This window comes from Conger conger, chromosome 17 (assembly GCF_963514075.1).
Source record: "Conger conger chromosome 17, fConCon1.1, whole genome shotgun sequence".
NCBI classification, from domain to species: domain Eukaryota; kingdom Metazoa; phylum Chordata; class Actinopteri; order Anguilliformes; family Congridae; genus Conger; species Conger conger.
Window position 1 is genome coordinate 21,859,212 of NC_083776.1, and position 117,541 is coordinate 21,976,752.

The window sequence follows — 117,541 nt, forward strand, 5'->3', positions numbered from 1 at the left end:
TTCTACACCAACTGTTACTGTGATGCAGTATCATGAGAGTTGAGATATTTCCAAATATTGGTTTCGAATATAAATTAGTGAGGTTGATTAACCGGCTATATATGAAAAAATCTGTAACAATTGAATTGTGATGGGTGCGTTTTTGTTGTTGTTGTTGTTGTTTCAATTTCAAGAGCCCACAACTAAAAGTTTGTGTGGTGTACGGTAAAGCTGTTCATTATGCACATCATGGGACATTTCCAGTGATAACTTCTTGTGTGCACTGCCACTGATGGGAACAAGAACATCTATTAATTTGAAAAGAAAAAAATAAGTAGTCAAATCATGATGAAAATATAATTAATCTTTCCATGAATTTAAAAAAGCTGAACCACTATATTAGGCAGATCATTGTAAATGCATTCAACGCCGTGGATGCGCACTTACTCATCAACACGTTAAATGGCGACTGATTAAACATCGGAGACAGATGCATATATGGGATTGGTTTCACGAATTCATCTGTTTCTGCAACCGTACAAACAAGGTTCCTACAGTAGCCTAAATCCTAATTTCTTGTAATCAGCTTAGTCAATGGCAACTGTTTGGTGCGACTTTGGTAGACAAGAAAACAAGATTAAGCATGACTAGCTTTATTTCCTGAATGCTCCGGTCAAGTGGAAGGAATCTGTTTTCTGTTGAAGAAAATAACTTGACTTCCTGTTAGGGTATTGTTTTCACGTTCCTCTTATAAAGGAAATACTCTGTTCAACTTTCTTAGGAGATGTTGGCTGAGCAAAAAATAAAAAATAAATAAATAAAGTCCAAGATTTGAATTTACTTGAATAGGTATTGTATGGTTGCCTCCTAAAACAACATCATAAGCAAGCCTTGGCAGATATGTTACCCTGTTAGTGTTAGAGAACACAACAAGTAAATTCAACACAAATCACCACAAAAAGGCAGCAACAGATATTTAGTACACAAACAGCCGAAACCATAGGAAGCTGCTACGGTCAGAACCATCGACACCATTAACAGCTATGAAATCGCGCTACCAAGTCCGAGCATCGGAAAGAAGAGCAACGCTCGCCCCAAAAACCGCACATCAGGACGCTTGGGCGAAGCAGCTGTGCGTTCAGTATCGAACAAAGACGTGGGAAATGGGGGGGTAGAGCGATTAGCACCTCCATCAGAAGTATTGTGCTAAAACATCAAGCCTATTTACGCCTCACTCTCCGCAGGATGAAAATAGAGCAGGGTTTGGTAAAGACATGTGGGTACACAGCTACACACAATTAATCAAAGTGATGATCACCACCACTTGTTAGCGCCGGCTGGACTGCTTTTCATATTAAGCTCAAGTTTGAACACAGACACGCTCCTGTCCAGGGGGGAGCGTAGGCATTGTATTTATAAAGACAGTCACCCTCCCCCCTGCTGAGAACATTAGTCAAGGAATAGTATGATCTCCAATCTTGCTACAGAAAAGTATATGAACTATTTCATACAAATAAATATGTTAAGATGGGGAAACATGCTATTACTGTCAAGTTTCCAATATGAGAAGGAGATTACATTAATTTCCAAGCTTGAACTTTGATATCAGCTCAGTAGAAGCCCTTTGTTGGCTGTTGAATTTTAACAGACTGCAAGTTTGTCAATAAGAGAAATAACAGCCCATTACAATGTGGCTAATTATTGCATATTAACTCATATCAAAAAGCAGAGCAGTGATTATTAGGGCCTATAAGAGGAACTGATATAAATGTTGCCTGGAACATGGTGCAGCAGAGATCATTGGCAAAGAAAAACATCTCAGTGGGAAATCTTTGTTCAAACTCAGGGCGACAACAAATTGACAAGATATCACCTTTTCACAGCTCTGGCGCGAGTGTGTGTGCATGCGTGGGTATTCTAAGATATCAGAGGCTTATTACAAACATCAGTATGTACATTCTGGTTGGCCTTAGATATTGTGAATAAAACAACCTTTGACATCAACCATTACCATAACAGCAGTGCGGTGCAACCTAGCAAACGGTGTCAGCCAAAACGCACTTTAGTTCAAGGCGTCATTCTGAAATGTTATGGTCATAAACCATGTTAAGGAGCACTAGGCTGCTAGCAGAGGGTGTGCCCTGCCTTTTCTCCCTCCTTATACAAGTCACTATTGTGAAGCACAGCCTTCATTTAGTCCAAGAGTTCAATAGGTTTTATCTTTCAAACAGGGCACAAGGATCACACAGATCCTCTGGCTGTTCCCACAGTGCGGCTCTTAGATTTCCTCCTTCATGGACACATCTCAGAGAAAAGAAACAGAAAATATAATACAAAAGATACAAATAAAATGTAAATGTAAAAGCAGTTCCCACAAGCCCATCATATGCCATTTAAGAACGAAAGAGGTGTCCAACATGTATTTGTATAAATACATTAATCATAAATACACATATTCTCACTCTCTCTCACACACACACACACACACACACAAGGCTGCTAAAGATACCAGACCCGTCTTCATAATTTCACCACACGACTAAAAAAAAGAAAGAAAAAAAGGATATGCTCATAGGTTAGAGAGAGAGAGAGAGAGAGAGAGAGAGAGAGAGAGAGAGAGAGAGAGAGAGAGAGAGAGAGAGATTCTCAGCTATCTTGAATATACTGAGATGGACTGGTACAGAAGCACTTACTCAGAGATTAAGCGTTTTAAAAAGCAAACCATGATGGAAAAAAACAAGCAAGCACTCCCAATTTTTCACATTAGCATCCATTAAAACAGCAAAATATGAGTAAGGCTTTTGCCTCCACAGATTCAAAAATTACATAATCAGCAGCATTAATATTTACAACAAGCTTTGATTCATATTTACAACTAGCCTACCCACAAATATACGAACTCTCTTCACACTGAAAATAGACAAAAGTTTTTAAAAAATCTGTTGTGTACCCAATGTGTACACAGAGCTGTTCAATTCTTCAACCGCAAAAAGTTATGGTAAGGAATTAACCTAAAATACCACTACAGTGTAGTAAGTCCGCTTATTTTTCTACATACTTTTTATTTTTTTATTTTTTTTATGTCAAAATGTTACTAAATTCCATTTAAAAACAGCGCATCATGAATTATCTAGTATTGTTACAGTACGTAATAGCACATGCTTTTGGGGTGCTGCTCCCCCACCTGTCACCCAATAATATCGTCATGTTTATAGGGCAATGAGAACGTAATTTCTCTAAATGTTGTTTTTCATAATAAATGTACCTGTATCTTTCAGCTAAACGGCAACGGACACTATAGCATGAAAAATCCATAAAACGTATTACAAATGCTTCCACGAATAAATTTTACTTAAACTTCATATGACGTCATCGTCTCCCCTTGAAACATTTCATAACTTTCAGTCTTGGGAGCATGGCTTCGTTTCTTGGACAAAGTGAAAAGATCAAGGAATTAAAATTACCCAAGATGGCGAGAGGCTTGTTGTTTAGAGGGCAGAAAAATGGAGGATATTGTAATATACACAAAGGGATAAATTTCAACAACTCAGCCGGGCTGCAGCTGCTTCTCTTTATAGGGAAGCAACACAAAAGATAAGAGAAACAGAAAGCCTGCAACTCAAACAGCGGACCCTCTCTTTAAACCGAAGGGATTTCCTTCACAGTACGAAAAATGGTCTTAAATAAAAGCATATCTACAACTCTGACCAACAGATCTAATATATTATATGTAATTTGTGGTTTAGTAATATTTGTTCATGAGGAGCTGTTAGATCCCTTCCACCCCCATCATTTCTAAGACAGACATATTAAACAGACCAAAGGTACTCCGCTCCCTTACCTTCCACTGACTCCTGTGTCGTTGTTTTAACACATTCTACACTAAAACAAAACATAAATGTATGTAAATAAACCGACAAACAACACTGAATCACAAACCATCGCGAAATTGTTCTCATTCTCAACACATTAACAGTTTTTACAAGAACAGCTTAACCGCACGAGTGAGAACACAAAGACTAGATTCGTCCTGACTCTCTAACCCCCAAGTCTTAAACAGCCTGATCAAAAGCTACACAACAAGACCAATTTCCTAAAATGTGGAAGTTAATCGTTATATTATGTTACAATAACATGAACGGTGCAACTATCAATATACTACGTTAACGACCGTCCTATCGTTTTTACAAGTTTGTATCAACATGCAGTAGCCTACACGCTAAGGAGTGCAAGAAAATAAACTGCCTGGCTAGCTTGCTATCTAGCCAAAGAAATACAGCGATGAATCTCAAAAAATAACTGAACGGCTTATGATACATAGCTGGCTAGCAAACAAATCCAAATCCAAACTTACCCCAGTTTAGATACTTCTATGCTATGTATTTCCCTTTTCGACTTAGTTTCAAGTATTATTTCAAGTTATGTTTCTTTTCCTTCTCGATTTCGCGTTGTTGTGGGAGGCCGGTAGCAGGAGATGATAAAGAAGGGAATTGGGCAGTAATTGAGTCTCGGTGTGAGTGAGTGTGTGTTAGTTACTAACAGCAGATTGAAGGAGACTCTTTCTCAAGGTTTATTCCGCTTCACTTCAAGGAACAAAAGTGACGTCAGCTTACAAGCTATCTAGCAATAAAAAGTTATATTTATTATTTAAGAAAACGACACTAAATAGGGTACTGTAGTATAAATAACAGAAAGTGATCGGTTAATACATTTTGAACGTGTGTAATTAATTATTTTTTGTTGCTGTAAACACAGGTGTCAAGCTCAACAATCGCAGGCTTTATATGATGTTTTCGCTGTGTTGTAAGATATTAGCTAAATGCATAGTAAACTGTAAGATGTAGCCTTGTACATAAACAATTGGACATTTGATAGCAACAGAAAACCATGCATACGAAGTGGTAAGATTGTTTCGTATCGCAATATGATCTAAATACAAGCAATTGAAATTTTCATATGAATTATTTTCAAATCATTGTGACACTTCTAAATGCTAGCACTCCGACGTGATTACTTGATGGTTATTTTGCAAACTTAGTCTATAAGATGATTATACCATTAATAACAAGAAGCCATAAAATAAAAAATCTAATCCTATATTCAGAATAGCTATTCATAATCATCGTCGAAATATAATTGAGAAACGTGGTGGACGTGCCCATGATTGATATCCAACTGGCTAGCAGTGATTTTATTGGCAATACAAACACAATGAGGCAGCGATATTGGCACCAATGACATGCAGTTACGACAGCATTTAGGTGGTGAAAAGCAATATACCACAGGTAGTTAGACTACACTGTACATTTACAGAGCTATCTTAATTGGCTAATAAATTAAGAATGTTTTTATCTATTATGCTATTTTGATTTGATTTTGTCATTTTTACTGGCTCGTTTTCATTTGAGCATTTAACCTGTTTCATTATTATTATTATTATTATTATTATTATTATTATTATTATTATTATTATTATTATTATCCATCCATCCATTATCTTAACCCGCTTATCCTGAGCAGGGTCGCAGAGGGGCTGGACCCTATCCCAGCATACATTGGGCGAAAGGCAAGAATACACCCTCTCCAATCAGCCTAACCTGCATGTCTTTGGACTGTGGGAGGAAACCGGAGTACCCGGAGGAAACCCACGCAGACACGGGGAGAACATTATTATTATTATTATTATTATTATTATTATTATTATTATTATTATTATTATAAACATTGGGCTGATGGAGAAACGAGATTATATTGTAATAGTGTATTTCTTTCAATATGAAATTCAGAGATTAAATATTGACAAAGGATAAGATAATAGGAATTAGTTTCCTCTTGATCTATGCATTTTGCAAACTGGGTGATAATGCTGAAGACTAGCAAGGCCTTTGTCTTTCCACTGATTCAAAAATTACATCATCAGCAGCATGACTATTCACAGCAATTATTTATATTTATATAACTACCTCCAAAACTACTACTATAGTGTAGTATGTTAGTTTATCGGGCTACGTAGCCTAAATTATTCTTAAAATGTATGTAAAAAAAATAAAATATATATAAATGAAATTCCATTTAAAAGCTACAGTAGCTAGTTGGCGACACGCTTTTGATCTGCTGCTCTGCCACCTGTCATCCAATAAAATCATAATGTTTAGTCTCATGGACACAAAATTTCTCAAATTTGAGCTTTTTTAAATAAATGTACCTGTATCGTTAAACTACAATGACTATGGATACTATAGGATGACACAATCTCTAAAATGTAGCCTAACACAAATGCTTCCATGAATAAACCTCACATGACGTCATCATCTCCTCTTGAAACATTTCACAACTTTTAGTGTTTATTATTTACACTATCCATGAAACTGTGGGACTCAAGATTGATCAACCCTCAACTTTTTCTCTCTCTCTTCTTTCCATAATTCTCTTTCCATAAATCTGCAGCTTCAACAAATAGAATAAAGAATAAAAGCCAAAAGGTTTACTTTGAGTTGGTGACTCACTGATGTTTAAATTGAATTACACTTGTACAATCTGAGAGAATTAAAGTCTTGAATTCTCCTTTATCTCCCGGCAAACCTATTGCAGAAAGGCCGGGCCATCTGTGCCTAATTGTGTGTTTTTTTCCCTCTCTAGGCGAACAATCGGCAACAGGCTGAGTGGAGACCTTGTGACCCTGTCTGGGTTGAGATGGGGGTGCAGATTATTATTTTCAGCAACAAACAACAGGAGAAACATAGTGAACAGTCACCAGCAGGAAGCATGTTGCTGCCAAACCAGCAGTGGACAGTAGTTTTAACACACAGGGAAATTAAAAATATTCACATGAATACTGAAAGAAAGCAGAAGATGTTGGGAGAGCATTGGTTGATTTGAATTTGCATGTCACCCAGAGCCGATTTAGAAACTGGACAACCAAGCACAAACCGGAGGGAAGAGGATTATTATTTTTTTGGTGGTGTTGTCATAATTCTAAGCCAGCCAAATGAAAGGAAATGTAGTTCATATCTTATCTTGACTATTGACTGACATTGTTTAATTAGTGTTTTCCATACATTTCTATGGTCTCAAGACATTACCTTAATGTCTTACAAACAAAAATCACAGTTTCTAGTCCTATTTGAACCACCATGTTAAAGAAAGTGATTACACTTTAATTGCAATAAACTGTTGTTTTCTCAATGTGTTGTGTGTGTAACCCAAATAGCATGCACATAGCAACTGGTAGTTTATAAATAAAGTCAGTCTTGAATTAAAGAGAGGAGGGGAGATTCTTGTCCAGCATTTGTTATTTAAATCCAGTTTATACTGTATGCATGTTCACTCTTGTATTGATTGATTCCCCCCCCCCTATCATTTTGTAGGCGAAGAGAGTGTTTGTTTGTTTGAGGGGCTGGATGGAACAAGCTTCCCCAGACAAACAGAAATGGCAGGAGAAGAGGAAATTATTTGACGTGTTTGCCATACTGACAGCTAGATGTTGTTGGTTCTAATTATATCAGAGAATCTTCATTAGCGATAACACATTGGCAGAGCTGCTTTAAACACGGCTTCGTAAGGAGAAGCTTAGCAGACCAGGCACTGTTTCTCTGCAATGAGAATGTCAACCTTACCTCGGTCATTTGTAACATAATAAGTGCTAGTACAATGACTGCAATGCAAGCACATTGGGGGAAGGGCAAACTGCCTGTCTCCTTTAAAGGGGTTTTTTAAAGAATCTTGATTAGGAAGTATAATGAGCTACCAAAAGAACTAGTAAAGATGATCTCTCCTGAGACTGATGGAAAACAAATTAATGTGGTGATTTGGTTTTAATTATTATTTTTCTATTAGTTCATGGCGATCCTAGGATACCCATCAGCCAGAGGAGCTGTGCTTGCAGTTATTGATTTTTGCCTGACACATTTGGGGAATACAGATTTTAATCATCTCAGTACAGCACACTCGTTGCACACTCTCTGTAATTCCATTAGAAACAAGAACCTTCCAGCACCACAAAAGCATTTAATTTCAATCACACAAATTTCCATAGAGCTACACATAGTGTCTTCGCAGGAAAAGTGGCCTAAGGTGTGTGTATATATATAGTATATAATATAATCAAGTTCTGTATCCTATGCCTTTTTGAAAAGCTATCTCATAACTGTAATAAAGAAATGGTATCCTATGTTATGTTATTAACCTGTATTGAATTAAAAACAAATTACAGCAAGTGGTTGTTTCAGTACTTAAATAGTCTTTAAAATGATGAGTCCTAATCCTATTATTTGACAACTATAGGCTGTGAATACACTGCTGTTGTTTTATACAATATTATTCAAATCATTTGAATGGCTTTGCAACTGCAGGCTGGAAAATGGATGCATGGCCACCACAGTGAGAAATATATGTGCTAAGCATTCAGATAGCTTGTTTCTCTGTTACTAATTGTAATTATAAATAAAAAATGCCCTCTAAATGATTGCATAATTTATACATGCATGTTAATTATTAATATATTTTAAAGGAAATTAAAGATTTGTGATCTTGATTAGGGATCAAAGTTGCCTAATGTTAGCTGCTGAAAGTGGTTGTCATGTTGGCGGTTTTCTTGTGTTTTCAAAACCTCAACCAGTGCAAACCACATTCAAATGACTGAGAAATCTCTGGCTTTTTACAACATGTTGCTGGCAGAGTGTGAAATTTTTTTTGATAATGTTATATTGAGTATATACATTTTCTGTATGAAAATGTGATCGTTCATCCTAAATAGTACCAAATGTGCGCTTATTTCACATCACAGTGTAACAGTTATATATATTGTTTTACAGTTGTTGTTATTATGACCAAATTTATGCAAATTATACCACGATAACAATAACCTGGGAGTTGGTATCTTTACAAATCATATTACCATCCATGTGATTGGAGTCATAACATGTTCCGCTGCTACTATGCAGCACTATGAGAAGAGGTATCCTTTCAAATAACAAAAGCATTGCAATAACAGTAATGGCATCTCTGGCCTAGCTATCTATAATATTACTTCAGGATTTGACGCCTAGGAGCGATTTGATCACAGGAGACCCATGGGAATTAATTGACAATGAAGAATGTATTAACCTTTGACTGCAGCACAAGGCAATTCAATGAAGGTAGGTCAAGGGGGGTTGGAGCAGAGAAGCTTGCCTGTCCTGTGCACTTTTTGTAACACCGGGTCTTTAGTCGTCTGTCACAGTGCCTGCCACGGGATTGCAGGCAGGGAACGTGAAGGTTGAATATGATATAGCTGCTTAGATTCATGATGCGATGCGTACAAATACTACAAATACTGGTGCGATGTGATGACAAACTCTGGTGACATCAGTGCAGTGACTCACTGGTGACACACGAGCAGACTCACGTACTGTAGGGGGAACCTGTTCTGGGAAGCAGCACCGTTTGTGCCTGGAAAATTAGGACACATGTCATGACCAGAGAGCATCTTTAGAATAGCCAATACCAGTCATAATTTAGTCAAATAATACTGTCTCTTATTCTTGGCAAATGGCTCGGGATAAAATCTAAAATGCATCTTTATTAAGAAACATATTTATACACGGAATGTCAGTGAATGTTCTTGCTAGTGAGTGTAGTCATAAATTACTACTTTCACCTTGGGAAATAAAAATATTCAGACATCGTTTAATTAAATGCATACACAATGTGTCTTATCAGTTGCTCGTCTGCACCATTTGGAACAATGGCTGACAACACTCTGCCTGCAATGGAAATTATACACTAATCCTGGTGCCGAGTGTCCTCCCTCTCTAAATGACCAGCTCCCATTAAAATCATTTCTCAGAGATGAGTCCATGCACGGAGAAGAAACATTCTTACATTTGTGCAAAGGCCGGATTCGGTCATTTATAAATACAATTGCCTTTCCCCCAGTTTCAGAGATCTTTGAATATAATAAATCAAAGAATGCATTACCCACAGTGGTTGAAAAAAAACATTAGCAGGATTAATACAGGAAGAGTACATTGGTGGAATATAGATCTAATTCTGAGAAGATCAGTACAGCAGGATCTGTCAGTTAGGCTGTGCACAATTTCAGTAGAAAGAAAAATATATTCACGTGGATAAAATACTCCCAAAAAAACGGTTCCGCTTCCTGAGGAATGCTTTCTATTTGAGTCTCTGCATCCATTTACTAACCTATATATATATATGTATATATATCATTGCATTGTTTAAATTATTGGACTGCTTAATGCAAGTTCAAATGAAATCAATAAATTTAGTTCCTTACTAAAGAGATCAAGGTAAACCTAATACAATTAATTTGCATGGAAAGTCTCTCATAGATATTTATTTGAAATATACTGGGGACATCCCTATAAAACAATATTGTGAACAGTAATAGCTTTAGTATATTTTTGATTATAATACACCTGAAATAGATATACAATTACTACGGCAGATATTTGCTACACGTGAGGGATTAAATTAAGAACGGTTACATTGCAACTGCATTGAAGTAGTTTTAAAAAAGTGGTTTAAATCGTTAAATTATTGGACTTGGGGAAATGAAGGCAAGCTCTTTAAAGAAGTATCTGACGGATGCTGTGATACGTGATAAGTGACAGTTCAGTTCACTTTGTCACTGGTAGGATTAGACCGAAAAGTACAAGATTGATGACAGCCTACACAAGCAGCAAGCCATAGCTTTTTCTTGACTAAATGTGAACATTATCTAATGTTCCAAAGGACAACACTCCAACACTGTCCTGGCCTCTCCCCCCTCTGTCTAAAATAGAAGAAGTCACATGTCATTTCAGATGGCAGGCAATATTTCTACTACTTTTTTCAATGTAAATAACCTGTGTGCCCCTATTAATAAGACACATAAGTGTGATGATAGTGTTTTGTCATTTAGTGAAAAGTCACCTTGCCTTTCTATTAATCCACACTCCCTTTAAGACTCCACCTCCACCTATGAAATGAACTGTCAGGGGCAGATCTCACAAGACTGGATGCGGGAATAGCTACCATAATTCTTGGACCAAACAAAAGTTTCTACTGAAACCATCCAGAGGAGTTGCCTAGGCGAGGAAGACTGTTTGAGCATAGAAATCATTTGATTAATACTAGAAAGTCGAAAGTACTGTCATTTGACCCAGAACAGAGCCTCAGACAATGATCACACAATGTAAGTTTCTTAAGTGGAATGCACTATTGAATAAGCACAAAGCCTCTAGCCCAAATGGATATATAGCATTTGTTTCAAACAGCGAATTAGCCCTACAGTATATTGAAAGACGTATGTTACACAGCTCCCCATTCTACTCAATATAGCTTTGCTTTCATGACCTCTTTTAATGGGCGGCTATGCTAATGGCCGTCAGTGTTTTTGTTCTGTTAATTTGAGCATTTTCCAAGGCAGGGAAGAAGAAGGAAACATGAGAAGTGGAGAACACGGGAAACAGATGCTCCACACTCTTGTTTAACTGCACCTACATTTGAAAAGGTGGGAGAGAGAGAACAAAGAAGGAAGAGGATTAATGTCTAATGAAACAATGAGGTTGAAAAGAAACCTGAATTTAATGTAGAGGAAAATACTGGTTTAGCTGACAGTATTGTTTTCCCTTAGGTAACAGTCACGTGTCACACAAATTATTTGCTCACAAAACAGTCTCACCACCACATTTTTAATCATTAGTGTCATCCTGAGTGTTGATTTGCTACCAATTAATTTACGTTTTAAAGAGAGGCAAATGTATTCCATGCTCATGTTAAACATGCATTTGATGCCTGCAGAATTTGAGACGTTCATGAAAGTGCTCTGTATAAACCTTACTGACAGTTAGACGCATATTAATTAATCACGTCAAATCACCACAGACAAAAATTAGATCTGTTAGACAGTGCATTTTGGCAGATGAGAATTGTTCTGCTGTTTCCCTCACAGAAGTGAAGCCCACCACATATTCTTTTAACCACAAGAACAAAAGCTCATATTTTTGTCTTTTACAGACGCAATGCTTAGAAATAGATTCATGAATCAAATTATCAAATAAAATATACTGTATATATGGTATATACCAGCACTGTTTGCCATCAGTGTGGCGAGGCTTGAAAACTCTGTTCTACTGTTATGCATACGTATTGCAAAAGGCCACGATTCTGCACATGTTTATGTTTAACTGTCACTTCATGTCCTATCTTACTTATGCAAAACACTGTCCGGTTTAATTAGTAATATCAGCCAACTCTATTCTCCTGCAGGCAACGAGGAGCATAAGTGTGAAACGCCTTCAGCATTATTTGATCAAAAATAGGCCACATTGCAATACTCATACTGATGACAACATTTCTTTACGCGCGCTCTTCAGAAACAATCCATCTCGGATTAAAACAGCCAGACAGAACTGAGAAAGCAGCCGAAATGTGTAATGAAACGAAAGCAGAGAAAAACGAAGCACTTTGACAGACAATATAATTATAAATGCATGCAATCATTTTGAAGAATAACAAGTGAGGCTTTTTGTTTCCACGTTAACAGTCAATTAATTATGATAATCACCTCCATCCATGAAACAAACATCAGTTCAAAAATATCTTCCTCAGCACTATTTTACAGATGAATATCATTATTATTTTAATTCACTCTGCATTGCTGCTGCTTGTGGAAGTCAATAGGCTAATGATAACAATGCAAAAAAGGTGGGAATGTTTCACAAATTTTGTTTCAATGATGTTTTGTAAAATTAAGTGAAATCAAAATTGCTGCAAAGAAACACTTCATACATGGCAATTAACCTGTGCAAACTACGGACTGGACACTGATCAAATTGCTGATTAAATAATCTCCAAAAAAGGCTCTCATGCAAATGTGTATATAACTGTGTAGGTTCGTTAAAAATAGCAGCACTTCACAAGAAGAAAAAAAGTCTCCTCATGAAAAAATGGTTTAAAATCAGGCCAGTCCTGGAGATGTGTTGATATTAATTTAGCACAATACCTTATACAGCAGATTCACAGCAAACACTCTTTGTGTGGACAATGGTGCACTCTCAGTGAGATCCTATTGTGTCCCTATATAATAAATTATTCTTTGTTGCATATTCATGCTTCCTAAGTCACGGGAGACAAGGGCCAGACAGAGTCTTGGAGCCTGGGAAAGCTTGGGAAATGTTGTAGCGGCGAACACACAGAATTGTCACAAAGCATTCCTCAGCGATTACACATCTGGAGGAGTCCAGGCAGGAGGCCATTCCAGAGCTCTATTTGAAGGTTGTTTATTTCTAGTCGACAGCATTCTTTAATGTGACATGGTGATACATGGACATACAAGCCGCATGCTTAATTTGCATCTAATTTGTGACTAGTGATTTTTTTAAAATGCACACAACACTTACTGATTACTTCGTAACTTATAAACAAGGATTCAGTTAGATTCAAGGTTGATTTACACACAACATAACCTCACAACTGCCCGTTCTACTTATTACAACGGAAATGTATTGCCTGTGTTTGCTTGCTAAGAGTAATGAGTGAGTGCTGTATTTTATACTTCAAAACAGTACAGTTATATACTGCATAACTAAAAAGGTGTAGTGAATATAAATGAGGGCTGGTTCTCCCTTGGTTTGCCCTCAGCGCACAACAGGAAGTGCAGTCGGAGTCCTGCAGGATCACATGACCAGAGAAACAGGCAAGGACTTGAGGAGTCAGTCTCAGGGTTCATTAGGCCTAGTATTTCACCTGACCTCATCTTTTGTTTTTCTTTGATGTCATTTGATCTGAGCGGTTAGTCTAGCCGTAGTCCACTCTGCCTTTTCCACCTGTTCTTTTACAACCTGGTTAACTTTATAGCTAGGCAGCTTTACTCCCCCCCAGCGTCACAAACTTTTACACTTGTAAGATAATCTCAAGACTGAGATACAACAGACTGGGACAGAGGTTTCTACTGAAAATTGCTCTCTGTCAGTTGCAGTGTAAACATGATTCCTGGTTCAAAGGCCTGCCTGTTATGGTCTATAAACTGTAGGTGTAAATCTAATAGAAATAGAAGAAGAAAACATGATTCACTCTGTGTTTTCATGAGGATACAATAAAACCATGAGCAATCTCTCTCAAACACACACACACACACACACACACACAAATTATGTTTGCCACTCTGAATTCTCAACTGAAACAACCAGAATTCTGTAAAATACAGACACCAAGGTGACTAAATGAACTGCAGTTTTAAGGAAAGGTGTAGACTATTCTAAAAATGAAGGAATACTTTGTAAATCCTTGTATAAACTGGCAAATAACATAGAAAAATATCAGTAATTTATAGCTTTTAAACTGATATTTGCTATAATTTATAATACATCATGACATGACGGCAATTACAGCAAAAACATAATACCTGTGGGAGCGTTTATTTGGAATACCCTTTCATCAGAATTCTGTGTATAAAATGATCTGCACAGCCTTTGATATTTACTGTTCAAATTAGTATCTAATTAGCATTGTTTACAATGATTCTAATTAGCCCGCTGTATGAAAAATAAATAAATAAATAAATAAATAAACACTGCAACCTGTTTATGTTGAAACTGAAAGTAGCGCACTACAAGTACAAAATTACGAGTCACTTTCCCCCCCTAGTGGCCACGACATAACCTGACAGTTATCAGGTTCCCTGCAAAGGCTCTTCAGTTTCTAGATCTAGACCAGTGCAACTCAACTCCACGACCTGTGGGCCACAGTGTCTGCAGGTATTTTCTCCTGCGCTACTCCAGCTGATTTCACAAATTATTTTACCTGCTTGGCTCAGATAATAAACTAATTAGTGAAATCAGGTGGTGTAGCGCACAGTTGGAGCGAAAACCTGCAGACACTGCGGCCCGCAGGACGTGGAGCTCAGTAGTGCTGATCTAGACAATTATAAGTCAAGTGTATGAAGTTTTGGAGTAGTATTTAATGAGGATAATTTTGGTCATCAGCCTTGATGTCCACTAGAGGATACATTACAGGAATAGTACATTGAACATAGACTTTGACAAAAATTCGTAAAGAGCTTATGATCACCTCTCTCTGAATTTCCATTTCCTGTTAAACATTTGTGTATCTGGCAGTAGAATAACAACCTCCAAACAAAAGGTGAAAACCTGAGAGATTCCGGAAGGCCACAGAATGTCCGCTTGCAGGGCAGCCCATCAGAGATGGCAGAGAGCAGTATGAGTGCACCTCAGGGAACTGCACTGTGTCCATTCCCATTTACCCCCTACACAGGACTAACTCCGGGACATGTCACCTGCATCGGTTCTCTGATGACTCCTCTGTTGTTGGATGCATCGGCAAGGACAATGAGGAGGAGTATAGAGGTCTGGTGGAGAGCATTGTCAGATGGTGTGACAAAAATCAACAAACAGCTCAACGTCAGCAAGACCAAGGAACTGGTGGAGGACTTACAATGGAGCAAGAAACCACTGACACCTGACACCGGGGGGGGGGTTGTGGGGGGTGGCAAGGGGGCAATCCCATGCATACATACATATATATACTGTAAGTTCCTGAGAGGGCATCCAAACAAGACTGGACTGGGCTGACAACACTAATGCGCTCTACAGGAAATGGCAGAGCAGGCTGTTCAGTGTGTGTGCACGAGGCTATTCTGGATGTTCTACCTAGCAAAAGGCAGCACCACAACTGCTAAAGCTGCTAACATAACATAACATGACATGGCATGACATGACATGACATGACATGACATGACATAACATAACACAACACAACACAACATAATGCTGAGAACAAGCCATTCAGCCCATGCCATTCACTGAGCCTGAACAGGCAGAGGAAAGGAGGAAGGCCAAAATTTACTTCATCCTGAAAGTTATGTGGTATGCATACAATATAGTATATTATAGTATATATGTAAGTAGACTTATTAAGTCTTCTGGGGCTGTAGCCTATGTTTGTGAGTTCAGAGATTATCTTATGGATACCACCATTGTAATGCATGGTTATTTGCGTTATTATTTGCGTTACTCTCACTTTCTTGTCAGCTTCGACCAGTCTGGCCCTTCTCCTCTGACCTCTGTCATTAACAACACGTTTCTGCTCGCAGAACTGCTGCTCACTCGATGTTTTTCGTTTTTTGCACCATTCTCTGCAAACTCTGGAGACTATTGTGCGTGAAAATCCCAGGAGATCAGCAGTTTCTATTCTAACCACCCTGTCTGGCACCAATAATCATTCCATGGTCAAAGTTACTTAGATCACATTTCTTCCCTTTTCTGACAGCTGAAAATCTTATCCATGTCTGCATGCTTTTATGCCTTTAGTTTCTGCCACTTTATTGTGATTAAAAATTGCTGATTCAAAATTTGCATTAACAAGCTGGTGTGCAGGTCTGCCTAATAAAGTGCTTAGTGAGTAGATGAACATATTTTCTGGACAAATCTGTGATGTCCATCTTTGTTTGTTTATCATATTGGTTCACATTTAGTTCAAGAAAACAGAAAAGAGGATTGAGATGTTTTCTTTCATTCACTTTCTTATGTTTACTAAGTAAACATAAATAAGTAAACGCTTTACTGTGCTCTTTCAAAAGCGAATCGTTTTCATCATGTGATGATCTAAATAATTCAGTTTGGTTCTGTACATGCAGATTTGAATGTAAAAGCAAATATTGTACTGGCAAGCTATTTCAAAAGGCATATGGACAAAACATTCTTGTAAATCCTATTCAGAAATATAAAGGGTTATACACAGAACACAAGGAGAAAGATTTGTTTTTGTTTTTTTCAAGCAAACTGCTGTTGCGGTCTACGGCACTAAAAAGTGAAAACAGTGATAACGGTTTCTACTGGATAAACAAGATCTTTAAGCAATTTAAGCAATTATATCCAACCACATTTCTCAGCCTATAGTATCCATGATTCATCCAGATTTCCTCTGAAGTCTCTTCTCACTCAGAGTGCAACCCAGTGACTACTCAATGTCTTCCATATTCAGAATGTCTGTCCGTAAAATTGCTTTGTCTACAACACATATTTACTGATTCATGTTCATACTGTTTTTTTCATTGATAATAATAATAATAATAATAATAATAATAATAATAATAATAATAATAAAGATCGTGACAGTAATTATACTGGAAATAACCTTCTCATGCGTCAAATGCTTGATCAATTAAGTATGCTGAAAATGTGTTCTACCATAATTATGGTATAAACAGATTTGGCTTGTTGCCATTTGCTGTCAGTACACTCCACTCGTTTTACGCAGACGGTTTTAGGTTTACACACTCTCAGCAAAGAAGACCCAACTCATTTCACCCGTTAGTTTGGAAGTGAATCAAATGAAAACGGAACCTCTTCGAACTTTTTCATTTCACCTCAATGATTGTAATTCCTGGATTGTGAATATGGGCAAGTTGTTTTTAGGGTATACATAGCTATTTCTAGCATAATATGGCATCCTTCAATGGACTGTCAAAGTGTCACACATCAAGAACAATTAACGGTTGATTACAATAAAAAGCTTGTTAGTATTGTTTAAACAAAAATCTGGATACACAGCGGATCCTCAGGGTTACCAGTTATCTAATAATTCATTCTATCCGTTTCCCTGGGACAAGTGAAGGGACACGGCAATAGTGACAGACAGGGGGCCACACCGTCCCAATTGCTTACGTGTATAGGCCATGGTGACTGTCAATCACGAGAGTAGCGAAAAACGCCCTTTCATTGGGTAACGGGTACAGTATAAATCACGTGACCACACTCTATCAACATAGCATCGCCATTGCAATGGTGAGAGAGGTAAAGAGCAAATCAAAGGTGAGATATCGCAGCAACTCTATGAGGGAGTACGTTAGCAGACTGGTTGACCGTATCAAGTTGTTAGCTAGCGATCGTAAATTGATTTAGCTACATAAAAGATCAGCAGTACATGAATTTAAGCATATATTACACAATAATTTTAGGTAAAACTGCTTGCAAGCGAATGTTGAGAAAACAAGGCCCTGCTAGCAAGGCTGCAGTTAGCTAGCTTGTAAACTAGCTATCTAGCCAGCTAAATCTATGGTGCTTGCTTTTGTGAGCTGTACGCATTTAGCCAATATTGCTAGCTAACTTACCTTGTTTCCCAGCTACCTAGCTAATAGCAATCTTATTTCTGCTAGCAGCTTGCAAATTAAAGCGACATGACGCTCAGAGCTGCAAATAGTGACTATAACCTAGCTAGTTAACTACGCTGTTTTTAAAGACTCATTATTCATCCGTAAAGTCGGGCAGTTGGGACAGAAGCCTTGAGTTGTTCCCTGGACAACAAACTAGCTAGCAAGTAGCCGCTAAGACATTTTGGAAACTGACAGTTGGCTAACATTAGCTAGCTATAAAATGCAAGATGGCTCCAGTAGTGAATTTAACTTATTGCAATTATGCAATGGCTCTCATAGTGAGATACGACGCACTTGTTGCAAAACGGCTGTACACTAGCAAACCTGTTTATTTCTTACTGTGCCAGTTTGTTATCTCGGTAATGTTCGAATTATTATTAACCAATTGCTTGCAATGGGTAACATCAAGGGTGTGGTTTAGAAGTTCTGCATTCTGTAAATAAGTTTCTTCTAAATGTTAGCTATCAGTTAAGTTAATCGGTAAAAAGATGGATCAGCTGGATTGCCGATGCCGATTGCCAAGGTAGTCTCAGTACATGCGGTTTTATTTTGCAGAGCTGGACATTTTGAAATGTCATGCAGTTAAGTTGAGTCATTTGAGTCTCAGCTGGGTAGCGAAGAGACACGAAGGCGTCGTAAATACAGGGTTTGATATTTACAACAAAGTGGCGTTCGTGTCCTTTAATTGTACTAGCTAGCTATTAATGAGAACTTCATATAAATGCAGGCGGACTGAAAGGTATGTGAAAATAAAGGTAGCTAACGGTACACGGTCGCTTTGCCAACTGGTTTATTTGAAATGAGTAACTTTGTGGCATTTCATATTAAGCGTTTCAATCCTGCCTTAATCAGATTAAATGCCGCACTGGATGTGTAAATGGAAACGAGTATACACTATACAATGCAGCAAATTGTGTTTTCTGTTGGCAATATTTTACCCTGCATGCACTACTTTCCCGTATAAAGGCCTTTAAATCGGGGTAATCTTGGCCTGTTCAGTTTTATATGGGACATTGTTGTGACCGTGTATGAGGCTGCCTACATTCACCTCAGCCGGTTTGTTCTGTGAGCTATCTTGGTGAGCAGTTATTTTTAGATCACTATTTATATTTATGCTATTGCTACAGTTTATTGAATTGTCGATGCAGAAAATGTAATCGAGTGGCTTTAAATTGGATTTGTCTTCTATAAGCACTGCCTGGTTTTGCATAATTTCAAAAGCACCCTACATTGTGTATAATCTGAAAGATCTTGTATTAGACTTTTTTCATGCATGCCATAATGCAGCCAATTGCAATGTAGATCCGTCTGAATTAAGCAAATTGAGGGGCTGATTACATGGTAAAGTACTTCTATTGTAGTCCCGTAAGGTCACTCTGGCATGGAAATTGGCATGAATGTCAATAGAATCAAGGGCAGTTAAGTATAGGGGTAGTGAGCGTGTTTATTTGTGGATTTGTATTATGGACGTGTTGGTAGTATTATGGATGTGTTTGTAATCTTGCCTGCCTCTAGGCTTTTTATTAAATTTTTTAATTAATTAATTTTAGGACTAGCACAAAGATTCCTATCTGGGTGTTTGTAGGTCAGTTTACACACGCCATTAACAATATATGTACATAAATTTCTATTTTTTTTTTTTTTCCTCAGAACATCCAAGATGGAGTCCAAATCCCGTAGGTTGTCGTCATCACTATCCCCAGATTCATCGTACTCCTCTTCCTCCTCCGTGGGTTCCAGTCGACTCTATGGCAGGAGTGGAGTGCTGGCCAGTGAGCGGTACACACGGGTGTCCTCCTTTAAACTGGACACAGAACTCCCGGTACTGTACACTAAAATGAATGGTTGATATTGCTTTCACATTTCGTGATCGAAATCTTCTTGTTTTGACTACATGGTCCTTTTTAAATGCTTTAGTCACCTGTCTCTGAGCTCCCTCCGGTACAATGGTACCTTCAGCAGCCAATTGGCAGCAACCCCTTGCAGCTTCAATGTGATTGAAAAAAACACAGTACATGATCATATGGAAGTTGTACAACCTTGCTGCTGATTGGCTGTCTTTAGCTACAGCATACCAGTGGTGATGATTTCTTTCTGGAAGTGGCCTCTTAAACTGACTGTAAGTGTCTGAACTTAACTAAAGAAAATATGTAAAGGGGAATGCAGCACATGGTGACATATCTGTACCTGCATTGGCCCTTTTCAGTTAAGGTTGAACATCCCTGGGCTATAGAATATCTGTCCTCTAACAACAAATTTGATGAGTTTATTTTGCTGTATTTTCATATTGGCGTTCCAACTCCACAGCACTTGAGTGAATTGGGCCATTTATTCCAGGGTCTGTCTTCTGCCTGATTTAAAAATGGAAGCTTTTAATCTGGGGACTTTGATTGTCATAGTCACTTCCAAGATGCCTCGAGTCTAAACACTGAGAATTTATTGTAAGTTTAAAAAATATTATTTATCTTTCTGGGGCTGTCTCATATTTCATTTTACAGTTTGTTGTTGGGTTCGATTCAAAATTACTTTTAGTCCCCATCAGGTTGAATACTGTTAGTATTTTTGAGCTACTATAAAAGAGAAATGACAGTTTGGATGTGAGGTTCGGAGAGCAAAGGCTCAGGGTCAGAAGTGCCCCACTTCTTTTCCAGCTACGACCTTTTTATGTGCAGGTATTCATGTTACCAACACCACCATATTAGCAGGTCTTTTTATAGGCTTGTCTGTGTTCCTGGAATCCTATCTTTCAGCTGGCTTGTCACTGGCTCAGAAGATTAGATTTCATTAGAGTTGGAAGTTGTTTTTGTCACACCTGCGAGACAGCACTCGTCTCCTGTTCTGGACTGTTCTGTTATTACAGACAGACCCTGGAATACATGGCCATGTTTCTGAAAATCTGTTAATGTCTTTACTTATGCAGCAGTTCAAATCAAAATGGCTTCGCTTCACGTGTTTTAATATTGACATATTTATAACTGCATAAGTGCTGTGTCCTGTGGTTCTCTTCTCCCCCCCCCCCCCCCCCCCTTTCAGCAAACTGTCATTTTCGCATGCTTTCCTGTTCTCACCTAGCTTAACCTTTATGACAGATGTCCAGTAAAGTTCAGTGCATGTCCTTATTTGTTTTGTGAAGTTCGTACTCGTACTGCATGGCAATGATTAATCTCGGGTTCTGCGTAATTCCAGAGTTCCAGGTTTCCCAGCACGTCCAGGGACTACAGCATCCCGGAGAGCCGCCACTCAACCCGGAAACCCCCCGTCTTCCCCGTGCCGCGTGACCACTCCTGGACCGGCCCGTCTGTAGGAAGCAGGATAAAGTTGGTGAGTGCTGAAATCTTCTGTCCTTTGACCCGGTCAGGACACCCTCGCACACCATGCTCAGGAACCAACCTGGGGGGAAGGGTGAAGTGCTGGTTCTATCGCTAATTTATACAAGTGAAATAATATTTCTGTTGTTCAGCTGAACCGTTCTTTTCCAGCCAGACGCCGAGGCGAACCACACGCCTAAGCAGGATTGCATGCTGCAGTTTAATTCTCAGGGGGATTCTGAAAGGCGCATGGGGACGTATTCAGGACTTTGCAGTACAACGCAAGACGGAGATTCCAAAAGGCCCAAGCTGTCCTACACCAGCAGAGCGCTGCTGTCTGGAACCTCCTCGTCACCTTTAACGGGCAGCTCCAGCTCCCGTGTCAGCAGTGTCTCAGGTATCCGTGCCCGGAAACTGACCACTAACAGTCCGGCTGGGTTATTCAAAGTTTCCAGAAGCATCTTGCGAAATCCACTTAAAGAAGTTTGACCTGTTTTTTAATAGATGCTCCTGTTATTCACTGCAGTCCGGTTGACTGTGCCCTTTTCCTCACAGTACATTAATAGTGTAATATAAATGAAAATCAGTAAGCTGACATAAGTTCCTGGCGGCGGCGGGGGGGGGGGGGGATGATCTCGTACAGATCATGAGCTTATTAAACAAGGCACCACTAGTCCAACACAATACCTTCATTTTGTTGTGGATTCATCAAGACATCTATGGCTATTTTCCCTTTGAAAATGGCAGGTGCTGTAAAGTTGTTCAGCCAGCAGGTGGGGCCCTAGGGCAATAAATGGTAAATATCTTCATAATGGATTTGCTTTAAATGACAAAAATACTTGACTAATATGGCTATATGGAATGTTCTACTTTTTGGCACCACTGAGTGTGCTGGATATTGGAGGTTCTGTTGAATTAACAATTTTGTGGAATAAAAAAAAAATAAATACATTTGGTAGTAAAACATGAGGTGGTTTTGCCAATAATACTGGGGGTCATATTAATACTCAACCAGTACTTTCACATGAGATTGTTGGCCCTACTGATGCAGAATAAGGGTGATTTTTAAGGGCAAATCCACTGAAAAGGTCATTTATATAAAAATGTCTTGGAGAAATAGATTGTTTTAATACTATGTGAATAATACGCCCACACCTTCTGTCTAGATTGTTCATGGAAGTCCTACAGCCTCCTGCCCAGATCTCACAGGGACATGGAGGACAGGAGTGAGTCGGCTCTTTCTGGGCACAGAAGCTCCGGCCTGTCCTCTCTGTGTAAGTGTCTGCTGTTGCCTTAAAGAACAATGGCAAGGGACAGCTGTGAAGTCCATGAATTGTGAATGATCTTTGTTGAAGTAACAATATTATTCAGAGTTGTATTTGTCAGTTTGCCACCTCCCTTTTGATTACCCCCCCCCATTCAAAAAAAACAAAAGGCTCATTCTGTGCAGGAGGGAAGTGTGCCGTGTTAGTGTACATGTTTCTGGGTGTTGTTGTCCATGCGGCAGAATGATCCAGAAGCTTGTTTGTGTTTGTGTTCCAGACCGGCCGGACCGCCTGACCTCGTCCTACGCCCAGGGCGCCCGGCCGAAAGACAGCCTGTACTCCTCCAGCCGCCTGAACGCCTCGCTCAGCCCCCGGCCCTCCTCAGACTACCGCGCCTCTCTGCTGTCCCGCGACTCCTGCAGGAGCGCCCCTCCCAGAGCGCAGGAGCCTCTCGCCAGCTCCCTGAGCCCCGAGCCCCGGGCGGGGTCCTCCCGCTCCTGGTACACGCCCCCGTCGGAGAGGAGCTCCGGCTCCCCCGCGCCTCCCCCCGCCCACGGGCCGGCCTCGGACGGCGAGCCGGACGGCCGGCGCACCACCCGGCAGCTGCTGTCCCGCCTGGCCAACAGCATGTCCTCCAGCCTGTTCTCCCGGAGGTCCAGCCAGGACTCCAGCGGCTCGGCCTCCAGCCCGCCGTCCCGGTCCTTCGAGTCGTCGGACGACCCCTCCTCGCCGCGGCGGGAGGAGGGCTCCTCTCAGGGCTCCTCTCAGAGCAGCGGCAGCAGCAGGAACAGCAGCCCCGACGCCTCGGACGGGTTCACCTTCCTGCGCCGGCGCCGGCAGGGCCTGTCCCCCGTGCCGGAGACGCGCGGGGATCCCGTGCGGGCCCCTGGAGCCTGGCTCTCCTCCTCCCTGAGGAGCCGCTGCCCTCCCCTCTTCTCCCGCCGCCGGAGGGAGGGCCGGGACGAGGCGGCCCGCGTGGCCGCCGTCGCTGAGGACGCCCGCCGCGGCCCCCAGCTCCCGCACGCGGGCAGAGGGGCCCCGGGACCCGACGCCGCCGACGGGGACCTGGACGAAGACGAGGACGAAGACGAGGAGGAAGAGGAGGAGGATGAAGCCGAAGGGGCCGGAGCTACGGGTGTGGCGGGTGCCGCAGCCTCTGGAGTCTCTGCCCTGGACTCCTTTCGGGCGGCGAGGAGACTGGCTGGAGTCTCCCCGGACTCCTTCTTCCACATCGCCGTGCCCCCGTCCCTGGAAGACTCCCTGCCCGAGAACGTGATGATCACCATGGACATCATGGCCGCTGGGAGAGGGGCTGACAAGCAGGAGAAGCAGACCTCCTCCAGGGACCCGGAGAAGCTCAGGAAGATCCAGGAGAGGTAAACCATGGCTGAATCTCCACCATGCGTTATGTGCTCTCGGAGAACAGCTGGGCTGTTCTGTTATTTAGGAACTGCTAGACGTGTTTATACATGTTTAAGATGTATCCTTAGCTTGTCAAATTTAAGGGAAGGTACCAAAATACAACCAGTGGCCAAGGCCATAGGCTGATGTATTTGTAGACCGAAACAAGTCTGCATCCATTAATACACATCCAATTCCAATTGTTGCATCAAACGAAATGAGTCCCTTTTTAAAGGTGGTGTGTGAAATTGCAGTCCTGGAGGGTTGCAGTGTCTGCTGGCATTTGTCGTTTCCTTTCAGTCAGCTGCCAAGAAGGCCTTGGCAACAAGGTGTCTGGACGCATTAGCCAATCAATGACCAAAAACCAGCCAACACTGCAGCCATTCAGGACTCCCTTTAAACTCATCAGGACTCATTAAACACCCATCTAATATGCTGAGAAACCGAACAGACGAGTAGGGGGCGCCAAGCGTCATTTTCCTCCTGCGTCCAAGCGCTCTGCTGGTACTGACTGGTGCACACTGCCGTTCAGACTTCCTCTGGGTGGAGTTGTGAGGGTTGGGCTTTTCTCCCGCCCAGCCTGCTGCTGGAGGAGTCTGACGAGGACGAGGCCGACCTGTGCAGGATCTGCCAGATGAGGGAGGAGAGCCCGTCCAACCCCCTGCTGGAGCCCTGCCGCTGCACGGGCAGCCTGCAGTACGTGCACCAGGACTGCATGAAGAAGTGGCTCCGCTCCAAGATCCGCTCCGGTAAACGCTTCTCCCCCCGCCCGACCCGCGTCTCCGAGCCCAAACCCGCTCCTCCCGACTCACCCAAAAACCTGTGCCCCCCTCTGTTCAGGTTCTAACCTGGATGCCGTTGCCACGTGCGAGCTGTGCAAGGAGAAACTGCACCTCAACATCGACAACTTTGACATCAACGAGCTGTACAGGACGTACGAAAGGGTAAGGCACTATTGAGACCGTATTGGTCAACCAATCGGTCAATTATTTGAAATGCTTCAGCTGTTTTAGATGTTAAAATATTAACACACTGAAGGTCACTGAATTTGTTTGAACTGAACATTTTTTATTAACTAACCTAAAGGTAAAATTGGATTTAAAAACAAAACTTTTTTTAAATTTTTTATATTAGTTAAAAATTGTATGTAATCTACTGGTGTTTGAAGGATTGAAGTGCTTGAAGTGCTTTATTTGGGTCTCCCAGTCGGAGTACGAGTTCATCAGCTGCGGGCTGTACCTGGTGGTGCTCCTCCACCTGTGTGAGCGGAGATTCTCCGACGTGCTGGGAGCTGCCACCGACGCAGGGGTAAGGCCATTCCTGAGACTGCGCACGTCTCAACCGGCTTCTCTCTGGTTCTGCCTGTAACCTTCAAATATAACCGTACATTAGCGCATTGTAGCTGAACGTTTTCTCCCTCTCGCTCAGTTTTTCAACCTGACAAGAACCCTTCATCATATGGACGATCTTGAAAGTACGTTTTGAATTTCTTTTGGGTGCTGCTAAATTAAATTTGCACTGTGAAAATGTGTTTAATAACTGCATTATGAGCCAGAGGTACCGCTGCGTAAAAATGCAGCTTCTCCGGTTGGAACTTTAATGTAATGCCAACCACTCAGTCTCAGAAACTGGGTGAGTATACTGATCTGTATGGCGGAAATTGAATCCTGAAAGCTCTCAGTATGTTTATTTTCTTTAGTCTATTTTTCTTTAAATGCTCAATAGCTCAATATTCAATAGTGCATGCCAGTTTGATTGTCCCCATTTTAAATATTCTCATCTTAGAATGTTGGGTCGAATGTGACGGGACAATTCTGGAGTTTAAGGCTTTTGATATTCTGCCTTATTTGTTACTGTTCATTTAAAAATATTGTACTTCCTGTATTGGTCATTACACAGTGGAAGGAAAAATGGCTTTGCTCTGAACATACTAAAATGCAAAGGGTATCCGTGATCATTAATTTGACGCATATTGAATTAGTCCAACACAGTAGTTAGTTTAAACTAAACCTGAAGTGAACGTAGGTGAGAGGTGGATTGTTTTGACCTCTTGCAGGTTCCTATGGGGAGTCTGAGGAAGAGGTGAGGCAGGACAACCGGCCCTCCATCGATTTCTGCGACTTGGAGGATGAAGACGAGGAAGAGTATTAAAAATGGAGGGAATCTCATCGTTTCCCATCAACACATTGTCAGAGGCTGTGCCTTTTGAGAATGAGTGTGGCTTGAGAGCAAATGGAAACCAACTGCAGATATGTATGTATGGGAAAAAAAAAAAAAAAAAAAACTTGCCTTAAGGGTCGTTTTTACTTATGTATAGACTTCTCACAGGGAATGTTTTTGCTTTCTGTTCTCAATTTTGTCAAATCATTATTTGAATGCTCTTGCATATTTGTTCAATGTGTTGGACTTTGATACCATAAGTGCTTTAAAAGATTACCAGATAAAAAATGAATTCTACCAGAGTAAATTGGTGTGGTGCAGTTCCAAGTAGGCTGTGGAAACTTGCACACTGGCTTCATTGTGACCTTTTGGCGATGTGAACGGCACAGTGCATATTTAATGTTTATGTCTGCATCGGAGAGCAAAAGGTTTTCTACGAGTACATTGGAGCGGATTCTAACGTCCCCCCCCATTGGAAACATGGACGGTTTTGCTTTGAAGAGGATCATATGTGCAATTGAGGTGAATTAAAATGACTGTCTTCACCATCCAAGTTCTATCTTCTCACCTGTGTTTGTTGCATTCTAAACGTGTTGCTTGGTCAAATTGTTTTTCTGTTCAATTATAATAAAGATTTTGATGTACACTCTGCATTTGCTTGGAATTGAAAAGACCCGACACTTGTGATGGTTGCTCCTTGGGTAGCTGATATGACAAAAGCCATTCAGACTATTCGGTTCATTTTCACATAAATGTCTTAATATTTTTTACACACTTCCACATTAACATGGCAAACCACATCAAATTCAGAAAATGCAGTTTCAGTCATGTACCGTTTTATCCTTTTGGGTTTGTAATCAAACAATACATGGTCAAAGTGCAGATTCTCAGCTTTTATTAAAGGGTAGTTGTAGTTTTAACATATAGCAATTACAGTACAGTGCTTTATTTCCACTGTTTGTAATCGATCAAAAAAGCCAAGGTGCGTCCAAACTTGACTGCTATTGTACATGCTGAATGCATTTGAAACCATTTAAAGTGGACATAATGTAACTGTTAAAACAACTTCATGACTAGTAAAGGCATCAGTTGCTCAACAATATTTATGTCCTGACGTCTAAGGCAATGTATTCACTTTGGAAAAGGGTCAAAAGTGCTTCTCATTCGTGCTGTGTTCCCTCAGAGTAACTTTGTTTTAATATGCTGTATTTTATTTAGTTGAAAGGCTTCATTTGGTTCTTAACGGAATGAAACTGAGTACTGGTTATTTTAAAGTCATTTATTTGCAGTTTGGTGTAAATTTAAAAAACGTGATTTAAGAAGCGGTTATGCATTTAGGAAAGCAACACCTCAAAAACACACGATGCATGCATTTTTAAGAACATTCATTTCTGTCAAGCTCAAAAGATTATCAATGCATACACATTAGTATAGCTCAGTGTGTAAAGTGCATACAATGCATGGCAATACAATTAATACTTACAAACTTTAGTTCCACACTGTTTGCCAAAATCATTACGGCCCCTCTCCCATTCAATGAATTAATACTGAAACTTCAGACACCAAAACCAGCAGAGACAAAACCCCAAAGAGGACTGCCAAGCCAGATAATGCACCTCACGGAATAAAAACGTCCTATTCCTATTCAAGGTACACACAGACAGCAATTCTAAAATTTGCTTTGATGTTCATGCTAAATCCCCAATATTCTGACCAAAACCACATATAAAAATGGAAAAAGATCCTTAGTTCTGAGTCCAGCCTTTTCAGTTTTCCTTGTATAATATACACATTAAATATTGTGGAGGAAAATAATCACTGCAAAGCACCAAGCCATAATCATACTTTGCAAACAAGCATCTCTACGGACACCTTAGCACGTATATAAAGATAATTTCAAATATTAACTGAGTCTGATTTGCAATACTGATACATAACTAATTTCCTGACCCAGCCAATGGAAATGCAGGAAGATTGGTCCAGCCGTGTGATTTGTGGAAGGATTTGAGTTGTTAAAATGAGAGAAAAGGTACATTACCTGATACTGTGTAAAAACAAAACTAACATGCGTTTATTCTTGTGACCCCTTTGTGCTTTTTATGCAAATCACAAGTCAGCCTGCTCCCCAGAAAGTAGTGTGATAAGCCACTGTAGTCAGTGTCACCCGGAAAAAGAAAACTGGAGAAATGCATATTGAGAAATGCAATGTACATGCATTGCCTACTGATCTTAAAACCAGAACATAAAACCCAAGATACAAAAGTCATAGTAGTCAACACAGCGCAGCCAAAAGAACACCAGCAAAACCAAGGCAACAGAGACTAGGGGGAGGGCAATCACTGTCCACTACCTCTCTCAAAGGAGAGGTTTACTTTCCTCAATTATAAACAATCACCTTTAGTACACCCACGCCCAATAGGGAATGACATTTTCAACGGCATAAGCGGTGCTGAAACCCTAAGCCCACACGTCCTGTGATGGGGCCGAATGGCCGACCTGCTCTGGGCCAGGCCGCGGGCGTTACGCCATGTCCTCCGTCTCCTCGGAGTCCACCAGGGCCGCCTCGTCGGCGGTGGGGGACCGGAACGGGGGGTGGTACTCGAAGGCTGTGAACACGGAGCCGAAGTTGTGCCTCTGATGCACGCACCAGAGGATGGCAGAGACCCCCACGATGATGAGCACGCTCAGGACCACCAGGGCTGTGAGCAGGGGATTGTGATCTGGGCAGGAGGACAAATCTCTCCGTTAACTACGCTCTGTACATGAACAATATACGCAAATATATTATCATTAAGTGGATCAGGGGTCACCAACCTTTTTGAAACTGAGAGCTACTTCATGGGTACTGAGTCATACTAAGGGCTACCAGTTTGTTTTGTCACGCGCACAATACTGACCTTTGAACTAGAGTTGGTCAGAGTTCACCTAAACTTATCTAAACTTCATGTATAATAAACATATTTTTAAGATATTGTCATTTTTAAATATATATAATGCAAGTGTGTATATAAATGCAAGTGTGATTAAAAAAAATAGCAACAGAATAAAATTAAATTTTAGATGCAGCTCACTAGTGAGTTGTGCTATTTTTAGAACAGGCCTGCGGGCGACTCATGTGGTCCTTGGGGGCGGCCTGGTGCCCGCGGGCACCGTGTTGGTGACCCCTGATGTGGATGTACTTACTGGAATTTTGTTCTTCTGTTTCTGAAAAAAGACATTGAACACGTATTATAACATGACATCAATAGATATTGACACAGAACAAAGTATAACACAATTGCATGTCTACACATCTGGAGAACTTGTAAATGCTTGTCTGGTCTACCAACTACATTTCATTGGAGCGTGCCTGCAAGTTGGCAGTCTTGATCAATTACACTATTATAGCAAGTATGTTCTCTGCAACGCTCAGCTAACAAACCACTTGGTAAGAAAATAAAAATAAATACATCTTTTATCTTTAAAACAACACAATATCATATTATCACTCTCTCAGGACACATTTGTGAATAATGAAATGTGATCTTTGCTTCTCATCAGTTTTTGCCCTTATGTTCAGCAGACTATAGGGTGTGCTTCACATAACATTGAGAGAGCCGTACAGAGGCGATGTGCTAAAGCCTGCTGATTGCGAGAGTCTCGCTGTGCTTCATCCACTCTGTTTCCAGCACAGCGAGCAGGGGCCTGCGGTGCAGGGGACGGTCATGGCTGACTCACTCTGGGCCGCTTCGCAGACCACCCCGTTCTCGCGCTCCTCCGCACAGCTGACGTGCTTCCACTTCCCCGTGGTGACGTTCAGGGCTGCGCAGACGTCTGCTCTGGCCAGGCTGGGGGCATCGCTGTCCCAGTTCACGAACGTCACCCGCGTGTTATCGTGCCACACCAAACTGTCATCTGAGCAGGAAGAAAACAACACCGCGAGTCTGGTGCTCTGCTTCTTTCCACATTCACGAGATACCGCAATACACAGGGTTATCACTGGGTTATCCATTTTATTTCTCCTCCCCAGTGAAAAACTGCTTTTAGCATAACGGCTGGGCTGAATGCTTTTAGCAGAATATCAATGTATTACATTGCAATAATATTAGCATTAGCTGATTAAAATAATACAACCATGGTGCTATTGACGCATTTTTGATATTTTCAGAAAACATAAAAAAGAAGCTCATAAGTACCCGTTTCCATTGCCATTGCATCTCACAGCTCAGAAAAGCAGTGAATTGACTTGTGCATAATCCCTATGAAATTGCTATGGGGTTGTATTTAGGTGTGATTTACATAGAGTTTTGATATTTTATACACATGATCTTGGCATTTGTACACTCCAGTATGAACTTCCTCTATTCTAACTGTGTTTGCAAAAACTGGATTTCCTGATTTTGTGGAGTTAGGAAAAGGAAATCACATGTTATGTTTTCTGTTGTGTGGTTGAATAGCTGCCCCAATTGAAGTTTCCTAGCATAAGGGCATTCAGTGACACTGAATCATCTTAAACTTTTTCCTCAGCATTAAGGTCTAATGTATTTAGAATATATTGGACATCTGGTACAGCATGTTCAATTTATGTTAATGCGAAAACAAGTTTCTTAACCTTTGATAAACACGTGAAATGGAATTTTGGAAGTCACTTTGGCAAATTGTTTTGGCTAAAAGTGTCCAGTAAATTGTAAATTGTTTTAACATACTATAGAATTGACAGCATTCATCAGACGTGCATTTCAAAGATTAGTTGCAGCAACAGAGAGGAACTGGACTGTTTTAGCAGTAAATTATTCTGAGTAATCCACTTCAGCGGCATGAATCATGTTACGCACCGTCCATGTTGAAACTCATGTCCAGCCACACATGAACATTGTCTTTCCAAACGTGGGGACTATACTTTACAATGAAGTTATTAACTTCTGCACTCTTTACAGTCAGGAGCCCTGTTGAGAAGAAACACAGACCAGAGAGTTACTTTCAAAACTAGTGCTTGAACAAGTAACAGAACTGCATGAACATTAAATGAAAGAAGCAGAATACCACTGGAAAAAAGAGAAAAAACCTCTCTAAACAAGTGCAGAGTAAATGTTTGGTTATAAGGCAACTGTAAATGTATTATTGACTAACACTCCAATGCAGGGCTGCCTAAGCCTATAGGTCAGGGGTCTTCAGGAGGGCTACTGGGTCTGCTGGTTTTGTTTTCACCTTAAAATCAGCACCCTTTGAGACCCAGATAACCAGGTGAGGTGAGTTAATTAATCAATTAGAGCAGTTGATCACAGTTAAGTGCAGGGAAACAAGAAAAAACCAGCAGACCCAGTAGCCCTCCAGGACCAGGGTTGGAGACCCCTGCATAGGTTTTCATTTCAACCATAATTTGGTACACCTGATTCTGCCAATTAGCTAGCAGCTGAATGAGATATCTAGCAGTTGAATGAGGTGTGCTTTCTTAAGGGTTGGAGTTAGAATCTACACGATAGTAGATCTCTAGCAATAGGGTTGTGTAGCCTTGCTGTAATGAATTGCATTATTATTATTTTCACTCTGCAGTCCAACCAGCTACGTTTTGGCAATTATTGCACTGGTGGATGTAGTTCATGTAGATTCATGACTAGGCATCTGATCTACCAAAGGAGTAACCAACTGGATGAGGTAGGGATAATGCTGGCAACTGAACAGGGCCTGACAGGGCTACAGGCCACAGTCAAAACAACACAGTCAGGATCACCATCTGCATTCCACAGACTGCACTGTAAACCAGGAGAATAGCAGTATGTCCCACTCAGCAGGTCTGGAGTTCTCTAAAATGCATTGTTTGTAAAATGTAAAATGCAATAAACCATATGGGGGAGATTAAAGAAGCAAACACAGTACCAAATCCCAGACAGATATCCTTTGCACTCTGCAATGTGTAGCTTTTTGCAACGTTTTCTTCTCCATGGACAAAATGGTAGCAGCTCTGTTCAAAAGGAACCCATGTGCGTCCATCAGCAGGGCAGTCTGGGGAAAGGAATTTACCACCACGGTGGTCCTCACAGTTAACTCTACATTCTAGGGTTTGGAACAGCAGAAATATACACCATAAAATAGGAACAAAAAACCTTTCTATCACCTATCTTGGGGCAGCCCAGTACCTAGTGGCTAGTGACTAGCGGCTAAAACACATGACTAGGACCAGGAAGGTTTGTGGTTCTGCATAGCTGTTGGGCCCTTGAGCAAGCCCCTTAACGTGACATTGCTCCCCGGGTGCTGCACTGTGGCTGCACACTGCTCCTTAGTAACTAGGATATGTCAAATGCAGAGGACAAATCACCCTACAGGGTTCAATAAAGTAGCCTATATGTTCTTTTTCTATCTGAAACCATTCTTGCCACAAGATTTAACAGTCAAAAGATAACCACAGAGATAATTTATTCTATATTCATTTTAAATATAGAATAACCTTAACTACTCATCAACATACTACCTGCACACAACAACAAAACGGAAATTCTGGATGGATTGGTATTGTTGGCAGTGTAGCTCCCCTTTGACCTACAGTTCACACATCCAACTTCCAACACAAGTAAACTATTTCAAATGCCGTCAGATTAGTAGCCTATACCCTGTCAAAAAAAAAACCCAAAACGATTAAAGTAGCTAGCTAATCGTCACAGAAGGGCTAAATAAACATAGTCAATAGATTTTAAAAGGTAGCCTAAAGCTAAGATATCAAGGGCAAACTCGCGTTTCCCCTCAGAGGGGAAAGTCATGAACACGAAAACAAACGTAGACATCATTGCGTTTTGCCTAGTGAATACTCTATTCAACAGGCTAACGTTACGACATGGACAGCAGAAATAACGCAGCAAAGTGAACTTTGAAACGACACTTCAGGTCATAAACTTACTAGCTATCTATTCTTCATCAACAAACCAACACAGCATACTCCGTCGACATAATTAATGGGGGACATAATTCTACACCCCCAATTTAAACAATTGAACTAATAAATGAATATATCGCAAAATAACAGATAACTTAGCCTACTTTATGTTTTGTCAACATATGCAAAGGGGAGACAAAGCTCGAGGTAACTATAATTGGCACGCTAAAACAATATTTTTGCATAACGTATATCGATACATTATGTAACACTGGAATGCAACACAACAATAATCAATGAGTTCAACGAGTCGTAAGGCTGCGTACAAACATTATGCAACCAAACGCAATATTATATGTCAAGATATGTAAACATGCTATGTATTGCGTTAACTACGTTGTATTGGCTAGTACGTTGACAGAGTACTTAGCTCTATCTATTTTGCAAATGAGTAATAAATGTTTACAACGACGTGGTACTCACCACCTGCAAAACAGCGTCCATAGAAAAGCGTTAAAACAATAACTTGGTACAAAAGAGGAAAGCGATACGATTTTTTAGACTCCATGTTTCTTGGCAAGAAATCTGGGCACCAAAACTTTCTGTATACTAAAAACGTAACTACGTCATCCACTGGAGCCGCGAGACATTCTCACGTCTCAAATCTCAAATCCACTACCCTGCCCTACGGTATAGGCTACGTGCGGATTTTAAAGAACGAGAAAACAAGGGTGGGGGGTACATTGGCTGACTAGACTGTTTATCTATGCTAAGGTGAAAGAAACGAATAGATTGTTTTTCAGGATTAACACCAAAAGCGATTAGCACGGGAGTAGCCTAAAATATGACATGGTGATGTGTGGGAATATGCGCGTGCGTATATGGCAAAATAAAATATCGGGTTGTAATACTAATATTTTTAATACGTTATCATATTTATTTTGTGACACTAACATATAAATGTCATGGTTAACAGGATACCCTTGAGGTTGATACAGCAATTTTTTATTATATCTATTTATAGCACTTTAGCTCACCGAGCACTTTATTAGGTATTTATTAGACTTACTTCTTTAGACTTCAACTGCTGTTGCCTATCCACTTGTAGTTATGATGCGTTGTGTGTTCAGAGATGCTCTTCTGCATACCACTGTTGTAATGTGTGGTTATTTGTCAGCTTTGACCAATCTGGCCATTCTCCTTTGATGTCTCTCATTATCAAGGTGTTTCTGTCTGCAGAACTGCTGCTCACTGGATTTTTATTGTTTTTTGCACCATCATTTGCAAACTTTAGAGACTAGTGTGCGTGAAAATCCCAGGAGGTCAGCATTTTCTGAGATACTGAAACTACCCTGTCTGGCACCAACAATCATTCCATGGTCAAAATAACTTGGATAACATTTTTTCCCCAATTCTGATGGTTGATGTGAACATTAACTGAAGCTCCTGACCCGTATCTACATAATTGTATGCATTGCACTGCATCCATCAGACGATTGGCTATTTCGCACAAATAAGTAGGTGTACAGGTATTCCTAATAAAGTGCTCAGCGAGTGTATATGTTGTGCTAGTATCTAATTATATTTCCTGTCTCGCCTACATATTTTATATCTATCCTACATATAACATTAGGGTTCCTGTCTGACTGCTGTTTAGCAAGTGTGCCAGTCTGTAGCGTAGTGCCTAAGTTACATGACTGGGACCCGCAAGATTGGTGGTTAAATCCCCGGGGTAGCCACAATAAGGTATTTTGAACAAGCAGTTAGGCCTTTGAACAAGGCCCTTAACCCCACATTGCTCCAAGGGGGATTGTCCCCTGCTTAGTCTAATCAACTGTACTGTAAGTCGCTTTACATAAAAGCATCAGCTAAATAACATGTAAAGAGATTAAAAAAAGTGTTCCCTGTTCTCAAAGAAACACAACCCAATACACCTTTTCTACTGGCAGAGAAGATTATGGAAATATTCTGATAATAAAGATAAATATAGATGCAAGCAATGATGTTGGGGTGAGCCAATAGGGATCCTATACACTGTTGGCGCTTGGCCCCCTAATAATAATAATAGTCAGCAGCAGTATTTCAGGCATTTGGACCAAGAGTTTCAGGTGCATTTCCTCCTGTCTCACATATAGAAGTTTAAACGCTTGTTGTGGTATTCAAAGATTGCCATTTCATGTGCTGTCTGCTGCGATGAGTGATTAGCCAGAGAGACAGTTGGGGAACAGTTCCTCAGTCTAATGGTCATGGAACATTAGTCAAGTTGCTAAAAACCCTGCATGCTGACTATTCTGCATCAGACAATACTTATTTTTATACGAATTTATACATTTTTCTAGTATTTTTCCAGATGTATATGTATCTTTAATTATTCACTATCTGTACATTTTGAAGAAATGTGCTGAAGATAATGCTGAAGAACCAGTTAGCACTGCTCACAAAACGCTCCTGTTGCTCCACCTGCTGTTGTCAGTGTGTAAGTGCACTTTGGTTCGCTCTGCAGACCATCAGCTGAATACTGGTTAACCACATTCTCTCACTTCTTTTAAAAACAGGCTCAACACATCCCTGCTCTCCATGAGCTTGTACTAAATCATTTATATTTATCTACTAATTTTCATAACATTGGTGTTCTTTCATTATCTGTATTTCTTTATTGATTATTATCATGTTGCACAACTTGTATGAAACAGGCAAGGTTGGTGGTTCAAATCCCAGTGTAGCCACAATAAGATCCGCACAGCTGTTGGGCCCTTGAGCAAGGCCCTTAACCCTGCATTTCTCCAGGGGAGGATAATCAACTGTACGTCACTCTGGATAAAAGCGTCTGCCAAATGCCAATAATGTAATGTAATATTGTCCAGCCATATGATACACTGCAGGTGGAAAAACATACAATTGAGACTGATTCTAGCTGTAGGTTCATCTCTGGGGTTTACTGTTGGACAAAGTGGGTTGATTTGAATATTTCTGATTCTGCACTTCTGATTTGAATATTTCTGATTCTGCACAAATTAGAATATTAGAATGAGCCCGGATTGCCAGTAATATTCCCAGTTCATTGGCAATCCGGGCTCATTCTAATGTTCTAATTTGTGTAATTCCCTGTAAATTACAGTATTTTAATATACTTTCAATACATTCCTGTTTATCAATCCCATTTCCCCCAAAACAAATGCATTTCTAAATAAGTGGCATCAGAATGCTCGATTCCCTGGGTGTAGTAGTAGTGACCTCCACCAGTGACCACGGGTAAATCCCTTTAAACATTCAGAGTGGCTTCACTACAGGCACATCCACTCTGGGCTGCTGGACACAAACAAGGCTGGTACCATTTCAGCATTGCAGTTATACAACTTATTATTGCAGCTATTATTCAAAACAGACACAAAGAAAAGTATGCCCCTTTTGCCGTTCTGGACAGATATCACTTTTGCTTAGGCAGTACGAAATTGACCACATCAAAATGAACCAGAAGAAATTTCAAAACCAAATGTACAATATAGCATCTGTTTTTCGGAATGGGCCAAAGGTTAAGTCAGCTCGCAAGAATTAAATTTAATCTTAAGAGGAGAGCGCATGATACAAACTATAACTAATGGCTTTATCATGGTTTGGCCATCAGTAATAAATGTCCAAAAGCATTCTATTGATGGAAATATGAATCTCAGCCATACATTTTCTACCAGCACATACAGTATACTGAAAATCTGATATAGTGTTCTCAATATTGTAAGTAAAAGCCCTCTTACTAGACTTGTCAATGCTTTCCAACATGTTAGGCTACATGTACACAATACAGACCCCAGCGTGTGAAGGATATCACAACAACTTTTAAGTCCCTGGCAGATTTCATCTTGTTAACACACACAGCTAAATCATGGATGGAATGGAACTGACTTGGAACTGACTGACAAAAGGGAATGTTAGGTTACCAAGGAAACAACAGAATCCAGTTTGTCTCATTCAGGAGCATTTGTGGAATTAGCTGCCGTGAAACTCCCAGGGGAAATCAATTTCCTTTCTCAGTTCAGATTCCACGTTTTATGAGGAAGACATTCCATGAATTTGAGAATTTCTCAATCTGAGAGGTCGTATGGATTATTACGCCTATGGTCCTGTTAAATGCGGAGTGCACGGTGTGGTGTTAAAGTCTTAAAGAACATTCACGACTCAACACGCAGTGGGACTTTCTTCTCCTGGAGTGTCGCAATATGTAAAAGCAGAAATGTTACAGCTAATTTAGGGGTGGCTCACCCTCTCACCCTTCAAATTTCACCCCGCATTATACCAACTCATGTTGCCATGGCAGACAGCAGTGTATCCGAGGCAGTGGTTTTCATTAGTGCTGGAAACTGGGAGAGGAGGGGAGGGGCTGTTTATTTCAAAGAGGTAGAGAAATGCCATTGAGGAGGACTGAGATGAAAAAGAAAATGTGGCTAAATCACTTCCGCACATAGCGGTACTCATTCACTGCCCTGCAGTGCCAGACAGACTCTGCTTCTCATTTCCTTACAGATAGACAATAACCTAGTGGAATTCATTAGTGTATCTGTGCCCTATTGCTTTTTCCATTAAAAGAGCCAGTGAAACTATTGGACAGCTATTGCTTTATAAAGGGACCAACAAACGCTACAGGACTGCTGACTCGGTTTTGAATAGGAATTAACTCAGCAATTACTATTCAGTAATTTCACATGGTAAGCAAACTGCACCCAGTGCGCTAGAGGCAGGAGAAAAAGTTAAACACTGTTAAGGTCCCTTCTTCAAGGGGAAGAGAACGGTTCAATCTCTGATGGTTACAGGAAAATTCACAAGACCAGATTACATCAGAGTACAAGAAACATGGGGCAGTATAGCGCTTGTTTACAGCATTTCAGGAATGAGGCCAAAATTTCAGTTGTGACTCAGGTTCATGTTGATATAATTGGACATGCAGACCAGTTTAATAAGATGCGGTGCCACACATGAAATAAATGATTTTTATTTATCTTAGCTTGTCAGGTGTTTTTATATCACAAACATGTTTGTTTTGAGAGAAATAATGTATAGATTAATTGATAGCAGAGAGAAAGAGAAGGCCCGGGGAGATAAGGGCTGCCAGACACAGATGGTACAGTTCTAACAGCTGCAGCACAGATCTCAGTCCTCATCTGCTCCTCGCAACATCCCATCATGCATCTCTGCTGCCCCTCAGAATCCTGGGGAGCCCATCTGCTGCTCTGGGGGCATTCTATGGTACTTCCTGCCCACAATCCAGCCCAGTTTTTCTCGGCATATCCAGGACCCTGTGACCATTACTGCAGTGGATTAATCCTCTTTCTCCCCCCAGCACAACCCGAGGCCTGCTGGGATATTCAAACCAGGGGAAATGCACACAGCCCCTGCCATTATCTGATCGCATTTCTTACCACAGCGCCCGTCAAACCACAATCACTGCCGGGAGAGCCAACATCAGCGAATGAGGTATAACGAAGATCTCTTATCATGTATGGCGGTGTAGAATGGTTACGGAACCAGGGCTTGCCATGAAAACTGGTACGGTTGACCGCCAGGTGGGGAACTGCAGCTGCATCCTGGAATGAGGTTTTTAGCTTTTAGCTGGATAGCTTCAGTAAATATAGTATACTGTAAATGGTTTGTATGGAAACAGACAACATCCCAACAGCCCAGTTTTTTTAAGGGGAGGTACTACAGGTGAATTGGGGAAAAATCCTTCCCTCCAAAAAAAAATGTAATTTTACATTTCGAAAATGGACGCAAAAGCAAATATATTATGTCTTTATTTTCTTTACATAGATATACAAATTAGCTTATATATATATATATATATATAATATAATATATAAAATTATATTATCTGCAATTATCTGCAATTCTCATCTGCATGGAGAGCGGTGGGGGTGCAATCTGCAGTGTTCCCTCAGGGAGCCATTGTAATAGATACATGCAGTGTCTCACTGTCTCCAGTGTCATCTCATTTATGGCCGATGGCTTTGAGGAGAACAGAAATCATTTTATATCATAAGGAGTTTCTCAGCGATTTCCTGCATTCAGACATTTTTGTAATATATATATAAACTCGGACTTAATCCACTCAGAGTGGTATTCAATGACTCAATAACTGGGGAATTACATTACTGAGGGGTTTTCCACTTTTTTGTTTATTGATATAAAAAAAAAAAACCTATGTATGTGCCAGATTTTTTTCTGTTTTCCCAAAGAATAACAAAGGGGGAAATACCAGCCTTGGGATCCCAGATAGCACATGAAGTAAACTCCCTAATGCGGAGAAAACCCCTCAAACAGTGGCGGAAATAAATCTCGGGAGGAACCCGGCTATAGGGGGAAGCCCATCCTCTGCTGGCCTATGGGTTGAGTGGGTCACAGCTGAGCTGAAGTGGCAAGGTTGGGCCATTAAGGCCTCGTTTGATTTAGAGACAAGTGAGTCAGTGCTCTGGTGAAATGGACACAATTCTCATCTGCATGGAGAGCGGTGGGGGTGCAATCTGCAGTGTTCCCTCAGGGAGCCATTGTAATAGATACATGCAGTGTCTCACTGTCTCCAGTGTCATCTCATTTATGGCCGATGGCTTTGAGGAGAACAGAAATCATTTTATATCATAAGGAGTTTCTCAGCGATTTCCTGCATTCAGACATTTTCCTGTGAACTCAAATACATGTAGCAGCAGTTCTCATAACACCTCCTAATGAAATGTATTGCCCCGGAATATGAAACAATAAATCATCAAGATGAGACATGCCTTATTTCTTCACAATATATGGGTCAATATCCAAAATTTGACCACTTTCAGATATTGCTGTATTTATTATATTTTCCCAAATGAATACATTTGGATATATATACCCCCTCCAACCACCGCTCCTGCCCCTGGTTTAAAGATTCAGTCATTTCTTTATTTCTAAGAAACAAAATGGCAGCAGTGTCATCGTGAGCTCGATTACTACTGATACACATCATTCCCTTGTGGAAATATGTGCGCAGTAGACTGTAGCAGATTTCACTCATAGATGAAGGTGAATAAGTGAAAAATAGTTACATCCTTCCATCTTCTCCATGGGAGCAGCTGTTACACAGTCCCTCATAAGTCTGTTCCTACAGTAAAGTAAATTCAGCACCTACCATCATACCCACTATGGAAGAATACTGTATCTATTATATTTAGGATTATTATTATGGATGACCAATAACATTTCTTGTCACACAAGGAACAAATCCACACAGCAGTTCCAGCTGATGTTTTTATTCAAAGTTTTTCCAAAAAAAAAAAGAACAGAACAGAAATAAAACTTAAGTAACAATCTACTGAAATTTACAGTTCAAAAAAGTATTTTTGGCTTTAACAAACCCTAGAAAACAAAACACAGAGGAAGTTTTCCTTTAACCGGACATACACGTTACCACTGGCAAGTTTGTGGTACATGTAAAACAAAATAAAAAATTATCTCTCTGGATCATATAGATATCTCTATGAAAATCTTTATTTCTTCAAACAGTCTGTACAAAAGGTCTCTCTTCATAAATTATTACTTTTTTATATAACTTAATGGCTGTCTAGTACATGGTGACTAAGTGATGAGCATTTTGTTTCTGTCTGTAGAACTCCTCCTACTCTTGACCTAGACTGAGAATGGCACTTCAGACGTCCGGAGCAGCTCGACCGTCACACGTTCGACAGTACAAGGTTTCAGTCGTGGGCGCTCCCCACAGACCCCGGGCGGGGCGAGGAAGGCCCGGCGCTTTGGTAGCTCGCGTCACGCGGACTGCGGTGGAGCAGGCTGCCGCGAATCTGTCTAAACTCCGTCTGTAACTAAGCGACCGCAGATCCCGTAAATACCACAACTTTGGGTTCGTATTCTCTCCGAAAAGACTTCATCAACTACAGCGAATCTCGCGTGGTGCAAGCAGCAGTGTTTCTTTTTTTTTTCTTCCGTTCTTTTTTGCTTTTGAAACTATGAAAGTGAATGTGTGGACACAGGTAACGCACGCCGAACGCACAATGTTCCTAATATTGAAAATAATATTCCATAACAATGTCGATTTTTTTTAAAAAGGAAAAGTATATAATAAAGTGAAAAGAAAAGGAGTGTAGAGGGCCAGCTCCTGAGCGTGGCGTTTGGTCTGGAAGGGCGGGCAGAACCCGCTAGCCCGGCCCAGCACAAAGGAGAAAGGAAACTCTGAGGTAGATAACTGGTCAGTCCCACAACCAGGTCAAAAACACAGTCTCTTGGAAGACAACTCAATTTATAAAGCCACTTTAAAAATCTATTGTGATTCAAACTAATAAAAGTTAACAGTTTTGTTTCCTGTTATACAATGTAAAAATCTGATAATCGCTGTGTTAAATCATTTCATAGTTTCAAACTTCTATCCTGTTTTTTTTTCTTTTTTTTAATGTTTTTTTTTTTTTTTTTTTTACATATTGCATTTTTCTTTTTTGTAGTGATGAAATCGGTGTGTGGCACTTGCTGGATCCAAATCTTCCTTCATGCTTGTGTGTGTCCATACATCAACAGAACTAGAAAAAAACAATGCAAATGTAGAAAAAAGGCACGGTCTCCAAACTGCAACCTAATCTGGCAAAAAATCAGTTACATCAACGAGAGAGAAACACATATGCTATTTCCTTAAATCACTAGCTCACACTTCTTTGGTGAAAAACCTTTTTTTGGAAAGTGCCAAGCTTTGCTTTGTTATTCTTTCCCCACATTAAAGAGCTAGTTTCTTTAAAAGTTTCTTCTTTTTCCATCTCTCAGTTTTCAGAAATCTAAAATTACACTGAACTGTTGCCCCCACTGTCATAGGAGGCTTGTGTTGTTTGCTAGTTTTTGCACAATCATGAATCCAAGTTTTTTGTTTTACTGTATTTCAACTGAGTAAGTAAAAGAAAAGGAAAATAAAATCCTGATAGACCCCGCCCCATTCCCACCCCTCCCCTGCCCCGGCCCCACCCCACGCACACAAAACAAACCCCTCCCCCCACCCGCATAAATTCATCTTCAGCTAAAACTACCACAAATTCATTTTTAAAAAGGCAAAGATATAAAGTATCATCATTCAGCAGAATTTCTACCACATTCAAACAACCAGAGGCACATTAGACACTCCGATTAAGCAAGCCTTACATCCTATTAAAATTCAGATTCAGAAATCTGTCGCACGCAAACACATGACCTCTATTCTACAAGTTCTACCATGATTAGAATTCAGCAGAGATCAGAGGAAAAATCAAAACATCTAAACACAGCGAATTTAATTAGCTAAATCCTAAAAAAAAGCCCTATCTAGCTGATTTACAAGGCATTAGTTTTCAACATTTCTTGCCCATCTAGTCTCAGAAGTTGCCTATACAGCTAAGAACAAATTTAAGGCAAACTGTATGATAAAACAGACAGCTCGATCTAGACCAAAAGACAAAACACTTTACAAGAGGAAATCTGTAACACTTCACCATAGCAACACTCACACAGCAAGCACAAAACATCCTTTTCAAGACGTCTGGCTAATAATCTTCAGAAAAAAAACCTATTTCAGTACAAAACAAAAGGAAAAATGCATTAAAATCATAAAAAATATTAACAAAAGACATCTTACGGTCATGCACCTTAAGCTTCATGCCACACAATACTCTAAGCTCAGAGTTTCTGTGTCCATGTGACAATCCTTGGTAAAAAATAAATGTTCTTTATTAAAATATTTTTTTTTTTTCTTTCTTTTGATGACATTAAGCTTTTCATTTGCACCTTATGGAACTTACACCAACATAGCTTCAGTTATAAACGAAAGGAAAACGGCCGTAGAACCTGTGCAAAATGTTGATAAATCTGTAAAGCACGATCCATCAGAGGAAGCCTTGATTGTTTCTGCTGTTACACCGCTCTGTCTCCTGGGGTAACGCACCTGAGAGGGAGACAAGAGTGCGTCACGTGGAGGTCCTTTCTAAACAGGTCAGGTCTATAGACCGTAGTCAGTTATCCAGTGTATGTGCCCACTCATAACAGGTCAGGTCCATAGACCGTAGTCAGTTATCAAGTGTATGTGCCCACTCATAACAGGTCAGGTCTATAGACCGTAGTCAGTTATCCAGTGTATGTGCCCACTCATAACAGGTCAGGTCCATAGACCGTAGTCAGTTATCAAGTGTATGTGCCCACTCATAACAGGTCAGGTCTATAGACCGTAGTCAGTTATCCAGTGTATGTGCCCACTCATAACAGGTCAGGTCTATAGACCGTAGTCAGTTATCCAGTGTATGTGCCCACTCATAACAGGTCAGGTCTATAGACCGTAGTCAGTTATCCAGTGTATGTGCCCACTCATAACAGGTCAGGTCTATAGACCGTAGTCAGTTATCCAGTGTATGTGCCCACTCATAACAGGTCAGGTCCATAGACCGTAGTCAGTTATTCAGTGTATGTGCCCACTCATAACAGGTCAGGTCCATAGAACGTAGTCAGTTATCCAGTGTATGTGCCCACTCATAAAAGGTCAGGTCCATAGACCATAGTCGGTTATCCAGTGTATGTGCCCACTCATAACAGGTCAGGTCCATAGACCGTAGTCGGTTATCCAGTGTATGTGCCCACTCATAACAGGTCTGGTCCATAGACCGTAGTCAGTTATCCAGTGTATGTGCCCACTCATAACAGGTCAGGTCCATAGACCGTAGTCAGTTATCCAGTGTATGTGCCGACACATACCTTCAGCTCTCTGCTACTTGGCTGGTTGATAGGCGTATGAAGAGTGATCGTTTGACGATTCCACCTGCTGTTGCCCACTTCCTTCCTGGAAATACAACCAAGAGCCTCCTTACAGCCAAATGATTATTTACCCAGACCACTCAAAAATGCACCCTGTGGCCCAACTACACGTATAGTCTCAATCTCATGAACAAGGAATCAGATTCAAATTTACATTGTTTGTGCCATTTAAGTCAGCACGAGTTTCTCAAAGAGCATTTCTCAACAAGCATGCTCCACACATGAATGTGGTTGAAAACATCATTACAGCATTCACACTTCACACAGGCTTTGAGAAAGAGGAATGACAGACCTCCCCCTGAACAGCTGCAGTCTGCATGTGGGCGTACTGGGGAATGTAGGCTCCTTGCATAGCTGTGTTAGCAGGCATGAACTAGAAAAGCAAGACAGGAAACATTGGGTTGCGTTAGATTTAATTTCCATTACAATGGCATCAAATAACAATTTTCATTTCCATAAAACAGCATCTCATTCATTTCTGACACTTAATGTTCACTGGAGCATCAGAAGATGCTAGAGGAATGCACACTATGAAATAGCCAACCTCACTGAGGTTTTGGCAATATCCTTTTGCTGTGTATGTCAATGTAGCATGGCGTGAAATTGACTTCAAATCTCATTTGACTTTCAAATATCACACAAAACAACACTTGACACCGGCCGGCCAGTGGCCGGACTCTGCTCAAACGGCTAGCGGCCTACAACTCCCACAATTCCTCTCACCGCTCCTGCGCTGCCCAGAGAGAGGTGACTCATCTGCTGCGTCAGGGGGTTCATCATGGAGGTGGGCTGCAGTGACATGGTGTGATCCATAGAGGGCGACAGCACCGCTCCCTGCAGGAGACAATGAGAGAGCGCTTTTTACCTGAAGACACTGGGGCAGGCTAACAGTCACACACACTCACTGATTATGCTTTCTAAGGCAAAGCCGCCAGAACTCTGAGACAGAATCCAGGTTCTGTGAAAGCTGCAAATGTATCATTCAGGGAACAGACTTGCCGGCAACATTTCAATAGAAGTGGATTGCACGCTTATTTAAGTATAAAGGACTTTGCTTTTCGGCTTCAGTGACTACATTCATGAAAGATCGGCACTCAGTGCTCTTGTGTGAGGCTTTAGCACAATGGGTTTTTTTTCTGCTGACAGCCTTTACATACCCAAATACAAACTGGTGCACGAGATAACCGCTAATTAGCGCCTCTACTTTCAGTTAGCCCATACAAAAAAACAATATACAAATTAAATGGAAATGCACTGCGCTCTAAATTCTCCCAATTTGTTAAAAACAAAAGGCGCCCAGATGCCAGTGTCGGTAAATTCGCTTATAAAAGATCTGCATCCAAGGATTAAGCAAATTCTATGTGAGTACTGTACATAACATAAATGTTTCTATGCAAATATATCAGGTCTATCAGATGTGGAAGGTCATGATCAGCACATATCTGGATGGCTGCGTGACTGAACATTTCCTCTTAGACAGCAGGGCAGGGTCGGCTTTCTTAGGGTCACATTATCTGCTCTAAACCCTTCTTCTCATGTGTAACATGAGAGCCAGCCCTGTATTGGGTTGCGAGAGAGAGGCAGTGAGTGAGAGAGAGAGAGAGAGAGAGAGAGAGAGAGAGAGAGAGGGCAGAGAGAGAGAGGCAGTGAGTGAGAGGCAGAGAGAGAGAGAGAGAGAGAGAGAGAGAGAGAGGGGCAGAGAGAGAGAGGCAGTGAGTGAGAGAGAGGCAGAGAGAGAGAGAGAGAGACAGGGGCAGAGAGAGGCAGAGAGAGAGAGAGAGAGAGAGGGGGGGGGCAGAGAGAGAGGCAGTGAGTGAGAGAGAGAGGCAGAGAGAGGTAGCGAGAGAGAGGCAGAGAGAGAGGTAGCGAGAGAGGCAGAGAGAGAGGCAGTGAGTGAGAGAGAGAGGCAGAGAGAGGTAGCGAGAGAGAGGCAGAGAGAGAGGTAGAGAGAGGCAGAGAGAGAGAGAGAGAGAGAGAGAGAGAAACAGTGAGAGAGAAGGCGGAGTGAGAGAGAGAGAAAGGAATAGTACAAATGGAATCTGGGTGTCAGCCCACGTGCCCACATGAAAGACAGCACTACCACAGAGACCTCACACGTCTCTGTCGAGGGGCCCTCACAGAGTAACATTAGACCCTCTCACCAAAGATGGCTAGGCCACTCTCCTAACCTGACTGAACCTTTAATTGATAACCGTTCTCCACACGTTTTTGATTACTTCTCGTAACTAACAAAGATCACCACGTGGTCCATCCTATTCCAGCTTACTTCACTAACCAACTGCTGGGGCACTGTGGAACCACATGACACAGCTTTAACCATAATGCAGATTGGGAGCCTTTCTTTAACAGCTGAATCATTACAGACAGAAAGAATGTGAAATTCGTAAGTGCTAATGGTGATCTTTTCCAGCACGCTTAAAAAGACAAGAGGAGTGCTTTTCTGTTACCGACCTTCACAAAACTCATACGGCACCACAGGTGTACAAGACCGTTAGAAAAGAACTGCCTCTCAGCGCCTCCACTTATGCCATTATTATAATCCATTACGGTTATCAGTTAAAGGTTCATCTCCCTAACCAACCTATTCCCTAACCTGTTCTTATTCCAGCTCAGGTTTTCACCAGAATTTTGGGTACATGCAGAAGATATAGATCTGCACCCAGTGATTTTATTAGAATTAAAATTCTGTACATTGTACAACAGTTTAATGGTAATTGTGGAAAATGTCTGTATACACACTCAGTGAGCACTTTATTAGGTAGACCTGTACACCAGCTCATTAATGTAAAAATCTAATCAGCCAATCATGTGTATCTCAGAAACTGGTGTCCTACTGGGATTTGCAGCCAGCAGTCTCTAGAGTTTACAAAAAAATGGTGCAAAAATATCCAATGAGTGGCAGCTCTCTGGGCAATAACACGTTGTTAATGAGGGAGGTCAGAGGAGAAGGGCCAGACTGGTCAAAGCTGACAGGAAAGCGTCATAACTCAAATAACCACGTGTTACAACAGTGGTATGCAGAAGAGCATCTCTGAACACACAACGGGTGAAACCTCTAAGTGGATAGGCTATAGCAGAAGAAGACGAATAAGTCTATAATACATAAGTCTAATAAAATACCTAACAAAGTTGTCACTGAGTATAAAGGACACAGACGACTGATGAAGAACAAGGGAGCATTAGTTGTAATGTCTACTGGGAAGCCCTATTTCCTTGTCAAATCGGGCCTGCGGAACAGGGCTGGCTCTGCTCAAAACCATCTGTTAAACAATGCAAATGGAGGCAGTCAAACAGTCTGTGCTGGAGGCATTTCCTATTGGTCACGTGGGGAGCTCTTGTGGTGAGATGGAAGCTATGGGAAGGGCCCATGTCTGACAGCACTGCGCTCCAAAAAAAGAAATAAAAATCCCATAAGGGCCGGTTCCCTGATCTGAGTCTGAATGTGAATGTGTGCACACTCCCACCGGCTCAACAGCAGGACAACCTCTCCAAGCCTGAAGAGAGGAGAGGAGAGGTGAGGGAGGGCAGGAGTAGAGAGAGAAAGGAGGGGGTTTGTTGTCTTACCGGGTGTTGCATGATGTATGGCTGGTGTGTCACCCAGGAGGGGTTCTGTACCTGGAACATCACACACGCAGGGGTAAACACACTGGTATGGTGTAAGGCCTATTTTGGCACAGCAGCAGGAGCGAGCCCTGACACTACACTGCCCTTTCAGGCTCTATGAGCAGGTCGCTGGCACAGGGTCAGACTGGAGATGACATATCCCTGTCAAACACATGCCAGTCTTTGGGCAAGCTACATTCCCATTACTCTTAACACAGATCAAATCAATTCAAGGTAACTGCATCAGTGTAAATACACATGAGTGTCAAATTCAGAGATGACCAAATGGGAAGGTTTTTTAAAAATTATTATTACTAGCATTGTACTAAAAGAACAAATAAGCAGTTAAAAAATGACAGTAAAGTAAATAAACAGGCAACCTGATACGTGGAAACGGGGGAGATGTACGGTGACATGGAGGTTTGGGCGATCATCCTGTTTGCAATACTGTACGGGGAGGGGTAGAATCTGCAGGGGGGAGAGAGAGAAGGAGAGGGATTGGGGTTTTCTGCGCTCCAGTCACCCGTCACGGCGCTGACGGCCGGCGGGCCGTAGGAACGGGCCCGGTTCCGCGCTGCTTACCCGTTTTGCATAGCAGCTGTGGTGGGATCGTACGTGAGCGTCATCCCAGCCTGGGGGAGGCGAGAGAGGAACAGCGCGTCAGGGAAAACCGGCTCTGCCACATCCGCTGCTCACCCGCTACACACGCTCTCGCTCAAACCTGACGCGTCCTCAAAGGCTGCTCGGAAAGGCACGCCCCGCGCAATTCCTCGAAAAATCAGGAACGCGGTGGACCGGGAGGGGTCCCAGGGCTTGGCCGGCTACCTAGCCTCCGTTAGCAGGGGGAATATTCCGCCGGTTCTAAAGCGGCCCCTGTTCCACGCTAGCTGGATGGCTGTTCCACCCTAGCGCGCATCTCACGCACATTGCCTGACTGTGGAATTATAATGTTCGCACAAGCATCAAGCGTTCTGAGGAGTCGAGATATTGAGCTTCAAAGATTTCACATCTGAACACAGCGAAACTGAAATTGACAGTTCTTCATATTTCAAAATGACTGACAACCAAAAGTACTTGGAATGGACAAATCCTGTCAAATTGTGCTATAAACAACATTTATGACACATTTTTGTCAAACATGTCAGTTGGAACCTTATAACACCTTATACACACCAGCACACGCTATCACAAACATGCGGGTGGAGACACACACACAGACACACGCGCGGACACGGAGGGGGGGACTCACCAGTCTCACGTCGCCGTCCCGAGACCAGGCGCGGCCGTTCTGCATGTATTTGCCCTGGCTCTGCCTCTTCTTCTGACCGCCGTCCGCAAACTTACACAGCAGGGGCTCCAAGGGAGCTGCAGGAGGAGGGAACACCGGCGGCCAAATTCAACATCCCGCCTTGCATTCGCACCAGGGGCACGGACATATCACTCCCCAAATCTCCTCTTTCCAAAAAGCAGTATTGCCAATGGCCTGGGGAGACCATTTCTGTCTAATAATCCAATAATAATCCAATTAAAGAATGAGGGCCACACAAGGTTCCTACTGTCTGCGGCACGTTAGCACCTGGGGGCATATTTTAGTGACGCACCGCCTCCCAGGGCGAGGAAAAACGAGTCAAGGCATTGCCACTTTACTAGTTAAACACTGAACTTCACTACACACTCATCAAAACAGCAAACACAGCAGTATGAGGCACTTCGGCAGAGCTACATGAAATAACACATTAACTAGGTATCTATGGTCGACCAAATGCCGCAGTAATACGCAGGTTATATCACAGTTCACACACATGAGGCCCTTACCCGGAACTCCTGGAGGAGTCTTAATGAACTTCCCATTAAAGTGTGAGATCACGGCATCGCACTTCTCTGTGGACTCCATCCTGACAAGCCAAACGAAACAAAACCAAGATAGTCACACGCTGGATATTCATGGTGCATTATGGACAATATTCCACGTACGAGCTACCTGCTTATCGATTCTATATACTTAATATAATAAGACACGGCTTTACTGTCCTATTTGCAAATCTTCTGGTCCTTTCAAAGTTAAGAATTTCGGTTTGAGGCCAGCAAATTCAAACTACAATCTTGTTATTATAAGTACACATTTGCCCTCTATTGGCCGCCATTGAACTGGCCCTCTGGCAGACATTTCCCCTGTAGTCTGAGTGGATCTACAAGCAGGGACTTGAGCGCACACACATTCCTAAAGCAGGGAACACAACAGAGAGCGCTATGTTGTCAACTGCGGGCTTGGCTCACTGATTCACCAGCGCTTATGTTACACAAACCTGGGAAACAGGCTACACGCATTAACACAACAGTTAACAGCTTAAACATGTAGAGACTAATTGTAAAATGGGCACTTCAATAAACCCTTCAAATGCTCCTCAAGACACTGAAACAACTTGTTTTCTTGTATCATTAAAATCTTACTGTTTCATTGGAAACTATATCACTGTGCATGAGTACCATGCCTCAATAATAATAATTTCCATCCATCCATTATCTGAACCCGCTTATCCTGAACAGGGTCGCAGGGGGGCTGGAGCCTATCCCAGCATACATTGGGCGAAAGGCAGGAATACACCCTGGACAGGTCGCCAGTCCATCGCAGGGCACACACACCATTCACTCACACACTCATACCTACGGGCAATTTAGACTCTCCAATCAGCCTAACGTGCATGTCTTTGGACTGTGGGAGGAAACCGGAGTACCCGGAGGAAACCCACGCAGACACGGGGAGAACATGCAAACTCCGCACAGAGAGGCCCCGGCCGACGGGGATTCGAACCCAGGACCTCCTTGCTGTGAGGCGGCAGTGCTACCCACTGCGCCATCCGTGCCGCCAATAATAATAATTTTCCATGTAAAATACAAAAGCAAAATTATGAGATTGAACTAACGGGAAACAGCAGGGCTAGCCTCTGGCTTTTCTAAATAGAGGTGAGGGGGTTTTATTCTTTCTCAATGACCTTTCAGGAAAGCAGCTCATTCATATTAATCTATTCATCTTTATTTGTTCAGAAGGCAACCCGCCACTGAGACTGAAGTTTGTTTTCCGTGGCAGATTGAGCCACGGCAGTGAGAAAGCCCGCTTCTCCTGAGGAGGACCCAGCGGCCAGCGGGCCTGGTTTCGGGGCCTGGTTTAAGGCCTGGGTTCAGGCCTGGTTTCGGGGCCTGGTTTGGGCCTGGTTTAGGGCCTGGTTTAGGGCCTGGTTTAGGGCCTGGTTTCGGGGCCTGGTTTAGGGCCTGGTTTAGGGCCTGGTTTAGGGCCTGGTTTAGGGCCTGGGTTTGGGCCTGGTTTCAGGGCCTGGTTTAGGGCCTGGGTATGGGGCCTGGTTTAGGGCCTGGGTACGGGGCCTGGTTTCGGGGCCTGGGTTCGGGGCCTGGTTTAGGGCCTGGTTTCGGGGCCTGGTTTAGGGCCTGGTTTCGGGGCCTGGTTTAGGGCCTGGTTTCAGGGCCTGGTTTAGGGCCTGGGTTCGGGCCTGGTTTCGGGGCCTGGTTTAGGGCCTGGTTTAGGGCCTGGTTTAGGGCCTGGTTTAGGGCCTGGTTTCGGGGCCTGGTTTAGGGCCTGGTTTAGGGCCTGGGTTCGGGGCCTGGGTTCGGGGCCTGGTTTAGGGCCTGGTTTAGGGCCTGGTTTAGGGCCTGGGTTCGGGGCCTGGGTTCGGGGCCTGGTTTAGGGCCTGGTTTAGGGCCTGGGTTTGGGCCTGGGTACGGGGCCTGGTTTAGGGCCTGGTTTAGGGCCTGGTTTCAGGGCCTGGTTTAGGGCCTGGGTACGGGGCCTGGTTTCGGGGCCTGGTTTCGGGGCCTGGTTTAGGGCCTGGGTTTGGGCCTGGTTTAGGGCCTGGTTTAGGGCCTGGGTTCGGGGCCTGGGTTTGGGCCGCTCACCTGGCGAAGCCCACCCCCCGGCTGGTCCCGCTGGCGTCCCTGAGGATGCGGGTGGAGACCACCTGGCCGAATGGCTTCAGCATGCCCTCCAGCTCCTGCTCGTCCATGGACAGCGGCAGGTTGGAGATGTACAGGTTGGTGGGGTCCTGCTCCTGTTGCTGGGGAGAAAGGGAAGGTGGTACAGGAATATGAGAGGCATGGTAATAATAGGAAGCTAAAGACTGTAAGAGGCAGGCCTAGTGGCTAAGGTACATGACTAGAACCTGGATTGTTGGTGGTTCAAACCCTGGTGTAGCCACGAGGAGATCCACACAGCTGCTGTTGGGCCCCTGCATATGTACCAAGCATTTTCCAAATAGGTTACAAAACAACCTATGAATAAAATGCATTGTTTGTCTGTAAAAAAAGCGGATGTACTGGAATAGTATGCACAGGCAGTGCCTCTTACTCCATCACAATTGGGAGGTACACTAACACTGCTAGCATCAGCAGTCCAGCATCACTATTTTTGAATAAAACTTTAAAACTTTATTTATGCTCAATAAGCAGAATATGTTCACTGCAGTCAAAATTGGCCTCGGAGCTACCTTCTGTTCAAGACATACGAGTGTTGTTTGGCTGAACAGCCAGGTCTCCTCACTGTGCATTCATAGGTTCTCATAAGCAGCATGAACCAACGTGCATTTTAGGATTCGCCAACCAGCGAAATGGTTTCAGCTCCACTCAAGCATAGCAATGAGGCGAATAGCCGGATTATTAATCCGTGAAAAGAAACATACCCGAACTAATTTTTAATCCCTGAGGTCCCCGTAACGATGAAGCCACAGGGTTAAATCTGGCCGCTCTTGCGTCCTGAAAGACCGGCGGTAAAGGAAAGGGTGGCTACAGCGATGAGTGGCGGTTTGCATGCAGCACGCGTACGGCCTGAACATACATCATCAGCTGGTTTCCTTCCCCCGTTTCGCAGCGTCAGCAGAAAGAGACATGAAAACAGGTCCCCCGAGAACGGCCGGCCGCCATTAATATTCACGCTCTCCCAGCGCCTCCGTTTCCACGCCGGGAGAGCGGGCCGGATTACCCCAGTCACGCGCGGCCGGGAGGCCGGCGTTCAGCCGCGCTCTGAAGGTCAGAACCAGCTGCTCGGGGGAGACCACGGTGAACGGGAGAGCTCCAAGCAGTGGGTCTGGCCCGCCATGTTTCTGTGCTGCAGAAGAAAACGTTTTTAACGGGCTTCCAACGTCCCCTACCCTCCCCCCCTTCCCTGCTTGCTTTACAAAGCTGCGCCGCAATTTAATTCAAGGGCAACAGGCAAGGCCCGCCCCGGGAATAATAAAAGTGGTGCCGTTGTGGTTTTTTTGTCCTTTTTAAAATATTCAGTGCCTTCATTTGAATAACCCCTCCTCAACCCAGAGTGCAGATGGGGGTACGTATTGGCTTCACAGCGTATGAACAGACGGGGGGGGGGGGACTCTCGCTGTCAAACCCACTCCTATAGCTGCTCTCTGACCTGCTGTCCCAGCTTGGGGAACAAAACAACAGCAGCAAAGCGCTGCTATGCTGCAAACAGAAATCAATAGAAGCAGAGCTCTCCAACCATCGCAGCGGTTGCCTAAGAGCGAGGAAACGCATTTTATAATGTGCATTTATAATGTACACCAAGTAGCTACTGCTTTGAAAGAGCTCATGTATTTCTAGAGGAAAGTCTAAGGATGAAAGAAATTGAGCTGCATTGGTTCAACTGGTGTACGACAAATATAAAAATATATTAATAAGAAATCTTTGCATTTTTGTAAATCACAAATAGGGGGAATCAAACTCAGAGAAATTCACATCTTGAGCCAGTGGTTTCATATTCCCACAATGGTGGATTTGTTTAGTCATTTTGCATCTTTTTAAAAATCACCAACAACGCTAGTTACATAAAACCACATTATAGCACCATAGTCCAACATTTAGTCAGAGAATATACGGAATTCACCCACACAATACCTGCATAACCAAGCCAAGCACACATCAACAGAATACACAAAACACCCTCTCTCAGCCAAGCCCGGGGCTGAGAGTAACCTATTTGGAAACTGTATCGTAGCTCCGGCAGTAGCTAATCACATGCACCAGGAAGGGATTGTGGGTAATAAATATGTGTTTTATTGTGGGCCCACTCGGAGCTCAGGTTCCCTGCCGTCAGGCGCCGCAAACACAGGTCTCCTCTCGAGGAAAATGTAAAAATAAAAATAAACCTGCCGTGCGCATGCGGGGAAAGAAGAGAAATTTGGCAGAAAGATAAGACATCTGTTTTCGCCGTGAATGGGGTCACTGGCGAAACAGCCAGTCATTAAGCGGCATGTGACAGGGGCCTGCTCACAGAAGGCCAGATCTGCTGATAGAAGGGGATTTAATGCCTGTCCTGCCCCATAAAGACAGCACTGGGCCTGGGGCACTGTCTGCCCGGGAGGCCGCCCGCCTGGCTGGCTAATGGGAAACGGGTCGCGTGCGGCACAGGGTGAAAAACACACGCACTTCGCCGGCGTGACTGTCACACTGTGACATTTACCGGCCTTTGTCAATCCAGGCCGAAGCGCATTCGCAGCCGTCAGGTAATGCGGGACTGTGATGCGTACGTGCGAAATGCCCGTGGTGTGCCAATCATCTGCTTCGGTGTAGTTCAAAATGACGGGCGGCCAAGAAAGCGAAAGAAAAACTGTTCATTTTTATCGCTACAGCCTTCTAGCAAATATGAACCAGGGGTCCTCAATCTCACCCAGATAGGGCAAGTGTGGGGTTACTCCTGGGGTGGAATGAAAGCCTGTTCCCACAGCGGCCCTTTCTGCATAAGATTGAGGACCCCAGCTATAAACAGTTAAAGAGTAAAGGGGAATAGTACAAAGCCATATAATTATTTAAAATTGACAAGATATATATAAAAAAATGTTTTAATCCCCCACAGTTTGCCACAACATTGCTAAAGTCAACAATAGTACAACCCTTAACCCACTTCCTGATGCCCCCTTTTTAGCTAATAACTAATGTATTAATGTATTTTGTTACCATAGATACAAAATACAGAGGAAAGTGACTATGACACCCATTCACTTTCCCTGGGCTTGCGAAAAGCATTTTGAAGCCATGGAAGTGTAGCTTTTGTGCCGCCATGTTGTACAAACTGGAGCCAGAGACTGAGGTAGGGTAAAGGAGGGGCCCTTATATGGTCATGAAGTCTAGGCTGAGTCTGGCTCGTCCAGTAAGCGTGTGAGATACCACCCCCCTGAGTGATGCACAGTGATACAAACTGACTGGTTCACAAAATGCCAAAATGACACCGTAATTAAATACATTGGCACCTGTGGAGACATTAGAGGAAGGACACTCATATGCAGCTACATGTTCTTGTGGGGAAAATAATGCCTTTGTATTTTGAGCGCATTGGTACCATTAACTTGAAGTGAAATGAGTGGCTGAAAGACCGGAGTAGTGCCAGAGTCCAGAGAAACATCCAGAGAAACATCTCTCACCACGACCAGCAAGTGAGCTTCAAAAACAAAGCCTGGTCTCAGCCCCTTGGTCTTTAATCCAGCCTAATTTGACAAACGAAAGGGGCCATTTTTAGAAAGTCCACTGACTGAAGGAAGCTGTGGTACCAATGAGAACACACTAATGTAACCGTTTTGACTTTTAATGGCCTTCACCTAGATGTCACTCAGGCTTGCCCAATAAACCGACTTTATCTAAATGGCAAAATAAATTAGAGCAGAGACACATGTCTAGAAGGTTGCATTATGCAACAGGGAATATAATTAGGAATTCTTTAGAATACTTTAGCTTCCTAAAACAGGATTCCCCGCCTTCACAGTCGGGTGAAATGGAAACGGACAAATATTCACTTGTTTCTCCTGTCCAAGAATATGAACTGCCCTGTACTGCAGCTGGCAAGGTGCTGGTGTTCTTTGAAGACTAATAATGAGAAATCTCTGCCCAATTGACTCTTACCAGACCAAAATTAAACATTATGAGTCACTGTACTGGCTTGCCGGGTACACCTCAGTAGCAACGCCGTCCTCCAATGAAGTGGCTGCAGTCACACATATTTCAGAGCTTATTCTCCCCAGGAACCAAGCGAGTGGGTGAATAAAATTATCTTGGCAATCTTCTCAGAACAGGAAGTGTAAAATTACTGCACTCCAACCTGTTATGCAGCTCTCCGATCTCTTTGCGTACTGACAGAAGTCACTGCGGCCCTTTCAAGGACCTATATTGTGGGAAAACTACATTTCCCTTGCTATGAGGATTATAAAAAAGTATCAAAACGGAAAAGTATTAAAACGTAAAAGTATCAAAACGCTCGGTCCCCAAAGAAATCCGCACAATCCGTATTAAAATCCTGTGCATTTAAATCAAGCCTTTTGGACATCCGTAACTTAATGACACGCTCATTAAGATTAATGAGAAATAACTGCAAACAAGCATGGGGTCGCAGGCCTGAGATTTATGCAAAGAGGCTTTGTGACAATTTGCATTGTAAAAAGTGTTCTACAAATAAATGTAATTGAATTGAAAGGAAATAGCAACCACAGGACAATAACTGTATGATTCTACACACCAATGAAAGAAGCCAAGTTTACTGTGCAAATGTCCCACTGTGCAGCAGGAGGGTGGCAGCTTCCCAAACACAGACAAATAGTACACTTCACACATACTCATATTTCAAGCCTCTGCAAACACTGGACTATTGAGGCATATTCATTGATAAACCATATAACAAAATGAATATTGGCACAACCATCAGTGCAGAGAAATAACATAAAAATCCTCTGTTATTTAGATTAAAATAATACCACTAATAACAAGGGGAAGTGAGTATCTATAGGATATATTCATAATTTCATGGAATTCCATACAAATGCGTACAATCCGGGCCATGGAACAGATTGACGGCGGGCCGATTGATCAGCTGGCCAATTAATGCCGTTATCTGACAGGCCGAGGTCATCAACATCACCTCGCCCACACGGCCGATTAACAAAACGGCCTTATGCAGGTCAAAACCAGGGAAGGCCAAGTACAATATAATATAATTTTCATCATGTCAGCATTATATTGGCCGTCGGCCATCCCACCCTCTCCTTACAGGGCTTGGCCATTGAAAAACCCATATCGGTCGACCACTATATCAGACATCTAGGGCTAAAGAGCATTCAGGACTTTATATGCAAGCTTAAAAAAATACTACGTTTCACAACTACCGTGAGACATATGAAGACTAATCTGAAGAATATCTGCCATAATGACACAACCCCATTACCTACACAAACCTGAGGAAGCACAGGTCATCTAAAATAAATGAGTAGGATTAATCGACTCAACCATACCAGCAATATGAATGTCTATAGTGGCCACAGTTATTATTTCACCGTTGCCATATTACAAACGTCTTTTGCAACATGATGAAGAACAGATAAAGGATCAGGCATGCTGTATGCAGTAGAATAGTGGCAGAAGCAGAGCTGCGTTGAGTGGCAGGGGAGAGACGCCCTCGCGGCTGATCTGAGGTCAGTTTCACAGTCGTGCTGGCTCCACAGAGAGCATCTCCTCTCAGTATCCGGGATGCAGACGCCCGGTGAGGATTCCTCCTCCAGCACGCGATCTGCTCGGTGGCTCAGTCCCCCGTGTCGGGCCTCTGTAGAGAGGACTCTGCCTGTCAACGCACCCCTGACGGCAGCCTTCTCCAGGGGCACGGTCCCTTCTGGAAGCGTCAGACAGACGCGATTACCATCTCGCGTTTCTGCACCCTGACATCGCCGAGGCGACTGTCAAAGAGGGCGGCAGGGTCGACAATATGGAGAGGCCGCTTGCCCTGGGCCAGTCAGATTGGTTGAGGCCAGTTTAATGATCTGTCACTTTCCCAATCAGGCCAGCACTCTAAATAAGTCTTATCCGGGTCGAAGAGGAAGAGATGCTTTTACCATTCCGGAAAATATGCTACAACTTGACACTTGCTTATCAGCCATCCATGACTTCCAACATTTCAAGTCTGGGCTAGGTCTGAACCACTCAGAAAGATGAAGCTGGTCCGTAACTTGGAGGCAACATTTGGCAGACTTTCACATCTAATAATGGACTTTGTTTTTAAGCAGTTCAAGACACTTCAATGCAAGTAGTCCGCATATAATCTTCTCAAAAACAAGATTGTATTTATGCCGGCAGCAGGGCCAGTGGAAATGTACCTGGGGCAAGTAGAGAAACTCCCTAATGTCAGGCCCTGGGGCAGGCATCAGGCCCGGTGAGCTCAGAGAGGGAGCTGTGTGTGCCTTTACGAGGCAGTAGCAGACTAAATGCCAGATCAGACCGACCATCTGTGATGCAACAAAACAGCGAAACCTACCCTGTCTCACATCTCAACATCTGACGCCAGGTGATTTGTCTGGAATTGCAGGTGGTGTGATTCGGAACGCAAAGAACATGTGCTGTAGCTATGTTTTTTCTCGCAGTAGTGTGAACTCAGTGATGGTGAAGTTATGGAGTGACGAGAGAGAAGCCCTCCAAATTCAGCTGTTTGAGTAGCAGCCATGTCTTCATGACAAGAGTTTAAAAATGTACTCTGGCAGGATAAATATACAAAATGGCATCTTCCACGTAGCAGAGGCTGGATGTCTGCAGGAAGTTACATATTCTCCTCCGAGCTAGCTAGCTAGTAAGGCTTGTGTTACCACAAGGAAGTACCTGTAAACAAGGAATGGAGAGAACTGTGATTTGATGTGAACGGGTCAGTTTTGGTGCGAATGAGTGCTGCCACACATAAGATTGGCCAGTCGCAGCTTGTGGTAATGAAAATCTTTGACCTGAACAGTGCTTTTACAGTACGTGCTCGCCGTGTGTAGAGCACTCCAACTCCTACCCAGAGCGACGAACAGTTGATTAGACTAGCAGGAGACAATCCTCCCCTGAAGCAATGCAGGGTTAAGGGCCTTGCTCAAGGGCCCAACGGCTGTGCGGATCTTATTGAACCACCGACCGGGTCCCAGTCGTGTCCCAGTCCCACTACGCTACAGGCCGCCAACACCCATACTGCTGAGCTAGGGCTTGCCTTAGTGCTGGGAGTATAAACAACAGATGAACCGTCTTACCTTGGCCATTTGCGCCTGCACCCCGCTGGTCTTCAGAGCGGACACGGCCTTCTGGGCGGCGGCGGGGCTGTCGAAGTCCACAAAGCCGTAACCTGCAGGGAGAGCGCCGCCGGGTTACGCAGATCCACTTCCTGTCTGAGCGGCACACAAAGCTGCCCTGTCTGCGCTACCGTGCTAGCGACATTTTACTTTAATCAGCTTAGCTTAGCCACTTAACAGGGGTAGCAGTGCGGCTGCAGACTATTGAAACATTAAAACAGAACTGCTGGTAAACTCCCAGATAAGGAGAAAATAAAAGTGGCTGCTCTGTGCACGCCAATGGCTGTGTGACTTCAGAAAAACGATGCGATTCGCTTCACATCATTTGAATTCATCTTAATTGTCGTTGGCTTTATTTGACTGGTGAACGTGCCTCTTTTGTTTATGTTAAAAATGCAGTGCTCTGAGCGCAACCTTCACCTTTTCAGACCCTGTAGGACAGAGGGGAAGGGGAGAAACGGCAGAGGTGGCAGTTTGCTGTAATGGCGCTCAGATCTCACCGTTCCCCAGGGCTACAGTGGCTGCTGCGCTTAAAGCCATCTACACTGCCCTCATTGCCCATACACAGCCCCTCCAAGGACAGGCTGGATACCAGCGCAGGCTGAGAAGGTCCCGGGTTTTCAGTTTGGTAGGAATGCAGTTAGGCTGGCATCGTACAGTGTGACCACAATCATATTAAAATCACTACAGCTACTACCACAAGTAGTATTCATAACAATTTTAATAATAACCGAAAGCAAACAAATAAGTGATCCATTCAATAGGTAGGTATACATTCCATGCATCAATTTCTTTTGATATAGAAAATGATATTCATGGCAATATTGTAGTTTAATCAATGAGTTTTCATAAGGAAGAAGGAAGCCAGGAGATTAAGACATTGCCTGCTAATTAAGGTAAAATCACGTACTGTACACAACACCCTGGAAAGGTTAAACCAGCTACCAAATGCAAACCAGTAAGTTTCGCTCTCCAAAGCCTCAGGAGATGCAGATGAATTGAGCTCTAATAAAAGAACATGTATAATTTTATTGACACACCAGAAGATGCTGCACTTCATCTAAAGAAAAGCATGTGGCACATGTATTTCGTATTTTTCGTTATATGAAGGACGGCCTGTCCTTTAAGGCTCGGCCAGGGAAATTTGCACCAATGTCTTCGCAGACGCAGGTCAGATTCCCCTGCATCCTAACAAGGATTTGAACTTGCCACCTCATAGTGTCGCCTCAGGAATCCAGGCCCTAACCACTACTCTGCTCTTACTGTGCGAGCAGTACCATAAGTTACTGCTTCTCACAGTACACATGTGGTGAATTACATTTCTTACAGATCTCCTTTTTAAGCAATGCTTACACTGGCTGAAAATAAAGTCTCTGGTTCTGCAGGCTATAAGCTGTTGAAATAAAGGCATTGTCCCTTGTGTAGTGTGTCATTGAACAAGGAGAAAGCTTTAAACGAAAATGTGAATGTTATGATGGTGTAAAAAAAATCAATCACATAATAAAATGCTGTTAGCATATATTTAGACAACCCCACATGGTTCATTACCATGCAAAATAGAAAGAGACAGTGAATGACCGGGACACAAAAAAATAAATAAAGGAATAATAAATGTTTACGTTTATGTTTATGTTTAAGTACAAAAAGCCATACACACCTTTGCATTTGTTTGTCGTCTTATCCAGGATAGCTTTTGTTGATACAATTTTCCCATACCTATAAAAAAAAGAAGCTATGCGTCTATAAATGTGACAAAAAGCAATTCATTTTTGAAACAATGGACAAAAGATAAGATGCATATCATGATTCATGATACAATAACAGCACACACGGGTCATGATGTACTATAAATCTTGTAGAAATGTACACTCCTGCATTGAAAATGGCCCTGTACAAATAGGAAAGAAATAATAACTTAAACTTGCTTTATTTCTGCTACGTAGATGGAAGCTGCATTCGTTTTGAAAAGCACATTACAGTGGCAATCTGTTCATTAGCCAATAATTAAAATACATTCAATGACAATGTCAATGCAAATGCTGAAACAGAGTGTTACTGCACACAATTTATTTTGAAATGGCAGATACAGGGGTCACTGAATCTGAACTGCTAATACTCTGTGTAAAGCTATAGTTGTATTAGTTTCAGTATGAACCATCATGAGCAGATTCCTGGGAAGTTAAAAAAAAAAAAAAGTTCCACCAGAAAAATACCCAGGACGTAATGAGAAATTGTGTCAATGTAGGTGGTGCACTAACTTTTGAGTAATACATGATTCACAGGGTTGACCCTGATTAGCAATAGCTAGGCCATGTCTCCAATCAATGTACTTCATTAACTATGAAACATTTCAACAGTCAATCGCCATTCATGCAATTCTATTCGAGTGCCAACTCTGATTTTAATGCCCAGCTACCCAATCTATAGACAGAAAACGACACCAAAAGAAGGAAATTGGCTTTAAATATCCCCATATCGTTCAACATTATCGCCGCCTAACTAGACTGCGAGAAAGCTACCACAAAATACAGAACTTAACAGCAAAATCCATACCCGTAAAAAGAGTCCATGTGAATATTTCACTTCAAAGGGTTTCACTGCAGAGGGGGAAGTGTAGGTGTGAACTCAGGGTGGGCCCTTCATCAATACTCCTGCTTCAGCTTTTCACCAAAATGAACCTGCACACTTTACACACGCCACCACAGTTTCCTCTACCGATAACATAAAAGCGAAGAAACCAACGATAAAAATATACATTTAAAAACGCAGGATTTTAGAGGTTACGGCGATTAATTGCGAGTCAAAAGCGTCAGAACTGATAGATCGCTCAGTCCGACTGTGGGGCCGTTACTTTAAGTGCCATCAAAACGCGATGGAAACGGTGACGTGATCAGAAACCGCGGGGTTTTCACACAGAGCCTCTTCACCTCAGCCGCAGAGTGGCTGTCGCCGGGGAAAAAACTGCCGGCTCTGAAATGAAGAGAGCTCCTCTGTCATCGGACCGGAGCGGCGGGGGCAGAGGGGCGAGGGATGAAGGGGGCCGGCGAGGAACCGGCTGGTGGAGGAGGAGCGTGCCGCGCCTCACCCTGACCTGCTGCTGCTACAGCATTACCCAGCGACCGCCGTGAGGAGCGGTCTTCAGCATTCCCCGCAGTGACGCATTACTCTATGAATGTTCAGCCAACCAGCTGCAGGAAGACATAACACAATCACCTAAATACATAGAGAATAGCCATAAATAACCAGAGTGGGCATACACGAGCAGTGGAAGAGCAGCCATCTTGTTTTACTGAGCCAAGTTAAATGGCTTCTATATCTTTGTGTCACTCGAAAGACATGCCCGCTGCTAGACAAAACTGTGAAATAATCTACTAAATACACCACATTTCCGCCTTGGAAAGCAGTACGTAAGTTAGATGTTGTAGGTTTTGTTCACTTCATAAATATAACCTAATTAACACTAGCAATTTACATTTAGTAGACTTTGTTATCTAGTGACTTGCAACACTAAGGCTTAATGAATGCTTGTATCGAAAAAAATTAGCTCAATACAATCTACAAAGCATCATTGTAAAAAATATTTTAGTTTTTTAAGGAACAAATTTCCCAAATGCTTTTGGGTAGAAACAAGTACCTTTTACAAACGAAAAAGGTACAAATTACATACGTATACGGCACCACCCCAGGCCCGACAAGCTTTTGTACATTTTCCGGCACTTTTTCGTACGTTTCAAGAGCGCATCTTAAAACTGCCTGCCACGGAGGATCAGGCTGATACCAGGCCCGCCCCAGGGAAGCAGCGCCCAGCCACATCCTGTGAGCCCACCCACCACGCACCGCCTGTCAATCCTGACAAATGAACTTAGCATTGACCTCGCGCATGCCCCACACCGCTGCTCCCATCCATTAGCAGCGTGTCAGTACACCACGCCACCGCCGGCAACGACAATGCGCAGAACTGGCCACAAGCGCACAGCCAAACAACGAGAGTAAGGTAGGTAATGAATATTTACCCAATCAGCACAAACCCTCCTGAAACGGCTTTGCGAGCGCTGAAGCCCCGACAAATGGCTTTTCGCTGACATGAAAAGGCCTTGAAATGAATGCACACTGGACAGGAAGGACGACCTTTGACCTCATTCAGGAAGTGGGCTGGGGCGGGGGGGGGATGCAAAAGAGGGTCAGGCCTGGGTCTTCAGCGCAAACAGGATCCTGAAAATCTAGTCCAGGAATGCGTCGACACCCCATATCGCTGAGTGTTTTTACCAAACACTCGCGGCAAAATATCTGAATTTACATAAGATTAAAAATCCAACTAGTACCAAAGAGTAACATTTAACATTTAAAAGTGCTTGTGCTTGGTGCTATATTTAGCTCTTTATCCCGGGGGCACTCTGTTGTGCTTCATTGGGGTAAATGTCTGGAGGATGCAGGGTTAGTAATTCATCAATTAAAGGAACAAACCTGGCACTTCACAATATGGGATCACTATTCCCCCTTTCATAGGACACGAGGAGACTGAATCATCACACAGAAAAAAAAATGTGTCACTGGATCAACCAAACATGATTACTTTGTTAGACCTGCATTTTATTTTTTATTTTTTTTTACATTCTCTCAGTTGAGTTTCTTAAGGTTCATTCAAATGAAACATTTTTATCATGCAAACAAAATACAGGCTCCTCTCTCATAAGACTGGAACCAATGAAAGCTTTGCATATGCAAAGAAAATATTGCTGGTCTTGCTCCCCACACACATGCAGTTCACGTAAAGAGGAGAAGGACCTCTGAACACATCTTCAGCCATTAGCACATTCATTCCCATTAGCCTAGCGCTGAAAATCCATTACAGTCGCATTGGAGCGCCAGCTGCAGCTAGATCAGATAGGACGACGTTCCTGCAAGGGGCGAGCGGGAGAACAACGTGATCCTCCGTCACCTTCCTCCCCATCCCGACCCTTATCCCATTACTGGCGCTAATGGGCTCTGGTTACCATGCGCTGCGTGGTTATTGATTTCAGCGGATACCGTCGGGGGAAATTCCCTTGACCCACGCAGCGAGCAGTGAAATTAAACAGTAACTCAACATAAAATGTGAGCACCTGACACAAAAGGTCATTCAGCGCAATATACCGTACACGACAATTAATATGCTGAGACAGAGCAACCCTGAAAATATTGTTATTGCCTTATTCCGATTAATTGTGATTCCCAATTGAATATTTACTGTCCCTTCTATGCGGAGTATTAATTAACGTGGGTCTACGTGCACACGAGGGTGGATGTGCAGCAGCCATTTGCTTTGATTAAAGCCGCAGTATTCCCCAGGATTCCCATGAGGAATTCCTCCCTCGGCCATCTGGCCGCTGCTTAAATCCTGAGAACGGGGCGGGATCGCCACAGAAAAGACCCGCAGGAGGAGTCCGGGAGACAACCCGAGAGAGAACGGGTCTCAGGGCGGGTCCTGGTCCCACCTCGACGGCGGTCACAGAAGAGGACACACAGGAGATACTACACACTCACACACAGCCCAGTGTGACAGTCACTGTGTGCGATTGCTGGTTCATCCCCCAACAGTGTGGGACAGCACCGCCTAAAGCGTGAGCGAGACACTCCTATGAGCAAACAGACGCCAGGTTGGAGCCATTGGAACAATATCGAGCATTCCTGGTTTAAGAGACAGGTCGTAAAAAAAGGGCCTTGTCAAAACCCAACATGCAAAGTTTTAAAAAAAGCCCCAGTGTAAATAGAGAAGTGTGTGAACAATGTTAAAGGAATTGTGGGAATTGACTGAACACAGAACAGAGCTGCGTTGTGAGTGTTACACAATCAAGGCTGCGGTTGTCTTTACTGACATGGCTGAATGCATTTCCACACAAACCACAATAAGCAATGAGGTGAGGGCCTTTCTACAGACAAAGAAAAAAAACATAACACATTGACCCTCACAAAAATGCTTTATTGTATTGGCTGATCCACATCGAAAGAGATCTAAACCTTGGATCTCAAACACATATCCTGTAGGGTTGCAGTATACCCCGCCTTTCAGAGTATTTCAACACTGAAGCAAATCATTTATTTTGGCCATATATTGGCTAAAGGGTCCACACACCTTGTGGTGGTACTGATACCAAAACTACAGTCGATCTGGAAGCTGGAGAACCAGTTCAACCACATGACGTATAGGGAGGCAGGCTTATGATTAACAAATGCCTCTCCAGCAAAATAATGAAAAAATGCCTCATCAATAATGAAGGAAATGAAATATTCCCCCTTTCTCCCTTTGATCCCCAATAAAATACAAAATAAAAAAAGAATATCAATATTGGGTTCTTAAGTAGTGTCTACTGAAGTAGAGACTAAATTAACTCAAACAAAACAACTAAAACCTGCAGGACAAGGCCATCATTAGGGCTAGTCAATAGGCTTTGCAACAAGAGGCCCTAAAGCCTTGATGCAAAATTACTCAAAATTGACAGAAACTAGAGCAAAAAATATATAAATAAATAAACAAACAATTCTCAAAAGGGTCCCTTCAGCGTCTGAATTTCTAGCTCTAACAGTTTTTCTGCTATGAGGTCTTAATGCCAGAAGGTAAGATCAGACAGACTAACCAGGCGTGTGGGTTACTGCCTCTCTTAAGCACAAAAGACAGGGCGTCGTCACACCCAGATTGGCCAAGAGGCGAATGCGTCAGGCTGCTCTCAATGATCAATTAAGAGCCAATCCCCACACCCAGAGCCACAGGTGAATCAAATCACCCACCAAGCAAAATACTAAAATACCTCACTAAAGAGCTACTAGCTAGCACCAGCAGTCACCAATGGGTGACTGCTACAACCTTATTTCCAAGGTAAAATGGCCACTAAAAATAAACCAAAAACCCCTTCAGGCCTGGAGATTTAGCCCATTGGTCCTAATTAACATCAATTTCAAGGTCAAGTCACCCTCAGGTTATCGGAAGTGGTAATGGTAAGGTGTAATTATCAGGACAGGATTAGGCTTTAAATAAGGGCGAGGATTGCAGGAGCGGTAACCTTTGACCCAGAATCTCAAATCTCAACGCTAATCTCTGAGACATTTCAAGGTCCACGGAGTGAAACGTGTGAGATTCTGCAGTGAAGGTCAATGTTTTCCTGAGGATTATCATGTAGGAAATTTATACTGAAACTATAGAGACATGCAGCCCAACGATCAGCATATTAAGATGTGAATATGGATGCACAGTGGTGTGTATTTCCCCCTTCCTGATTTCCTCTATCATTACATATTCACAAAAAGTAATATCTGACAAAAGGAAACTGAGTTTAACATTTAACATTAACATTTTTCATAAAAGAAATAAATTATCAAACACCCATATCACCCACGTGAAAAAGTAATTGTTAGTTACTTAGTTAACCAATTAACCAAATTTAATTGGCACATAGATTCAGCTGATTTACTGCAGCCATGCCACACGATTCGCTGATTCAATATTTGCATTCACAAGTTGGTCTACAGGTGTACCTAATAAAGTGCTCACTAACTTTATATTGTGGTAAAATGGTCTGTTTGTATTTTGAATCACTATGGACAGTATCAAGGTTGTGCTAATTGCTGTACCTTCATAGTCCAGTTCATGAAGAGTAATAGACAGATAGCAGAATCCTTTCATTTGACTGAATTAGACCAATGAGTTACTGTGTCATACTGGTTCTTTCAAGAAACAAAATGCTAATGAAGATTTGTATGTTAAAAGTACCATTGTTTTTTTACCAGAGGAAAGGCTGCAAAGTGTAGAACACGGTGATTGGGCAGTGATAAGGGAATGCACTTGTGATGTGTAAGAATATGATTTTAATGGTGCAGTAGTCAGCAAAATCAACCACTTTTTCCCACAGTTCCTACACAACACATCAGCACTGCTCTTCTGACTTATAAGCATTTTTTAAAATTTCCAAATAAAATTTCAATGTTGCTGTTAGATCCCTCGTAGCCCCTCTACCGTGTGCATACTTATATGTGTGTGTTTGAGCTAGTATGAGAGTATAAATCTAAAAACATTTACAGCTCAGAATGGACTTTTTACAGAAAACATGTTTTGTTTTTTCAGTGATTTAACTGACGACGATTTATAGGGTCATATGGCATGACATGGCTGCCTACTTTTTCACATGAAGTTGTCTACTAAAGCAACCAGACTGTTGGTCATCCTTATATGGGTTATACATTTCTGCTCATGATGTTTTATCGTGGCTTGCCAAAAGATTTTTGTCATTGGTTGCAACATGGGAAAATGTGGTTGCCGAAAGCAGAATTTACAATCTGCTGTAGCATGACGAGTTACTGTTACTATGGTGACTTGGAGGCTTTCATTTTCAATAATATGCTTACTAATGTGGTTCAATTTCCCAACAATAAAGACACTCTTTAGTTCAAGGAAAGTGACTTAGGAATCTTTCATGTCATAGCTGAACTCAAACACAAAGAAAGACTCACTGCCATTTCCCATTTTTCGGTGGATACCTCTGGTGCCAGGGGTTTTAAGAACAAACCTACATGGAATACACAACTTTGGTATCATTTCCGTCTTTAAAGAAAAAAAAAAACCCCCAAAAGGATCAGGCAGCTTCTCACATTCAAGAAGCACACAAAATATATTTATGAAATGGTAAACCATTTTGCTTCTTACAGATTTACTTCGCAGTAAGGTCACGGAAACAGAAAAAGATCTACGACTGCATGGACTGTACTAAGCGGGGGGGGGGGGGGGGGCTTGGAGTTCAGGCAGAGTGTAGCAGGATTAAGGGTGAGCACTTGGCCAGTACAACAAGGAATCAATAGTGTTAACGATGAGGAGGAAGCGCACTCACGGCTGGCAGAGCTTCACTAGGTCGTGGTCGGTGGTTGCCGGGGGCAGCCCGCGGATGTAGAGGTTGGTCTTGCTGAGCTGTTCCCAGCCTGCACTGCTGCTGCTGCTGCTGCTGTTGTTGGTGCTGCTGTTGGTGCTGGGGCTGGGCGGAGCCATGGGGTGCGGGGCCGGAGCAACAGGCTGCTGCCGAGGGGGGGAAACAAGCACAAAATGGCCGCTTAACAACAGCAGTCACGCCGGGTGAAAACGCAAACATACGCCGTGAATGAGGTCGTGTTCCACAGGCAGGAACCCACTAAAATGTTTCACAGAAAAGGGTTAAGAGAAGCACACGGGATTAGGAAAGTCTGAGTGCCATGTGTTCTTTTTTTTATTTTATTTTTTAAGCCTTGTAAAAAAAGTTCTGTTTAACTCTCTTGCAGTGTACTGAATATCTGCAGTTTTGTCAACTTCAGTTTTGGGCAGTCAGCGCAAACTGGCCCTGGAGGGCCTAGGAGAGGGCCTACGCTTTGTGGGTCATTTACCAAAACCCTGCAATGACCGCTAACCAAAACCAGCCACGTTTAGCTCTCAGTTGCCGGTCTACACCGCCTCCAGGCACACAGAAAAACTGCTCACCTGCCAAGCTGCTCTAACACAGGCTGGAGGCCCTGTCTTCAGGTTACACTGGGCCCTGACTGGCAGCCTGAGGAAATGAGGGTGGTATTCTGTGCCAAAGCAAGCGCCACTCAACTGTGACCTTAAACATGGCATAGCCCACTCATCAAGAGACATCCATTTATCACAAAGGCACCATTACACAGCATATGCAAGCTAAGAGAATATTCACAATACATGCATGTGTATGGTCCGAGACCCAGTGATTTTTCCACCGTCAGTACTGTGGGTTATTGCCACATTACGGTTTAATCGTGAGAGAAGTAATTGGACAATTCGCAATTCTGAATGACGTAAGCTCATTGCAATGCATAACCCGCTTATCAAGCGGACACATCCGCACAGTGCCAAGAATAGTTGCAGAATTCGCTGTATTCAAGATATGAGAAAAATGCACTCTCCTGCTCAGCTTGTGCAAGAACTTCACCCAAACAGTACTCTGTGGGACAGCGAGCGATCACTGAGTGATTCTCTCCTCTCCTCCACCCTGGAGACAAACCCGGACCAAGCTGATGGAATCCTTAATATGAGGCGACGACAGGACCGAGTGGTCTCCATTTAGCCACAGAGATCATCTTCCAGTGCTCAAATGGCTTCAGCCCCGACAGACACCCAAGCCGGCCTTGTGTTTTCCAGTGAGCCACAAGGCAGGTTTGTGAGATCAGGTACAACAATTCAGTGTAGTGAAATACAGCTGGGAATAGACCATTCATTCAAGGTCAAGGCATGGGACCCCTTCAATTAAACATGCAACAAAATACATCCAGGTACTCCACGTTTTGTTCTTTTTTTTCTTCGAGGGTTCACTTCTTCAACTGTACTGCTACGTTTCAAAATAAATAAAATACAAATATCTGTTCCTTGCACAGTAAATCAGGTACAAAGGCAAACCTTTTAGCATCTGGTCTTGGACAAATAATGCTAAGTAAAGAAAAGCATACCATTTTCATCCCAGTAGAAGTGTGTTTTATCTGAAAAATACTGACTCGGAGCTCAGAGATCAGAGATGCGGAGCGCCACACCCTCTGCTGAAGGCTACAGTGCAGCTAACATTAGTCATCCATTCCCTTCCACACACTCATTCATTATTAAATACCTCCAAATGCTCATTTCCTGTACTTACAAATTCCTTTGGTCATGATGTTGTGCAACATGTCTTTTACTACCAAGAATGTCCTCAGAAGTCCTCTACGCCCATAGCCTACTATCTGATTAAGCACATTCTGAACGGTGTGACAAGTATTTATAATCATGAACAATGGAATACTGAGCTGCATCTATGAGACACATGACGAGGCATTTTCTACACCAAAATCAACTTGGCTAAATATGACAGAGGTCACCCTAGAAAACATTGACATTGACATTATTAAGCTACATATTTTACAACACAAAATAGACTAGTTTAACTATTAATCTATCAACTATTAATCAACAAATATTGCATTCTCCATGTAATGTCAATGAATTGGACCATATTAAACTTAAACCAAAGAGATTTAAACAGAGCCTGCACAGCAAAAAACAAGCATTTTACTTAACAAACTTAACAAGCATTTTAATTATTGAAATAAGACTTAAGAAAATATTAGCTTGTTTGCTTGACAAGTGAAGTTCTCACCTCAGCTTTTTTGTCTCATTTAGCAAAAAAAGTACTAGAAATAAGATTTTAAGTCTAAATATAAGACTAAGATACAGGTCAAGATTGACTTTTGCAGTGTGTTATTAAATTGGTATCTCTTTGTTTGAATATAACACTTATATTGGGATAAAAGTGGATACTAATATTTCAGACACATTAGCACCTGTTCACAGCTCACACAGGTATTGTTCTTCATGCCATCTCTAGCAGTCTGACATACATCAGACAGGTGGTCTTCAGCCTTCCCACCTGCACTAATATCTGCCAGGGCTGGGAATCCTCATACAATCCCAACCAGGGAGACGAACATCATTAAAACTGTTATTTCCTATTGAACGTGGCAGTGTAAAACAATGCAACACCTCCTGATACAGCCGCACAAAGGTTAATAAAAACGCACTGCATAGACATGTCTTTCTGAACAGTGCTAATTTCTAAAGGAAAACAGACTTGGCTAATTGCAGAAGGGTAGGACATCATTATAACTCACACATATGCCGTTGAAGAGAAGAAAAAAACAAAAACAACAGCTCAAGATTAATATAGCATAAATACTACTGTACATAACTGAAATGATGAGAGTGCTGAGCATGAAAATACAACAGCTTAAAATGTGTTAGTTGTGAATATAATAGAAAAGGTTTTTTATCACATGACAAACAGACTTAAATTCAAACCTAACACTTCCATTTCATTTAACTGAAGAAAAAGCTACATTTAACGCCTGTTTTCTGAAGTATTCAGGGCAACAGGCGATCTGGAAGATCATATGTAATCCATGTATGGTCAAGAAGGTTTCTGAGAAACCTTTCAGACAGAACAGTGTGACATGCAAATGTCAATGTTTTCATGAATAGGCACAATCTGAAGTATCGGTCATAGAGAAAACAACAATGCAGACTTACCAGCTACAGAGGCACAGGCAACTAACATACCGAAGTATGTGGCCAGTTACAAACTAATATGTGAGGACACTGTATGTAGCAGCACTAGCTAGCTTTATATAAGCCGTCTTCAAAAATCCTACAGCCTAATGATATTAGATGTAAAATCACTAAATTAATTTTCCTAAATGTGCAACAAAAAATGGCTTTGATCCAGAACTAATAATCAAAATAACGCTGAATTCTTTTCATTTTAGTCATACAGCACAAAAAGTAATCAACCCACTGGCAGAACGGCTATGTTACTGTGCACTAAATGGCTTTCACTAATGAAGATTCACAACACAAAGACAGAAATCTCCCAGCAGCCCCGCTCTGTAATGCACATCTGCAGCTCTTTCGTGGATGAAACCCAACACCTCCTCATGCCTGCTCTGCTGTGCTCTGCTCTGCCTGGATGTTTGGCTTTCAGACATAAATCTTCTGCTGGACTCTTTAAGAAGCTGGAATTTCCGCTTTACGTCCAATTCCGCATTTTTCTCCTCACTTTCACGGCAGGAAAACGGAATTCATTCCGATGGAGCTCAATGAACTAATCAAACTGTAGCCAATATCCCATAGAGGATTCATTCCTGGGCTTCCACAAAAGCATCCGGTAAAATGTAGAGTGTGTCCTTAACATGATCTGCGATCTTCAGCTTGTTTTGTTATCGGAACGGACGAGTATGGGCCATTCGTTTTTCATTTCTGAGTTACCAGCTGCAGTCACATTTCAGCTGAGTGATGGGGAGAACACATAAGAGCACTGCTAATTCCTCTATGAAACATGCTCCAAACTGCAAGACAAAATCGCACAGGTCACGGATTTTAAGCCATGACAAACACGAAAAACAACATATGCACACTTACTCAGGATGAAGAAAAAGTTTCTGGGCAGGCACATCCATTTCATACTGAGCAGCATTTAATTCATGCCCTAAAGAAATGCCCAGAATGCCTACAAACCACTGAAACCGTGAACTACAATATATCAGTATCAAATTAAAGACTATGCTGTATTGGAAAGTGTTGAAAAATGCGCAGTTGACTTCCTAAGCATTGTGGGCGTGGAACAGAAGATAATTTCATTAAAGGACTGGAGACAAAGCCAGTGTTTGCCAGAGTAGATGAATTCCATCAACTATCGAACCCAGCACAACAGCTCAATGAACATTTAAAGCTTAGACGAGCTGGATAAAAAAACAGAAGGTCAAGGCTGACGTGTCTCCTATAAAAGGGTCTTGATTGAGGACCACGGGATGAACTTCTGAACCTTTTCCCAAACACAGTCTCAAGGTAGTGAGGGGAAAAAGATATCAAATTTCAGCTCCCAGCTATTTGTCATATATGGCATGCCCTTGCACTATGTGATGCAAAAACACTTAAGACTAACTCTCCGGTGTTTCTAATATATATAGTAAGCTTAATATTCACTATGAATTCTCTGCATCACATTCAGTGCTGTGAATGTTGTGAATGTTGTGAATGTTGCACTCACTACATTGCTCCTTCGCATAAAGGCCAAACAGAAATATTTCAGTAATACCTCCCCTGAGTGTGTGCGTGTGTATTGACTGTGGCTATTTTTCACGAAGCAAATTTCAGGCAAGTCTGCAAACACTTTTCCCGGTTAGCATTCTAAAAGCATAAACCTCTGAGTTGCTCTTTCTTTGCTGGATAAAGGTTAAACGTCAGATCGGCCTGAATATATCTGACTGAACTAGTAGCGTTCTGTAGCTGCACTAAACACTAAACATTGCAGCACGCAGAGCAAATAACTCAGTATTTTACTTTAATCAAAGGCCCATATGCCATTTAGAGCCAGTAGGCTATTTGCTCTTTTTATTGCTAAACACACATTTTCTTGTGCCCAATCACATTTCAATATTACATTCCAGTGATTGCCTGTTTTTATTGGATACACTAATTGGTAATTATGATGATGTCATTAACATAATTAAATGTGTCACTGCCAAATTAGTTATGATATTTAGCCTGCAGGCAGCTAATCGGTTATTTGACTCCAGAGCTCAGATGCACTCTGTTGCTTAGGGCTCATCTTGGGCCAATCCGTTTGAGATCTTATTGTATGACACCATTTGTAAAGACCACATACTGGATCTGCTGATGAACAGTGAGACCAATCACCTGATTATGCCTTTGGTTTACAGACTCCTTGCTCTGAAATCTCTCGCAGAGCATATGTATTTATTAGCCTTGATTTAACAAAAGAGACTTGTTCAGATTAAGAATCTCTTTCCTAAGAGAGAATGGGCCAATGCAGGCAGCGGGCGGCTAGATAAAAAACAGAGTTATATAAAAAGAACATTCAAACAACAGTTGACTATAATCAAAACACAAATAAAATGTAAAAAGACAAGTTGTGCAATAAAAGAGAGTAAAAACTTCTAGTGAGTCTTCCTCCATTTTTAATGAAATAAAATCCTTAAATTAGGCTATTCCAAGCAGAATGCAGGACACATGAATGCCCTTTTGCAGGCAGAGGGTAGCAAATGCATAAAACATTCCTGGGAGCATCAAACATAGTGTCCAACACTTTGACCAAGAATGAAGAATGGGCTTATATATAAATATATATATATATATATATATAAATGACCAATGATTGAGTCTAAGGGTGATAAGAGCAGGCCAGCCTACCCTAGTAGATATAACAGAGAGTTACAATTTGTTATAAACCATAATACACAAATAGAAACATAATGGCAACAAGTCTCTTTTTGGCTTTAAAAGAAAAACAAAACTTATTTGCAAAATAAAAACTCTATTAAAGTCTCAGCCTTCTCTCTGTGTGTTGTACATAGGGATAAATGAGGGAGTCATTTAAAATACCCAGTTATATGATAACATCCTCCATTACCTCAAGAGTGACCATAGAAGGGATATTATTTGGCCTAGGCTATTCCTTCAGTTGGAAAACAAAATGAGCTTGGTTTTTATAGCATTACGAACAAGTTGAAGAAGGCTATTCTGAATAACATCAGAAGTGACTTGCGAATGTAGCTAGGCACACAACAAGAAGAGTAGGCACACAACAATATGACAGTATCATTCACCTAAAAACAAATATTCACATCTGACAAATTATTGCCCAGATTATTTATAGAAATAACAAACAAAAGTTCCCCAAGCACTGAACCCTGGGGTACACCCTTAGAAACAGATAGGTGCACAGAGATCAGAGAGACAGTTAGAAAACCAGGAAACTGCTTGCTCTGATAATATTAAAAAGTCTCTGTTTTAGAATATTGTTGTCACATGTATTAAAAGCTTTAGACAAGTCAAAAAAATGTTGCACAATGTTGTTTTTATCAAGGGAAACAGAAATAGAATTAGCTTTAATGGTGCAATGCTCCTTCTTGAAACCAGATTGGACTATTGATAAAATAGCATTTGTGCACAAAAGCTCCTTGAGCAGTTGACTTACAAGACCTTCAAGTACCTTGGAAACTGTTCACAATATAGCCTAGATATTGGCCTACAGTTATTTAATTGGGTTGGCACTCCCAATTTTAACAGTGTGGAAACAATTTAAGCAGACTTCCACATCCTTGTGATTTCATTACATTCCAAACTGATGATAATTGTGAACAAAGAGGACCTTTGATCGGTGAGCCTGAGTTGTCCTAGGTTTTATGTACTGCTTATATTCCCAGTCATATCTGGGGACAGACTTTCTTTAAAAGGCCTCACAGCCCACTGTTTCAGATCCTGTTGTCAGGGTACTGTGGAGGCTGGAGTGAGCAGCATCTTATCAGCCTCCTCCAGACCAACAGAGCTCATCCTATCCGCACTCAAAATGCACTGGGCTGCCAGTAACGGACCTCGCCCTCAGCAGCCCCTTCCCAGCGTATTGCGGACGCCCCAGTGTGCTATGACACCACGCCTCATGAATATGTATAACCCCGAGGTGTTCCACGCTATCGGGGCTTTCATCTGCTCAGATGTTAGCCCGCATCACAGCAGGACTGAATAAAACTTATGTCCTTGTTAATTCATGGCGTCTGTTCTTTTTTTCCCAGATAATTATTTTTAAATGAGTATGGGCATTAGATGAAGAAAAAATGTGGGTTAGCTTACATTATTTTACCTTTTCACCATATTATGACAAGGTCATTCACTTTAATTCCATGACCTCAACACAGCCTAAAAGGATAGAAATGCAAAATCTGCCAAATAGAGCGTTTTCAAATCGCATGGGCTATAAAAATAAATTTAAACACACAGACACACAGACACACACACACCACAACAACAACAACCGGAAAAGAAATCGCTTACACGATAATAAGTAATGCATTAGAGAGAACACCGCCTGTCCCAGGGCACAGTATTCATTTTAAACACTTTTCAGTCCGCTGTGTTTTTCTGACCGTCATCCAGCCTACGTGTAAAAGTAAACGAACTACCATATCTATAGAATTTCAATATCTATACAGTAACTTCGCTACGAAAATAATGTTAGTTTTCTCTGCAGTGATTCGAATTGTGTTGCAATTATCTCCCAGTAACATTAGACAGGGGAAATGATATTATACCTTTAATCGTAGTCCTACCAAATACAAAATGAGCTAAAGTCGTGGAAATAATATATAAATAGCATGGTTGAATTTAAAACTGTAATAAAATACTTTTGAAAATAGTGGGCGGACAACTGATCCCGGCTTCGCCTTAACTCAACATCCCCGGAACATGACCACCGTATTGAATCTATGCTATTATAGATTTGCTCAGCTTGCTAACTATCAGTAAAGCCTAGTTGGGAACGTTTAAAGTGACAGTACCATTGTTATTATGCAAAACAATAACTACACATAATTAAAATACATATATGCTAAAAATGAACCACATTAGAGATTCGTATAAAACCGTGAATTATGCTAAGTTACATGGCTAGCTGATGGTAAGATTATTAAAACCAGAGCTTATTTGCTAGCTATTGTGTAGCTAGTTAGCTTGCTAGCTAGCCAGCTATCAATTCTATGACCCTTTACAGTAAGGCCTAGCTCTAACTTACCTGTTTACGATATGTCGTCCTCACGGGGTTAGCTGTATTGGAAAAAATCATCCTCACTTTTAAGTTCTCCCAATGTAACTGTTTGTTTATTTATTTCTATTAACGTTAGCTATATTTATTTGTATCCAAGGGCTGTCTTGGTAAAGTTGTAAATTTGACTCTATACAACATAGAGTTAAATGTTTTAATTCAATTCCCCGTAATCCGTCTTGCTATGGTTATTTGTAGTTGCCAGTGAAATAGGTACTATGCCAATGCGAGATGAAAATGTATTCAAGATTCAGTTCCTGCTTCGGTCACCCAACCCGACCATTTAGCAGAGTTCATTGATCTGCATTCAGTTCCCCACAGCAAGGACCCACCTACTGAGGAAGAAACCACTCCAGCGAGCGATCAAGGGAGAATCCGGAGACAGTGAAACATAATCTTTGTTTAAAGATTATATAATCACCAACGAATAATATGCAACTCACTTTACCTAATCCGGAAAAAACAACAACTGAGCCCACATTAGCCATCAAGCGTGTGGATCTCTACATTTGGCAGTTTGTTACACCACCATATCCTTTTTTTTGGCAGCCCTTGGTTCATTCTAGCATGCCACACATTCCATAAAGCAGCCGCCGGGTTCTTTCTAGTTAAAGCGGTATAGAGTTATGCGAGAATTTAAACAGCGACAGTAACAAAGGATGGCATAAATTGGCGTTTCATTTCATTCTTGATTAGCCTCGAATGCTCAAAAGGCAAGAAGAGACCATGACAAGCTTAACGACAACTGGCTAATTCTTCGGTATGAGGCTGAAGAAATCTTATGAAACAAGTTAATCGACATATTTACGCGATTATAAAAGATAAAAGCACAACACACACTATAATCCACGAGTAATAACTTGAAATTAATACTTTTTGTCACGTCTTTGTGATGGTTCTACAGTATATGGCGTCTAAATCATGAATCACTGTGGCTTTTGGGAAACAACGCACAACTCACTGAAATAAAGTAGCAGATCTAAAGGAGTGAAAATGGTTAACTAATCCACAAGCCAGACGTATACACCGTAGGTCTATAGAACATTTTCTGGGCAGAAAGAAGTAACTAAACATGCTGCTCACAGTACCATTACATTTACATTTCAATGAGTAAGTCATTGTCTAATTGAAGTTACACTGTGTTTGTCATTATTCTGTGAAGAAAAAGAGTGGCTAAAAGACCAGAGTTTATTAGCAGAAACTATGTTGTACAGCAGGACATGCCGGAAGTAATCCTAGTGAATGAAATACATTCAGATAATATTTAAGAGCAACACTGCTATTGCTCATCGTGTCCATAATATTTAAATGACTGCATTAAAAGTTATGTACAGGATTTTTCAGCGTGTAAAACAGACAGCTTAGATTTTGGCCACCCCTGTGTGTTTCTGGGAGGTCCATAAGGGGTAATGCAGGCAGCCACAGTTCACTTATAGCCTAGGGGTTATCTAAGCACAAAGTGAAGAGTTTAATACAATTCCCGCCCCACTGACACACATGCAGTACATACAGGCAGGTCCACTGATGCGCACACAGACTTTAATCATTTGAGACACAGATAAACAAGGTGGCCCCAGAATATTTCATGCCAGGGATGTCTCAGGACCTCATAACTACTCAATGTTCATAGTATACAAACATACATCCCTTTTCACAATGATTGCTTAACAAAATATAAAGTAGCATCATAAAATGAAAAAGGACAGCTGCCATTTTTAGCCTAAATGTTTCCACCTGCAATATCATTCTTCTTCCAGAGATCAGATGTAGCCCGCTTCCATTATGAACAATACACTTCATGATTTTGATATTGACAGAAACGAACACACACACCCTTGTGATTTGTAAACCGATGGTAGTAAGATTGCATTGCCTGCAGCTAATTCAATAAATGATTCCTAGATTGCTTCAGTAGTCACAAATAACAAAATATCATAATCTATTAATAATGATATTGCTGAATTAACTTGGCGGGCAAAACTTACAAAATGGTGTCCTGTGGCTAGGATTCCCATTTAAAGAAAATGTTTCTATTGATGGCATACATGGCATTCTCTGGGCAGGCACAATGATACTGATACCTTACTGATATTTACACTGATCATGTTCCTGAATTTTAAATGCAGAAGGCTGTGGACACAAGTAATTATGGGTGTAACACACACCAGACTGTGTGCATCCATGTCTGAATATGGATTTTAGGATAAAGGGAGACAAAGATACTCTTAAAGCCAGGGCATTTTGTAGTTTATCCTAGGAAAAAATCCCAACTTTAATGAACAATTTATTTTGCAAACCGTTATTTCAAATAGAAGATACATGGATAGAACAATTCAGTAATAGACTATATGAAAGATTTTAAGATTGCTTTGAATACTCCCATGTAATTATATAGGATTGGTCTAATTTTCCAATGTACCAATTTTTCTCATTGCAATACCAATTTATCACTGTAATAAATGTAATCTGTGAAAAATGTTTAGATTTATATTACTGGTATTTTACATTAAATATATACTTTTAAATACCCACTAAAATATGGGATGTATTGTTTTTTAAAATTAATATCAGGTTTTGACCTGCATGTAATGTCCTGTCCAATAGTAAATTCTCGCCCCATTGAAAGAAACTATTCACAATTTTCTTTTCCTTTGGGATGAAACTGTCAAAATCTTATGTAAGATAATATATTAAAGTTCAATAAAAAGAAAAACAGGAAGATTCTGTTCTCATTTTAAAGGAATTCTGCCTCCTGCCGCATGATCTTCCATTCACATGTATATGATAAAAATGCCCTCTTTATCCAAGTAGTTCAAATATATTCAGAAATAGTACCTTAGACCTTAAGGCATTACGGATATAATAGTAAATAATACACATGGATTTTGACAATACATGAATGATTTTTTATATATTAACTTGCATTCCTAACATTTACCTGTTTTTACAAGCAAATAAATACACAATACACAAGTATAACACACAGGACGTCTAATTGTGCTTTGATTGAATATCATTCTTATTCTTGTTGTTGTGCTTCATCCATATTTAACACTCAGAACACACTCCATGTACTCTGAACTCTAAAGTCAGACCTATGCGGTAGGTTTCCTCCTGAAAACAATTAATCATAAAAGCCTAAAAATATATGTGTTTATGAAATTTACCAGCTCATACAGTATGTGCAAATGAATGCTCTAAATCAAAACGTGCACAGAGGATTGTACAGTAACAGATAAGAGCATAATAACAGGCAGGCAGCCATGTTGAGAAACTGGCAGATCTTCAGTGTGGTTATGCACATGTGATTACCGAGAATCTCACACACACTGAGGATCAGTTTAGTAGAGCTTACACGGCAGCCCAGTGACTGGACTAGAGACGGATGTAAGGGCTTCTAAGAAGAGCCTGTATGGTGACATTTTGGGAGGAACAGCTCACCTGACAATCACTGATTACCTGAAGCCTGAAAACGGTTAGTGGATTAGTATTCATTCCATTTGGGATGAAAGTAACCCTCAGGGTTATTAAATGTCTTTGTAACAGTTCAGAGCCTAAATCATAACCTTCAGCTGCCACCCTTGCATGGATATGAGTTTTGGTTATCATCATATCTTACAGCACCAAAATCACTCTTATGGCTGTGACACACACAGCTCCTCTACCCAGTGCAACAGAGGCAATGGTGCTCATTTTCAATCTCACCGTGAGCTTTTGTTTGCTCTTGTGTGTCCAGGGCTTTGAAGCAGTTGCCAATAAGATTTGCAACATCTGCTCTTTTGATCACGGTATACAGAACAATGTCAACATGGGGCCAGAATCACATCAGATGAAAAAACTAAATCTCAAGAGCTACTGTTCAAATCGAGGAATCAACCAGCGTTTTTTTATCCAAATCGTTTTGACATAAGCATTTTATACATTATTAATTAGCAAGATGGCTTCCCCTACTTCCTCAGTCACCTGAGCGGATTAATATTTGATGGGTAACTCTTTCGGGTTATCACACAGAATATAATGTCCCTTGCAGTACACCAAAGGTCACAAAAAAAAACGAGCACAGGGGCCTTTCCAGGTCAATATGTGGTGGCAATAGGTCACTGTTAGAAAGAGTCAATACATCTGAGTCAGCAATATTAAGGTCACTGTGTGAAAGAGGCCAGAGGGCTGATAATGACTGCAGAACACACCCTTTAGGGCCCAGCCAAAGAAAACACAATCCTGTTCAATTCAGCTGTCAGTGGAGTTTCGCCCCTTTTATCTTCTATTGAGCCTTACGGTGCATGACACGTAGGAGTCTAGAGAGAGATAAGTCTACCAGGAGATCATCCATATGTTTTTTTTACTGAACTCTCATTACAGTGTTATGATAAAGACACAAATAAAATAGGTTAAGGACTAAAATAGCTTTTTGGTCTAACATCCGTCCAATTATTTGAGAACATCCTGCTAAAAACTAGCAGGATGTGTTAGTCATCGATCACGGTGGCTTAGTTTTTGAAGACAGTTAGCTTAATAGCCTGAATTTAATTAGCAGTTTCACCCATTTGAAATTGCTGTCATTGATGGTTACATGTGATGATGCCAGACTGCTTTTAATTAGCTTAATTTAGCCAGTCATGTTACATTTTATTCTTAGGTCGTTTGCATCTCATGTGATGGAGCTTACTATACAGATACACGTAAATGGCTTGGTGGGTACAGTACAGGCTCCTCTCTGACACGTTCGTTATGGTACCAAAACTATCCATTACATATGATGTACAACAAACAGCTCACCTGCCAGTGAGCTTAACAGAAAAGCCCACAATGAGTGTATTACACACACCTGACACAGATCATTTCCTGAGGAGGCTGTTTTGACACAATGCAGCTGCTCTTGCTGAATCAGCAGGGCAAACAAGCTTGAAATTTCAGAAAGCTCCACCCCTCCCCTTCTCTCTATCCCTTTTATTTTAATCGTGAGTCCCTGTCAGACTGAAATCTGTGGGAAACCATCTCTCTGAATTCTGCTGTGTCCTTATAAGACCAAACAGTCCAGCTCCAGTTTGGATACGCACCATAGGTACCATATAGGAGACACACCGGTATGGGTGCTTGCTTTGGCAACCCTTGCACCATATGAAATAAAAGACAACCCAAATATTCCAGGCAGGAAACATGGTGCACATTCTTTAGATACAATAACAAAACAAGTAGAGCAGCTTCTATTCGGAACATGGCAACTCGCAGCTTAACAAGACTTCCTTTTAAAGGCTTAAACCTCTCTCCCCGCTACTTCCTCCCTGGTCGCTTCCTCGAGGTGCACCAAAGCCCTGCCGCAGAGCCGTTCTCAGGGGCAACAGGAGCCCCACAGGGCAGGCCGGGGACAGAACGAGTCCGGGATTTACCTTGCTTGTTGCGCGGGAGCAGAAGAGTCGGGAGTTGTAACCCCTGTGAGACATTGACAGAAGCATCTTGGAGAGTCACACACTAGCGATTCTGCAAGTGTGTGTGTGTGTGTGTGTGCTTGCTGCACAGGAAGAGGCCTCTCTCAGAACGGATCCACACACCCGACAGCCAGAGGGCTCAGTGTGGGGGTGGGGACACACACGGTTTTCTAGAGCTATGTTTAACTGGCAGAAAGCAAATGACTTAAGAGTTCGGGAAGGAAGCCATGCTATGAGGAACCGAAGGTTGAGTTTGACATTGGGAAAAATGTACGTTCTTCCAAATGGTAACAAACAACAGCTTTGGTGAAAATTCTTGAGAAAGTGACTTCAGGACTGACATTACAAGACTTCACAAATTATTAATATATTATGGATGTGCTTTAGCTTCATGAAATAATGCTGCTGTTGCAAAACAGTGCAGCATTTCAACATGGAGAAAAAAACATTCTAAAAGCGTGATGTAATCTCAGAGAACCAAATATGCACCAAACATGTGGGGATATCAAATTACAAAAAAGAAAGAAAGAAAATGTACCAGCCGAGTTTCCAGCAGAAACTAAATCTAAGCCAATGGACACAGATAGTGACCATTTTCCAATGTGAATTTGAAGCTTGAATGTGAAGCTAGACTTGTGGTTAAGCCTTGCAAGTTATACAACAGTTCTGGCATTGCTTACAAAAGAATGCAACTGCGTTTTGAAAAGTCTTGTTCTTGTTTTGTCCCCCTCCCCCCTCCTCCCAGGAAGGGTGTGTGAATGTAAACATGCTGTTTTCCACAGGTCCTCATAAGGCTGTCCCCACCAGAGGTCAGGTGACAGGTTATCTACAGTTGAGTGACAGCACGGAAAGATGGAATATCATTTTATGCCGTTTATCTGTCAATATAATTTTGCTAAAATGGAAAGCCTTCTTCTCTGGGATGGTCCTAAAAGTAAAATTATTTCCATTGTTTGGGGAAGGAGGAGAATAGTATGGCCAATTATAAACCAATAGAAGGATATTTTTAAAAATTATTAACACTACTGGTTTGCTTCTATTTCAACTAATAATGTAATGATATTTTAACTCCAGTTCATTTTCAATGAACCGCCTATGTATTGGGACAATGTATAAATTTAATGACTTGTAAATACTTAATGGAAATACCCCTTTCATTTGATGACTGCATTCAGTCTGCGACTCAAGAATATCACTAGGTTCATGATGTGAAAGTTTTTGCCAAACTTTTACCGCTGGCCTTTTCAGTTGTTGGGTGTCCTCTGGGGTTTTGGACTGCTGTTTTCCTTTGAGCAAGTGAATAGCATGTTAGATGGAGTTCAAATCCTGTGTCTGACTGGGCTACGTCAAAAATATCCACCTGTTCTTCCTGATAAGCTCCTGGTTTGGGCTGTTTACCTGATGCGTGATAAACGTCCATCCAATGGGTTTGCTGGCATTTCTCGTAATATTGCTGGACAATATGTGTCTGTACACGTATGTTATTGTGTTGCTGCTTTCACTGGTTACATCACCAGTAAAGACCATTGAATCAGCTCCAGATACAGGCCCAAGCCATCATTCACACTGCCTCCACCATGCCTGCCAGTGGATCCAGAGCAGTCCCTCTCTTTCTCCACAATTTGGTCTTTCCATCGCGATGGTAAAGGTTTATCTTTGCCTCATCCATCGATAAGGATTGTTTTCAGAACCCAACAGGCTCAACTTTGTTTTGTTTTTTTGTAAATTCCAATCTCGCATATCTGTACTCCGTGCTGATGATAGGCCATGCAGGCTAGGTTAATTGGAAACTCTAAATTGGTATAAGTAGGTAGGTATAAGTGAATGGTGTGTCCTGCGATGGATGGCAACCTGTCCAGGGTGTATTCCTGCCTGTCGCCCAGTGCATGCTGGGTTAGGTTCCAGCCCTGTGACCGTAACCAGGAATAAGTGGGGTAGAAAATGGATGGAAGAATTTTGATTTGTACAGAGGAAAATCAACCAATTTGATTGTTCCAATACTTTAGCATTACCTTCATGTCAGCAGTTTCAGTACAAGGTTTAAGTGAAGGCACTCCTCTGCTGTCCTGTTTCCCTCTTACACTGTTTTGTTGTTCTTCACCTTGCCTTAACAGCTTGCATTCTGTCAGATGTTGTCCACATGGATTCAGCGATGAATCTGCCCATGACAGGCTGCTGAACCACTTAAAGCTTAGAGACACTTTTCCCATTGCACTTTTTCCAAACTTCAAGCTACACTAGCTTGAACTGTACTGTTAAATGTCCAGACAAATCTGATGAAGTACATATGATACCCACCGGACTCAAACTCTGTTAGAACTGACGGAAGACTGAACCTTTTCCTGTGTAGGTTTAAGAAACACATGGCTCTGGTAGAACATGGCAAATCTGCCCAGGTGCATATGGAACTGAGCACAGCAGCAGGGAGGATTATATTTTGTGATGTGAAAGTAACCATTTATCATGGAAAAACCCCAAAGTATTTCAGCATACACAGGCACTGGGTTTTAACAATAAAGCATTAGCTAATTTACAAATTCAACTGCAGGTGCTCAGACCACCCTGTCTGACACCAACAAACATTCCACGGTCAAAGTCACTTAGATAAATAAATTTGGCCGCTTAGATAATCACATGAATAGTGCTCGATGAGTGTATATATGTGTCTTTACCACATTTTGTGACACCCCATGGCTGTCTGGGCTTTCTCCAGGTGACACAGACGCAGTTTCCTCTGTGAGAAGTAGCACCTCCTCTGGGCTGTTCATGTTCTACAGCAAGCTATTAAAAGACAAGCATGACTGTGAAATTGACAAAGACTCAGCAGGAGAGGAGGACAAACCTAGAATGGCCCATTCATTATAAAGGCCCACATGCATAGTTTTCATGTTTTTCAGCTTTTTGTATCTTATTTGAGCTTTCAATGTGTTTTATATTGATTCAAGTTTAAAAAAAGGTCAAAGTAGGCATATTTTACTGTCAAACTGCAATTTTCCCAAGCTGTTTTTCACATGACATGATGTATGTTTTTGCACAATTATGGGATTGCTAAATGTTAGAACAGAGATCTGGCCATTGCTCTTTCCGAACGGTTTGTGGGCATTTTAGATACAGAACCCAGGAAGAGCATGCTGATAAGCTTTAAGCTAGGAGCTATTTTTAAGATGGCTGACTGTTTTAAGTAGTACAATACATGAAGCCACCACATCCAATCAGTCACAGAATAGTAGGTCCATGAATAAAACAACATTTATTTTTTGAATAAAACAAAAATTCCATAATTGCTTGCTTCATTTGGAGATTTGAACTGATTCTAATTTTGGAGTTTGTAAAGCTTAACTACCATTAGAAGTCACCACAGCAACCAGCATATTTTCACAGCTGCTCTTAACAGGTACTCCTTCATTTTGATTCTCATTTGAATGTGTGTATTACACAGCTCCAAAAGACTGCTGTTGAACCTTTTATACAAGGAGCAGTGTTATCATATTCCACACACCGCAAGAATGCTCACAATATTGCGATTTTTTCTTCTGTGAGATGGGGGTGAGAAGACACACACTGTGCCATAGGCAGAATTAAAAAGCAGATAGTTGGTTTGGTTGTTAAGAACTGAACACTATGTGAAATCCATTGTAACTTTAGCTGAACTGAACTCTGACACTAGTTGGCTTGCCTCTTGTTTGCCTCTATTTGTATGCTGAAGTAATTTTAACTCTGTTATTAAGTAAATATACATTGTAGTATACAGTAGTATACAGTATGTAGTAGATTTAAATATCAAACATGCTTAATAGGATTTTTGTTTCATGTTGTCATTTTATATGGAGTAATGTTGGAGAGACAACCCATTAATAATAAAAGTGTCTGCAGTTCAATATTGCCATTTTATATAGTGCTGCAAAGAAACATACCCAGCTCAAATAACTATTTGACCTGTAGAAATCCTACAGGTCACTGAAAAATCTAAGGTACATCCATTTGCATGACATATTCTGAACAGAATTCTTAATTCATATTCTTGTAAGCTTGACATGCCATATTTTGTTAAAAATTCAGAGATCTTCAGGAGTGAAATCCCAGGAGATTATCAGTTTCTGAGATACTCAGACCACCCTGTCTGACACCAACAAACATTCCACGGTCAAAGTCACTTAGATCAGATTTTTTCCCCATTCTGATGGTTGATTAACTGAAGCTCCTCACCCGTATCTACACGACATGCCATATTTTGTTAAAAATTCAGAGATCTTCAGGAGTGTTTACACAAACATTTGACACAGATCAAAAGAAACGCATTAAATAGTTTCCCCTTGTTTGCTGACATGTAAAGGTCTGTAGTTAATTAGACAGGTCCCTGTATTAACGACTCTCCAACTAATGCTGAAACAAAAGGCACTATTGTTCCTTTTGATGAGCTGTTCTCTCTGTGAACAAATGGCAGTGAGCGTCAGTGTTGGATCTAGGACTGCTTCTTTTCAAACAGTACCATGACATCTATATAATCACTCCAGTAACAGACACTAGTAATTACCAATATTGCATTGCGTGAAATCTGTTACATTTAGTACACCTTGGCCAATGAGTTACTAAGGTGCTACACTGCATTTAAGAATACGTGCATGTAATTACTGGATATTGTTCAACAGTGGTACTGATATTTTATTGATCTCCACTGGGGATATGAACCATTATTGCCTAACGTGATAACGGTTTTCACATTTCCTTTACTTAAAGGGAGATAAAGTTAAAACAATTTTAAAACCAATATGGTGACAGACATTAAAGGTCTACATATATACAATATGTATTATATACAATATAATGCTATATCATTCATGACAGATACCTTTCCAATAATAATGTTACTAAAAATTCATATAAATACTGGATATATTTTTTAATTGACCACAGTAAAGCATATTTTGATTACAATCTTTGTTGTATTACATTGAACCAACATGTGGTTGTTAAACAAATTCACAATACTCTATGTCAAATACACAGATTTAATAATTAAAATATTGTGGGAAGATTTTTCTTACTCAATGTTTCATAACATTCTTCCAAAAGCTTTTTATGAGCTATATGGTTATACGGCACATTAACGCAGAAAGAAACCCGTCTGCCATAAATTTGCACATTTTGTAATGACAAACACAAAATACCACAGATATTTTCATGTTTGATCCGATTTTTCCCTTTCCATGGAAATAAAGCTTATTAGGAGTCTAATAAATAAAATATCTCTCTCCCATGAACAAATAGATAGCTTAATCAACAGTGAAAATTGCAGCTCAATTCTATAACTCTTTCCACCAAATACTGCCCCAGGGAGCATGTTTCACATGTTAAACTGATAAAAATAAGTAAAGCCAAAGCTCTCTGAGCATGCTATCGAGTATGAGCGCTTCCACACGCCAGACAGAGTCACTACTACAGAGAGCAGTGTGCGTATGACTCTGCACTGTGCCCTCATTCTGCCTATGTCAAAGTTTCAAGAATGAGAATCATATGAGCACAATGGGAGCCCTTTCAGCTCCGCGCTGCAAAAAGGGCAGTACAACTATGCTGTTTAATTGTGTACACTCCGCTGCCAGGCAACCCCGCACACTTTATTGTAAACATTGTATAAGGCTTTTTCAGCCTCAGCATAATACCATTGTTCGGCGGTTCTGTGTGCGATGCCTATGGACGTTAATGTGCTCGCTCTCTCGTCGTGAGCTTGTGGTGATGAGGCCAACAAGCACGTCTGTTTGTCAACAGCCAGTATTTCAGCTGCCTGAAGGAGTGGCCTGGAATCGTGGGAGAGAACGGAGATCTCAGTGACGGCTGACGAGATAAAGGTCTCTTTCTTTGCTCGTTGGAAAACCTGTTCCCAGTATTGAGGCAACGAATGTCTCTGTGAATGCTTAATCTTTTAACCTCAGTGAATCCGTGTTCCTGAGATTAAGTACGAAAAACGTCAATGAAATTTGAAAAAAATCTATTAAATTATTTAGAATCTACTATATTTAATGATTACCTAAACATATGTACTCTTGAGTTAGAAGCCTAGGTATCTGTGTACTGAAAATATATATTAAATCAGTAGCTCTAGTTAATGTAAAAGGTTATATAAGCCTATTTGTTTTCCACAAATGAAGCCTAATAACAGTCAAACAGCCTTATATATTCCCAGAATATGGAATATTTTAGGCAAATCCAAAGCCAAAACCACCATAAGCCATACTGCTTTCTATACTGGCAGATATATCTAGCAATATAAATGCAAATGCCTACATTATGCTCATAGTCAGATTTATTTATTTTTTATTTATTTCTTTATTTATGCATGTTGTCTTGTTTGGAATAAAATCACCTTTACAAGCCTGACCTCTTCAATGGCGGCAGCCGCACAGTCATTTCCATTATAAACATAAATTATAGATATATCTCATATTCCTTTTATGAAATCAAAAGCGCAGCATTTCCTCGCACTTGGCCCAAGGTCAAAGCAGGTAGCCCATTGCAATGATGCGTGTTCTGTACTAGTGTCTGCCATTGTCAGAGCTATTCCCACACCCATTATCCAGTCACACGGCTGTGGAGAGAAATGGCAAAGAGGCTGTCCCACTGCAGAATCATTCTCTGCACTGATTCCACACAGAGACATTTCCTTCCGCGCAAACTAGACCACCGCTCTCTAGATTTTTAAAGCTATGCTTTCCTCTTGGAAATAGACAAGAGTCCAGGTCATTGTAAGAAGGAATTTGCTGCTACAGTGTGAGACCTTTGTCCCCAGCCCACCCTGAACACTTTCTACATGCCATTAACCACAGTTTAAAGAAACAGTGCTCCGCATACAGAGCAGGACAACAATCCAGGAACATACATGTTCACATCCTTCATCGGTTTGAACATACAAAGACTGAAGAAACTACCACATGCTTGAAGATTTACTAAGCCTTCATCATGGTTGTGCATGGTTTGTTGTATCTCTCTTACAAAGCTGCTTGGCATTTCACTAAAACAAAAAGCAACTTTGCTTCAAATGAGGTATGAGATATAACAAGATAAATAATCCCTTGATACAGAAACATGTATGACAGATGGTCGCACACAATTGAGCAACTTTCTAATTACCCTGATCAATACAAAGTGCATTATGTAGCTAACTACCAAGATCAACATTAGAGGTTCATAAGAGGCTGCTGCCCACACGGAGCTAGAGAGCCATTACAACTCTTTTTCCTCTTGAATAATTGAGGGAAAGCGAGCCACCTGCCTGCACATTAGCGATATTAGAACCTTTATTCTGCCGTCTTAAACGCTCGCTCAATGATATAGTAGGAGATGAAGGGGTACAAAACTCTGTTCTTCCTTGAGGTTTGAACGGATGGATTATTAAATGTCATTAAATGACCCGGCACATCTATAAAACATTCATGACACTATAGCCACTCCCAAGGGCCACTCTTGTTATCAAGGGCACATAATTAATAAACCATTACTAAACCATTTGTACAATATCTTAAAATTATAAGACATTGTAGAAACATCTTTTATATTTGTTGAATGGATGACAATACATCAGACATAGCCTATGCTACTATGATAAATTGCTGCCAGATGTCAATCATAAAAATTTAATATAAAATAATGTAAAATTATTTCGAAATTATAGGCCCACTGCTAACTCTTTCATAATTTCAGATCGGGTAGAAAAGCCAATGGTTTTATTGTTGCTATCGTTGATTACTCTGGGCTGTATTCGTCACATTTGCATAATGCCAGCACCTGGTGACATTTGCTGCCCGTGGAAAATGATCAAATCTTGAACTGCACACGCACATATTACACAAGGCAGCGAAATAATGCCAATCATGTTGAGAGCTAGCCGACATATGTATAGGTAACCTCATCATTTAAATGCAAAGTTGAGTGTTTATTTGCATTACTATATATACTAAATAACTTCTGGATATGATGTTGTTCAAATAATCCTGTGTAGGCTACTCCGTTAAACTTTTAATGCGTTTGTCCAAAGCCTATTATTACTGTATAGATATTGACAGATATTAAATCATGGAAGTACTCACACCAATGATGCCGTTCTAAATAACTGATATAAAGTCTTAAAATTAAATAAAACGCGTTTTTAATCCTTGCAGTGAAATTAAACGCTTTAACCCAACCCTTAAAACAATGTCAATGGAGGGGAGCAGCAGGAATCGCACAGAAATCTATGAAACACACTTCGCATAAACGAACATAAAGACAGTTCGATAAAACTGTTAGAAAACGAGAAACATTCATGGAGAAACATTAACCACATAAATACTGACTATTTTAAGGAAAACGTATTGGCAAACATCTTTAAAATGGGGCACGAGATGCCGAAAATAAGCTGTAACAGTCGTTTCAGCAACAAGAATAGCCAAAGCACCAGAAACGCCCCAGTTCAGTATTTCCACTTTATAAATAAAACGTTGTTACTGTACCGTAGCTCGCAGGTACTGTGGGTAGTAATACGAGTACTGATACATCTGTTGTTTCCACACTTTTCCCATGAAGATACAGATTTATGCCTGCAACGCAGGAACTGAAGATTACTTCAGTGCCTCCTCTGTCCTTTAGCTTTCCTCGTTTCAGTTTCCAAAAGACCTCTCCCTAGAACCGTCTGTTAAACACACAGGGCATGCACCCCCATTAGCCAAGATTATGATGTTTGTGCCCTGCAACTTATCGTCCCCCTAATTCATATATTTTTGTAAATCAAGCAGATCAGTATGATCGGTGGTGACGACAGACCTTTCGTCCGGATGAAAAAGATACTGCATCACTCTACACTCTACATTTAAAAGGGAGGCTAACTATGTATCTTATAACAGATTATAGCCTATCCATATAAACATTCAGAAATGCGATACAGGTCAGCTCTTAATAAGAACGAAGAGGAAGACACGTGGATGAAGGCATACATTATGTAAAAGCGATTCAACAATCTTCACATTGTCAAACAAAAGGTCAGAATACAGTAAATGTGTAAATTATAATATCCTAACTTGATAAAGCTCATTCTAATTACAAATGAAATGTGGTCTTGTGTATCAGGAGTGGACGTTATTAGCTGCCTGATTGTTCTGAAACGGTGGGCATGGTCAACCAATGATCAAATGCATTTAATGTCACTTTCATCCAAAACAGACCGTCTGTACTTGCTGTACAGGCAAATAACCCATTAAAGGTATAACTGCAAGCACTGCATACAGTTATATTATTAAAATTCCAGAAATATGATGGTGCTACCAGGTCAGTAAAAACATGTTCCACCAGGAATTACTGGGCAATAAGTGATAATGCAGATGCATATGAAACCTGGGGTTTCTGAGATGCTACATAGAGAATATTTGACAGATGTGAATATATGTACTATACGTTTGTTTGAGATGTGCATTTTAATCAAGATAACATTTTAAGTCAATTATAAATATATTTGCTAAAAATAGTTTTTGATAATCAACATAAATATAATGGGTAAAATGTGGATTCAAACATTTCTTCCAAGATTGTGCTCCCATACAAATAACTGCAGCGTGATGCATGATGGTGCTCTGTCTGTACTCCAGCCATATACATCTCCTGCTTGTTTCCCAGGCTAGTTGCTTCAAGTTTCCCCTTTGGCATATTAATCATATGTTCAAGTGGATTCAGATTTCAGATCTTCTAGTTTTTGGCTTTGAAACTCCTTGGTTGCATTAGTAGTATGTTTGGCATCATTGCCTTGCTGTAGGATGAAATGCCATCCAATAAGTTGGGAGGCATTAATTTGATCTTGAGCAGATAATATACTTCTGTACACTTCAGAATTCAATTAAATCAGTGAAGACAAGCAAGCCAGTACCTGTGGCAAGCTAACAAACAACAACCACAACAAAAAAACAAAAAAACCTCGCCATTGTCAGATTATGTTGGGATATTTTGATCTTGGACAGTGCCTTTTGGCCTTGACACTTTATAAGAAATATATTTTATTTTCATCCCTGCATAGTATGCCACTAGTATACTTTCTTAAAGTCTAATTTACCGTCACTTACCTAAACATGTATTATAGTATTTTTGTAGTGTACTAGTGTAGTATCCTATAATTTAAAGTATAATTTAAATAAAACCTATTAGAAAACTTTCAGTAAGCATACTATTAGCACTTAATTTACATCCCTGGAAAATGTACTACTAATTACACTTTTTTCCAGCACCTATTCATCCAAATGGTCATGCACTGTTGAGCCCCATTGCCATGTTTAATTGTATTGCGCTTTCTTTTGGATTTATGTATTGTTATTTTGGAATCAATCAATCATAGTTTTACACATTTTAAGTATATGTATACAAGTACATCTATATTACTTAAGCTATCCATTTGAACTAAATAAAGTTGTGTGTTTCTCTTAATTTTGTAATGCAACACAGCACACTTTCATAAATGGTACCAGAAAATGAGGAATATGTGGATTAGATAAAATGTCAAATATTCCAAAATGTAGCCCAGGGACTACAGATGAAAATAATTAGCCTCTCTGCCTAACCCTGATGCATTAGCAGATGCTATTAATGTTATCAATGGGCATGCCCCTGTCAATAAACTAATTAATGAAATAAAATAACGGATGACTAGATTTTTATTATGCTTAAAATAGCATTTGTGTTATGATAGCTTTGTACTTCAAGTGTACTTCTAATACATAGTATAGATTGTGATGTCGCTAAACTATACATGAAATAACAATGAATGCAATTTTATTTTGAATGTAGTAGTGATAAATTAAAATAGTAGCAAAAGCATAATTTAAATATTTTTTCCCCCTATTATTATTATAAATATTCCTGTGGGGGAATGCTATGAAAGCCTAAAGGTTACATTTACAATGAAAATATTCTCCATTTGTAATGAACATAAACAGGGAAGCTGTTAATACAGCACAGGGCAGAATCTCAAAGTCAGAGGTACAGTATGTCACTGGAAGAGTTCAGAGCTTATTCACAGGCAACAGAACCGTCGCCACTTAAACACACCACTTTAAAACTCCAATACAGGAAAAATAACATTTCCATGCATTCATGTTAAACAAAACATCACAGTTACAGATCTAATGTGATGTAGTTGTAGTCGCTGGCCGGGTTCATTGTGTTCAGCGTTAGTGCGCAGGGAGCGGTGGGTGGGTTGGAATCTTGACCATCATCCAGCTCCAGTCAGGGGAGAGCTGCAGGCTGAGCACTTCCTGCTTCCAGTGGCAGGAAGCTGGCAGCTTCCAGGGAGGAAGGGCTGGGCCCGGTCCGCTAGGAGAGGCCTGGAGCTGACATCAGATAATACAGGAGAATGTACTAGAACAAACACTCCCAGACACAATGTTAATGTAAATATTCACATTTGCATCGGACTAATCCAATTACGCTCCACAGAACTGCCATTCAAATATTCCATCTTGCTGTCTTTTGTCTCGCTCATATGCATATAAGTACGCTGGTACATTAGCGAAGAGACTCAGCAGCAAAGGGAAATTATGTCAGTTTGTTCTGCCAATTTTTATGTTGCGGGGTGATGATTTTCATATTGAGGGTTGCCTATGCAGTTGGATGTTCTTTTGAATGCTCTTATTAAAGTGTAGAAATCCTGGAGTCTTGCTCTCCTCTGATGGTAATCTAAGCAGGCTGGAGTGGAGGTGGAGAGAAGAGCATATGAACTCTGGCTCCACTGCATGAATGTGTTTTTCCTTTTCATATCATTTTCATCTTTGGCCTAATGGTACCTCTGGAAGAAATTGCCTAACATTGGGCCACTGGTGAATTAGATCTGTATACAATCGCATTACCCACATAAAAATACTGTACTGCACTATCACACCCAGTGCCGGTTTCCCCAAATATACTTGCAAAGTGGAATACATAACAAATATAAGGTTTGTGCTTTTCAGTCTTTTCAATCATGTATCCAAACATACTGACTAGGTACACAGTACATACTGCTAGATATGTCATATGTCCACAACACTGTTCCCTTACAAACTTTAGACACTGTCAACACAGTTCAATGTCAAGTATGATAAGGTTTCTATATGTTTTGTTAAACAAGAGGCTATATTGGAAAATAAGATGACACACACATTTTTTTTTTCCTTTTGAAAATTAAGGTGGGATGTAGTGAAGATATTTTAAGAGCTGTTTTCTACAGTTCATCAACAGACTGCAAATTAATAAAGTAATACCGTCATGTGTGCTAGCAAGTAAAAATGTGTTTAGTAGACGTATAAGCCCGCCTGCGCATATTTTAAGACCCAGAATGCATGCTATGTGAGTTTCTCTGGATAAAGGTGTCTGCTAAGCAAATAAATCTCTATGGCCATAACTCTTATTTCATCAGCTCCTGATGAAACCGCTGGCTGATTACCAGAGGTCTCACTCCCCCAGCAATACCAATGAGGGGCAGTTATGCGCTGCCTTACGCAGAACGCACAAGCACATTTTCATCCGTGGACAGACACGGACAGCAGCTGATATTAAAACAGCCCGGGTATGCCATACTGCTATCACATTAATCGCATTGACCGCAACAGCACATACGAATCAAAACATTCGGAACGCATTCTGTAGCAGCAAATATTAAACCGTTGCATTTCGAAGTTAAAATGACAACCGTGCAACTACTAATACAGTTAGTGTCGGCGGTAAACATGACCATGAATCCGGTTTTTATGTGAATTATCCTGGCATGGCTGAAGGACACGGGCGGGGGGGGGGAGGGGGGCTGTGGAGGGCTAGCCCCGGGATCAGTGATCTCCCCTCCGCAGATTCATTATCTTACACCTATCCGTCCCGCTGCCCACTTCCAGATGTGCACCAGTGACACGCTCGTCCATCAAACAGAGGAATCCATTTCAGGGGCCGCAGCAAAACGCAAGCAGGTGAAGCCGCGCTCAGACTCCACACACCGCCAGGCCACGTCAGGGCCAAGCCTTCTGCTGCGGACGCATGAACCCAATGTACTACAATATATTGAGGACTTGCAGCAATTACATTTAGAAATTATATTGCAATATATGAGAGTAGTACTCATGTATATTTGGTCATGTACTGTATACTTTAAGGGCAATATCACTGGAATATGTTTGCTTATACTGTATGTGCAATGCATTACATTTCTGTATGTGTAGGCCGAATCTCCAGTTTCATGAATGCCCTGTTTAAATAACTTTATAATGTTGACATCTTAATTCCGTCGGAAATTTTTTTCCTTCAAGATAGCTATATGGAGATTTTTTTTTTTCCACTTTCCAATAGTGTTTGTGAAAAAGATAAACATAGGAAAATGGAAATGACTTGATGACAGCCTCCAGCTGAGAGTTGAGTGCTTGCTTTCTGTTGCTCCAATTCAAGCTGTGTTTTAATATAGGAGTGTGAAGCCTGCATTTTTTGGTTTGGTCATGTCTGCCAACGCTGGTCACATTTTCCCTTCTAAAGCCTAAAAGCAGCTCACCATACAGCATTAGAACACCCCCCCTCACACACACACACACACACACACACACACACACACGTCCCCCATCCCCCACCCAACCCACTGCATTCACACACAGTACATAAATAAGATTATATTTCAAAATGCTTGCAATATCTCTGCAGACATTATTTCAGCAGAAATGTCAGTGTTTTCCTGTGCTGGTTTTTACACATGTACGCACTGAAGCGCGTTGAGTATTTCCATTTTTCCCTGACTTCCTGAAACATTCTTTGAGGCAGCTTCAAACATTAGCCTCTGCTTCTTGCCTTCACTGTGTATTTTCTCATCTGCATGTACACCCATATCCTCTCTAAGAGCAGAAATCCCTGAGGGCCTCTGGGAAAACATCATTATCTGCAGCTCTCTCCACCATTAGCCGTCGCTCCCGATGGGACCCGCTCACACCACGGCGTTCGGCAGGGTTTCCCCTTCCTTCCACCTCCGTTTCCCATCCGAGATGCAGATTCACAAGCTGCACGGTTTGTCCCTGTATGTGGGTCACTCACGCCATGGAGTGAATGTTTCACTAGATGTTTTCAAGACCAGTCAAGCTAATCATTTCCACGCACAATCCTGCCACCGTACGTCATCCCTCAACTAGGTACAGAGAAGTAGGCATTGCCATCTTTGAGCATTTTAAAACCAGATGTGGAAAGTCCAGGGGTCAGAAAGTAAAAGTCCTGCCATGTGTTTCTTCCACCCGTGAACAGCTAACTACCTCATGGCTGAAGAATTGTGTGAATTAGCAAACACAGGTAACTGGAACGAAACTGGGGAGGATCTGGTGAGGTAGAACTGAAAAATGAAAACACAGATATGGAGATTCTCTGCAGTTATAAGGAGGACAGAATGTGCGTCTCTTCCACTGCTTGTTAAATGACGTATAATTTGGAAATGGCCCCCTTTAGATAGATAAATAGATAGTTACATTTATATAGCTTTATATCTCTTTCACAATGGCACTCACAGACAGCTCCTCAGGTGCTTGTTCTCAGGGTTGTTGAAATGCGATCTGTGCATTTGTGTCTGCATTCCTGGGTCGGCCGCCCTCTCCTCCCCCTCCCTCTTCTCCCAGATGCCTGGACTTTCTGCCCTCCCTCCTTCCCTCCCTCCTATCCCTCCTCTGCCTGGGCTTTCCGCTCTCCCTCCCTCCCTCCCTCCCTCGCTCCTCTCTTTCATCATGGCAGACCTACAGCACTTTGCTTATTTTGCTGGCTCGGAGACGTGGGAGAAACTGCTCCGTGTGCCAGGATTTACCGCCACGCTTAACGCAGCGCTCTGGAATGTACGGCAGACCCTCTGCCAGCGAGTCCTGTACCCAGCCCCTGTGCCCTTCCAGGCCTGAGCGATCACACTCTGTCCTGTACCCAGCCCCTGTGCCCTTCCAGGCCTGGGCGATCACACTCTGTCCTGTACCCAGCCCCTGTGCCCTTCCAGGCCTGAGCGATCACACTCTGTCCTGTACCCAGCCCCTGTGCCCTTCCAGGCCTGGGCGATCACACTCTGTCCTGTACCCAGCCCCTGTGCCCTTCCAGGCCTGAGTGATCACACTCTGTTCTGTACCCAGCCCCTGTGCCCTTCCAGGCCTGGGCGATCACACTCTGTCCTGTACCCAGCCCCTGTGCCCTTCCAGGCCTGGGAGATCACACTCTGTCCTGTACCCAGCCCCTGTGCCCTTCCAGGCCTGAGCGATCACACTCTGTCCTGTACCCAGCCCCTGTGCCCTTCCAGGCCTGGGCGATCACACTCTGTCCTGTACCCAGCCCCTGTGCCCTTCCAGGCCTGGGCGATCACACTCTGTCCTGTACCCAGCCCCTGTGCCCTTCCAGGCCTGGGCGATCACACTCTGTCCTGTACCCAGCCCCTGTGCCCTTCCAGGCCTGAGCGATCACACTCTGTCCTGTACCCAGCCCCTGTGCCCTTCCAGGCCTGGGAGATCCCGCTCCGTACGTATGTAGCTGAGCAAAATGAGAGGCACAAGTAAGCAGTGAGATGAGGGTTACCCTGCTAGCCTCCCCAGGGCAAAGCTATGGCCAGTTATACATTCACCCGTGGGAATCTGCTGCATTCAGACAGGGGAGTGCTGAAGTGTGGTAGCCTACACAACTTCATAACCAGAAAATACACTTATCCAATTTGCTCAATTCAGTTTTTCAAGTTTTTATTTTGTTAAGTGTGCTTTTTACCAATCTTATTCCAATGAAAACAAACAATATCTTTCTCATATAAAACAGATTGCACAAAGCAGCTGAGATTAAAGGAAATTATGCCCCTAAAATCAGAGGAGGGAAGCTGTGTTAGGCTTGCGAGAACCGCACACACAACGTGACCTGGTTTGGCTGGCAGTGGTGGGCGGGGGCGAGGAAGACGTGTTCCTAAATACAGAGAGATGAGAGGCAAGCAGGTGGCCATGTTTGCACTGCTTAGTTACAGATTGCACACCTGTGAGGAGGGGGGTATCCCATCCCGTGTGTAAGGCAGATCAAACACAGAGACGCACGCGTGGGGAAACAGCCTGTCACTCTCTGTGTATGACGTTTATCAGCCTGCAAACACCGTAAACACCAAACCACACACACACACACACACAGACACACACACACACACAAACCCACACAGACACACACACACACACACACACACACACCCCCCCCCCCACACACACACCCCCACACACACACACACACAGACACACAGACACACACACACACACACACACACAGACACACACACACACACCCACACAGACACACACACACCCACACACACACACACACACACACACCCACACACAGTATATGAAGTATTGTATAAAGCTGTTGTTGAGCTAAATAGGGATTTACAAGGTCTTAGAACAATGATACGTTTTAAACCTTCAAGTAATATTAAACCTTTTACATGATGGACATGCAGGTGATTGCCTTCTCAACTTCACATGTACAGTAAACTCACACCAATGTGAAAAAATATACCCCATTGCGTAACCATTTCAACTATAAGTACAACCCATTTACAAACTATTACACTTCTAAAGCTACTGGGAATAACTGTGGTAACTGTGAAAGTGAAAGCCCTAGTTATTCTCTCTTGCTTTTTAAAAGACATTGGTGGAGTTCCAACACTTAAATGGATTTCATTAGTCAACAGAAGTTGTCTCTGATGCCTCTCCAAAGTCAAATATAAAAATAAGAACTCATGTCAGATCTTAATGTGTTGTCAACAAGCATTAATAATGTCGATTGCCAAGTATGTATTACAGAGTAATAAACTATACATTATGTCATACCTCCTAAAATTTCCATTCACAGAATTACTGTAATGTTGAACACAAGTCTATAGAACAAATATATAGGGTGCAATATATTAAAAAGCAAAATATTTCCAGATTTCTACATGTCCTTCACATCATAACCCCCCCTATAATCTCCCACATGACAAAACAAATCATGTAGGAGAGGGACACTTATTCTCCGCTTTCAGTTTATTTTCCTCTGTGTGATATTTGGCCTGGAAGCCTCTGGAAGCTTCCGGCCTCTGTTCCTGAATTCAGAAAGTTGCGTCCCGAGGCTGGGGCTTTCAAGCACATTATTGACAGGTGAGCTCTGATGGATTTGGAATGGAGAAAAATGTTTTGCTTTTTTTAAGTTCCAGCTGGAGATGAAAGTGCAAGCCTCTGTGTGGAGAATGTAAGTGCTTCTCCAGGTCCTTCTTTGTTGAGTAGGTCATATTGAAAAATATTCAAGCATTTGTTTTCACAAAGGTGGGCAATGTCTTTGCACTCTCTGGCCTTTGGCAGCTGAATATCTGCACTTAAACTACAGAACACTTTAGTAACCGGTAAACCATGGCCTATCTCCATTACTCTTAATTCAGCTGGGTTTGGGCATTTCAAATGTGACTTAAATTTTTAATACCCATTTTATTTATCAGGGACAGTGTAGTTCCTAACCTGCATGTCTTTGGACTGTGGGAGGAAACTGGAGTACCCGGAGGAAACCCACTCAGAAAGGCCCGGGTGGGACTCGAACCCAGGAGAGGCAACAGTGCTACCCACTGCGCCAGCGTGCCACCCACAATGCGGTCAATAACGGTCAGAGTGCTAGTTTTCAATAAACGTGACCACTTAAGCATTTTACCCTGATCGCTTTTGGTGAAATATAGCTTCATTAGGCTATTGACGGAAGGGATACTTTCTGTGTAATAAAGACAAAGAGGGGCGATCACATTATTCATTCCACATTACATTCCAACAACATTTAATAATGACCTTATTCTCGCCCATTTTGTGCGATTCGCTCTTGCTCATTTGAAGAGCAACATGCATTTTCCATGACAAAATGGCGGCTACAAACGGCACCTCATCTGCTTGTTTGACACAAGCTGCCTTATTGTACCTGCATAATACGTCACATCAATGGGGAATCATTTATGAGAGGAAATGCCCCTCTCTCAGTCCAAACACCTCCCACCTAAGGGCTGGCTGTCAATGAGGGCTGTTGTGGCGGGGCAGCCCCGGGTCCATCAGTAAGAGCTGTGCTCTACCCCTCCTCTGCGTGGGAGGGGAGGGCTGGGCAGTGTTCAAGGGTGGAGCACATCTCTCAGTGTGCAGTCCTGTATGTACAATGTCATCATTATGCAGAGGAACAAAGCCATTCTTTTTTCATATGGAAAAAAAAGACTCAATTGATTCGCCAGAACATCTGCTTGTGAATAGTGAAGGCTCATAATGTGTTCATAAATGGTACATTCTGAGTATTATACTGTCCGTATATACCCTGAGCAAAGAATCCCGGTTCTTAATATTACAGGACATCAAATAAATAAATAAATATAACAAGTATTGGCAACTGCTGCATATTAGTTTTATTCCCAAGGTCCCACTGCATACTGTCGATGAGTAATAGCTACTACAGGTGACATACGGGTAGGAAACTATATTCTCATTTTCAGTTCATCTGCAGATCTCGTACTTCAGGCCTTCCGATCTTTGATTATACCCACTGATTGGCTTTCAGCAGTGGTCTTTTCCATTTGCTGATTGGTTCTAACCAGCACATTGAGAAGATTAGGGCATACAGTAAGCTCTGAGCCAAGAGCATAAAGCAATGTCCAGTGGTGAGAGAATATTTAAATAACAGAACCTTCTTATGAACAATTTCCTATCTGTGCAATGTTCTCAATTTGGAACAATTTATCATTGTTAAATTGCATTTACATTTTTATTTATTTTATGTCAGAAATTAAGCATGATTATTCCAGGCCACTGATGTGATAATTGGTGTGCAGAGCACAGCAATCATTGTAAAAATCTGATTACAGATTTAATGTTTCTTCACATTAAATGGTTATCAGATTTTTATGTTTTCTGTTGTTCTAAATGAATGAATAATATACTGTAACCATCAAGCTAATTAATGCATTTGTAATCAGCACACACATCAGGTTTATGCTTGTAGCGTTTCTGAAGCCACTGATATTGAAATAGTTTCTCAGTAGCAGGCCTTTAATGTAATTTTGTGTAAAGTATTTACAGAGATGCCTATGTTTAATTACTATTGAGACGTGTGTATCAGTTGCCTGGAATATTCTGGGCTCCATTGCACAGGGATGTTCTCAAATAAATTAACATCTCGTAAATATGCTGGTCAAAAATTGCTATCCAAACATTCAATAGCACATTCCCAGTATGTTCTCTGTCAAGTACTGTGTGTGCCATACATATAGTAGGCCTACATTTGTATATTTTTCAAAAAGAAAGAAGACACAGTATTTTATCACAACTATCCTAACCTCAAGGCACTTCCTCCCCACCAGAACCTCCATTAGACACAGAGAGGGAAACTACATTTGTCACTGTAAACTCTCTCTGGGTCAGCAGTGGTATGAATGTGGCTGTAGTAGAGTAGTCAGGCAAGGCTGAAAAGGGTGCGTCGAGTTCAAACAGAGATACCTGCATGTTACATGTTCATCTGACTGATGTTTAGACATGCCTCAGGTGGTGCCTGTGCTCTTCACAGGGAGAGAGTATGAATTATTAACCAGCTTTTAATGTCCATATGGTACATACATACTTGTCAATGTTCTCGCCTGAAGTCATCCCTGATGAGGACAAAGCATCTGGTTTCTGTACTTACTGAGAGACATCCTTTCTCTGCGGCCATTTGTTATAGATCTGTATCTGTCCACATCATGTTGTCCTGGATGGATAACAAGACAGTTTCAGACAGTGTTCATGAAGCTCATATTTACTGTATATTCTCATACACATTAGCTTAATAAGTGGATTTGACACTTCATAGTTGTACAGATATGTACAAGCATACAGGATCTACTGACTAACAACTTCTTAATAATAATAATAATAATAATAATAATAATTATAATAATAATAATAATAATAATAATAATAATAATAATAATAATAATAATAATAATAATAATAATAATAATAATAATAATAATAATAATAATAGGCGGCACGGATGGTGCAGTGGGTAGCACTGCCGCCTCACGGCAAGGGGGTCCTGGGTTCGAATCCCCGTCGGCCGGGGCCTCTCTGTGCGGAGTTTTCATGTTCTCCCCGTGTCTGCGTGGGTTTCCTCCGGGTACTCCGGTTTCCTCCCACAGTCCAAAGACATGCAGGTTAGGCTGATTGGAGAGTCTAAATTGCCCGTAGGTATGAGTGTGTGAATGAATGGTGTGTTGCCCTGCGATGGACTGGCGACCTGTCCAGGGTGTATTCCTGCCTTTCGCCCAATGTATGCTGGGATAGGCTCCAGCCCCCCTGCGACCCTGTTCAGGATAAGCGGGTTCAGATAATGGATGGATGGATGGATGGATGGATAATAATAATTATTATTATTATTATTATTACTTCAACAACATTTTCTTGTTCAATGTATTTGAACTATCATCAAGACAGTCAAGGCACGCATGCAACTACCAAAGTTTTTGCCTGCAAAATGTTACCAGTAGGGAATGGACATCTGGCAACTCTATCCACATTTTCAGGTTCCACTGGGCTGGCCATACAAACAGTTGCAAGGAGATTTGGTCATAACCAAACAGTTGCAAGGAGATTTGGTCATAACCAAACAGTTGCAAGGAGATTTGGTCATAACCAAATGTGAGGGATTTGGTTGCAAGATGTGCATTTCCACAGTCATAGCAACAAAGTTGGCAGGTTTGTGGTTCTTGGCTACTTTTTAGACTTTGTTGCAGGTAGAAAAATACTTACCGTGGGTTGTGTTTTGAAAAAGCTCTGACCATGAACCAGGCAGCACACTTAATGATAATGTATTTATGAATAATATTTATAATAATAATAATAATAATAATAATAATAATAATAAAAGAATACAAAAAATATATATATATAATAATAATAATAAAATAATAATAATAATAATAATAAATAAATAAAAATAAACCCCCCAAAGTTCAGCATTAGCCTTGCTTATTGGCTGAACAGATGCTTTCAGTAAAAGCACGCTTACGCCTGAAACTGTATACCTCTATTAATGTGTCCATATGTGTTTACTGAAGCTTTTCACACTGAGTACCAGAAGAGCCGTGTTAAAACCATGAAAGCAAACATGCCACCTGCTGTCCACTCTGCAGTCCCACTGCTTACATTCATTCCAAATATACCCTCTCACTTCTGAAGGCCTTCAGTTTCCATGCATACTTGTGTTACAACATGCATACAGCGTACAGGTATAGGCACTCCACAGTATCCAGGACGGGGAACAATATGGCTCACTCACAGGCCACATTCCTTTCTGCTGTCTGAGACAGTCTGTCTCGCAGAGAGACAGTCTTCATTGACAGAGAAACACGAGGAGCCACAAGTCCTGACTCCGTATTTTGGGGATCTTTGGTTTGTTGGTTCAAGTGATTGGGACATTCCTGCCCCCGCCCCACAGCAAATATACCCCATCCCCTGAGACAGACTGCCGCTCAGGAATGCAAATAGTTATTTGCTACCAGAACTCCCATTTCAGAGAGGCCAGCTACAGATTTCTCTTATATGTTTGCCTATACGTACATTGTTACTGCGAAGACCAAAGCAAACAGAGGAACTCCATGCTCTGAATGACGTATCATTATGATGTTTTAAAAAGGATCGATGCTATTAAAATGTTATATCATTGATCCATGCTATTTTGTAGATGTGTCTGCCAAGTGTATGTTCTTAATAGACTATGGCAATTTCTCACACATTACCATCTGATCCCTTTTTAGGGTTTGGATTCCCAAAAGTATTTGGCAAAGTACCATGTGATCAATGCATTGTCAAACTGAAGCTTGTAAGAACTAAATGATTTATGGTTATTTATTAAGTGCATAATACCGTATAAATATGAAGATTGTTCCTGAGCAGAATGCTTTGAGAAGAACAGTCCTCTGTAATAAGGGACCGATGTTATTCCTCTTTGGCCCATTTAGTGGCAGTACTGCAACCAAATACTTGCTCTGAATTCATTTGCAGACGACAAATCATTGGGTATAATAAGCATGTAGGAAATGACTACATTATTACACAGTAATTCAATAAAAATACTGTATGTATATAGTTCAGATGTGGGATTCAATTAAATCCCCCAGCAACAAACAAAGTTACATGGGGGATGGTCACAGTTTAGAAAAGCCTGCCCCAGGAAATTAATGTACTATAAGATACGCAATGAATAACGCAAGCCTATTTATACAAATCTGGAATTGTAAGAAAATACTTGAAAGGAAAATAGATCAAATACCTGATTCAGTTACATGTAGTAAAATGGTAATCACAGGCAGTTCAGATACAGTAATACCTTTCTTCATATCAACAGAGTTAATAAATCATGAATCTAAATTGTACATTTGTTACTTGGTTAAGAGCTCCATTTATAAACATACGTATTCTAAAGATGTAATTCAAACGCGATTATGTTAGACGATAGGATTAGGCGACGTCCCACAGTGTTGATTTAGTAGCCTATACAACATTGCCATCTACAGGGTATTGACATTACCTCTACTGTAGGTAAAGTCCTAATTATGAGCGGATTAGAGAATGACCCTTCCACGGCATGAAAATATTTTTTTTAAACAGCAATGACACTATAAAATGTCAGTATGTAGGCTTAAATGTCATTTATTTGTTTCACTTGACTATCACAGAACCGCAAGAGCTTGTGGAAATTTATTGTAGGCCTATCAAAGTAGCCTTTGTTAGTTGACATTTAGATTTTGTTCATTTAACTGTCTGTTTTAGAAATCGCTCGCCCAGTATGGCACGGTCTGTAGGCGTATGATAGCCCTGCTGTAAAATCCAGCTATGGCAGCTGAAAATTGAGCTGGCCAAGCTGGTATTAAGCTGATCTAGCCGGGTGTGAGCTGGTCAACCAGCATGGCAAAGAGGGTCATAAAGCTGGTCCAGCTGGATATGAGCTGGTCAACCAGCTAGTGCTGGTAGCCTGTCTGAGCTGCCTGCTGTTTCAAAACATATGTATAGTAGCTTGAGTTGGTCAAACCATGTCGAGCTGGGAGCTGGTCTGAACTAGTCTAATTAAGAGAAACATTATGTACATTTTATAACTATTGTTGATGGGTGATTAGCTACTAATCAAACGTATATATTGGCAATGTATTGGCAGCAAAACCATCAAGGCCGACCCTCCGCTAAGACAACAGACTGCTCCACCACTTAAATGTTAATACATCCATTTCATTAGGGCAAGGCTGCATGCTCAAATGATCACTTCACAGTTGAGCAGTTGACAGGCCAGGCCCAGAGTACTGTCTGACGGAAGTGAAAGGCACAAGGGGGATTCCCCTTGGGAAGTTCCCCACATTTCAGGGCCCTGTAAGAACTGATAGTTCAGGCCATGCAGCCTACTTGGTTTCCTCTCCTGCCTGACTGTTGTTAAATAGGGAAGTTGCATGTGAAGAGTAAAAAAGCAGCAGCTTTGTAAAGATCTGAATACATGTAGAGGATTTTCAAATTAAGCAAAGGTAATGTTCTTCAGCTTAAGCTTAAGTGTTTTCTGCCAATAAATGCAGTAGGTAATACATTTATAATGGAACACATTCGCTTTAGATGAGGTAGCTGAAACGTTTGTCCAGTTAAATTCTAGTTTGCATAGAGATTTAAAAATGGCAATATTGTATATTAAATGAAAGGACTGTATTAGTATTAGCTTGGCACAGAGATTGTGATTGACTATGTGAGGTATTAGCTCAGTTGTAAGTAGCTACCTCTGTGGCTCTGCTGAAATGTTTTGAATTGAACAAGGTATGAATTGGGCAGTTGTTTTTGTAGTATAGCCTATACCATTCAATAATTACGGATGCAAAGTTTACCTCCTAGGATGGGCAGAAGGCTGTTTTTTTGGAATGGGTCCTAAATCGCCTAATTATTACAATTGTTTTGCATACATGAGAAACAGATTTAAAATGCCATTGTCTGAGGTGTGTGGATTTTGTATATAATATTATATTTGCATATTTTGTAAGGATATTATTAGCTTTACATTGATTGTGTTTGCAGACAGACACTTAAAATTGGATCGCTGTTAAACATTTTGACACTATTTTGCATATTAACTTTGTTTGATTATCACTTCTTTGTTTCATGCCGTTAACAGGTTGTGAAATTTGTGTCTCATGAGTCTAGTCAAATTCATCCGCACAGGTATTAGGTTACAAACAGATCTTTACATTAGTTTCCTGTTCAATGTAATGTTGCCAATTTCTCATTAAATTGTATTATCTCCGGAAATTATAATTATAAATTGAAATTATAGTCTTTGGCAGGAAATTGCTCTTAAACTGGTTTTATTAGTTCACAGATTTCCTGTTGCATATTATTAGCAACTATACTTGCTAGTTGTACATTCTGTCAAACTCAAATAGTTTTTGTTTCTGTCTCCTGACTAAAAATGTAATATACCAGAATACTACTTTCCATACATCTGTTTATTTATATGTGCCTAGAACGGGTTGTGGCAGTACTGATATCCCAAATTTCAGCTGATCAGGAAACCTGCAAACCAGTTCCCACCCACATGAATATAAAGGAAAAGATACAAACGGAATGAAGTACACTTTAAATTAGCAACGAACAAATGCCTCTTCAATAATAATTAAATGTCTCTACAATAAACTGAAATATTATTTATTTTCCCCTCACTTTGATTCATCCAGAACAGTAAACAACAGTAAATAAACTAAAGCTCATTAGCCAAGATGCAGTCAACCCAGCCAATGAGTGTGGTTTCGACATTCCCACTGGACTGGGCTATATAACCCTCAAACTATGCCCCAAATTGGACAGCAAACTAAACAAGGAATTATTTAAAGAAGCCCTAAAGGATAAGCATTCCTACTTCATAATGGCTTGCTGCCATTAGTACGAAACCAGGAGATGCAGGTTTATTGGCTCTTTTAAGCCCAAAAGGAAGGGCGTTGTCACACCGTGATTGGTTAAGAGGGGAATGCACCAGAATGCTCTCAATTATCAATTAAGAGCCCAACCCCCACACCCCGAGCCATAGGTGAATAAAATAACTCTCCAATCAACCCAGTGGTCCAATCAATGCAGAGACCCTGTAGGTTGCTCATTAAATTGTGCTTGATTCTGTAAATATTGTCATCTGTGAGCACAGGGTTCATGACTGCTGCATCAGTAATGGTTCGTAAGCACAAAGTATGGAGAGGAATATTGAGGACCAGCTCAAAAAAGCATATGAAGCCTACAGACAAGTCTGTATTGAAAGGGACAACGCTAAAAGGGAACTCCAGCAGAAGGTATGCCGTCTCGTGTGTGTGTATGTTTATTTGGGGGAGGGGGGGCGATACTTATTTTTGGCAGTTTATCTGTAGTAGTTAATGTAATTAATCTGTGGATGTTCATCTGTAGCCTTGCAAGCACAAGCTTTTAGCAAGGAAAATTAGGAAAATGGTATTCTACACACTTCCAGGCTTGACCTCAACTATGTGTTTGTGTGAATATAATTTTGCAGAATTCTTGATTTTGCAGACAGAATACTACCAAAACTACACCCAGCAACTGGAGCAACAAATAGATGACCAAAATCAATTGATTACTAAACTTAAAGCTCTGCTGAGGTCAGCAACAAAGCTTGCTTCAGGTTTGTGATATATGGCAGTTGAATTTATTTCTAGTAGTCAAATTCCAGAAATGACAGTTGTTGCTGAAGCTCAAAGATGATTTTATTTATATTAACAACTGTATAAAATGGTTTTATTTACCATTTTATACAGTTGTTAAAGACTAAAGATCCTCTTACAAATGTTTACTATAAGGCACTATAAGGTACAATAGGCACTGCGTGTATTTCTTCAGACATACAACGGAAATGTTGCCTAATGAAAGTTTAATTTGTAAAGACCCCACACTTCTCTGCTGCAGTAGATTCCAGAGATAACATATCATAGGGTCTGTTTATTTTGAAGGGTGATTGTTTGTAATGATCTTTCCTAGATGAGGCATCCTACTACCCTGGTCTTCAGAAACAGGAAGTAGAATCCTTGTCATCCTGTGATCACCATACAGATGAGCCATCATGCAGCCACCAAATGTTACTGGTATGACATTTCTTGGATCATTGTATATAATTGCCATAATTGTAGTTTCTCATTTACATCATTACATATAGCAGTCATAGTCAGGCTGATGGGAATCATAGTTGACATAAAAAAAGGATGAGATGACAAATGATCTCTCTGCTCGTAAGGCACAAGTCCAAATTTTCTCATGTACTTCCTGTAATTTCTCATAGAAAAATTGGGGAAGTTTATTCAAGATGATTCATTTTACTTCCCAGAACCTCTAGCCTACATGTTCTGTTTGTGTCAAAGTCACGTAATGAGGATATTGTTTCAATTGTCCTTTTTACATAGGCAATTTTCAATTTTCAGTTGTTTCTCTTATGCTCTGCAGTAAAATCAAACAACATCACCCACATTAATGCTAGCTAAGTTATTGGACTTACAAGCATGCCCATTTATGTGCATGTCAATGATTTATCGACTGTGTGGTGCCATTATTTATTGGCAACAGAATATATGAATTTCAGCAACTATTGACCTCAAAGTTATCTTTGCAAGTCAGTCTGGATTATTAAGAGAACGCGATGTAAAATCAGGGTCAAAGCAAAGTTCACATTTCACAGAAATACTCACGGAAGCATACAAACAATTAACTCTGCATACCTGAGGCTTGAATGTGTGTGCATATTTATGAATTTGTGCATACATGCTGAAACAAATCTTTTGAGAAAATTGTGAAAACTAGAGATACCACAACTAAACTCAAAATTGATGTTGAAACATGTTGGCAATCCTTTTAACCCTATCAACTTTGCCCCCTTGTGGTTGACTCATCGACATTCCAAATTATTGTTACATGCATCTTTCTGAAATAATAAAAACTGTGACATAATAAAACCACAATATGGCAATGTCAGATTGTTAAAAAGTCTCGGCTAGGGAGAACAGCATTTTAGATACTTATCAGCCTCTTATTTGCAAAGCAAGGCAATAAAACTCCAGCCTCCCCCTCGCCACATTCACGGTTAACCTTTATTTTGAAAAAAGTTATATTTTAAATGTAATGCAGGTTAGAAAGCATAAGGGTAGTTAATCTTTTTTGGAGAGCGTTTTGGACACACTTGGCATACTTCACAAAAACAAACATGTGAATAAAACACATGTGAAGATTAATTTTCTTTTAATAGAGAAATTAATTTCAGATTTTCTGATCATTCATGTGTCTGGCCAAAATATATGCCGATATTTTGTATTTGGAGACATTTAAGGACATCTGGCTGCAGTTTTGGGAAACTGGAATTTGAATGTCTGTCAATTTCTTTACCAAATTTTTGACATCAGTTCACATCAAGTTTGTACACAAAGATAAAGTAGTTCTGGGTTGGTACTTGACTTAGAAATGTAGGTATTCTGTGCTAAACTATAAAAATGGTTTAAAAAAAAAATTGTTATTCTTTGCATTTTAATGTGTACACTGCTGTGTACACTGCACTGACATATTTGTTCTGTCTTGAATTTCTGAATAATGCAAGCCTCTTTTTTAAATTTAAGCCTTCAACCATGTGTGTGCAGTAAATAGTTTTTGCAATATTGACACTTTTATAAGACTAGTAGAAAATGGTGGAAATTGCCTTCTAGGAGGACAAAGTGGAAAGGGTTATGAATGCTTGCAGCTATATATGAAACTTTATTAGTTTATAATCAACCTTTTTATTTGCTTTGCTCCTTTTTATCATATGATTATATTATGTATGCATTAGTCTACATTATTGCTCTATTCATTGTTTGTATGGTAAACTCATTTCTGTGCATATGTTCTGGTTCAGGCAAGAGAGAACATGGATACTGCAGAGATGCTTTCTTGCAGACTACCCGGGACCAGTACTGTTGACAAGTCTGTTTCTTCCTCATCAGTCAAAATAAAATGTCCTTTTTGAAAGTAAAACTATTTCTTGAAGTCCAAACTATTCTCAGAAGCAATTTCTCTTTCTTTCTTTCTTTCTTTCACAGTAAAGATGTTGTTGACATATTTTTGGAACTTGTGGGGGATTTTCAGTTGATCCAAGCATTAACACGGAAACAGACGAACCACCTGAGGAAGATGTCTAGGAGAAACATAGCAAATGGTAATAATGTGATTTGCACATTATTAGACAATTGATCAGTTGAATTTCTGTACCAATTTAACTGAAATAAGGAAATAAGGGTGACCTACCTTTTAAAGAAAATCATGATGCAAATAATTGTGTATTTGAGCTCTGGCAGTGTACCTTAATATAACATAATATGACATAATATGACTCAGATATAAGTGAAATTGAAATATTTTTGTATGGTATAATAGCTTACTAGTAAACCAATTTTATCACCTAATAATGAAAACAAATGTCTCTTTCAGTTTTATGTAGCAGACAATTTCAGACGGAATTAAAATAAATGTTTAATACTAACAGGAAATAATGTTCTTGAATAAATGATAATATCGCTTAAATAAAACATAGTTTACCCTGTACACTACACTGAAAAATTATCCACTAGTGTAATTCTGCAAGATATCTTTGCTGTCTGTAAAGGACCTCACTTTTCATTTAATTTTGGTAAAAACTGATTTGAAGTCCAGATCATGTTTGTTGTGCAGAGCCACGGTTCTCCATACCCATCCAGTGCACAGACGTTTCAGCTGAGCGGTCCGAGGGGCCTTTGGGGCCCTTCTCTACAGCCGTCGAGTCAAGAGATGGCAGGGAGCTGGCCCCTGCGACCCTGCTGCCCGGTGGTGCCGACCCAGAAGAGCTCACTGAGCTCAGTGTGAGGCTCCCACCCTCCACAGAGAGCGAGTTTGAGTTCCTGAACAGCGGTATGGGGAGACCCAACCATGAGGTCATCGGGACGCAGCCGCTGGGCAGGGTCACCAGCGTCTCCATGATGACACAGGCCCAATCTCTGGGGCTGCCAATACTGCACACAGGCTCCTCCTCCAGTAACTTCTCCTTCCAGGATATTTACGAACCCAAGCAGGTAAGACCGAAACTAATTCTCATCCCGTTTTACCTTTATTATTATTGCCATTTGGCAGACGCTCTTATCCAGAGTGACGTACAGTTGATTAGACTAAGCAGGAGACAATCCTCCCCTGGAGCAATGCAGGGTTAAGGGCCTTGCTCAAGGGCCCAACGGCTGTACGGATCTTATTGCGGTTACACCAGGATTAGAACCACCGACCTTGCATGTCCCAGTAATTTACCTTAACCACTATGCTACAGGCCAATCCCAAATAAGATTACCTTATTTGGGATCTATCCACAGTTAAAAGCAGTGACAGTGGATCACAGTTGTAAAATTAAAAGGAGAATATGCACTATGAATGTGAAGATACAGCAGTCTCTCCCTTCATAATGGCTGTGCTGTATGTGGTGGAGGACAGCCCAGTGTTTGTGCTATTTAAAATGACTCAGGATGCACTGCTGCCCTCTACTGGTCAAACATGGAGCAGCTGCACGACAGGTTACAGTCTATCATAGTGTTGAAGCAGATGCATTTTTAAACAATGTGATACAAAATGTAATGCAATATAACCAATGATGTTACATTTTTGTTTTTAAAAATGACATGTGGTAATACAAAGAAATGAATGTATGGCAGAGCCTGGAATATTAAAAAGGGTTAAAAAGGGTTACATAAATTCTAAATTTATGGGGCATGATAAATGTATATATTTTGTAAAAAACACTATTTTAGTCTTACTTGGAATAATAGGTAATTTGCTAACCTAATGAACTTCAGCAACTGGAAGGAGTCTTGCTTCAGGACACTTCGACACACAACAGGGCGGGGGATTGAACCGGCAACCTTCTGACTACCAGAAGCGCTTACCCCCTGAGCTAAAGTGTGGAGCAACTCTGCCCTACATTGTTTCTCAGCGTATTTTTTTGTTTTAGTTGTCCTTACTTTCTTGTTATTGTTAAAAGATTAAGGTGGTCTTGAAGTGGTACATAGGTGTGGGTGTCGTGGGCTGTTTATATACAGTGCATCCGGAAAGTATTCACAGCGCTTCACTTTTCCCACATTTTGTTATGTTAGCCTTAAATGGAAATGGAATAAATGCATTTTTTCCCTCAAAATTCTACACACAACACCCCATAATGACAACATGAAAGAAGGTTTTTTGAAATTTTAGCAAATTTATTAAAAATAAAAAACTGAGAAATCACATGTACTTAAGTATTCACAGCCTTTGCTCAATACTTTGTTGATGCACCTTTGGCAGCAATTACAACCTCAAGTCTTTTTGAATATGATGCCATAAGCTTGGCACACCTATCTTTGGGCAGTTTCGCCCATTCCTCTTTGCAGCACCTCTCAAGCTCCATCAGGTTGGATGGGGAGCGTCGGTGCACAGCCATTTTCAGATGTCTCCAGAGATGATCGGATTCAAGTCTGGGCTCTGGATGGGCCACTCAAGGACATTCACAGAGTTGTCCTGAAGCCACTCCTTTGATATCTTGGCTGTGTGCTTAGGGTCATTGTCCTGCTGAAAGATGAACCGTCGCCCCAGTCTGAGGTCAAGAGCGCTCTGGAGCAGGTTTTCATCCAGGATGTCTCTGTACATTGCTGCATTCATCTTTCCCTCAATCCTGACTAGTCTCCCAGTTCCTGCCGCTGAAAAACATCCCCACAGCATGATGCTGCCACCACCATGCTTCACTGTAGGGATGGTATTGGCCAGGTGATGAGCGGTGCCTGGTTTCCTCCAAACATGACGCCTGGCATTCACGCCAAAGAGTTCAATCTTTGTCTCATCAGACCAGAGAATATTGTTTCTCATGGTCTGAGAGTCCTTCAGGTGCCTTTTGGCAAACTCTAGGCGGGCTGCCATGTGCCTTTTACTAAGGAGTGGCTTCTGTCTGGCCACTCTACCATACAGGCCTGATTGGTGGATTGCTGCAGAGATGGTTGTCCTTCTGGAAGGTTCTCCTCTCTCCACAGAGGAACGCTGGAGCTCTGACAGAGTGACCATCAGGTTCTTGGTCACCTCCCTGACTAAGGCCCTTCTCCCCCGATTGCTCAGTTTAGACAGGACGGCCAGCTCTAGGAAGAGTCCTGGTGTTTCTGAACTTCTGCCATTTACAGATGATGGAGGCCACTGTACTCATTGGGACCTTCAAAGCAGCAGAAATTTTTCTGTACCCTTCCCCAGATTTGTGCCTCGAGACAATTCCTTTGACTTCATGCTTGGTTTGTGCTCCGACATGCACTGTCAACTGTGGGACCTTATATAGACAGGTGTGTGCCTTTCCAAATCATGTCCAATCAACTGAATTTACCACAGGTGGACTCCAATTAAGCTGTAGAAACATCTCAAGGTTGATCAGTGGAAACAGGATGCACATGAGCTCAATTTTGAGCTTCATGGCAAAGGCTGTGAATACTTATGTACATGTGATTTCTTAGTTTTTTATTTTTAATAAATTTGCTAAAATTTCAAAAAAAACTTCTTTCATGTTGTCATTATGGGGTGTTGTGTGTAGAATTTTGAGGAAAAAAATGAATTTATTCTATTTTGGAATAAGGCTGTAACACAACAAAATGTGGGAAAAATGAAGCGCTGTGAATACTTTCCGGATGCACTGTATATTTATTTCAGCATGGGTCTATAAGTCACAATGTGGGAATGTCTACAAATATACCACTTTTTCAAAATGAGAGATGGGCATATACTCAATAATTAATTAAACATATTGTGCACAAAAGTAGAATAAAGCAACAGGCAATAGAAGTAATTATAATATGTGGGAAACATCTTACAATGAGAGGAAGTAAAACATTAAAGCTCATGATGTGAGAAATCGGACCTGACGTTCATTTTCTGAGATTTTAATTATGTGTTCATGCTCACAATTTTGGGATGGCCATGCTAAAAAGCGGTCTACACGTATAGCCCAACAACCCTCACAGTGTTCAGCAGAGATGACTACACCACGGAATAATGGAGAGACTCTTGGTTCGGGGGTTGTGGGTTCCACTGAGTGACTCTGCTGTTGGGTGGGTGGGAACAGTACGGAGATTATCAGTGACGAATATGACAGTATAAGTGATGAAATATGACTTGAGATCTCTCCCGCACAGCTGCTCTGGAAGCCGGATCTCTGTGAGGCCACAGCGCAGGGGACCGGTGCTGACCCCTCGTCGGGCTCAGACCACAGTAAATGCGAGTTCTGCAACGACCTGGTTCCTTTGGCCCACATATACAGCCACCTCAATTCACACTGTCCTGCCAGCAATGGACAATAGAGGGCGCTGGACCACTCCATCAATACTCATGGGGGAGTTCATTACCTGCCTAGCTTTTTACCTATTACAGTTATTTAGCTGATGCTTTTATCCAAAATGGCTGTTGATTGGACTATGCAGGAGACAATCCCCCCTGGAGCATTGTGGGCCTTACTTAAGGGCCCAAAAGCTGCACGGATCTTATCGTGGCTACACTGGGGCTTAAACCACCAACCTTCCAGGTCCTAGCCATGTACCTTAGCCAGTAGGCTACAAATACAGTAGGCTACCTGCACTTAACGCATTGGAACTCAAGCAAGCTCTTCTTTGACAGTGTATTCTTTTTTCTCCATAAAAGGCTTAACTCTATTTTAAATAAAGGCCTACATTGTGTCTGTTGAATGGTGTGTGTAATTTGATCTGATCTGTATCCCGTTCATCCATCAGCGCAGGGGATACGCACAGGTCCTGACGTTTTTATCAGTCCGAAACGCATAGAAATTTTAGGCTGTTTTAGGCTGTGTCCATATATGGTATGAATGAGGGCATTTGTGACTCATGGATTAATTGACACAGACATGAAAAGAATACTTTATAATGTGTTGGTCAGTCCATTTTATGCTTGTTAAAACGTTCTTTCCAGTTCAGTGCAAAACATGGTTATAGAGGGTACAAAGTGCATGAAAGCTGTACTTTATTCATGGAAAGTACTAAAAGTACGCAATCCCAAAATTGTCCTCGGTCTTCACTACTTTTAAAGATTATTATATTCGGATGTAAAAGATGTGATGCTAGTCATTAGGTTTTTGTTAATAAAAACTGACTCCTAATTACTGTTCTGTTCTGTGCTGTGTGTGAAATGAAATGATTCAGTTAATTGAATCATTTGAATGTTTCACAGTTAAAACACCATGGGCTCTATTTTAATGGTCTTAGCACAGGGTCTAAAGCATAATATGTAAGTGCATCTTACTTTTGGTAGTTTTTAGGTTCAAAATAGTTTAGTTTTATGTTCAATATGATAGTATAAGATTCAAAAGGGCTGGACTTAGTGGCTTATTAATTAATAGGTGTGTCTTGGGCATAACATGCGATAAACCAAACCGTGTCATTTTCCATTGCCTTTAAAGGCACCTATGTTTGCCCCAGCAGATTGCTAATATAACAGGATTTAGCTTGGGAAATTCATTTGTCCAAATTAAATGTGCAATGTGGTGAAAATCTGTTCTCCTTACAGATTTTTTAAAAAGGCACGCAGGTAGGCAGAATGTTTTTTTTATTATTCTTAATTAGACTAGATTAGAGTTCTCTTTAGGATTGTTTTGTTAATCAGTTAATTTGTTAATTTGTGTGTCTAAGAGGTGAAATCAGCATGGTTTTAATTATTGAAAGTTAATAGTACTCATCTCTGATATTGATTTGTATTCACTATTTTACATTGTACAGAGATAGGATCATGGTGTGCTTCAGCATCTTGCCTAAAGACATTTGATGATGGTGTGCGCATATCAACAGCTTTCCAAACAAATGTTGTCATTTTTACAAAATTGGAGATGATGTCTTGCAGTATTGGGAAATGTGTGCATCAGACTTTTAAACCCTGTGTGGAGAGGACCCCTCAGATACAAGCTGGCAATGAGTCAATGAGCTGGGGTTAAGATTGCAAGCTGCTTATTTTTGCAATTTAGCTATGTGTTCACAGCTATGGCATGCACACATTTCAAGGCCGGTGTTTGTATTGTTAGAAGGTCATGGAGACATTTTAGGGCACTATAAAGTTTATTGGATATCTTAATGCTATGTACTGTTGTTCATTACTTTGTCACATATCCTTTGTATGCAGTGCTTGTCTGTGACCCAAATACATCAGCAGGCACTGGGCATCTTCTCTGGTGAGGCTTTTCCAGGTCTGTACTGCAGCCATCTTCAGTTCCTGTTTGTTTTGGGGGCAGGAGTTGCATGTTCAATTAGATTCAGTTCAGCTGACTGACTTGGCCAGTCAAGAGTTTTCCAGTTTTTGGATTTGAAAGACTGCTTTAGGAGTATGTTTAGCAGCAGTGACGCAAGGCAGAATGGATCCATGGATTCATATGGTTTAAGCCAAATCCTGCTTGTTCTAGCAAACATCCAGATTAATCAGACCTGCAGCCTGATCTTCATGTTCTTAGCTGACAGAAATCTGCTGTGGTCTTCGACCTCTGTTTTATTGAATAATTCAACTAGTACCACCCTCCACTAAAACTGGACATGTGGCTTGAACCAATTTATTTTAGCTGTTAAATCAGATGATCTGGACATAATGTGAGGAGAGAGCTTTAACAGTCTTTGTTTTCTGTTGGTTTAACAGCTACCAGTAGATGAACAGGGAGGAAAATTGTTTCTCTTAAAAAAAAGATTTAGGAATAATTTTTATCATCGATGTCAGCATTAGTAGAGAAATGCTTCAGAACAATTAAAAAAATATATAATACACTGGAATAATGTTCAGAAATCATACCTATGTACTGGTTCCATTCTTTATGATTTACCAATATAGTACCAGCTTGATTTCATATCCCTTTATTTTAGAAGTACAGCATATAGAAGTTAAACACTTTCGCTAACAATTTAACTTAATTTAAATCTGTGCAGGGAAGCAAGGAGCAGACTGCATGGTGCTCTCACTGGAACCGTGGACAGCTGCTTGAGCACAATTACATTGTCATGGCTTGCTGTTCTGAAGAGAAGCGCCAAACTCACAGTCACCTGGAAGAGAGTTTCTCATTTCACACATGTACACAGCCAAATCCTTACTGACGGGAGAGCAGGCTGATCTGACCTGAAGGTGTCAGAAGTGCCAGGAGCAAAAAAGGTGGAAGCAATCCAGGCTGAGAAGCAGTGATGGTTGATAGGCATTTATCTGGGTGGGGCAGCAGACACACACACACACACACACACACACACACAGATGTCATGAACAGCAAGAGAAACTTGATATTCATGGAAATTCTTTTTCCATTCTGCTGAAGAAATTGTTTTGTAAAAGTTTGCTTTTTGGGGAGGCCGCATGGCACATAGGATAGCCAATCTCTCATTACCCACCACACACCTGGCTTTCTACTGAATATCTAAGACTATTGTTCATATGCCCTACTCTAACATACAGGCTTCATAAACTGAGAAATTTACTGTAGGTTTTATAGGTGCCTTGATGTGCCCGGCCTTGATATCATTATTATGATTATGAATAATAATAAAATACTAAAATACATGATGTACAATAATAAAAATACAGAAATGAAGAAACAAAACCAGGGAGAGGAGGAAACCATGGATAGAAAAGGGAAGTATGAAAAGCCGAGGGTACAGAGTGTAAGAGTATTGGGAGAAGAGGTAGGCTTTTAAGCAGGATTTGTAGGGATACTGGTGCAGTCATGGAGATGTTGAGGTAGTGTATTCCAGAGTTTGGGGGCCATGGCTCTGGTGACAGAGGAGCTGAGGGTGTGATCATAGTGTAGGAATGTAAGGGAGGAGTAATTCAGTGAGGTCATTAACACAGGCTGCGTCAATTCTAATACACGTTTTCATGTCATTCCTACACATACAGTAAATCTGTTGTGAAGTATACGTCATTCCATGTACATGTATTTATGACGCATTCGTCGTGTTGCACCACGCACGCAGTGATAAATCAGGCTGAGCTCAGGTCAACGTGAACGGCTCTCTTGCGCCCCCTGGTGGGATTTCACAAAAGGGCGCTCCTGACTGAAGAGGCTGTCTGTTGTCAGTTTGGTGCATGCACGACTATGCAGTTATTGCAGGACGTAATCTGTGGCCGGGGGAAAACATTGGCTCTGATAAATCATACTTAATGCATATATAGCCTATCTATCGACGTTCTACCCCACGCAAAAAGAGACATAGCAAACCTACGCGTTCGATGAACGGTATAATAGCGTGGTAATATTGACACCTCGTTTTTACTGCTTTTAACATTGGTATGGGATATGGTATTTTCCCGATCCCACGATATAATGTAGTTTTTGACATTGA

The 117,541-nt window shown here is 41.3% G+C and overlaps 5 protein-coding genes across 13 annotated transcripts in view; 2 read left to right on the plus strand and 3 right to left on the minus strand.

Annotated features, from left to right (window-relative positions):
* The window catches only part of LOC133116948 (bromodomain adjacent to zinc finger domain protein 2B-like), an 85,067-nt gene extending 80,542 nt beyond the window's left edge, over window positions 1-4,525 (minus strand). Inside the window, exon 1 of the mRNA XM_061226980.1 lies at window positions 4,334-4,525. The gene's annotated coding sequence lies outside the window, so the exon portion shown is untranslated. The remainder of the gene's footprint in view (window positions 1-4,333) is intronic.
* A 13,198-nt stretch (window positions 4,526-17,723) lies between these two features.
* On the plus strand, window positions 17,724-26,921 carry marchf7 (membrane-associated ring finger (C3HC4) 7). 3 transcript variants are annotated; one of them, XM_061226821.1, is made up of 11 exons: window positions 17,724-17,795; window positions 19,787-19,958; window positions 21,323-21,457; window positions 21,616-21,841; window positions 22,611-22,718; window positions 22,987-24,085; window positions 24,690-24,859; window positions 24,951-25,054; window positions 25,317-25,418; window positions 25,539-25,584; window positions 26,167-26,921. In XM_061226821.1, the coding sequence occupies exons 2-11, from the start codon at window positions 19,797-19,799 to the stop codon at window positions 26,259-26,261; spliced, it is 2,247 nt and encodes a 748-aa protein (XP_061082805.1). In that variant the 5' UTR covers window positions 17,724-17,795; window positions 19,787-19,796; the 3' UTR covers window positions 26,262-26,921. The 3 variants fall into 3 exon arrangements, with proteins under 3 accessions (XP_061082805.1, XP_061082803.1, XP_061082806.1); XM_061226819.1 differs by lacking the exon at window positions 17,724-17,795 and adding an exon at window positions 18,753-18,875; XM_061226822.1 differs by lacking the exon at window positions 17,724-17,795 and adding an exon at window positions 18,755-18,875 and having other exon boundaries at window positions 21,664-21,841.
* Window positions 26,922-27,534: 613 nt separating this feature from the next.
* cd302 (CD302 molecule) lies at window positions 27,535-33,889 on the minus strand. Of its 2 annotated transcripts, XM_061226326.1 has the most exons (6): window positions 33,601-33,889; window positions 32,127-32,252; window positions 31,085-31,195; window positions 29,988-30,164; window positions 29,454-29,474; window positions 27,535-28,990 (listed from the first exon to the last, which is right to left on the minus strand). In XM_061226326.1, exons 1-6 carry the CDS (start codon window positions 33,683-33,685, stop codon window positions 28,791-28,793), a joined length of 720 nt encoding a protein of 239 aa, XP_061082310.1. In that variant the 5' UTR covers window positions 33,686-33,889; the 3' UTR covers window positions 27,535-28,790. The 2 variants fall into 2 exon arrangements, with proteins under 2 accessions (XP_061082310.1, XP_061082311.1); XM_061226327.1 differs by lacking the exons at window positions 32,127-32,252; window positions 33,601-33,889 and adding an exon at window positions 31,380-31,449.
* Window positions 33,890-42,372: 8,483 nt separating this feature from the next.
* On the minus strand, window positions 42,373-89,787 carry LOC133116628 (RNA-binding motif, single-stranded-interacting protein 1). 6 transcript variants are annotated; one of them, XM_061226414.1, is made up of 14 exons: window positions 89,628-89,787; window positions 67,427-67,605; window positions 60,229-60,287; window positions 58,533-58,624; window positions 51,412-51,569; window positions 49,318-49,397; window positions 48,752-48,867; window positions 48,085-48,134; window positions 47,883-47,970; window positions 47,464-47,514; window positions 44,623-44,733; window positions 44,192-44,272; window positions 43,840-43,924; window positions 42,373-43,039 (listed from the first exon to the last, which is right to left on the minus strand). In XM_061226414.1, exons 1-13 carry the CDS (start codon window positions 89,694-89,696, stop codon window positions 43,853-43,855), a joined length of 1,206 nt encoding a protein of 401 aa, XP_061082398.1. In that variant the 5' UTR covers window positions 89,697-89,787; the 3' UTR covers window positions 42,373-43,039; window positions 43,840-43,852. The 6 variants fall into 6 exon arrangements, with proteins under 6 accessions (XP_061082398.1, XP_061082395.1, XP_061082399.1 ...); XM_061226411.1 differs by having other exon boundaries at window positions 67,427-67,608; window positions 89,628-89,786; XM_061226415.1 differs by lacking the exon at window positions 89,628-89,787 and adding an exon at window positions 81,106-81,267.
* A 14,752-nt stretch (window positions 89,788-104,539) lies between these two features.
* Window positions 104,540-114,339, plus strand: LOC133117113 (TRAF family member-associated NF-kappa-B activator-like). Its single transcript, XM_061227243.1, has 8 exons — window positions 104,540-104,683; window positions 106,336-106,477; window positions 106,710-106,821; window positions 107,175-107,278; window positions 109,069-109,136; window positions 109,253-109,368; window positions 109,881-110,257; window positions 113,366-114,339. Exons 2-8 carry the CDS (start codon window positions 106,379-106,381, stop codon window positions 113,528-113,530), a joined length of 1,041 nt encoding a protein of 346 aa, XP_061083227.1. The 5' UTR covers window positions 104,540-104,683; window positions 106,336-106,378; the 3' UTR covers window positions 113,531-114,339.
* Window positions 114,340-117,541: the final 3,202 nt, after the last annotated feature.

Coding starts and splice junctions, on each gene's coding strand:
- LOC133117113 (XM_061227243.1), top strand. CDS start 106,379: ATGGAGAGGAATATTGAGGACCAGCTCAAAAAAGCATATGAAGCCTAC. Junction 109,369..109,880: donor TAGGAGAAACATAGCAAATG/GTAATAATGTGA, acceptor TTTGTTGTGCAG/AGCCACGGTTCTCCATACCC. Junction 110,258..113,365: donor ATATTTACGAACCCAAGCAG/GTAAGACCGAAA, acceptor TCTCCCGCACAG/CTGCTCTGGAAGCCGGATCT.
- cd302 (XM_061226326.1), bottom strand. CDS start 33,685: ATGGAGTCTAAAAAATCGTATCGCTTTCCTCTTTTGTACCAAGTTATT. Junction 32,253..33,600: donor TGGACGCTGTTTTGCAGGTG/GTGAGTACCACG, acceptor TCCTTTCCCCAG/ACTGCCCTGCTGATGGACGC. Junction 28,991..29,453: donor AACAGAAGAACAAAATTCCA/GTAAGTACATCC, acceptor CCTCCTGCCCAG/ATCACAATCCCCTGCTCACA.
- marchf7 (XM_061226819.1), top strand. CDS start 18,841: ATGAGAACTTCATATAAATGCAGGCGGACTGAAAG. Junction 19,959..21,322: donor AACTGGACACAGAACTCCCG/GTACTGTACACT, acceptor GCGTAATTCCAG/AGTTCCAGGTTTCCCAGCAC. Junction 24,860..24,950: donor CCGCTCCAAGATCCGCTCCG/GTAAACGCTTCT, acceptor CCCTCTGTTCAG/GTTCTAACCTGGATGCCGTT.
- LOC133116628 (XM_061226411.1), bottom strand. CDS start 89,696: ATGGGAAAAGTGTGGAAACAACAGATGTATCAGTACTCGTATTACTAC. Junction 51,570..58,532: donor TGCAGGCGCAAATGGCCAAG/GTAAGACGGTTC, acceptor CTTTCTCCCCAG/CAACAGGAGCAGGACCCCAC. Junction 44,273..44,622: donor CTCTGGGCAGCGCAGGAGCG/GTGAGAGGAATT, acceptor TTGCTTTTCTAG/TTCATGCCTGCTAACACAGC.